This window comes from Schistocerca americana, chromosome 8 (genome assembly GCF_021461395.2).
Source record: "Schistocerca americana isolate TAMUIC-IGC-003095 chromosome 8, iqSchAmer2.1, whole genome shotgun sequence".
Lineage (NCBI taxonomy): Eukaryota > Metazoa > Arthropoda > Insecta > Orthoptera > Acrididae > Schistocerca > Schistocerca americana.
Window position 1 is genome coordinate 523,786,203 of NC_060126.1, and position 144,179 is coordinate 523,930,381.

Below are 144,179 nucleotides of genomic sequence, written 5' to 3' on the forward strand. Positions count from 1 at the left end.
TTACTTTCATGGCCCAGTGTTCCATTTTGTATGTAAATCATGCGATTCTACCAATTCAGCATCTTGTTTATTGCACAGCCTTGAACACAATAACATGGTAAATTGTTTTAATATCGCAACGAGTTTCGCAGAGACATTATTCGAATCCATAATAGCTAGTTGTGTAACAACTTTTTACAGATTTGTGATTTCTTGTAACGGAAGAGGCATCCAGTGGTAGTAAGGCGAATGCGTCATCGTACGAGTGCAATACACGAGAAACAAACGGTGTACAGGGACGGGCGTTCCTCAGGCGGCGACGGCCCCCCAGTCCTGCTTGATCATGTCGGCCCCCTTCTCGCCGATCATCACGACGGGGGCGTTGATGTTGGCAGTGACGATGGTGGGCATGACGGAGGCGTCGACGACGCGCAGGCCGCGCACGCCGTGCACGCGGAGGCGCGCGTCCACGACGGCGGCGGGGTCGGTGTGGGGGCCCATCCTGCAGGTGCCGACCGGGTGGTAGATGGTGGTGGCCAGCGTGCGCACCACGCACGCCCAGTGCTCGTCCGTCTCCCAGGCGAGGTGCTCGCAGCCCGGCACTGGGTCGCGGCTCATCTGCACCTGCACAGCGGCACCAGATTCAATTAGTCATTTGTTTTTTGCGGGTACTAGCGTACTGGGTGTTAAGTGTACGAGCGCAGGCGTTGTGATGACTGGCGCCTTAATGTGTACCCACTTCCGTATGATAATTGTTTTTTCTCTGCATCTGTCTGCCCACAAACACGTCACATGATTTACTGCCTGATGTCTTCTGCACGGTCGTAACTGCTCCACTAAGTGGACTACACCTGCCAGTAAAGACTTGTGTCCAAGTGTCCACACTTCGACACTTGACCTGTTGCCCAGGAGAAAATAAGTATTAATGGCTTGCTCTACCCACAAATTCTTGGAGATACTAACCAACCTAAAAACATTCTACAGCTATAATTATTAGCCTGCAAGTGAAGTAAATACTGATGTAATGTTACGATACTGCAGTGCCTGTGTTGTTCAGAAAAACGAGGCAATGTTCCTTCAGAAATGCACAGATATCCAAAGGAACAGGCACTGCGGCGACAACAGCCGTTACGAAATACGTGACATGTCTTCACTGTTGCGAGTACTAGTATCCGTCAGCTGTACAAGCGAGTGATGAGAGTGAAAGCTTTTGCCGGACTGGGATCTGAACCCGTATTTCCGGCTTTACGAGAGCGGTCGCCTTAACCGCCTGTACCTTGACAGTACACTAATCGTGGCCCAGACCTGAGCTTCAACATACCGTCGCTCCTGCGTCACAACGTGTACGCTGAGTAACTCCCGCACAGAGGAGGACAGTTTAGTTGAAAGTCGCTACCTCGTGTCAGCAGATTAACCTGATACTGATGCATATCTGAAGGAATATTGCATTGTTCTTCTTAAAAGGAAAGCGTCTGCAATATCGTTTTCACCCCCTGATACCAGGCAGCGACTTTCAATTAAAATGTCCTCCCCTATACACAAATTATGTAATGTGTATACGAGAACAGGTTGTAACACAAGGACGACATACGGAAGTTCGGGTCTGGCCACGAATCGTGCACGAATAGCCAAAGTTTTTAAGGTGATCTCTCTGTAAAGCGGAAATTCTGGGTCCGGGTCCTGGTCTCACACAAATTTTCGTTGCCGTCATTCCCTTATACAGCTGATGATTGTTCGTATCCGTAACAACGAATGTATCTCATGTGACGTAATGTTGTTCAGTACACTGTTCTCAGCCACCAATAAAAACATCTCCACTTATACCCCTAACACCCTGTATGTCTGCAACTCTCGTACACACTGACACAGGCGCGCAGAGTGGCCGCGCGGTCTGAGGCGCCATGTCACGGATTGCGCGGCCCTCCCGCCGGAGGTTCGAGTCCTCCCTTAGGCGTCGGTGTGTGTGTGTGTGTCTTGTTCTTAGCATAAGTTAATTATAGTAGTGTATAAGTCTAGGGACCGATGACCTCAGCAGTTTGGTCCCTTAGGAATTCGCACACATTTGAACGTTTTGAACACACTCACATCCCCCACGCCACAGTACTGCAGCAATCCGCTATAGGAGCCAAAACAAAATGGTGCAGCTCTTTCATAAAGTGGAGTTTTGTACGGTAATTTGTTTTCTACATTGAATGGTAACAAGTAGGTGGCAGTGTATGTCGACAACGTACCATCATATCACACAGCAGATGAGTGGCGCAGATCTTTCCAGAGTGGTCAAGTAAATCTTAATGATGGAGAATGAAATGGCAGAACACCCTTCCGTGAACAACGAGGAACTGCAAGGGGAGCGCAAGGTCTGGTGAGCGAAGACCGGTGTACCACAATCGAGGCGATAGTGGAAAAAGTGAAAATCAGTCGCAGATAAGTTGTAAACACCTTACACACCATTTTGAATTTGATGAAGGTCGTCAAACCTATGCAGCAGTGGAAAAGTGGCAACTCTGTCATGCTAAGGACAAATGCTGGGAGTATCGCTGTAATTCGAGGCAAAGGAGCGAAGCAAGCAGTGGACTTAGGAGTATTCACCACTTCCTGAACAGACAATGACCCAACAGTCTTCCGAGAGAGTGAAAGAGTGCTTTTTTGGGACTGGCGTGGTGGCAACAAATTATGCTCGTGAGGGGTAAGTGTGTCACCATGAGGGGTCAATATGTAGAGGACTACAGCGTCACCAAGTTTAATGGAGGCAGCTTGATATTTTTGAGATGATACTTAAAGCTTCGTGACTACGTATTGTATGCATGATGTCATGGGGAATTACACTTGTAAGGGAACTGCAAACGTGTTCACACAACTTTAAAAAATAGTTTTGGCGTTTGCCATAAGTAATCACTTTCGATCTATTTCTCATTTTCGTTCGAATAGTCATCATACAAGCTGACACTCCATGCCGAAGTGTCACGTGGAAATTATGAGATCATGGGACTGATGACTTCAGATGTTAAGTCCCATAGTGCTCAGAGCCATTTGAACCATTTTTGAACCTTCTTGCTTCCCATAGTTGAAGGGCAAGTCGGGAATGGCGACTGCAACATTCAGCATGATCGAGCACCTTTTCATAATGCAGGCCTGTGGCGCTATGGTTACACGACAATAACATCCCTGTAATGGACTGGCCTGCACACAGTCCTGACCTGAGTCCTATAGAACACCTTTGGGATGTTTTGGAACGCCGACTTCGTGCCAGGCATCACCGACCAACATCAGTACCTCTCCTCCGTGCAACACCCCGTGAAGAATGGGCTGCCATCCCCCAAGAAACGTTTCAGCACCTGATTGAACATACGCCTGCGAGAGTGGAAGCTGTCATCAAGGCTAAGGGTGGGCCAACACCATATTGAATTCCAGCATTACCGATGGAGGGCGCCACGAACTTTTAAGTCATTTGCAGCCAGGTGTCTGGATACTTTTAAACACATGTCTGGGTTCTCCTCCCAAAGCCTTTGATCAATTTCAACCAAATTTACCACATAAACACGAGACCTCACAACTATCAGCATTGTGGGGTTGATAATCTCCTGGCTCCGTAAGGAGTGGGGATATGGGCAGAAACGTGTTTTCTCAGTGTGTGGTGTACAGGCTGCCCTGCACAAAAGGTGTATTGTGTGGAAACGGTATCGTCCTGTCAAATCAAAACTGCTTTGCAGTGACACCTATATGTCAGTGACAAGAAACGGTTTTCTGGGCTCTGGCATGTAGGCTGCCTTGTATGAGAGGTACTTTGTGTGGTAGTAGTATGGGCCAGCTTCATCGACCTTTGCCCTGCACACTGGCAGAAAATAAATGATTTTCAAGCCCCTGTGTGACCGGCATGTTGAGAGAATAATATCAATGAGTATGGCTGGGGACTGGTTGGAATGGATAGAGGAGGGTATGGACAGAGTGAGGGGAGTTGAAATGAATGGAGAGATCGAGAGGAGGAGAGAGGATGCAGGCTGAAGGTGTAGAAGGGTAGTGGCAGGTGGAAAAGGAAGAGAGGGAGACAGAAATGGAAAGAGAGAGTGGGAGGAGAAAATGGTCATAGTGAGGGAGGAGGAAGCTATGGTCAGAAAGAGGTGGAGGAAGTGGACAAAGAGAGCGAGAGGAGGAGATGAAGACAAATGGTTCAAATGGCTCTAAGCACTATGGGACTTCACATCTGAGGTCATCAGTCCCCTAGACTTACAACTACTTAAACCTAACTAACCGAAGGACATCACACATATCCATGCCCTGCCCGCATCTCGTGGTCGTGCGGTAGCGTTCTCGCTTCCCACGCCCGGGTTCCCGGGTTCGATTCCCGGCGGGGTCAGGGATTTTCTCTGCCTCGTGATGGCTGGGTGTTGTGTGCTGTCCTTAGGTTAGTTAGGTTTAAGTAGTTCTAAGTTCTAGGGGACTTATGACCACAGCAGTTGAGTCCCATAGTGCTCAGAGCCATTTGAGCCATCCATGCCCAAGGCAGGATTCGAACCTGCGACTGTAGCAGCAGCGCGGTTCCAGACTGAAGCCCCCAGAACCGCTCGACCACAGCGGCCGGCAGAGATGAAGACAGAGGGAGGGGGGGAGGCAAGGAGGGATGGACATGGGGAGGAAGAGGTGGTGGTGTGATTGTTGAATGCATGTAGTGGGTGGAACCACAGGGAAAGGCATATGTATGTGTGTGTGTGTGTGTGTGTGTGTGTGTGTGTGTGTGTGTGTGACAAGAAATGGATGACTGTGTGAAATAAATACCGTAACTGTAAGACACTGAGGCACTTCCAGAAATTAAGACTGGCAGTGGGACGGTGAACTCCTGGAACATTTTCAAATTATCGTGATACACACTCTAGATGAACACTTTTTGCACGTTACATGTAGTCAGATGGTGAAACCATCAGTGTATAGTTCAGAAAGGGATTATCTTTCATCGTGGATGTCTTCTTAGTAGAAAACGTAGCACGTAATTTGTAGGCAGTGATTTAGCGCAGGAGGCACTGACCTCGAAGTCCTTGGCGAGGGCCTTGGTCTTGGCCATGCGGGCGCTGAACTTGGCGCCCTCGACCAGCACGGCGACGTCGTGCGGGTGTGTGAGGTAGCGGGGGTCGATGACGGGCGGCACCAGCGGGTCCGCCGAGCGCAGCCTGATGGTGCCCCGGCTGCGCGGCCGCTGCAGCACCGCCAGCTGCACGTAGATCTCGGACCGAGACACCGGCCGCCCGAACACCGCCTCGTGCACCTGCAACACGCCGCCGCACCGCCTCGTGTGTCCCTGCATCCTGCTACTGCTGGCACACTTGCCCATAGAAACAGGAGGAGGAAGCCGTGCACTGGCTGAAGACGAATAATAGCCGCAAGTTCAGAATGTCCTCTAGCAACAACGCTAAGGTGACGTATAAAAAAGGACTAACCTACAACTTCTTCCGAAACATTGAACCATTTTCTGATGGGTCATGTAAATTTCTTATGGCGAACCAGAAGTAAAGACAGAAACTAATTTGCCTTTGGAGAAGGCGGCTCTCCAGAGTACATTTCTGGGAATGCCCATTGTGTGCTGGTAGGGCTAGTGATGGGCAGCAACAGCTGACTCAGCGTCGAATACCAGATGTTAAGGAGATCCTTGACAACATTCCTGACACAATGTCCTAAAAAGGCGTGGTAAGCACAACGATATTTGAACCAGCATGCTCCCCTGTACAACGAGAGAACAAACACCGTCGAAGCAGTGGTCTGCCCATCCAAGGAATCTGACAGATCTGGGTAACGCGGTCTTAATCCGGTGACAGTCGACACTGAATATAGCAACACACACCACCATCAGGGAATTGTCTGCTGCGAAGAGGAAGCACAGGAGCAAATTGTGCAGAGGAAGACTGCTGTCTAAACTGAATTGGACGAAGGAATCACTTTCGATCACAAAGTCATTTGCAGTGCTCGTAGAACTGTGCTCCTTTCCGGCTTGACCTGTATTATAGGCAGCTTATGTCCACCTAAGTAGCCCGTTGTGGGTGGCGAATTCCATTGGGTTTCCACCGATTACTGGTTTCGAGAGTCAGTACTAAGCGATAAGGCTGGGCAAAATTTGCAACATACAGGTCGTTAATAGCAATACCTGCAGAGTGCTGGACAATAGGGTCGGGAATGTGTCTTATAACAGTGGTGCAGTGCGTGGTCCGCCGTCTCTATGAAAATGTCAGTTGCTGATACAGTTCCTCGATATGAGATTATGTTGCATATGGTCTTCTGAATGATCTGTCTGACCAAATCTAAAACAGTGACAGACATTATCTCTAAATTACGTAACACGGACTGTAGAACTGAAGCTTCACGGGTTCCAAAAGCATAGTAACAACAAACTTTTCGCTAAAGTTTCGATAGTAGAAAAAGTAATTTTAGACCAGGCACCCACATTTGAGCTGCAGTGCGCGTAGCTGACTGCGACTCTTCCATTATTTGCTGGTAACCCATTAGCACATTCACTTCAGTATTAAAGGAATATCAGGGAATTTTTACCTCCAGTACGTATTAAATGGCGGGCACACACTAAAAGACAACATACGTGAACTCGGTTTGAAGCCCGCTACAGATGGTGAGCTTGTCAGAAAGCTAGTTTTTTCGAGTCACCGCTGGCTCACCTCTGGACGGAAGCGCGTTACCCTGGAGACGCGCTCCACCGTCTCGAAGTCCTTGTGTGGGAACCGGATGTGCTGGTACTGCACGTCGGGATAGTCATCCTGCGGATCTTCGTACTTTGTCTTGATAAAACCCTGTGGAGGAAGAAACACATCAATTAAGTGCCAAAAACGTTGATGTTTACTCGTATCTTGATACAATCAATGCGAAAACCAACATGTCTTTTTCTACTGGAGTGCACGATTTTCACGTTTTTCTATTTGTTTCGCTACTTCATTTACAACTCTTGACAGCTCAAGATTAATCAGTGATTCAGATGTGGAAAAACTAAAATCTAAAGAAGTTAATGTTAACACAAAATTAATATGGAGTGAAGTCGCTTCTGAGATCCAAAACCCGTCATCGGTGTTTCAATGCATAAAAATCTTAGATAACGGTTAGTGCTATTTTACGTCATTCCTTTGGTCGAGTTGGTTGAGAGATGCTGGAGAAGGACGCATATAGCTGGATCTTATCTGTTATTTTGATAGAAACCAAACTGACTGTCCATCGAATTTCGAACCGTATTGTTTCCCTCCCGATCTCGTCAAACCAGTATTGGTCGTTCCCGAAGATTTGAATGAGGCGTCATAAGGAAGATACAGTCCTCTGCTGGAAACAATATTCACGCCACTGAATGAACATGGTCAGTTACAACGGTTTTATAGACCACACTTGTGACTACAGTATCCTCTGAAATCCGCGGAAGCCATTAGAAATCTTACAACATACTTACAGTTGGAAGAAAGTTGTCTGGGCTGTATATTTCCCTTTACGTTGTCCACACACAAACAAGTATAGGTTACAGTGTAAAAGCAAACGCTGTGCACTAGGTTATGTTTATCCATTTATCGGCAGTCCAAGGTATATACACCATGCGCAACGGAAATCTTTTTTGTTTGCGTCAGGTTGACAAGAAGGTTGACAGTATCAACTCTAAAACAGTTGTTTACGCAGTTGCTCTTACGTATCTTTGTTGACACTCTCGTCTTGAACACACGTGCTAATGAGTAATTTCTTTCCTGATCGCATTTCACTGACCTTGTCGCCGATGAGATCCATACCTTCCTGTCGCGGTAATTCCCGGCCGCCCCGTGTGTTTCTCCTGTGGCTTTTGTGTTCGCTAGGACCTGCATCTGTGGAAAGTAGCTGTTCTCCGTCTTGGAGGTGCGAGATCTCTGGAGTGGATATGCTGATTCGAAAGTATTATTGCTTTACGTGTGTCGGAGACTTAGTGGTCCACCGTGACCACGAAGCCAGTAAATTGTATTTGTTTCCGTGGAAACTTGAGTGTGGAAATTATGTATGACCTTTTTCTGCTGACTTATTCCTGTTTTGTTATTGTGAAGATGGGAGGAAGTTGCTTGTAGCCTCTTAAAGGCGTTGTTCAATTATGTGTGAATTCAATTATGTGCAGCAGCAGCGCGGTTCTCGACTGAAGCGCCTAGAACCTCTCTGCCACAACGGCCGGCCTTGGCGTATCTAACCGCGCGAGTAGGGGGACAACCTTCGTGCCAGCGCACGTTGCATTGATGCCAAATTTATTCAAGATGGCGGCTATGACGTCATCCAAGATGGCGGCTTTTAGCGGAAAAATAGTCCAATTGTGCTATGTCCACTAACCTAACCTCAAGAAAAAATGGCGGGAATTTTGAATTTTGGCGCGAAAATAGCCCAAATGTGTTACATACACTAACCTAAGCCACCAGGGGAAAAAATGGCAGGAAGTTTGAATTCCAACAGGATAATGCATGCAAAGAGCATACTTGTCTTTTTATTATTATTAATTATCATTCATTAACATTTATTATTATTTATTATTATTCATTATCATTTATTATAATATATTATCATTTATTATTATTTATTATTATTGACCTGCATCCTCTAGAAAATTCCCTCCAAATTCAAATTCCAACACGATAATGGCTGCAAAACCTTACTTTTGTTTATTATTATTCAATGTTATTTATTAACATTCATTATCTTTCATTGTCATTTATTATAATTCATTATCATTTATTATCATTCAGTATCATTTACTATTATAGGCCTACCTCCACTAGAAAATTGCGCCAAATTCAAATTCCAACACGATATTCTCTCGAAAACTGTACTTCTATTTATTATTATCATTTATTATTTATTCAAAATGTCCGATTTTGTCGGTGAGAAAGCCATTTTCCTTACGTCCATAACAAAAATCTATCACAAGTTCAAATCCCAACACCGTAATTGATCACATGTACGAGCTTTCTCCGTCACTTATCTTTTTTCACTGGTAGCCTATCATAATCGCGTCAAATAATAAACTGTACTTATAGTAACGTAATTCACGCCCTTTGATTTTGCAGGGGGGAAGGGACTGAAGACTTTATTTCAAGCAGTACGGTCATCACTCGTTCTCCAACACAGTCAGCACACACATCTTTGATATCGCAGTGCAGTCACCACGACGTCCGCGCTCCAACTGAAATAGTTCAAATCCTCGCCACCCCCTGGCCAGCGTGCGGAGACACTGCCTATGCCTGTCACGTGAGGCAGCCAGCCACTGGTGCGGGGGGCGAGCCCAGCGATCGCTCCCACGTCGTAAACATGTTTTCGCTGGACACGCTGGAACCTGCCGACTTTTGGCGTCACAGCGGCCTCTTGTCCGCTCACCACGTGTATTCGTCGCCTCCACACGTTTCCCACCAAAATTGTCTGCCTCGGAGCTGAATCACACAACGGTCGACTGTTCGCTGCCACACTTTTGGCGCCACATTCAAACCTGTCCATGCCGACCGCCCACAGTCCACCACGTGTCCCTGTGCGATCGAGACGCAGTGCTACACTTTTGGCAACAAAGTTTGCTCGACAGTGGAATCCACCATGACTATATAACAGCACGTTTGCACTGCACTAGAATGCCCGCTAATTGACTCGCTCTCGCGTGCGCGTAATAATGTACAATAGCTGCGCCGCCGCCCCGCTTACGTCACACACCCTCCATACACGCGACGGACATAGCCTTCTGTAAATACCTGGAAAATGACTCTTTATTCCAGACATTACGGTCGTGCAGGTGTGTTCCAACTGACTTCTCCATGCTCACATAGCGAAACTCCAGAGCGCAGCTGATGTACGCGTGGCCGGCTGAGCCTGCTCCAGCGGCAGCTCCCTGGCCGGCTGATGTCAAGCGACCAGCGGTGCCCGCACACCCCCACGGCCAGCGAACCAGGTAGGCGGCGAGCGGCGGCTCAGGGTCCCGCCACAAACGGTCAGCCGCGCTCGTCTCAGAGTCCGCGACCGAGAGCACTTAACGCCGGACACGATGCAACCTGTCGAGACCGCGTGCCGGACAAAGGATACGTTTGGCGCCAGAGTTTGACCGACAGTGGAATCCACCATGACCGTATAACAGCGCGTTTGCTCATCGCGAGAACACGTGCTAATTCACTCTCACCACCCCGCTATATTAAATAATTGAATTTACAATTTCATATATGTATGCAAACGTGTTCAACTCACTAATTTCAACTGCTTTACGAGGACCAGACTGCCACCTCCTCGTCCTAGGAACCAGCGCCAAATTTGAAATCTGCCAATAAACAAAGCTCACTTGCGTTTCCGCCACCAACCTAAGAAAATTGTTTCAAACTAAGCCACCGGCACACAACCTCTTCCTACACGTTTCTGGTAAACGGACTCACCCTGCACTAGGTCCACGGATGGAGGAACGAATTTACTTTATTTAGGAATGGAGTATATGTATCACACCGACATGTCCCACATCACACAGACCTGCAAAACGCTCCTACATAACTCATTTGTAATGTTCTAGACACACGCTTGCTAATTGTAAAAAGTTAAAAATAACTCATAGCACAGCCTACAGACATGCGAACCGCTCATAAATAATGCAAAACATTTACCTCCAAATAGCCAAACAACTGCTAATTTTCGGAAATAATTTCAGTGCATAGGCTGATGGAAGGAGGAACGAGTGTATTTTATTTATCTGCGACATATCTTTTTGAAACTTTTACTTCTCATAGGTTTCGATATGTAACGCTCACATAAGACAGTTTCCGAACTCCAGTAGTGCACTACACTTGGCAACACAACCACATCCATCAAGATATTCATTCCAATCCTGACCTGTGACTCCTCTACAGATAAATTTGTCCAGTTATTTGTCTACTCACCCACATTCTGACCAGCTAGCCGTTATTGCGCAGAAACAGCTCAGACTGCGCTGTGCTGCTCGGGGAAGTAAGGAAGGACTGCACTCTATTTATTTGGAGCCCTTTTATTTAGTTGTGGAGTATATTTGTCACAAAACACCCGCACTGATCCCACTGTGGTCATCTGACACAGGCCACAAACACGTAAACAACTCCTAATTTCACCGCACAATAGCAAACAGCTCTTAAATAATGCAGTACACAATATCAGCAGACGAGCTCTGTACTCTTAAACTCTCCAAATAAAGCACCGCATAATGCACAGACATGCTCGCAAAATAGTGCAACAGACGCGCCCAAACACCACCAGCTGCCAAACCGACAAAAAGTCTCTGCTTGGGTCCCACAAACATGACCTCAACACAGTCGCATTCGCACCTATCACCGGAGAAATTCATATCGCCTATGCGCCTTAGATTACGCTACAAGGCAGGCCGCGCGCGCGTGCGGTCGGCGGGGAAGGGGATTCCAGAGTCTCCAGCCAAGTTCAGCTTCCGAGCGCTCGTGACAGCCGACACATGTGAAACCTGCATTGCTCTTCTCATGTATACCGCCGGCGTCTCAGGTCTGGACCTGCCTTCACATCTGTTCTCAGAATAGCTCATAGCTCGTTGACACACTCGATTAGTGCTGCCGGGAAAACATTTACTACTCGCATGCAACCGAGATGGTGACGGAAAACCAATCACTCTGATCTGCGCTGCAGGCGCGTGTAATCATTGAGAACACTCTATTTATTTATTTCGAACAACTTATTTAACCATACAGTGTATCTATCACGCTATCACGAAACACGAATCCCAGATGTGCCCTGGGCCATGTTGCACAGCCCACAGACACGCACCCAATCATAATTTCAGTAAACACTATAGCAAACTGCTAGTAAATAATACATCACACAGATGTGTAGATACGCTCAGTACTCGTAAACAATCCTAATAACGCATAGCAGAGCCTGCAGATCCGCTCGCAAAATAACTCAGCAGACGTGCACAGGTACCCCCACTCTGCACCCTGCCCACAGGATCGTGAAGTCACCCATCCGTCTGATTTCAGACCTCGCACAGCCCCTGCTCGGCTTCCGCAAGCGTGAGTTGGCGCGGTCAACGCACTCGTCAGCCGTCAAAGCACACACATACGTCCGTCCAGGACCGCCATCCCGAGCCGCGACCACCGAACGCGGGTGAAAGTCAACTTTATATCAACGTAGCATAAATCCAAAGTACAGCCTCCATACGCTAGACACGTCATAGCCGCACATGTCTTTACCTCCTATGACCCTGTAGCACACTGCACATTGCTCCTCACACGACATTACACGGCCCTTCAACTAAACATAACTACACATCCCTGCTCTTGCCTCGTCGTGTGACCAGCCATCTAAAAACCTTCTCAATATTATTCTTACTTTACAACTTTTTTTTTATAAATAAAATATAATTTACGCCGCCCACCACACCTAACCTCACACCTGTCCCACCATCAACATACGCAAACGTCCTCAACCCTATCTTGACACACATATATCACCCCACAAACCATGCCCATCAATCAATTTACCATTCTCATCCCCTCTTTTCGAATTGCAAACGAAGCCTCTATCTAAACACCAATCAACTCATCTTTCTCTCACTTTCAACAGTAAAATTAATTTTACACACACCCATAGATACCAAACGCAATTAAAGAGTCAAACTTTTATATAGAGCATCACGCACATACGACAATATTCAAAGCCTGGTCCATTTTTACCACTTCCACCTTCAATTAAATATTATTACCATTGCCGCAACATTCTGCCAGCGCTCGATTTGTGCCTATTTTTCCGCTCTAGCTGTTGTCACTAGCGGTCGAATCTCACTATCTATAGATTGCATAAATTTCCACATAAAAAAAATCTCGCCCCGCCGTTTAGAGACTCCTATATCCGAACACATAGCATCATTCAACTATCACTTGCTCTTATCTAATAACTCATCCATTAGGTCTGGGGGCAAAGTCATCCCTTTCTTTCTTTCTTTCTTTCTTTCAGCAGCAGACAGCTACTTTTTTTACAGTGGTAGCTAAACTGCGCCATCAACTTAACATCACCATTCGCGAAACATATCTTCAAATGCGTAAACACACTTACTCAATTACACAGCGGTCCCGCTGAGGACATGACCTTCAATATTACAGTTCTTAATCCAATAACTACCGAAACAAGTACTAAATGCTCAAACTAATCCCATAGCGCCTTACAGAGCGAGTGTCCGAGCGCCGCCGGCGGCATGTCAGAGCCACATAGCTGTCCATCTAAACAGCCGTCCACTCAGCCCCAGGACCAGAATGCTGAAGTGGGCTCTCCCTATACCTGCTCTCCAGCTATTGTCTAACGACGTACAGTGCACAAATGGATTCCTGAATAGCGCAGATGTCTATCTCCCCCTTGCATCTCCAACAGGACATGTAAATAGTGTCTCCCCCAGCCAGCGTACCCGACATCATTCACCCTTCGCTCACAATTTCCACTCACATATATAAAACCATATTCACCGCTGCCAAAACTCACTCAATAATAAAAAAGCATTCTCCCTTTCTAAGCATAGATGAGTATGGATTTATCTTCACCCACCTTATCTCTGCAATTTAAGTCGGAGAAAGACATATCTATTACCAATGCGATCCACCTCCAGCGCGGACAAACGGAATTCACAATACTCCCCCCCCCCCCCCCCCCCCCCCCGAATAACTCACGAGTCCAACCATTCAAGAATTTGCCTCAGGCATGGATGTGTGTGATGTCCTTAGATTAGTTAGGTTTAAGTAGTTCTAAGTTCTAGGGGACTGATGACCACAGATGTTAAGTCCCATAGTTCTCAGAGCCATTCAAGAATTCCTAACAGCTCACCAAATCCAACACCTCAAACTACAGATGCCTATATGAACAAGATCATATTAAATGTACACACATGCTGCGGAGACACCTTTAAAGTTTGATCACCCATACTCTAAGCGAATGAGAAGCTGCCTCTGGCCCTTGTTCAAACAGTGTTTTCGAAGACGCTTTTGCACACTGCCGAGCATTTCGTCTTTCTGCTGCGACTTCGAAGTCATTGTCTGATTCTAAACAGCGGACTGATGCACGGCCTCTCACAGGAAACTATACCTTGCACCTTATAAATCATATTCTTACAGTCGGTAGCATAACATTGAATGATTTTAAATGAAGGACAGCCACAACACAATGAAGATAGAAGAGCCTGCTGGCGTTGTAGCGACTTCCCTCGAAAGTGATTGGCCACCTCTACATTGAAACTCGTATGTCGCAGTGACCGAATAGTTTATAACTCTGCATTCAGCTTCTAGTGATTGGTCATTTTTTCACACAAGTACAGGATCACCGTTTTCGGTGCTAGCAACCCTGGAAGTTGCGGTCCATCAACGAAAATTTCTCCCCTGACTCAAGCAAGCATTGTCAGTCAATCATTATGTCGTACCCAATGCACAGATGCGATGGATAAGACACCACCGATCTACTGTAATATTATCCATCACAGCTGATATCGCGAAAAATTTTACGGTAAGTCCAACACTGGTCAATCATGTGACAGCTTGTTTTCTTAATTTCAGTATGATAGGTAAACCATACAACCTCTACTTTTCAAGTATCATTGCGACCATTCATAGATGACTGCTCAGCACGCCCATTCACACTTAATTCTCGAACACATAAAGACGATCAAATTATACCAGACAACGCTACACATATTTCTAAGACCTCGCGCATAGTATGGGTGATCAAACTTTAAAGGTGTCTCCGTATGGCGGTCACAGAGCTATCTAGTCCTCTTACGTTACAAGACCGTCCTCACCTCAGCATTGACCTACCTACCCCGCAACATCGCTACCCAATTATTCCTCAACCGAGCAGACGAATACAGCTACACTCCACCTCTCTTTACTGAATAGAGCATTCCTAGTCGTAACCCATCCAAATGCACCACATTTCTCGAAATTTAGCCAAGTCTTGGAGCTTAGCACACCATATCGATCTATAGTAACAGATGCCAAAGTGCCTTAATTTAATAGCATACAGTTAAGAAGAACAAGAACGGAGCGATATTTATACACAACGTAGTTCGATAGATTTTTAAGCAAAGCATCCAATCTATCATGTGTAAAGTATTGTTGTAGAGTCCATGATCGGTGCATCGAAGGTTCCGGTAGAAGAGAGAGAGAGAGAGAGAGAGAGAGAGAGAGAGAGAGAGAGAGAACATAAACACACACTTCTAAGACTATAACGTTCAGCACTTACAAACGGGCAATAACCTTAGATCGCTTACTTTTCCATCCTGTCAGACATACATCCTTCTCCCCGGTCACCCTACGCTGAGCAATCTCTATCCCAGTCGTAAAGCTTTTCCTTTCTATGATACGAGCCCAATATAGCCCTGCGGACACGTCAAGTGCCCAATGATCACACCAGATCACGAGTCGGAAATAATACTATTACTCCATCAGCTCTATATAAAAAATGATAGTTATTAGCAGCCGGTACATCCTACAAGCAAACAGATACGTATAACAGCAGCGCATCCCGTCACCAACTCTGTAAACACCCGTCTGTTGGGTAAGTGTGTACACAATGATTACAGCCCCTCACAAATACCCACAGCTGACTTAGTTATGACGCTGAAGTCTCGATTTTACACCAAGCATGCGACAGGGTGGGTATCGCGTAAATCAAAGTGCGTTTAGAGGATTGTGTCAACTTTCATCACACATGAGATGGAAGTACTCTGATGACCGACGGGTTCACCGTTAACGATCGCAAGTAGACAGCGCTTTAAACCACATACCGAATACGTACACGCATACGACTAGGACGCTGGCTATATCACGTGCTAAAGCATCCAAATAGAATACTCGGGAAAAAAAATCTATCTTCACCAACTTGTCCTTCTCTAGAATAAATGAGTCAACGTTTGAATCGTGCCTAGTTGCAGCTCTGTCTCAATCGATCATTCCGTACACCCTCTGTTATCATTTAACACAGATGTGAGTAAGTTTAGACCTGAATGATTCTCTGTCCTCCTGAAAAGCATTAAATACAGTATTCAACTCTCGTGTATCACTGCTACCTCAGTAGACATACACTATAATACGAACTCAACGAGAAAAAATTGACTGCCTTCCTTACTCGGCTCGCTTCGAGGTCATGGTTTTTCTGCATTCCTCTTGTTGCCGCATACTTGACTCCATGTACAAATTCCTCCCTGCGAACCAGAAGATAAGCAAGTACGTTGTCATTTTCATCGCATTTCGGTGTATATTAGGATAGTTTATATGTATGCGCTAATCAGTTTTCGCATTTCTTTCGATTTTATGTCAGATCCATCCATGCGACCGCGACATAAGTTATCGTTCAGTGTTCTAAAATTGTCTCTAAATGTAACCAAGGCGTATCCAGTCACCTCCACATTCGGAGAGCGCTCGCTCTGTTTCTGTATCTCTATGAACATGCACGCCTCGCAGAAGGCTGAGTAGGGTTAACGTTCGAACGTGGATCCACTGCGAGTTACATGGAGAGCGGAATTCAGATGCGGATCCACAATACGCCGCGCACGGGGTAGTTTTTGAAGGTGGATCCGCCTCGCGCAAGGTAGGAAGCTGTATTTGAATGCAGCTCCGCAGTATTCAATACCCGAGTTAGCATTCGAGTGTGGATTTGCTGCGTACTGTATATCCGGAGCTGTGTCCGAGAGGCGGGTCCACGATACGCAGCATCCGTGATAGGGTTCGCGGGTGGACCAAGCATGCGTTACATCCGGAGAAGTACTCTATGCTCGAAGTTTGGTCCAGCAGCCGATGTGAGCGTTACATATCGAAACCTATGAGAAGTAAAAGTTTCAAAAAGATATGTCGCAAATAAATAAAGTACACTCCCTCGCACAGGGACACGTGGTGGATGGTGAGCAGTCGGCATCGACAGGTTTGAACGTGGCGCCAAAAGTGTTGCAGCGAACAAAATCAAATGGGTACGAGCACTATGGGACTCAACTGCTGAGGTCATTAGTCCCCTAGAACTTAGAACTAGTTAAACCTAACTAACCTAAGGACATGACAAACATCCATGCCGGAGGCAGGATTCGAACCTGCGACCGTAGCGGTCTAGGGGTTCCGGACTGCAGCGCCTTTAACCGCACGGCCACTTCGGCCGGCTGGCAGCGAACAGTCGAGCGTTGTGTGATTCAGCTCCGAGGCAGACAATTTTGGTGGGAAACGTGTGGAGGCGAAGAATACACGTGGTGAGCGGACAAGAGGCCGCTGTGACGCCAAAAGTCGGTAGGTTCCAGCGTGTCCAGCGAAAACATGTTTACGACGTGGGAGCGATCGCTTGGCTCGCCCCCCGCACTAGTGGCTGGCTGCCTCACGTGACAGGCATAGGCAGTGTCTCCGCACGCTGGCCAGGGGGTGGCGAGGATTTGAACTAATTCAGTTGGAGCGCGGACGTCGTGGTGACTGCACTGCGATATCAAAGATGTGTGTGCAGACTGTGTTGGAGAACGAGTGATGACCGTACTGCTTGAAATAAAGTCTTCAGTCCCTTCCCCCCTGCAAAATCAAAGGGCGTGAATTATGTTACTATAAGTACAGTTTATTATTTGACGCGATTATGATAGGCTACCAGTGAAAAAAGATAAGTGACGGAGAAAGCTCGTACGTGTGATCAATTACGGTGTTGGGATTTGAACTTGTGATAGACTTTTGTTATGGACGTAAGGAAAATGGCTTTCTCACCGACAAAATCGGACATCTTGAATAAAAAATAAATGATAATAATAAATAGAAGTACAGTTTTCGAGAGAATATCGTGTTGGAATTTGAATTTGGCGGAATTTTCTAGTGGAGGTAGACCTATAATAATGAATGATAATAAATGATAATAAATAATAATAAATAATAATGAATGATAATCAATAATAATAAAAAGACAAGTACCGTCTTTGCATGCTTTATCCTGTTGGAATTCAAACTTCCCGCCATTTTTTCTTCTGGAGGCTTAGGTTAGTGGACGTAACACAATTGGGCTATTTTCGCGCCAAAATTCAAAATTCCCACCATTTTTTTCTTGAGGTTAGGTTAGTGGACATAGCACAATTGGACTATTTTCCCTCCAAAAGCCGCCATCTTGGATGACGTCATGCGATGTTGCCAAGTCTACATGCCGCCATCTTGGATGATGCCATCGCCGCCATCTTGAATAAATTTGGCAACAATGTAACGTGCGCTGGCACAAATGTTGTCCCCCTACTCGCGCGGCCACTCTACGCGGCGTTGGCGGTAATGGATGAACTCTTAGTGTGAATGTATTTCCAGCCCTGTGAGAGGATCTTGGGATCCTCATGAGAGTAGTTAGACAGCTAAGGGCTGTAGTTATTAACTTTGGAGCATTCCGACATTTAACACCGTCATGCGTATGAAAGCGGGATGGGGTCATTTATTTTAAATGGGCTTAAAAATGTGGGAGTGCAGAGAATTAATCCGTGTTCGTTAATAAACGCTTTCGAGTAAATCAGTGGAGCAATATGTCTCATACTTTGTCTTGTAGCTATGCAACCATGAGTAGGATTTCGCACAATGCCACAACAGCTACGAGAAGGAACGTTTCAGTAGCTGACAGCTTATTACAAATAACAGTGATTGTTAATGGCTTCTAAGATTCTTCCACTGCAGAGGGTAGCAAATGAAATATTACCAGGAGTCTGTTGGCTGGAACGGTATTGCATAACCTAATTTTGTGTATAAGCCGCTAGTAAGCATGCCACTAGTATTGGTGCATCACCTAAAATGGAACAGAGCACTAGGCCTCATAGGAGATCAACATGACAACATAATGAGCTTCGAAGTCATATAACTGAGAACGCTTTCCCTCTATTTATCTCCCAACTCATCCCATCTTTGTTCTCATTCCTCACACATCTCTTCGCCTTCATTGCATTTCATCCCATCCCTTTGCATTCCCTCAAATTTTCCCTTCGCTTTCCCCACCCTTTTCTTTCTCATCCCTTCCCTTTCTCCTTTATTTCCCTCACACCTTTCCCCTTTTCTTCGTCCCTCTCATTTCCCGTTCCGTCCTTTCCTATCCCTTCTCGTCCATACTCCCATCCCCATCACTCCTCCCATACTTCCCCCCTTATGCACCTTCCATTACCCCCTAGCCTCCCTTTCCCCATCCCCACACTCTCCTCCATTCCCCACTCCTCCTATGTCCAGGCTCCTGCCCTGTCCTCCCTAATCCTGTTCCCTTCTGTCATTACTCCCACCCATCCCCCCCCCCCCCCCCGGATTCCTTTCCTGCCACATTTTCTTTTGCCTTCTCCTTCACTCGTTTTCCTTTCTCCTTTTCCTTCCCTTCTGTTTTCATTTTTGCGTAAATTTCTTTCTTTTTTTGTTTTCCTTTTTATTGCTTTTTCCTTTTCGTTTCCCTTTTTTCCTTTGCTGGTCTTTTCCTTTTTCTTTCCTTTATCCTTTCGTTTTTCTTTCCCTTGTTCCTTCCATTCCCACCCTGTGTCCTCTTCTAATGCACATTTTCATTAACACCACAAACAAGCAAAATATAATACTATTTGTACAACACATTATTTGCATGGATCAGATGAAACCAATGGAAAATTTTATCCAGGATGATATCGGCATGTTACAGTTCCACTTCGTGCTCACAACTACGAAGGAAAATAGTAATTTTTGAGAACACTTCTCGTGGAGGAATAGTTGACTGGCTAAAAATACTTTAAAAATGGATTAAAACAGTCTTGACCGTAATAAAATATTTGATTACAGTGGTTGACAGTTAGCATTGTGGAGTCAATAATACCTGCTGCGCTCACCACCACCTCCTAAACTCAAAGTATAAATGGTCTGAAGATGGTCACGTTCTGACCGAAATCGGTGGCCATTGTAAATAAATATTTCGTTGCCGTCAAGACTGTTTTTGATCAATTTGAGAGTAGTAAAGAGAATGGTCGCTGTCCTATGTCAGCGATCCACGGAACAATTTACTCGGTGGATTGTGCTGGAGACGACATTGGTAGCAGTAAGTCTCTCGAAGCTTCGTTTAATATGTGTAATGAAATATCGCGAGAGTATAGGTTATTTACCATGTAAACCAGAGAGGTGGAGCATCTGAAACCCAGTGCCAATAAATAACCTACACTTTTCGAAGAGCACAGAGGGGCAGTGAAGCTTAACGTCCGTATCTTGGAATCGGATCACAGGGGAGAGTTTAACGTTTCACGTGGTACTGGGCGCACAGCAAGGAAGTTAGACAGAATTAGCTGCCACCTCTCGTTCCGTTGCCAGTCAAATAATGGTGTCGAGAATGTCTTTCTACATCGTACTTCGAACCAGCTACGTCTAGGTCGGACGGCAAGTCACTAGAATGGCTTAACGAATCCAATTACGGGGGCGTGTTCCGACGGTAAGGTGAGATAGCACAAAGCTGTGATGTTGACCATAACGATGCTGAAAAAATTGAGTAACAACAGAAAATATAAACGAGGGAGATACATCGGCACAGCACGGTCAGTGCAGTCCAGCCTTCTGACTGGGAAGAAACTGGCGATACCTGCTGCTGTTGTCGGTAGTTACCTGTACTTGAAGGAGGTCCAAGCTGGCAAGCGGTCCAGTGCGGTGCGCGAAGTATTCGTAGACGTCGTCCATCCGCTGGGAGGCAGTGCGCTCCTGCGGGTGGGACCTGTTGAAGAGGTAGGTGGGCGCCACCAGCTGCATGTGGTCCTGCAGGTTCTCCCCCACCGGCAGGTCCCGCACCACGGGGATCCCCAGCGACTCCAGGTGCCGGCGCGGCCCTATCCCGGAAACCATCAGCAGCTGGGCCGACCCCACCGTGCCGGCGCTCAGCACCACCTGGGTGTCCGTTGCGAGCGCGCTCCAGTCAACTACACCTTAAGTGCTACTGCAGTTACTACTATGTCGTCGCTAATGAATTTGCGTTCTATTGGATTTTTTGTAAACTTCCAGCGAGAAAGGTGTTTAGAAAACAACAAAATTAATTTCGGTAACACCTGAGACATGATTATTGTATCGTGTCACCTATGAAGGCATTTCATTTGCGAGAAACTCCGTGCGCACAAGGCGATAAAACCTGCATGTTGCCGCCGGGATTTTAATTCGGACGGCTTGCCTTAATACGCCGGAGAACATTCCCTACCTCGCGAACTTTTTTTTCAGCTCCTACCGACCTTTCGGCAGTGCACCCACCACCTGTCGATATACAAAAGTACTGTAGGTACTTTCAGGCTAATATTTGAGTTGAAATCGAGCAAAATACATTTGTGCGTATGGTTTTCTGATACGCAAGTTTTATCGAAGTATAACGTACAAGACTGTTGTCATCTTGGATATTCGGGAATCCAGCCGGATGTTCGCGTCGTTCTCGCACGATATTTCAACAGCGTGCCTCGCTGTCTTCTTCAGGTGCTACCTGAGACTGGTCCTTGGCTCGATCGAGTCCAGTATTTATGCCTGGGAGGAGCTGGGCGTTCCCTAATCGGTCCGCGCCGGGTCGAGTGTACCATCTGTGGTCCGCGCCCGCCAGACTCAGCTTCAATGGAGCCCTCCAGTCGCAGATGTTCCGACTGCCGTCGGCGCCCGTTTTGGCCGTCCTCAACGGATGTGGTTATCATCTGAGGTGTGTCAGACCCGGTCTGAGATGTTGGGTATTCTATCTCCTGACTGTTACTATGATTTCCACTTCTGTTTCGTGCTGGGCGCTCCCTAATCGGTCCACGCCGCGTCGTGTGTTCCGTCTGAGGTCCGCGCTCGTCAGACGCGGCTACATTGTCCCTCTCTGGTCGCTGGTGTTCCCTCCGCCGTCCGCGCCCGGCCTAGCTGTCTTCTGAAGTCGAGTTCATGATCTGGGGTGTGTCAGATCTGGTCTCCAATGTCAGACACCTTGTCTCACGGCTGTTCTCTCGGTCTCCATTTCTATTTCTTGTAGAATCCCGGAGTGTCCTGCGTTGAGTTTTCACAAGCTCAAGTGCTGGATTCCAGGCAGTGCTGATTGGGTATCCCGAGTCACGGTTGATTAGATTGTCTGTGACCTTAATCTCAATGGCTTCTTTAATGACACTGTCCCAAAATCTTGAGGTCTGTGTCACAATCTTGGTGTCATTGTAATCCATTGAATGACCAAGTTCCAGACAATGCTCTGCTATGGCTGATTTAGTTGCCTGCCTGAGTCTGGTATGTCTCTGGTGTTCTTTACACCTGATGTTCACAGTTCTGGTCGTCTGGCCAATGTATGACATCCCACACTGGCAAGGTATGTTGTAAATACCTGGCTTGCGTAGCCCCAGGTCATCTTTTACATTCCCCAGCATAGCCCCAATTTTGGTGGATGTTTTGTCCAGGGAGTTGCTGTATCTTCACCTAACTATAGCAGCTTCCTTAACCACTCAAGACTGCTACCAGGTTGACGGTGCCTCCTGGTCTCTAGCAGAATGCACCAGCAAGAAGTCAATGGCACGCCAACTAGCCAAGTTTGAGCGCCTCAACAACGAGGCGCAACAGACTGGGGACACACACACGGTGGTCAATCTAAGTGACAAGCAGCTCGATGAGACCACCTTAAAAGTACTTAGCAAGGGCCTCAATTTCGCAGTGACCCCTAGAAATGTGCCTGTCACAGCTTTCATCAGTGCAGTTGAGCAAGTGGCCAACACTCTACCTTCTAGTGTGGCCGAAGAGATCCGAAGAGAGACCTGCAGGGCGCTCACCAAGACCAAGCCTCCCAAATCCAACATTTCAGGTGATGAAAGGGTGGTCTGAGGCGACTCCGGGAGGATGACAGCATTGTGGTGTTGCCCACAGACAAGGGGAACTCCACAGTCATCCTAAAGAAAACAGAATATGACAGAAAGGTGCAACAACTTCTGGAGGATCCTGCATATAGGTCAATAGCAAGCGACCCTACAGAGAAAGTGGACAAAAAGACCAGGGCTCTGTTGAAGGAGATGGGCCTGCCTGAACAAGTCATCAAGAAGCTGCGTCCCAAAGCACCAGCACCGCCTAGACTTTATGGACTCCCCAAGGTTCATAAGGATGGGGTTCCACTGAGACCTATTGTCAGCAATATTGGCGCAGCAACTTACCCTACTGCGAAATACCTGAAGATGATGTTGACACCACATGTGGGTAAATGTGCACATCACATCCGGAACTCAGAGGATTTCCTGCAACGACTGGGCCAGCAACACATCACAGACACAGACATCATGGTTAGTTTCGATGTGGTGTCTCTCTTCACACGGGTACCACTGAAGGAGTCACTTGAGCTTATTGGAGAGAAGTTCGATGGGGCTCTCCTTGATCTATTCAGGCATGTACTCACGTCGACGTACTTCCTATATGGGGGTCAATTTTACGAACAAACAGAAGGGGTGGCTATGGGCAGCCCTCTATCACCAGTGGTGGCCAACCTATTTATGGAGAGGTTTGAAGAGGAGGCACTCTCTTCAGCCACATATCAACCCAAGTGCTTTTTTCGGTATGTGGATGATACCTTTGTCATCTGGCCCCATGGTAGAGAGAAGTTAGATGAGTTCCTGCTACATCTGAACTCTTGCCATCCGAACATTCAGTTCTCAATGGAAATGGAGAAGGATGGACTACTTCCTTTCTTGGATGTTCTGGTGAAGAGAAAGGCAGATGGCACATTTGGACACAGTGTGTACCGCAAACCTACGCACACTGACTTATACCTACAAGCCAGCAGTTGCCACCACCCAGCACAGAAGAATGGAGTGCTCAAAACACTGGTCCACAGAGCACAAACTCTGTCAGATACTGATAGTCTGGCCACAGAAATAGAACACTTACAATCAGTATTCAGCAAGAATGGGTACTCCTCTAGAGATATCCAGAAGGCACTTCAACCTGCTAACCGGCCAAAGGATCAAGAAGAAGAACCAGAAGAGGCAAAGAAGATGGCATACCTGCCATATGCCGGACCTATCTCTGCCAAGATCAGCAGGATTCTCCAGAAATATGACATCAAGAGCATATTTTGCCCACCCACCAAAATTGGGGCTATGCTGGGGAATGTAAAAGATGACCTGGGGCTACGCAAGCCAGGTATTTACAACATACCTTGCCAGTGTGGGATGTCATACATTGGCCAGACGACCAGAACTGTGAACATCAGGTGTAAAGAACACCAGAGACATACCAGACTCAGGCAGGCAACTAAATCAGCCATAGCAGAGCATTGTCTGGAACTTGGTCATTCAATGGATTACAATGACACCAAGATTGTGACACAGACCTCAAGATTTTGGGACAGTGTCATTAAAGAAGCCATTGAGATTAAGGTCACAGACAATCTAATCAACCGTGACTCGGGATACCAAATCAGCACTGCCTGGAATCCAGCACTTGAGCTTGTGAAAACTCAACGCAGGACACTCCGGGATTCTACAAGAAATAGAAGTGGAGACCGAGAGAACAGCCGTGACTCGACTTCAGAAGACAGCCAGGCCGGGCGCGGACGGCGGAGGGAACACCAGCGACCAGAGAGGGACAATGTAGCCGCGTCTGACGGGCGCGGACCTCAGACGGAACACACGACGCGGCGTGGACCGATTAGGGAGCGCCCAGCACGAAACAGAAGTGGAAATCATAGTAACAGTCAGGAGATAGAATACCCAACATCTCAGACCAGGTCTGACACACCTCAAATGATAACCACATCCGTTGAGGACGGCCAGAACGGGCGCCGACGGCAGTCGGAACATCTGCGACTGGAGGGCTCCATTGAAGCTGAGTCTGGCGGGCGCGGACCACAGATGGAACACTCGACCCGGCGCGGACCGATTAGGGAACGCCCAGCTCCTCCCAGGCATAAATACTGGACTCGATCGAGCCAAGGACCAGTCTCAGGTAGCACCTGAAGAAGACAGTGAGGCACGCTGTTGAAATATCGTGCGAGAACGATGCGAACATCCGGCTGGATTCCCGAATATCCAAGATGACAACAGATCGCCGGGAAAGCATGAAGAATTACATCAGAAGACTGTTGTGCTCAGCAAGCAGTAAAGTGCACTGAACACAAAACTTCGTTCTTGCTGCTGCGATGTGTCTGCATTCCATTAAAATTATTCGTCTATCATTGCACTTCCTGAATCAAAGACGAAGTGAGCAGAGAAGACCGATAACGGAGCTTCCTGATTCCCAGTATTTAATATCTTCATCGAGATCGCTCTGTATTTTTATAGCCGTCGGATACTCTCGTCTGTCGTAGTATCTAAGTACGGTTCTGCTTACTAACTTTTTCTCAAAATCGTCCGATTTGTTTGATTTCATTTTTCATGTATACCCCTTTCTTGGAGAATGGAAACACATGTTCACATATATAGATTATGTCTATGTTACTGCGCTGTTAATATGGTATACAGTCGATTTGGAAATAACGCAAGTTTTCGTTGTCATTTTATGAACTTGCGCAAAATTTGCATTTCCTCTAGTTTCTTCACTGTTGACCAGATAAGTAATAAAAAAAACTTCAGTGCATTCTATACTACAATTTAGAATTTCTTTTTGGCTGTTACGGACACCTTTGGAGCAAGACTACATATAGGTCCTGCATTTCGGTCACCAAACACACGTGAGTGCACTATTCCACGAAAGACTGAAACAACGTGTGAGCACACGGTATCTCACGTAAACACTGAACATTCAGCTGGCGTTGACTTATGGCACCTTTAGGAATGTGTATGTGGCAATAAAGCTACGAGGCGGGCGGATCGCAGCGCTTAGCACCTGCGGACTGCAGCCAGCGGGTCTGATCTTGGGCCGTCTAGCTTCGTGGCGGCCACTCTAGTAATAATTACGTGTCAGATTAATACTGCCATTTTGTTCGAAATTGACATTTTACTGGAAATGTATGATCCAGTAGTTGAGATGATAAGTTACCAGACCTTTTTTGTTAATCACGTCCTGCAACAAGTGTACGTTGCTGGAAGGACACGTTGCGGTCAACAGCAGCTGCTCCTTGGTTATGTGAGGCCTGTTTCTATCAAGGCAGCCATAAATTCTTCCTCATAAATAGTTCGGCAGGCAGTCATAAAATCATAGTCTTCCAACACTCCTATCTAAATACCTGCTTAATCACGCTACCCTCTGGAGCCGTGGACAGTCACAGCACCAGATTCATTCCTCGTACAGCTGCTCAAGTGTTAGCAATTACCAGGACCTCAGTCACTGTGATGTGCAATGAAAGCCCAGCACACTGTTTACAAGGCTGCGCACCCCCATGTCGTGTCAGACAGAACCTATAGTAGTAAGCAGTGCAAGAGAATGTGTACGACACCTGGGAACTGATTAGGTTGGTTTGTTTTATACGCCGAAACGAAATCTAATAAAAAATAAAAGCGGAAGAGACGCGTCGACAGACTAAGCAAGCTGCTTGAACGGTGTGCAATACATTTCAGCATTAGCAGAATAATACACTACTCCTGACCAATGTTATTTGGGTGTTCCAAAAAGTACTGAATAGGGAAGACTGGTCATATGGAAAGGGTTTACACACATAAGAGATTGTGTCGTGTCGTCAGGAAAGGTGATAATATGAAAAAAAAAAATGAAAACATATTGCTCAAATGTTTTGTGAAATAATTTCTGTAAAAGTAAAGTATAAAATAGAGAAAGCTTTGCACACCTCATTTGCTGCACACTATTTCGACCGTCATTCGAAGGCACATCAAATGTTTTCGTAATATATTTTACATAAATCATTTCACCAAACATCTGGACTGAATTTTTCATTTTTTTATTATTTTCAAGGTTTTTTTTGGGAAAGCATGAACTTCCTGACATCTTTCTTACTTTCGTAGCGTCTTCTGTTCCCGAAATATCCTGAACTTAGCATTTGATCCGAAGGACCCTTTTGACCGTTAAAAATCACATCAATGTAGCTTTTTATGCATAAAATAAATAACCCTTGAAGAGGTGAAGTTCTTAGTACTTCATTTACGTAGCTGATTGTGAAATCATATACAGTCGATGTTGCTGAGTCCTATTGACTTTCACCTTTATCTACAATGATAATGCAGGTTGGCGCAATGAAATAAATTTTGTATGAACGGCAACTCTCCTGCTTACTAGCCAGACACTCCATCCGTTGTCCCACACTGACCCTGAGAGTACCACAGCCGCAGAGACAACCCTAGTACGTGCCCCTCCCCAATGCAGAGTCCTTTTCACGCCTAGCCCATAATTGCTCCCCTTGTAAATTCGGATCACTACTGCCAAGGCTCTCTGTTATTGGATTAGCACGTTAGCAACGAGTGAAATGGGGTTAATCCCGCTTGTACCTCAGATGTGGGTGATCCAGGGTGACAATTATTAAAGTATATGAAAGGAAACGTAAATTAGTTACAAACTACGGCGTGCACACAGTTTATTCAACATGCAAACGTCACTACAGATATTCGGAGTTGGGTTATGGCATGTTCGATATGGCTGCCACCAATGGCGATGATGTTGCGCGGCCTAGTAGCGAAATTCTGCACGACCCGCTGGTGTCGGAAAATCTGTGCTGTCGACGATCTGCTGAATAGCTGTTTTCAGCTCAGCAATTACTTCGGAGTTATTGCTGTAACGTTATCTTCAATATAGCCCCAGAAAAAGGAGTCGTATGTGTTCAGATACGGAGAATATGGGGCCCAATCGACGCCCATGCCAGTGGCCTCCGGGTTCCTCAGAGCCAGAATGCGGTCCTCAAAGTGCTCCTGCAGGACATCAAACACTCTCCTGCTTCGACAGGGTCTAGCTCCGTGTTACACGAATCACATGTTGTCGAAATTAGCGTCACTTTGGATAATGGGGATTAAATCATCTTCCAAAACCTTCATGTACCTTTCGGTAGTCACCGTGCCATCGAGGAGTATCGCACAGTTTATTCCGTGACTGGACCGGCCGGAGTGGCCTAGCGGTTCTAGGCGCTTCAGTCTGGAATCGCGCGACCGCTACGGTCGCAGGTTCGAATCCTGCCTCGGGCGTGGATGTGTGTGATGTGCTTAGGTTAGTTATGTTTAAGTAGTTCTAAGTTTTAGGGGACTGATAACGTCAGCTGTTAAGTCCCGTAGTGCTCAGAGCCATTAGAACCCTTTCGTGACTGGACACTGCACACCACACAGTCAGCCGTCGAGGTGCAGAGACTTCTCGATCGCGAAATGCAGACTGTCAGTCCCCCAAATGCAATTTTGTTTATTGACGAACCTACCAAATGAAAGTGGGATTTGTCGCTCAACCAAAGCCCACTAATTCTCATCGTGCTGCGCGGCCGACCGTGCAGTTTCGACGTCCTAACGCAAACCGTTCAAAAACAGTAATTGCTACTCTGCATGTTAATCATACAGAGCTGTGCTTTCTGAGAGACATTGAATTTCACCTTCACCTACGATAATGATGACTGAAGCAATGAAGAGAAGAGCAATGGCCTGAGGCACGAATTGGAATTTGTATCAGGGATGGAGACATACTAGGGTAGCCTGTGCAGCTGCAGCATCCAGAGTGCTAGTGCGGTACAACGGATAGCGCATCTGCCTAGTGAGCAGGGGACCTGGCTTCGGATCGTCGCAGTGGAACAAATTTTAATTCACTACTTCGGCCTACATCACTGTCGCAGACATTCGTGACATGTTTCACTTTTTCCGCAAATAAGTAATGAAGTTTTTCTTAACTACCGTCGAAAACAACTAAATGTTTATTGCAAAATTAGACGTCACGCTGGTCGCCCTGAGACCCCATTTATCCGATTCTCATTCTCTACGAAAATTCGGACATAATCCCTTTCTCCGCTGATGTGTATGTCCAAAAAGGACGCGTGGCGAGAGTGCAGTGAAGTGGAGTGTGTGCGCGGTACCTCCTTGGCGGCACGGACGGTGTGGTTGCGGCCGGCCAGCAGGAAGCGCACGCCGGTGGCGGCGAGCGTGGCGGGGTCGACGAGCACGGCGGAGGCGGCTGCGCGCCGCACCACGTGCAGGTTGGCCCTGGAGGCGGCCGGGCAGAGGTAGGCGCGCGCGGAGCTCTGGCGCACGCCGCCCGCCACGGCCACGTGCTGCAGCGTGAAGCCCGCCTGCCGGCCGCCGCTCGCGTCGCCCACGCGCAGCCCCAGCTGGCGCGCCGCGCGCAGCACGCCCCCGCACAGCGGGCTGCGCCACGCGCTCTGCGTCAGCCGCAGCGGGCCCGCCGCGCCGTGCTCCGAGGCCGAGTAGCCGCCCCACGGGTGCGGCTCCTGCACGTCACCGTCTTACAACAGTAAGGGAAACTACACCACCGGCCACTGAAGTTGCTACACCGAGAAGAAATGCAGACAAATGTATTACACTAGAACTGACATGTGATTGCATTTTCACGCTATTTGGCTGCATAGATCCTGAGAAATCACCACCCAGAACAACCACCGCTGTCCGTAATAACGGCCTTGATACGCCTGGGCATTGAGTCAAGCAGAGCTTGGATGGCGTGTACAGGTACAGCTGCCCATGCAGCTTCGACACGATACCACACTTCATCAAGAGTAGTGACTGGCGTATTGTGACGAGCCAGTTGCTCGGACGCCATTGACCAGACGTTTTCAATTGGTGAGAGATCTGGAGAATGTGCTGGCCAGGGCAGCAGTCGAACATTTTCTGTATCCAGAAAGGCCTGTACAGGACCTGCAACATGCGGTCGTGCATTATCATGCTGAAATACAGGGTTTCGCAGGGATTGAATGAAGGGTAGAGCCACGGGTCGCAACACATCTGAAATCTAACGTCCACTGTTCAAAGTGCCGTCAGTGTGAAGAAGAGGTGACCGAGACGAATAACCAATGGCACCCCATACCATCACGCCGGGTGATACGCCAGTGTGGCGATGTCGAATACACGATTTCAAAGTGCGTTCACCGCGATGTCGCCAAACACGGATGCGACCATCGTGATGCTGTAAAATAACGTTTTGCCATTCGTGCACCCAGGTTCGTCGTCGAGTACACCATCGCAGGCGCTCCTGTCTGTAATGCAGCGTCAAGGGTAACCGCAGCCGTGGTCTCCGAGCTGTGATAGTCCATGCTGCTGCAGGCGTCGTCGAACTGTTCGTACAGATGGTTGTTGTTTTGCAAACGTCCCCATCTGTTGACTCGGGCATCGAGACGTTGCTGTACCATCCGTTACAGCCGTGCGGATAAGATGCCTGTCACCTCGACTGCTAGTGATACGAAGCCGTTTGGATCCAGCACGGCGCTCCGTATTACCCTCCTGAACCCACCGATTCCATATTCTGCTAACAGTCATTGGATCTCGACCAACGCGAGCAGCAATGTCGGGATACGATAAACCGCAATCGCGAGAGGGTAGAATCCGACCTTTATCAAAGTCGGAAACGCGATGGTACGCATTTCTCCTCCTTACACGTGGCATCACAACAACGTTTCACCAGGCAACGCCGGCCAACTGCTGGTTGTGTATGAGAAATCGGTTCGAAACATTCCTCATGTCAGCACGTTGTAGGTGTCGCCACCGGCGCCGATCTTGTGTGAATACTGTGAAAAGCTAATCATTTGCATATCACAACATCTTCTTCCTGTCGGTTAAATTTCGCGTTCGCAGCACGTCATCTTCGTGGTATAGCAATTTTAATGGTCGGTATTGTAGAACCAGGAGCATACAACCTCGACGGAACAAGTGTGAGAGATCGGAAAGATCTTGGGGGCAGGGTAAAGTACTCCTAGATATCTCTCATACAACTCTGCCGTAGGGATCTGAACGCCACTAGCAGCCCTCCCGTACACTGATACTCGTGGCAACGGCGAATACAGACATTTATAGACTAATTTTGGAATTCGTGTTAAACGTTGCCATTGAACTGCAGCTAGTCGCTGTGTCGCTTGTGTGCGTCTGTGCGTGCGTACATACGTACTTCCACGTGGCTCGTGAACAGAACAGCAAAACAGACATTATCTTGGGAATAAGTCCCATCTCGTCTACTTGCTCCTGTGTGTTTTGTTACACCGCTTTCTGCGAATACTAACAAACGGCCAGAATAATGCGAGTAGTCAATTTATACACACGGTTCCGTAACATTAATCTGACCACCGTCTGTATCCGACGTTAACGGGCAATAACCACTCGCAGGTGGCAGCACTAGCAGTGGAGGGTACATAAAGGGTGTCGGTGGGGGGGGGGGGGGGGGGGCGGAAAACAATATATTAGTCGTCATAATGCGGAAACGGAGCGATTTATTTAACGTTCAGGAGAGCATGACCATTTTCTTTCAGGCCTAGTGTGCAAGCATATCGAGAATGGCTCGGATTTTAAACTGTTCTCCTGCCGCCGTGTGGCGCCAAGGCGACTGCGATGCTGTGCGCACCCTAAACGACAGGAGTGAACAACGGCTGCAGAGATGTGTGCGGCCGAATAGACGTGCAACTATTGAGCAGATGATCGTGCAGATGAACCAAGGGGCTACCAACAGTATCTCCTCAAAGGCCGTTTGGACAACATTGCTGTGTATGCGCCTCTGCAGAGGGCGCCTCGTTCGTGCACCGACGCTCACTGCATTTGATCGGCGACAAATGCTGGAATTTGCACGCCAATACCGCAAGTGGACGTCCACTGAGTGGCGACAGGTGGAGTTTCCAGGTGACTCACATCTGGTGCTCCACCGGAATGACGGCTGCTGGCACTATGGCGTCACGTGTGTGAAAGCACAGGGTCCAGGCTGGCGGAGGGAGTGTAATGGTTCGAGGAATATCTTTGTGGCATTCTCTGGGTAATCTCGTGATTCAGGAAGGCGCGGTGAATAAACACAAGTACGCATCCACCCTAGGGGACCATCTCCACCTCGGCACGATGGTATCCACCACAGCACAATACAACTTGTCACGCAGCACGCAGTGTATGTGCGCGGTTGGAAGTGGTACAGGATGAGTTTCTCATACCCGCCTGGCCACCAAACGCGCCACGGATCCCCGATCGAGTAACCTCCACGAAGTGGCCACAGCATCCTCGTCCTGCACCTCTCTCAGCAATCCGCCCTGCAAAAGGTGATTATTCGGGCTTTTAATGAGTGATCGCATTGATGTAACTGGACAGTGTATAAGACGACAGAAGACCTTGCAGCTCAATATACTCTTCCGCGTTGTCCTCACACCCGCATGTGACAGTGTTGGCGACATCACAGACGTGCGACAGCCCGTCAGTGCTGTCGGGCGACGCTCGCGCTGAACTGCTGCCGCAGTGCTGCAAAGTAGACTAGAACTGTGCAGCAGCCAGGAGTGTAGGAGCCGTTACTGACTCCCCTTGCTAGCTCGTCTAGCCTGGGGAGGTCCGAGGTGTGGTACATGGTGGTAGTTACCTCGGTACATTTCCAGTTCTAACATGGTGTAGCGTAAGTTGTTACTGTCATTTACTGTTGATGTCATGTATTATATGTAGTTTAATACGGGGGACAAGGATGTTCATCGATGGCTAGTAGCAGTGGGCCACCTCAAGTCGGCTGGGATGTGCAGCAATCTGGGAACAGCCCAGAGAGGATAAACGGCGTAATACTTGTACAGCTGTCCACCTTGGTAGCTGCGCGGTCAGCATGGCAGATTGCTAACTAAAGGGGCTCGCGTTCGATTCCCGGCCAGGTTACAGATTTTCTCCCTTATGGGACTGGCTATTGTGTTGTCCTTGCTTTCGTATCGCTGTAAGTGACTAGAAAATTGTCCCCAATACGCTGTCCTATCGTCTTTCCATTACAAATGGCTGAATGGGCACGACCCGAAAGGCAATAAACTAAAAAATCAAAAAGACTGTATAGTCATAAACATTTTAGTATGTGTGTATGTGTATGTATGTGTGTGTAGTTACAACTATTTACTATGGAAATACATTAGTTTTGCCTATTTCAGTAGATTAGCAAAAGTAGTTTTGTCCAGTTGTAGCACAGCTCACTGAAATTTCAGGTAGGGAGATTTTATGCACTAATAAATGCGTATAACAACTCAAACTCACAGGCTGATGGGACACTGATGATCAATACAAATTTCTATATGTACACTGCCGAACAAAGACATTAATAAGTTTGAAATGAAATTCATTTTACTGTTTATTTAGCCACGTTAGGGTCTGGCTCATGTGATACACGGGTCAGGGCGACTCTTGAATTTCATCGTGGCGTCAGAGAAGTAGATTTTACACGGCTACCAACTATTACGGTTGTAGTGTTGTTGTTGTGGTCTTCAGTCCTGAGATTGGTTTGATGCAGCTCTTCATGCTACCCTATCCTGTGCAAGCTTCATCATCTTCCAGTACTTACAGCAACCTACATCCTTCTAATCTGCTTAGTGTATTCATCTCTTCGTCTCCCTCTACGATTTTTACCCTCCACACTGCCCTCCAATGCTAAATTTCTGATCCCCTGATGCCTCAGAACATGTCCTATCAACCGATCCCTTCTTCTAGTCAAGTTGTGCAACAAACTCCTCTTCTCCCCAAATCTATTCAATACCTCCTCATTAGTTATGTGATCTACCCATCTAATCTTCAGCATTCTTCTGTAGCACCACATTTCGAAAGCTTCTATTCTCTTCTTGTCCAAACTATTTATCGTCCATGTTTCACTTCCATACATGGCTACACTCCATACAAATACTTTCAGAAATGACTTCCTGACACTTAAATCTATGCTCCATGTTAACAAATTTCTCTTCTTCAGAAACGCTTTCCTTGCCATTGCCAGTATACATTTTATATCCTCTCTACTTCGACCACCATCAGTTATTTTGCTCCCCAAATAGCAAAACTCCTTTACTACTTTAAGTGTCCCACTTCCTAATCTAATTCCCTCAGCATCACCCGACTTAATTCGACTACATTCCATTATCCTCGTTTTGCTTTTGTTGATGTTCGTCTAATATCCTCCTTTCAAGACACTGTCCATTCCGTTCAACTGCTCTTCCAAGTCCTTTGCTGTCCCTGACAGAATTACAATGTCATCGGCGAACCTCAAAGTTTTAATTTCTTCTCCATGGATTTTAATGCCTACTCCGAACTTTTCTTTTGTTTCCCTTACTGCTTGCTCAATATACAGATTGAATAACATCGGGGAGAGGCTGAAACCCTGTCTCACTCCCTTGCCAACCACTGCTTCCCTTTCGTGCCCCTCGACTCTTATAACTGCCATCTGGTTTCTGTACAAATTGTAAATGGCCTTTTGCTCCCTGTATTTTACCCCTGCCACCTTTAGAATGTGAAAGAGAGTATTCCAGTCAACATCGTCAAAAGCTTTCTCCAAGTCTACAAATGCTACAAACGTAGGTTTGCCTTTCCTTAATCTTTCTTGTAAGATAAGCCGTAAGGTCAGTATTGTCCATAATTGCTACGGAGTTATGGGAAGTTATTAAAAATTGCAGAAAGACTTACAATTTGATGTTTTAAAAAAAATTCGGAAAAGGTACTATTTGCGTTTCACTAATCATATGCTGCTAAAATGTTTAATACACTGAAGCGCCAAAGAAACTGGTACAGTCATCCGTATCCAAATACAGAGATATGTCCTATATACCTATTGGACAACAAGAGTCTGACGCAGTTGTTAGATCGGGTACTGCTGCTACAATGGCAAGTTATCAAGATTTAAGTGAGTTTCAACGTGATGTTACAGTCGGCGCATGAGCGATGGGACACAGCATCTCCGAGGTAGCGATGAAGTGGGGATTTTCCTGTAAGACCATTTCACGAGTGTACTGTGAATATCAGGAATCAGTTAAAAGACCAGACTTACGACATCGCTGCGACTGGTAAAAGATCCCTCAAGAACGGGACCAACGGCGACTGAAGAGAATCGTTCAACAAGACAGAAGCGCAATCGTTCCGCAAATTGCTGCAAATTTCAATGCTTTGCCATCAGCAAGTGTCACCGTGCGAACTATTCGCCGAAACATCGTCGATATTGGCTTTTGGAGCCGAAAGCCCACTCGTGTACCCTTAATGACTGCACGACACAAAGCTTTACATCTCGCCTGTACGCGTCAACACCGATATTGGACTCTTGATGACCGGAAACATGTTGACTGATCGGTCGAGTCTCGTTTCAGATGATATCGAGCGGATGGACGTGTACGGAAATGAAGACAACCTCATGAGCCCACTGAGTCTGCATGTGAGCAGGAGACTGTTCAAGCTGTTGGAGGCTCTGTAATGATGTGTGCGTATGCAGTTGGACTGATATGGGACCTCTGATTCGTCTAGATACGACTCTGACAGGCGACACGTACGTAAGCATCCTGTCTGATCTTCCGCATTCGTTCATGTCCATTGTGTATTCCGACAGACTTGGGCAATTCCAGCTGGGCAGTGCGACACCCGACACGTCCAGAATTGCTACAGAGTGCCTCCAGGAAAACTCTTGTGAGTTTAAACACTTCCGCTGGCCACCAAAATCCCCGGACAAGAACATTGTTGAGCATATCAGGAATACCTTGCCACTTGCTGTTCAGAAGGGATTTCCACCCCCTCGCACTCTTACGGATTTACGGACAGCCCTGCAGGATTCATGGCGTCATTTCCCTGCAGCACTACTTCAGACATTAGTCGAGTCCGTGCCACGTCGTGTTGTGGACTTGTGTGTGCTCGTGGGCGCCCTACACGATATTAGGCCAGTGTACCAGATTCTTTCACTCTTCAGTGTACATTGTAATGATTTCGGTCCTGAGTATGGTTTGAACCTGTTACGAATATTTCGTCACTGCCGCTTACTTTGAACCTGAATTGCGGTTGGCGGGGTATCTTCTTATCTTCTCATTAAGGTTTTGGTATGTGTTCAGTAATAAGGCCCCGACTATTTTTTTTCTATTAATTCCAGAGGGCTTGGTTTCTGCCCCTTTAGTAATACGTGCGTGTGTAACTACACTCGTAGTCATGTTTTGTTTAGTTCCATGGTCGCGAATGATGTTCAGTCCTTACTTGGGCCTATTCCTCCTCCTCCAAATCAACCCCAGGCAGTAACTGTGTTCCGTTTTGGTGTGTTGAAAATTTGTGCAGGACGGGTATTAATTTGATTTTCAATTGCAATTAATTCATTAATTTCAATGCCGTAATGCCAACACCGTCGGAAAAATTTCCCTGACTACTGATATTCACGGCCGCTGAATCATAACAGCGTATTGTCTCTCTTCTGTAGGACAGGTCCGACAGAACAGACATCACGAATATTCTGTGTTCAGAAACTTTTAGTATATGGACAAGTTGAATTTTATACGCTACAGGTGCTCTGTCAGTTCTTGAAAGGCCGGCCGAAGTGGCCGTGCGGTTAAAGGCGCTGCAGTCTGGAACCGCCAGACCGCTACGGTCGCAGGTTCGAATCCTGCCTCGGGCATGGATGTGTATGATGTCCTTAGGTTAGTTAGGTTTAAGTAGTTCTAAGTTCTAGGGGACTAATGACCTCAGCAGTTGAGTCCCATAGTGCTCAGAGCCATTTTTTTTAGTTCTTGAAAGACAAAATAGTCTGGGAGGAGGGGAGAGGGGTGGTGAGATCTGGTGAAACCGAAGTACATTAAGAAGTTAAGACTTATTTTTCAACTAGTAACTGGCTATGTTTGGTGCCGAATGAGTCTGGTGCTGCCGGGTAGGGAACTGAACGTAAACACAGAGGGTGAAAAGGTCCGCGAACTCGTTGGACTGAAGCTTGAGTCTTTATTTGATTTTCTCCCAAAAGGTGAACCTTTTGCGGATTTCAAACTGAACTTTTGAAAGAGCACTTCATTTCGATCTTGGAAATTTTTCATCAACACATTCGGAACTCTCGCCTCTTATTTAAGGTTTGTAAGCCATATATTAAGTCTCTGTAGCAATAATATTCTTGAATAAAAATGTGTCGACGGGTTATTCGTGGATAATGAATGCCAAAAAGCGTGTGTCGTAAATAAGACTGTGTACAGTCGCCATAACTACTATACTAACAGGAAATTACGTAGCTACTGGTTGTGGTTGTAACTGAAGTTGAGTTAGCCACAGAGGTTCATCGTGGGTTGTAGTTACACATGCCTGCCAAACCTGTTAGATATTTTAATGCATTAATGCGGAACCGAATTACGCTGGAAAAATTGGCTCCAGTTTTGACTTCCGAGTCCAATCTGGCACTGTGAATGCAAAAAAGAAGTGTGGAAATGTCTCCATATGTATTAGATTAGGAACAGGACGTGGCAGAAAAGTTCAGACAAGTGAGAAAGGCATAATGTTGATTTTATTATTAACCGCCGCTTACACAATGTGTTCAATACGAGCATCGGGACCGTCGACGAGACGCTTTACTGCGCCAGATTTGCACCTGGTGGCCAAAATTGGAAATAATTGTTTTCCAGCGTAAATAGGTTCCGCATTGTCGCATTAGCATATCTGCCAAGTTTCGCTGCCATACGACAATTACAGCCCACAGTCGACCTCCGTGAGTGACTGAACTTTAGTTGCAACCACCCAGTAGTATTTTCGGGCCGCCGCGCCTTGGGCTCGGTGGTTGCTTTGTTCGGTACGATGGGAGCTGGCTTCACCTGCGGCATCTCGAAGCTCTCGGCTTTGATGAAGTAGGGCCTGACGTGGCGGTACGCCCAGCCCGGGTTGCCGGCCGCCTCCCACGCGTCGTAGTCGCGCGGGTTGCCGCGCACGTGCAGCATGGCGTTGAGCACGCTGGAGCCGCCCAGCACCTTGCCGCGCGGCCAGTAGCAGCGCCGGCCCTCCATCCCCAGGCAGGCCGCCTCCTGCGGCTCCGTCTCGTAGCCCCAGTCTATCTCCGACTCCTGCACAAGCAAGCACACACTGGGAGGCAGCCCCATAGCAGTCGGCCGCATACTCCGCCTACCTACCGACGTCGCCGCGAGATGTGGCTATAAAGTAATAGGACTGATGCTGTCACAGGTGTGAAGTGTGAAGCCGAATACGGCGTCTCTGGCGCCTGTACACAAATCAGTGTGGCCGTGACCTTCGTTTCTGTAAGAGTTGTTAGTTTTTGCCGGAAAAAATGGTAAGTGTAATAAGAGAGCAACGAATTGGTAAAACTCATTCCGAAACCTGTGTTTCAATTAAAGAAGTGTATAGCGCTAAATGTTTACCACGTACGCTCGTTTTTGAGTGGTTCGAGCGTTTCCATGATGCCCGAGAAGACTTTGAGGGTGACTCACGCCCAGGACGACACCCAACACCAAAAACACATGAAAATATCAAAAAGTTTCTGATTAGATCTGATGGTCGGCTGAGAATTCAATCGACTGCTGAAACTGTAGGAATTGCGTAAGGCAAATTTTACATAACCATTTTAACATGAGAAAAGTGTGTGCGAAACTCGTGTAAAAAAATCTCGAAAAAAGGTTAAAATGGCTCTGAGCACTATGGGACTTAACATTTGAGGTCATCAGTCCCATCGACTTAGAACTACTTAAATCTAACCAAAGGACATCACACACACATCCATGCCCGAGGCAGGATTCGAACCTGCGACCGTAGCAGGCTCGTGGTTCCGGACTGAAGCGGCTAGAACCGCTCGGCCACAGCGGCCGGCTGAAAAATCTCACTTTCGAACAAAAAGAGGTTGGGAAAACGTTTGTATTGACACTTTGACACCATTTAAAATGATCCTAATTTTTTGGAAAGGGTGATAACACGTGCAGAAACTTTGTTTTTCACTTAGGATCCACAAAATAAGCACCGGTCCAAGCAACTCAAGGATCAAAGCGATGAGGTTTTTTTTTCTATATTCATGGAATTGTGTATGTTCACTGGGTACCTGAAGGTCTAACTATTAATCAGCACTACTACCTGTAGGTTCTCGCTCAACTCTATGAGAAAATAATAAAAAATTACCCGAATTGAGGAAGGAGACGTCATGGGTTCCGCATCGAGACAAGACACCGTCTCATACCGCATTGTCTGTTAACAGGTTTCTATCGAAGCAGCATCCTAGTATTAGATCACGTGCCTTATTAGCCTCACGTAGCACAGTGTGACATATTTATACCCGAAGGTCAACCCTCCATTAAAAGAAACAAGATTTCAGTCCGTTGAAGCGCCCAAAGGAAAAATGTTGTAGGGATAGGGGAGGGGAGTATACTGAGGCTGACAATAACCAAATATATATCTTTTCTGAAATAAAACGTTTTGTAGCACTAGTCCCGTTATTTTATAGCCACGCCATGTACCCCTGCGCTGACGACACTGCATTGGTACACCAGAACAAACTGCCAGAAGCCATACAGCGCCGGCTGCAGGCTGTACCGTCGTTGCATGCTCCCAGCAGGCTGACGCAGCTAAGAGCCAAGCGATGATCCTGACCAAGAGGCATAGTCACAAAAATAGGGAGCACCACGCTTTTTCGTACTCCGATACCGTGGACACCAACAGTGAAATACTTAGAAGTCAGACTGAACTGCCAGCTGTTGCGGAAACACGACGTAAAGGAGATCTACAAGAAGACGAGCAACACCCTGGGCGCCGTCGGTCCGCTCATCAAAGAGTCACCAGCCCTCTCTGCAGACGACGGGCGTCCTGTGTTAGACCTGTTACGGATTACTTCTCCCATGTCTGGAGGATGACAACAGCTCCAGGGTGAGGCACTGTGGTCGATCTTCCGTGTACTCACGAAATTCCCTGTGGAATACCTTCACAATGCAGCAGACGAAAAGCGTGCCCTGGACAGCTTTAAGTAACATGCCAGAAAAGTTTACAGCAAAGCGACGAATTCTGAATATTCCTTTCTTCGTCGCCTCAGTCAGCGCAATGAAATTTCAGGCGCTACAAGCCGTGCGTGTTTCTACTTGAAATGTAGCAGGGCCACCAGCGGCTGAGCGCAAAGTGATAAAATAAGGCCCAGCGCCTCTACAGGAAATAAATAAACAGCTCCACATAGAGTACCAGGCAAAACCAACCTGATAAATACTACATCTCATGTACAGGGAAATCGTCCCGTACGAAATGAAATGATCGTGTGGTACCGATGGCCGGGATTCCGCACCTGGGGAAGTTCGGCCGTCGAGTCGCAAGTCCTATCAGTTGATGCTACACTGGGCGACTAGCGTGTCGACGACGATGAAATTTATGGTGACACCGCAACACCCAGTCCCCGAGCGGAGAAAATCTCCGATCCGGACGGGAATCGAACCCGTGCCCGCTGCATGGCAGTCAGAGGCGCTGATACTCAGCTAAGGGGGCGAATATCATCCCGTAGAGAAGATGCTACAGCGTCTGGGCAAGATGCGTCACCTGAGCGCATTTGATCGCGGTCAGATTCGAGATTGTGCGAACACTTGCGTCGGTGCCTTCATCTCCCAAGTCATGCAGGCACTGGCCATTTTACGTGCCAGGATCTTCACCATAGGGACTGTGAATGCCCTCTGTAAGAACTATTGTGGCCATAGAATGTCATGAAAACCCTGCTTCCAACAGCTTATGTGCCTCCAGTAGTTGTCTCACTGTGTCCGTCCTTCGTTCTTTCTTATTCGATAGACCAATGCACTTCCGTCCAACAAAAACAGAAATGTGCTGTTTGGCCCCTCTCCACACCGCCCCCTCTTTTAAACCAACCAACCAACCATCCAGAAACGTGGCTCACAGATACTGATGAAGCCATTTTGTCCTCCTCTGCCAACTTGGTTTCATTGCTCAAGATGCACTGAGCGTACTTAAAATTTGGAGTTCTATGCGAAATCAAGTTTGGGAAACACATCTAATAGTCCACGGTGGCGTTGTGGGAGTGAAACACAAAACAATAAATTCGAGACTCGGTTCATCTTCGGATTTGTAGTTTCGCTTCCGTTGTAAGCTGCAAACTCCATGCGAGTCTTTGCTAGTGCCCAGTTCTACTTTGTTTTGTTAATTACTGTGGCAGTTGGCTGTCGGTGACTCTTTAGGTTTCTTTGGTATTCCTTTAGTTTGCCTTCTCTCCTGAGTTCTTAATATTTGCATCGTATAAGGGGCAGTCAAATGGAAACGAGACAGATGGAAAAAAGTAAACTCTTTATTATTTCAAAAGCGATAACCGTAATTGTTATAAATTTATCCCACTGTGAAGCAGTGCCCGATCGGAAAAATGTTTGCGGTTGCCTACGGAACCATGACTGTACCCGGGCGTGCATCTGTTCGTCCGAAACTAACCGACGGCCACGGATATCTGTCTTCCAGGCTCCAAAAATATGAAAATCGCATAGCAACACGTGGGCGGGCATTATCAGTGATGCCGTTCGTCAATATTACTGGGCATTTAGACTTTGCAGTGCGCTTCAATTTTTGCAAAATGCCGACGAACAAATGTGTTAATTGTGGCGTTGTGTTCCAGAAAGACAATGATCAACGGGCCCTTTCAGTAAAAAACGAAGTATCAGGACTTCCCCGCAGATGGCTTTCACGGCTTGAAATTTTGTTCGCTGGGGATGACTCCATATGGTTGGCTCTGACGCTCGCTCCCCGGCTCAAAGTGACGACACCATATTTCATCCCCCGCGACTATACGGGACAGGGACTTATTGTCTTTACCGTGACACTGTTCCAAGTGCTGCTGTGATGTCGATAATTCTGCTCCGCCATCAAGCTGCAGGGAACCCTCTGCGCGCAGATCTTCCGGAACTTGAGATACTCTGGCGTGACTGATGCCCAACATGAGCCGAGTGTCTTCCACCGTGCATCTTCGGCAATTTGAGACGGCTGCACCCACCGCAACAATGACGAACGGAGTAACGACACAATGAGCTTCTCCTTGCCGACTGCTGTGTTTCAGTCACACCCGACCTTCCAGAAATCCTTAATTCCACAAAATCCCAAGTGCGCATGACATACTGTTCTCGCCTTACACGGCAGACACTCTAGCGTGAATTTCGCTTCCTGACACTCCTGCCACAGTCAGTAAACGGCATGATACCTCGCTGTCCTCTTTCTCGGCCTACATAATGAAGTCTGACGCGCACACAAATCGCTGACAGCACGTCTAACAGACGAATGAGACAGCGGTCAACATTCGCTCTGTTCCTTTCTCATTCCCAATATTTTACACATACACCTACCTGCGTTACCAAGGCCCGTGCCAGCTTGTTATACTGTACAGTATCTCCTTTACACCTGAGTGCTCCTTGTACATTCGCCATCGAGCTCCGTGCCACAGTAGTAAGACACTGGACTTCAATTCTGTGCGGCCATCCAGTTGTAGTTTTCCGTGAATCGACTACGTCACCTAAGGTGAATGCTGGAATGGTTCCTTTGAAAGAGCATGGCAGCATTCCCCATCCTTCGCCAGTGCCAGCTGGTACTCCGTTTATAAAGACGAGACATTAAACCATTTTCCTTCCTTTCCGCCCTCCTTTTCTATGTATTAGGGCTTTCAGTGGGAAGATAAGTTTATATACAATAATGTTGAGGGAATAATTCTCGGAGTACTGTCGCATCTTCGAGGATAACGGTGGCATCAACACCGGGTGAAACTGAATAACTAGAATTATACTTCTTTTTTTTTTTTTTTTTTTTACTTATAAACTGCATGGTGGTGTCCACTTCCGCTTGACAATGATGCTAACATTGGAACTGGTCAGTAGCAAATGTATTGGAATGAATTTAGTGGCCATAATTGGTGTATTTACACACCACCTGACAAAATGGAGCACCAAGAAGACATAGTCGTATGTGGGTATAACGCTCGACACATGCACACAATCGGCGGGAATGCAAATGATTAGAGTTGTACCTCTCTGTGACAGATAGAGCGGCCACCAGAGAGCATAGGTGTTCTTCGTGTTTAGTGTAGCTGCCAGGCCTTGTAGGGTATGTAAGAGACGTGAAAAGTCAGATGCTGGGTGATCACGGGCACGAAGATGTCGCATACTCGTGAGAGACTGCAGTGTCGCCGCCTAACAGAGTTTGAAAGGCGTTTCATTGTTGCTCTCCAATTGGTCGGCTGGTCGAGTACTGCAATATCCAGATTCGTGGGCCGTACGGTTGTGATAGTGCCCCGATGGTGGTCGACCACATCTGATCACCGCAAGGGAGGATGGCCGTGCTGTGCCTTCACATCTGCGCCTACCGTTCGAGAACAAGTGATGGACATCCCTCACCACTTGTCAGAGACTGACAGCAGCCCCTGGGTAGGCAGCCATAACACCACAACATAAACGGCTGTGTTGGAGCAGTTTCATTACAGTGAAACATGGACTGCTGATGAATGTTGTCCCACTACACTCAGCAATGAATCGCAGTTCTACATTAACCCGGACGGGTATCGTTGGCGAGTAAAGCGGCGACCTAGGGAGGCGTCCCATTCATCTAATGTTTAAGGGAGTCACAGCGGTGTTAAAACAAGTTGCTATGGTGTGGGGTGCCGTCGACTGTGTCTTCGGCCACGACTGGTTATGGTGGAGGGTGCACAATGGTACTCCAAAGATGCCCCACGTCCTCATGTTTTGCATCTGTTGCGACTGTATCGTGGTACTGTATTTCAACAGGACAGTGCTGTTGCATACATGACACGGGTCCCTGTGGATTGTGTGCTTGAAGTTCAGGTACTATCTGTACCCGACAGAACATGGGGTGGCTCAACTGGGCCGTCAGCTCCATCCCAGGTTATCAAGGTCCTCTTACAACAGTTGTGGGCTCGCCAACATCAGGAGAGAATATGACTACCTCATGACAAGCTTCTCAGCCAGATAAATGCATGTATCCAGGTAGGAGATGGTGCCACGCCATGTTCATAAGTGGACATATACTGCAAATTTGTTGTCAGTTGGATTCTGTTTTGAAATTACCGAAATAATATCACATACCCTCTCAATCCGTCAATTTCCATTTCGTTTACTCCTCTCCTTCTGGGTGCTTCACTTTTTTTGTTGGCCAGTATGTTCATCGAGGCTGTAAGAAAAGGCGTGATTGGAAGGGTTGGGCGGCGCTCAGGCCGTTAACGAACAAGTGGGCACCACCTCCAGTAGAAGCGAGGCTGTTAATTCACTGTACTACTGAAATTTCTGGTTGATGGCTGCTTTACCCCCCAATTCATTATAAGTAACCAACATCATTCAAAGCTGTTTCATTTCGTCACTGACTATAGTTGGCAACAAAGTTTTTTTTTTTTACCATCTTGGTCCCAAAGATAAATCATTCATTTAAAACAATAATGTGCAATCGTAGTGCCTCAGTCATACGACCTGACTATGTAGTTGTTACGGAATCCATTGAGGTATCTTGTTTTGTCAGCCCTATATATACACTGAAGTGACGAAACTCATGGGATAGGGATATGGACATATACAGATGATGGTAGTATCGTATATAGAAGGCAGGAAAGGGCAGTGCAGTGGCGAAGCTGATATTTGCGCTCAGGTGATTCATCTGAAAAGGTTTCCAACTTAATTGTGGACGCACGACGGGAATTAAGAGTTTGGCGCAGACCCTTGGAAGCTCTGGACGCGAGTTGTCAAAGAGGCACTGCGCAAGCTGGTGGTGGCTGCATAATGGTGTGGGCCGTGTTTACATGGAATGGGCGAGGTCCCCTGTTCCAACTGAACCGACTTCACTGGAAATACGTATGTTCGGCTACTTGGAGACCATTTTCAGCCATTCACGGACTTCGTGGTCCCAACAATGGTGGAAAATTTATGGATGGCAATGCGCCGTGTCATCGGTCCGTACTTGTTCGCTACTGATTTGAAGAACATTCTGTACAATTCGAGCGAGTGGTTTGGGCACTCAGATCGTCCGACACGAGTCCCATCGAACATTCACGGGAAATAATCTAGAGGTCAGTCCGTGCAAAAAAAATCCTTAGTGGCAACACTCCCGCAGTTATGGACGGTTATAGAGGCAGCACGGCTCTAGGTTTCTGCAAGGGTCTTCCGACGACTCGTCGAGTCCACGGCGTGTCGATTTCTGCACTACGCCATTTAGAAGGATGTCCGATAGGATATTAGGAGGGGCACCTGCAGGCTGTGGAAGAGCGGCGGGATGTCTGCGGTGAGCGGCGGGTCGGCCCCCGCCTCGAGCAGCAGCACGCGCCACTCGGCCACCTCGGCGAGCCGCGCGGCCACGGCGGACCCGGCGCTGCCGCCGCCCACCACCACGAAGTCGTACTCTGGCAGCAGGCGCTCGGCCGCGTCCGGCGGGTAGCCCGCCTCAGCGCGCATGCGCGCCGGCGCCCCCGCCAGCGTCGTCAGCAGCGTGGCCAGCAGCGCCGCCCCCAGCCCGCCGCCCCCGGCCGCCGCCCCCGCCTCCACCGCCGACCACGAAGCATTGGTCGGACAGCTCTCCATCACGTCGGCGTCTTCGTCACCCTATACTGAGTGCCAAAACGCGTTACTACGTAGATGTTATGTGGGATGAACAAAAAGTTCGTTAACATTTGAATATGCACTAATTCCCGGAATAACGTAGGTGCAGAGAGAAAACTTAACACACCTGCCTGAACTGGGATTAGGTTGTGTCGAACCAAAGGCGAGTGGAAAAAACCGGCCAACAGACGGCACTGGACAGCAACACGTCAGTAGCGCCGCGCGAGAATCGTATATAAACTGAGCTGTAATGAGAGATGGTGTCGCATCTGCCAGCACTCGTGGAGTGTCGACTTTACCAAGAAAACTACTGTCACTGAAACTCTAGTGTTAGAAAGGAGAATCCGCTACTGAAGCTGTAAGATCCTATCGCACTAAGAAGGGTAATTTAATGGGTAAAGGTCCTGTGGCAAGTATCACTCTCTGGAGAATGATAGCCAAGTTCGAAGACAAAATGCTACTGTTGCTCTGGCAGTTCAGGTAGAAATGGAGACTTCAGCGGGTTCATCTTCTACATCTACATCTACATCCATACTCCGCAAGCCACCTGACGGTGTGTGGCGGAGCGTACCTTGAGTACCTCTATCGGTTCTCCTTTCTATTCCAGTCTCGTATTGTTCGTGGAAAGAAGGATTGTCGGTATGCTTCTGTGTGGGCTCTAATCTCTCTGATTTTATACTCATGGTCTCTTTGCGAGATGTACGTAGGAGGGAGCAATACACTGCTTGACTCTTCGGTGAAGGTATGTTCTCGAAACTTTAACAAAAGCCCGTACCGAGCTACTGAGCGTCTCTCCTGCAGAGTCTTCCACTGGAGTTTATCTGTCATCTCCGTAACGCTTTCGCGATTACTAAATGATCCTGTAACGAAGCGCGCTGCTCTCCGTTGGATCTTCTCTATCTCTTCTATCAACCCTATCTGCTACGGATCCGACACTGCTGAGCAGTATTCAAGCAGTGGGCGAACAAGCGTACTGTAACCTACTTCCTTTGTTTTCCGATTGCATTTCCTTAGGATTCTTCCAATGAATCTCAGTCTGGCATCTGCTTTACCGACGATCAACTTTATATGATCATTCCATTTTAAATCACTCCTAATGCGTACTCCCAGATAATTTATGGAATTAACTGCTTCCAGTTGCTGATCTGCTATTTTGTAGCTAAATGATAAGGGATCTATCTTTCTATGTATTCGAAGCACATTACACTTGTCTACATTGAGATTCACTTGTCATTCCCTGCACGATGCCTCAATTCGCTGCAGATCCTCCTGCATTTCAGTACAATTTTCCATTGTTACATCCTCTCGTTACACCACAGCATCATCTGCAAAAAGCCTCAGTGAACTTCCGATGTCATCCACAAGGTCATTTATGTATATTGTGAATAGAAACGGTCCTATGACACTCCCCTGGCAACGGTCCTATGACACTCCCCTGGGGCACACCCGAAATCACTCTTACTTCGCATGGTCAACTCAACACAGGTGAAGTCGCATGTCACAGCGACATTCCACGCACAGCTGTTTGGAGGGCGCTAAGGTCTACACTCCAATGATATCTGTACCCTTATCGTGATCATAAACTATTGGGCACCGATTTTGTGACGCGGAGAGCATTTGCGGCGTGGGTACTTCAGAAAATGGGGGAAGAAGACAACTTGTTCTCTAGCAACTTGTGGACCGTCGAAACCCATTTCACAACCCGATGGTCTGCCAACACCCACAGCTGCAGAATTTGGGCTACCGAAAATCCTACAACTGTCGTGGGAACCCCACCGCAGTACGATACGGTCACGGTTTGATGTGGATTTACCGCATCAGTCATAACCGGACCCTTTTCCTTTGAAGAAATGAGGAGTGGCGCCTTTCAAACCTATCAGTGTGACGGGTGCGAGGTACGCCGATACGTTACATAATCTCATCATCCCTGCCCTGTCCTAATACACAGCTGTTGGAAGGTACGATTTTTATGCAGGATGGAACTCCAACCCGTATTGCTACACATGTTCAAGATTTTTGTGCACTTTGTTTGGTGAGGACCGCATGCTTGACCTCCCAGGTCTCTAGCCCTCAATCTGTGTGATTACTGGTTGTGTGGTTATTTGAAGTCTCAGGTCTACCGCAATCGTCCGAAGTCATTACGGATGCTAAAAGACGACATCGGACGGCAATTTCTCACCACATGTACTGATAAGCTGCATGGTACTGTTCACAACATTGTTCATAGGTTGTAGGTATTGTCGATGAATGATGGACGACATGTGGAGGGTGTGTTATAGAGAACATTGTCTTTCCTAAAAATCAGTTGTTACTCTAAATATTGCTTTTGTTTCATATGAAGCGCCAGTATTGATCATTTTCCGTACCATTTTTTGGGTTTCAGTAGAACACTATGTCATTTCAAGCATGTGTGTCACTTTATTCGTCCCTACGTGCGTTATTCTGTGAAGTACTGTATTTTCAAGTGTTAACAGACTTAAGGGTCACCCTGTACACAGTACATGACGTCTTTACATTGAAACCAAACATCTCGATGAGTTGTGAAATGGCAGCATTCAGTCGCAGGTGACTTCTACAATAGTGTTCAGTCTTAATTGTAGTATTTTTGATAAAGCTTTCTTTATTAGAATGATGAAATCGTGTGCAGCGCTTCGTTGCACCAAAAGTTATGTTAAGGGAAATAATATTCCACAGTAAAATTTGTTTTAAAATACAAAAAAACAGCGGTTACAAATTTGGAGATTCGATGACTATATGCGATGAAACTAAAGAGTCAGATCGTTATCAATCAGATGCGAATGACCGTTTATTTGATAGTATTTGTTTAATGTCTAGATAATACGAATTGAATGAGAAGAGTCATTAAATATCTGTCTCGTAATTTATGAAATAAATTAGGCGACACTCTATCCAGGTCAGAGAACGGTAGCTGTATAAAACCCCGAAGTATCAGTGTAAGTTCGAAAGAAGAGCCTCCCATAGGCGAGAGTATTAAAATCCTAATGGTTAACTGCTGAAGCATTCTTATCGAAGTGCCAGAGTTTCAAGCGCTTCTGAAAAGCAGTGAAGGTCACGTAATATTAGGTACAGAAAGCTGGTTGAAACCTGAAATTCATAGCAGTGATATTTTTGGGAATAATAAAAGTTGATATCGAAAGGATAGGAAAATGGAAGTGGAGGTGGTGTATTTGTCACAGTAGATAAGAAACTCAGATCCACCAAGGTAGAAATTGAAGTGCATGTGAGACTGACTAGGCAAGACCCAGAATCAGGGGTGGGCATAAAATGATAGTTGGGTCCTTCTGTCGGCCACCTGACACATCTCCTGATATAACCGAAAACTTAGAGAAAACCTCAGTTCACTTGTCCGTTTGTTTCCAATCATACTTTAATTATCCAACAAATATTTGTTAAAATTACAGTTTCGTTAGAGGTGAGCGTGATAAGACATCCTGTGAAACATTACTAAATGCCTTCTCTGAAAACTGCTTAGAAAAACACTCATAATGGAAATATATTGAATCTAGTGGCAACATGTAGACCTGACATCTTTTAGGATGTCCACATGAAAACTGGTATCAGTCAACACGACGCGGTTACGGCAACAGTGGTTAACAAAATACAAAGGAGAATTAAACAAACAGAAAGATATGTATGTTCACTAAACTAGATAAAACATCTGTGGTATCGTACCTCGTTGAGGAACTTGAACCTTTTAGCAGAGGCCAGGAGCATGTAGAGGAAGTATGGCTCAGTTTAAAAGGAGGAGGAGGAGGAGCAGATTAGTGTTTAACGTCCCGTCAATGATAAGGTCATCAGAGACGGAGCACAAGCTCGGATTAGGGATGGACTGTGAAGAAATTGGCCCCGAGCTTTCAAAGGAACCATCCCAGCATTTTCCTGAAGCAGTTTAAGGAAATCACGGAAAAGCTAAATCAAGATGGCCGGAGGCGGGTTTGAACCGTCGTCCTCACGAATGCGAGTTCAGGGTGCTAACCACTGCACCGCGTTGTTCGATGAAGTTTAAGAGAACAGTTGACCATGCACTGGATAGATACGTACATCGTATATATCCAGCAGAACAGTCCGTAATGGGAAGGGCCCTCCTTGGTATACAGTTACTGTAAAGAACCTTCTAAAGAAACAGAATTTATTGCATAACAGGTGTAAAAAAAGTGTGGGGTTAGAGACAGAGAGGTGCTGAAAGAAACGCGTTTGGCTGTCAAGACAGCAATGCTTGATGTCTTCAGTGACTATCGCAGCAGAATATCGTCAAATGATACTTCACAAAACCCAAAGAAATTCTTGTCGCATGTAAAAGTTGTTAGTGGCACCTTAGATAGTGTCCAGTCCCTGGTGAATGACACAGGAGCTGAAATTGAGGGTAGCAAAGCAAAAAGTTAAAATGCTTAACTCCGTTTTCAAATGTTCCTTTAAAAAGGAAAACCCAGAAGAATTTCCCCTATTTAATACTCGTACCACTGAAAAAATGAATGAAATAAGTGTCAGTGTCAGTTGTGTCGAGAAGCAGCTGAAATCGTTAAAATGAATAAAGTTTCCGGGCCCGATGGAATCTCTGTCAGATTCTATACTGAATTTCCGGCTGAGTTATCTCCTATTCTAACTATAATCTGTCGCATGTCCCTCGGACAAAAAACCGTGCCCAGTTCTCGGGAAAAGGTACAGTTCTCACCCGCCTACAAGAAGGTTAGTGGAAGTGATCCACAAAACTACCATCCACTATCTTTGACGTCGATTTGTTGCATAATCTTAGAACATGTTCTGAGCTTAAACATAATGACGTATCTTGAACAGAATGACCTCCTCAGTGCCAAGCAGCATGGATTTCGGAAACATCGATCATGTGAAACCCAGCTCACATGACATACTGAAAGCTTTGAATGAAATCAACCAGGCAGATGCAGTGTTTCTTGATTTCCAAAAAGCATTTGACTCAGTACCGCACCTACGCTTATTGTCAAAAAAGTGCGAGCACATTGGGAATCAACTGAAATGTATGATTGGACTGATAACTTCTTGGTACGGAGCACGCAGCGTGTTGTCTTGGATGCAGAGTCATCGTCAGATTCAGAAGTAACTTCAGGTGTGCCCCAGGAAAGTGTGTCGGGACTGTTTGTGTTTGTATATCAATGACCTTGCAAACAATATTAATAGTAACCTGAAACTTTTTGCAGGTGACGTAGTTATCTGTGATGAAGTACTGTGAAAGAAGCAGCATAAATATTCAGTCAGATCTTTATAAGGTTTCAACATAGTGCAGAGATTGGCAACTGGCTCTAAATGTTCAGAAATGTAAAACTGTGCACTTCACAAAACGAAAGAACATAGTGCTCTATGACAATAATATCGATGAGTCACTGCTGGAATCGGCCAACTCACAAAAATATTTCGGTGTACAGTTTGTAGGGGGATGAAATGGAATGATCCTATAGGGTCAACTGCGGGTATGGCAGGGGGTAGACTTGGCTTTATTTGTAGAATACAGGGGAAGTGCAATCAGTCTAGAAAGCAGATTGCTTACAAATGGCTGGTGCAACCTGTTCTACAGTATTGCTCAAGTGTGTGGGACCCATACCAAGTTGGATTAACAGGGATACTGAACATACACATAGGGGGGCACCACTAATAGTTACAGGTTTGTTTGATCTGTAGGAGAGTGTCATAGGGAAACTGAACTAGGCGACTCTTGAAGGTAGACATAAAGTATCCCGAGAAAGTCTGTTAACGAAGTTTCAAGACCGGATGTAAATGATGACTCTGGGAGCCGACCGGTGTGGCCGAGCGGTTGTAGGCGCTTCAGTCTGGAACCGCGCGACCGCTAAGGTCGCAGGTTCGAATCCTGCCTCGGGCACGGATGTGTGTGATGTCCTTAGGTTAGGTTAGTTCTAAGTTCTAGGGGACTGATGACCTCAGATGTTACGTCCCATAGAGCTCAGAGCCATTTAAACCATTTTTGACTCTGGGAACAAACTACAACCTCCTACATATCGCTAACATGGGAACCGTGAGGATAAGATTAGAATAATTACTGCACGCACAGAGGCATTCAGACAGTCACTTTTTCCGCTCTCGATACGTGAATGGAACGGGCAGAAATGCTGAAAACTGGTACTGTGGGATATACAGCCTGTTATGTAACTCACGGTGGTTGGCAGAGTATGGATGTGAATGTAGATGTAGATGAAATACTAGCTGTTACCGATGGCTATGCTCACGTATTAGTATTGTTACTATGATGAGAGAGTTATTAACTAAGCCACTGTATGAACAAAACGCCAGCTTTCCTCACGTATCTGTTTGGGTAAGCACAGCACATGTTGTGCTGCCTGCTCTCCCGCCATCCTAAGCTGTCCGAATGCACGATGTATTGCACAGTGATATAATTTCGAAGTATTTTCAGTGGTATATCTACACACTGTCTGAAAGATGTGACAAATACAGTTAGTAGTAAAGAACTAATAAATTAAAATGTCATGCCTGAAGCGAAAATTAAATTCAAAAATGTAGTAAGTGATAAACTTTTCCTTTCCTCATTATGTGTGTGTGTGGGGGGGGGGGGGGGGGGGGGGGGGGAGGGGGGATGGGGGAAAGGGGGGCGGTGAGCGAGAAAATGTTTCCTTAAGGTTTGAAATTATATGTAAAGTTTATTGCAAGTCATTAAGTGCTCCCTTTCTCAAATACTGAATGAATGAAATCTGTGTATTCGCGTGCAGTGGCCTACACCTCTTTTCACCCCTACCCCCACCCCTTGGATGAGCAGATTGTTCTTACCCCCACAGCGATTGCTTCCAGACAATAAATAGTATGTGTATCAAGTTTTCTTGAAATCGGTCCAGTGGTTTTGGAGAAGATGTGGAACATACATACATATATTTTTATAATATTTATGAATATATTTTTTTCCGTGATCCGATTTTGATGAAATGTAGCCTATATAGTGTCCCTAACTGCTCTGAAGTACCAGTGAAAATCCCATAAAAACCTGTTTAGTAGTTGAGATTACCGTGTACAAAGGCATGGCAATTTTACAGAATTATTGTTAGTATAGACATAAGTAGATTAATTGCAAGGTCCTTATTTTTTTATGTTCACTTTCAAGCCTTGTTTTTACGTAATCTCATTACTGATTACAGTTTTTCCGCTGACTAAACACGCAAATGTTTGGGCCCCTGCTTTCAAGAAGAAGAATTTTTAGCCAAACGATTACACAAAGCTAAATCGTAAATTTAGTTCGGAATTCTTATGGAGATCTCTCCACGAGTTAAAAATGTGTGTGCTGATTCTCGTATCTGTATCTCAGTGAATGGCGAAGATTTTGATACATCAGAATAACTCGCTAGTTGAAGGGATTCGATGCCGATTCCGGATAAAATAAAACACTGAATCCCCTCCCACATCGCTTCCTCGTTGCCCCCTCTGCTCATCACTGAACTTCCCCTCACGATAGCGTGGCTTAGGAAAGGAACAGCAGGGGAAGGGGGTGAAGGGATAGGAGGGGGGACATGCGGTGATAGGAGAGGACTTTCGGGGAGAAGAGGCAGTTCAGGGTGAGAACGGCACTGCACTCCTACAGTCACTACTAGAGTTTGTTATGTAGGCAAGACTTTGTAGGATATTATGTTTCTTATCTTGATATTGTTTCAGTATCGGAACTGGATTCAGCAAAAGTCATAAAAACTAAACGCTTATTTCCTGGAAAGAAGAACACGCGTTGCGAATAGAAGTGTCCGCCTCCATAGCTGAGAGATCAGCGCAGCTGGCTGCCATGCGGAGGAGCCAGGTTAGATTGCCAGTACTGCCAAGGAGGAGTCTTAGGCCGGAAGGTTGGAACGGGGTGCGTCCAGCCTCGTGAGACCATTTGAGGAGCTGCTTGACCAAGTAGTAGCGGCTCCAGGCTACCGAAACTGACAACTGTCAGGAGAGTGGTTTGCTAAACCCGTGCTCCTCCATGGCGTAACCGATGGCGCCGTTGGCAGAGGATGACGTGGCGGTCGGTACGTACGACAGGCCCACCAGAGCCTGTGGAAGGAGTTTGCGTACGGATAGAAATGAATGTCTTTTCTTATAAAAACATAATGAAACTTTTTACAGGTATTGTTAAGAAATCCTCAGAAAAGTAGAGGCTCGCTGCCAAACTGAAATTTAGTCTTTTACTCCTGCGGAAGTGGTGAACCGAAGGACTCGTAGTGTAACGAAAAGAGGAATTCACTGAACGACTGTAATTCTGTCGTTTGCATAAAGAAAGAATTGACAATACGGTGTTCCAAGCTGTTCGTTACACTGTCACATGACCAAATGTAAAAATGATAACTGTCGCATTAATATTGAAGAAAATATGTGAACTGTTATACTATATGTGTAATACTAATGCAACAGGCCGTTCAGCCGTAAAAATCAGTGTTTTATTTCATGTGTAAATGGGATGTCAGAAACTCGGCTTTTTGCCCTCCGTCACTTGACTTAAATGTTGATTTCGAACCTTAACACGGAGAGATAGCGAAATGCGTGCTCTACACGTGTCAGTGGTCGAAGCACAACGCAGCTACCGCGTGCCGCAGGTGTAGCGTGATCCGTCGCTGCAGCGGCGCCGACCTTCACGTCACCTCACGCATCGCTTAGCGCTGATTACAGAAGTGTGTGCCTTGCGGGGACCTGATCGACGGGTGTAACCCATTAACTCCCTACGCAGTCATTGTGCTAGCTCGACTGCAGGCAGCGATTCCTTCCGCTGATTTCAGGTGATTTTTTACGACCACCTCCCGCAGTACGGTGGCTCAGTACGTGAGGTCTGCCTGGTCACGGTTCGATTGTGTTTGTCCGTTCGTGGTTCCACGTCACCAACAGTCGATTAATTCAGAAACTACAAGAGGCGCTCAAAAAGGTTTCGTTCGAAGGCCGAAGGCCATTCAGGCGAAATCGCCGTGTGCATCCCACCGACGCACCACGTTGAAGATAGCCGTTTGGTAAAACGCCGTATCCTGCTGCTGAAGAAGTCCGCAAGTGTCTGCCGCTCACATCGCCTGACTGGAATCGTCGACCGTTCAAGGCCTTCTGTAAGGGGCGGGAGGCGTGCTAATTGCGTGGAGAGAGAGGTCAGGACTCTGGGGCGGGTGCTCGGGTGTCGCAGCTTCTGCGTTACTCCATTTACAGTGAGGGGGCGTGCCTCGTCATTAAGCAGCAGCATCCCAGCGCGCCGGTGGCTTTCCACAGACACGATGCCCCGTGTACACTCTTCATACGATGGATGTCTAGCGGTGTTTGTCCTTGACAGCCGCGCTGGATTAGCCGAGCGGTCTAGGGCGCCGCAGTCATGAACTGTGCGGCTGGTCCCGGCGGAGGTTCGAGTCCTCCCTCCGGCGTGGGTGTGAGTGTTTGTCCTTAGGATAATTTAGGTTAAGTAGTCTGTAAGCTTAGGGACTGATGACCTTAGCAGTTAAGTCCCACAAGATTTCACACACATTTGAACACATTTTTCGGTGCTTATGTACCCGCGTCGGAGTAGCACTGCGTTGCATATATACTGCAACAACGACCTTAAACGGAAAATTTCTTATCTCCCCCTGTAATGAGATTTAGAAATGTTCAAATGTCTCTTGTGGATTTGTTACTCAGGTGACGCACAATGACGTGTTAATGCCGCCGGCTGTGCCCTGTCTCCGACGTCTCCGTGGCTTTATCTCTCAACAAGATAACGCAAGACCTTATGCTGCCCTTCCTATCCTGCCTTACCTCGATACAATGGGTTTCGATTATTTGCTAGCCTTACTTGTGTTGCAATTTTAATGACCATCAGTACTGAAAAAGTATATTTGTATCTACAGTCGCCGGCCGCCGTGACCGAGAGGTTCTAGGCGCTGCAGTCTGGAACCGCGTGACCGCTACGGTCGCAGGTTCGAATCCTGCCTTGGGCACGGATGTATGTGATGTCGTTAGGTTACTTAGGTTTATATAGTTCCAAGTTCTAGGGGACTGATGACCTCAGATGTTACGTCCCATAGTGCTCAGAGCCGTTTGTCTACAGTCGCCATTTATTTATTTTGCGTACCGGCTACCAGTTTCCCGCAGCCAGCACGCAGACTAAATAAACTGACATTGTAGATACATACATACATTTTTTCAGTTCTGTATTGGCCGTTGTTCCACTTACAATTTGTTGGGAATATATGACCAGCAGTCTATAAAATAGAGTATATAAAATAATATAGTATATAAAATAAAGGGGTCAGATAGTTCTGACCACTTTTTAGCATTCACAGAAACCACTGTTTGAAAACACACAGCTCAAGTAGACGAACCGGAAATTATTCCCTAAGATACTGCCAGCTCTCCTGTTCCATTCAAAAGCACGCCCACGTACCAGCGCACACAAACGACAAACAAACTGCAGTTTCATGACAACTTTTAACACTAATTCCAAGGTTAGTTCAAAATGGTTCAAATGGCTCTGAGCACTATGAGACTTAACTGCTGTGGTCACCAGTCCCCTATAACTTAGAACTACTTAAACCTAACTAACCTAAGGACATCACACACATCCATGCCCGAGGCAGGATTCGAACCTGCGACCGTAGCGGTCGCACGGTTCCAGGCCAGTGCAAGGTTAGTTAGTACATGTGTATATTCACCACCGCCAAAAGTATCAACGCATTGTGTTCAATGTTAGTAAGAGTATCAGCGTATTGGTGGGTAGCTCTTGTTCGATTTTAGCCTGATGCGTTAGTATCCTTATAGTTGGCGTCCTGGATTTGACAGGGGCTCGTGAAGCATATGGGACAATAATGAGGGAGTTTTGGGGGGCAAAGAGGGGGTGGGGGAGAGGAGACAGAGGTGTTTACTAGTCGTTTTTAATTTTTTTTCTTTGCATACTTTAGTGGTAACTTTAATTCGCTCTAACATGGTCACCATCTCTAGAACAAATGGCGAGGTGTATCGATTTTATTTGTAAGATTGTACCGTATTTTTATGTATGCGCGTCGCATGTTCAGTTGTCGTGTGTTGTGAAAAGAAACATTGTACAAAATCACTTGCACCTTTCTTCTAATAGCTTTTCTCCCCTTACTTCAGTTCTTAGAATGGTCGGAGTCGTGAGACCCACTTGGATTTAGCGGCGCTCTGGGAAGCCCAGGGGAACGCGGAAATGGAACAGGGCCTTTGATGACGGAGGGAAAGTTGACAAGTCAGCAGCCAGCAGCCAGCAGCCAGCAGCCGCTGCTCATGGTGGCAGGGACAAGGAAAAAGATAACGGTAGTGAGCGCCGGCAGGCCCCGCTCTGGGGGCTCCAAAAGTCGCGCGCAGGCTACAAAAAATACTGGCGTCCGATCTGAGTCTAAATGCAGAGTAATCACAGAGCTACGGAGAAAGGAAGGCGGCCATCTGTAGACGTTTCGAACTCGAGGAGATAGTGGAGTAATTTTACACAAGGGGAAGGCAGGTGTATTAAGGAGGACCAGCAACGGATAATATTTTTCGCAACTCCGCTGGTACATATCGAAATAAATTAAACTGCTATACCTGCTGTTATAACACATTAGCGAACCTGGCACTGCTTCGCAGTTACTAAATACACTCCTGGAAATTGAAATAAGAACACCGTGAATTCATTGTCCCAGGAAGGGGAAACTTTATTGACACATTCCTGGGGTCAGATACATCACATGATCACACTGACAGAACCACCGGCACATAGACACAGGCAACAGAGCATGCACAATGTCGGCACTAGTACAGTGTATATCCACCTTTCGCAGCAATGCAGGCTGCTATTCTCCCATGGAGACGATCGTAGAGATGCTGGATGTAGTCCTGTGGAACGGCTTGCCATGCCATTTCCACCTGGCGCCTCAGTTGGACCAGCGTTCGTGCTGGACGTGCAGACCGCGTGAGACGACGCTTCATCCAGTCCCAAACATGCTCAATGGGGGACAGATCCGGAGATCTTGCTGGCCAGGGTAGTTGACTTACACCTTCTAGAGCACGTTGGGTGGCACGGGATACATGCGGACGTGCATTGTCCTGTTGGAACAGCAAGTTCCCTTGCCGGTCTATGAATGGTAGAACGATGGGTTCGATGACGGTTTGGATGTACCGTGCACTATTCAGTGTCCCCTCGACGATCACCAGTGGTGTACGGCCAGTGTAGGAGTTCGCTCCCCACACCATGATGCCGGGTGTTGGCCCTGTGTGCCTCGGTCGTATGCAGTCCTGATTGTGGCGCTCACCTGCACGGCGCCAAACACGCATACGACCATCATTGGCACCAAGGCAGAAGCGACTCTCATCGCTGAAGACGACACGTCTCCATTCGTCCCTCCATTCACGCCTGTCGCGACACCACTGGAGGCGGGCTGCACGATGTTGGGGCGTGAGCGGAAGACGGCCTAACGGTGTGCGGGACGGTAGCCCAGCTTCATGGAGACGGTTGCGAATGGTCCTCGCCGATACCCCAGGAGCAACAGTGTCCCTAATTTGCTGGGAAGTGGCGGTGCGGTCCCCTACGGCACTGCGTAGGATCCTACGGTCTTGGCGTGCATTTGTGCGTCGCTGCGGTCCGGTCCCAGGTCGACGGGCACGTGCACCTTCCCCCGACCACTGGCGACAACATCGATGTACTGTGGAGACCTCACGCCCCACGTGTTGAGCAATTCGGCGGTACGTCCACCCGGCCTCCCGCATGCCCACTATACGCCCTCGCTCAAAGTCCGTCAACTGCACATACGGTTCACGTCCACGCTGTCGCGGCATGCTACCAGTGTTAAAGACTGCGATGGAGCTCCGTATGCCACGGCAAACTGGCTGACACTGACGGCGGCGGTGCACAAATGCTGCGCAGCTAGCGCCATTCGACGGCCAACACCGCGGTTCCTGGTGTGTCCGCTGTGCCGTGCGTGTGATCATTGCTTGTACAGCCCTCTCGCAGTGTCCGGAGCAAGTATGGTGGGTCTGACACACCGGTGTCAATGTGTTCTTTTTTCCATTTCCAGGAGTGTATGTGTGGGAATTGGATGAACATCCTAAACTCTGTCTCCCCCTTCTCTCCGTCAATCTCCTCCCTGCCCCCTCTCTGCCCAACTCCTCCTCCTCCCTCTTTATTTTCATTTCCTCCCCCTCTTTGTCCAGCTCCTCATCCCCCCTCTCTGTCTCTGAGCCTTGTTTATTGGTGTTTCAAGGGAAGCCTTGAAAGGGAATTGAGGTCGCTCAAAATGAATTGGTAAATCGGTGGTATGCAGCGTACGACAGACACCTCCAGCTGCTGAATCTGTCAGGATAGTAGCTCCAATGACAGCTTTTCCCACGGTTTTAATCTGTCGAACTGGTGGGGCCACAAAGTTTCGGACGATTCAGCTTCCATAGCAGTATTCTAATGGAAATTGCGCGTGGCTAGAGCCACCCGTCGGGTAGACCGTTCGCCTGGTGCACGTCTTTCGAGTTGACGCCACTTCGGCGACTTGCGTGTCGATGGGTATGAAATGATGATGGTAAGGACAACACAACACCCAGTCCGTGATCGGAGGAATCGAACCCGGGCCGTTAGGTGTGACATCCCGTCGCGCTGACTACTCAGCTACCAGAGGCGGACAGTATTCTAATAATAATGTGATAAGATAATAAGCGAAGCCCTCGACTTTTGGCCACGGGTCAGCTGGAATGTTTTGAGTATCGTCACGGACTCCAAGATTGCTCTTAGAGTAGTTACAAGTATTTATTAGAATAATGCACTGAATGATGTTATACTAGAACTTATTGAAGAATATATTAGAACTCGTTAAGCTGATGGGACATTTAGTTTCATACCCTCCCACACGGGAGTGCCCTTCAACGAAGTCGTGGTGAGCTACTCAGAATCGACGAAAATGAGACTTCCTCACTCAGACTTTTAAGCTCAAATACTCTACCGAAAGATGGCAATATAACTTTAACTAAACATTCTGAAAGGTAGGCAATAAGCCCTCATTGAACCATATATTCCAAGTCAACTTTAGTTCCACGAAGTCAAAGCCGTTAAGCGGACCCCGTAACGGTACAGTGCTGTCTCTGGTAGAGCGAAAGTGACTGTTGAAAGCAGGAGGTACGGTTGCAGAGTAGTGAGTGTGGAGATGTACTCGTGACCAGACCTATTCACGGCCAGTGCATCCCGGGCCACAGAATCGTTCACAGACTGTTGCATTCATGCTGAGTGACTTGATATTGAGATATCATGGATATATGTAGCATTTGGAATAAGCATATGAACAGTTATCTAAATACTGTATTGATGACATTGTAATACGTGTATCGTGTCGCGCAGGTTAACAGTTATCCGCGTCAAGGCGATTGTGCAGAGACGTGAGCACGCGCAGACTTGGTACTTCGGTGTGAAAAATAAATGTAAAGGCAAGTGCACACTAAATGATATTTTACGAGCGGCTGAAGCGTCGCCCCGTTATCGCGTCGCGGACAATACAACATCCGGGTCACGACCCTTACATGGGCCCTGGTGAAAAGGAACTGTGCATTATCAGAACAAAAAATATTTATATTTTGTAAATCAGCCACCACAATTAAAAGTTAGAATATAGATACGTACAAAGTTTTAATGTTACAGATAGACGAACGGTTTTACCAGAAACCTGTGTCAGTGATTTCGCAGCACGTCCTTCGCCGAGACAATTAGATTTTAATTACAGGCGCGCACACTGGCCAAAGGATTCGTCTGGCTAAGAAATCCAACCTGCATTGGGATCGCTCTTCCTTAACTCTTGCGCAGAAAGGTGTCCAGTATACTGTCGCGTCCATTTTCAGTAAGCTACCACAAGAATTCAGAAATCTTGGCAGTAGTCCACGCGTTTTCAAATCGAAACTGAGGAGTTTCCTCATGGATCACTCCTATTCTGTTGACGAGTTCCTTGAAAACCTAAGCTGATTCCTGTGCTAATTGTTGTTTGTCTTTACTTAAACTTATGGCTTGACTTTTTTCGGGTCCATAAACACTGTACTCGTATTTTACCTGTTATTACTTTTATATGTTAATTTCACGTACTGGCACGTTTCATGACCTTGGAGATTTGCTCCTCTGTTTGTTCCTACGGAACTAGATGTGCAACGTGTTCCTGCCGGCGTTCTTGCAAAACTTCAGAATCACCAACCGTCTGAAACACAATCGTCGTCCTCATTTTCACCGCATTAACTTTAACACACCTCACTCAGGCTGCCACGACGTTTCTTTTGGTGAAGCTAGTCTCATGCTGCTTGCCTGGTGGAAATATGGAAACTCATCTTTTTCCAGTTTCTCTTATTCAAATGAACCTTATAGCTCCCTACAGCATCAGTAACTCTGATGACTTCGAAAGTGCGGACACAGAGAGCAGTCGGTGATTTCCTAAGGAGAAACGGCACCAGCATATAATGAACGCAGTCCAGCATCACCTTTGTCTTATGAGACATTACATATCTCACAAGACGTGGAATAATGACTAAGCGAGTCCGATAAGGTTAAACGTCCATTCTCCTCAGTCACCCTAGACAGTAAGCGAGTTTTGCGATTTTTGGGTGGAAAAACTAATGAAGCAATCAAAAAATTTTCTTGCGCGTTATCTATTGATTCTTGGACAACATTTTCTGATTTTTTAAGAAGTGCTGTTATCATTAAGTCCCCCATCCGAAGAGTTAAATTTTCTGCGTCGAGAATGAGGTGTCTTCATGACGGAAATCCTACAATCTGCAAATCTTATCTGAAATCAAGAAAACAAACATTTTCTTTATCTATAGCATATAGCGCACGCAGTGATACCACGGTTTTTTGAAATGCGCCATCATAATAAAATGGGGACGTTTGAAACAAAGTTTTAGTTTTGTCGTATGTTTTTGCAGTAACTAATGAATAAATTAAAATTGCTATTAGCCCTTGCGAACATGCCCAAGGAGCAATTCCGTGAAAAGAAAGATATCTTCATTGCCCTGTCCCCTGCCCTCTCCCCCCCCCCCCCCCCCCCCCCCCCCCACCTCCCTCAATCCAATCCATACCGTCAGCTTGAGATTTGAGATACACTGTATCTGAATTATGAAACTTGGCTGAATTACTCTTTTGGCCTGTCGCCAAGGACTAACAGCTATTTTTTTAAATTTTAATTTATTCGGTAGTTATCGCAAAAAAGTGTCAAAAACACACGACAAAAGCCATCTTTGTTTCAAACGTCTGCCATTTTATTATTTTTTTCAAGTTTAAAAAATTTGTGCATTACTCCATGCTTAGTATTCTATTGGTTTCGAAAACTGTTTCTTTTTTGATTTCAGATAACATTTGCAGATTGCAGGACCTCCGTCGTGAACACACCTCATTTTGGACAGAGGAACCGTAACTTCGCGGACGGTGGCTCAGTGATGACTAAATTTCTTTCCAAAAAAATCAGAAAATATTGTCCAGAAATCAATAAATAATATTCAAAAAGATTCTCGTTCACTGCGGAGAATGGACGTTTAATTTTCACATATTTTATCCCCGTTAGGAGTTAGCTTCAGATCGCTAAACCCCCGCAAAATTTACGATTGCAATAGGGTATGAAGCAGGACGTTATGTGGAACTTCCTGGCAGATTAAAACTGTGTGCCGGACCGAGACTCGAACTCGGGACCTTTACCTTTCGCGGGCAAGCGCTCTACCGACCTTTTTTTTTTTCCGTTGCATCTGCTCGGGGCGGACGTCGTAAGACATCCGGTTAAGTTCGTTGTTGATCGATTAACTCAGTTTTTTTATTACAGAGGGCGGCCAACCCTCTGACCGAACACGCTGAGCTACCGTGCCGGCAAGTGCGGGCAAGCGCTTAACGACTGAGCTACCCATGCACGACTCACGCCCCGTCCTCACAGCTTTAATTCCGCCAATACCTGATGTGAGGACGGCGCGTGAGTCGTGCATGGGTAGCTCAGTCGGTAGGGCGCTTGCCCGCGAAAGGCAAAGGTCCCGAGTTCGAGTGTCGGTCCGGCACACAGTTTTAATCTGCCACGAAGTTTCATATCAGCGTACACTCCGCTGTAGAGTGAAAATTTCATTCTAAGGACGTTATGTGCTTAAATTGGTAAATAACTTACCACTGGATATCTAATAATGGTAATTAATTAATGCACAATTTAGATATTATAAATTCCTTAGAATGAAATATGGAGGACTAAACTTTTCAATGGTATAGTAGCAACGTAACAATTTTTCCACCTTACTAGTCTATGGTTAAGTAATTCTGCTGAAATCGTATGTATTACAGCCACACTAGATGTTTTACACTGAACCGTACCTGCCGAATCTAACAAAAACTCAAATGAAAATAAGTAAATAAATAAATGAATAAAATTATATGTATTAATCGACCACAATATTAGTGCAACTGAAAATGAGGACTCAGCAGTCGGCTTATCGTGATATTTCACGACGACACGCTAAACAACTTGACAGTATATGCACAACTGTCTTGAAACCGTTCACAGTGCGATGCGTTTTCCGTAGTCACCACTGAACTTGCTCACCGTAATGTCACCGCGTGTTTCGCGTATCGGCCAAGTGCAGTAATATCGTGGTCGGGTAATATATGGCAGTTAAAAACGCGTGGGGGCTTACGCGAAGCAGTGCTGCAGCTTGGGCAGGTCGCAGAGACTCGGCCGGCTCGACACGACACACTGTCGGCCGCGAGTCGCCGTGTCGCCGTGTCGCCTGCCCGCTATCACAGCCGTCGTAAACAAGTGCGGCGGACCTCTGTCAGCCACGGCAGCGCGGGTCACGGCCGCAGGCGACACTGCGCCGCAGCGTCAGCCGGCTTCCCTGGAACGGTCGCACCGCATCGTCATCTGCCAACCGAGATACGATCGTATGTAGTACAATCGCAAAAGTGTGATTGCGTCTAGGAATACACGAATAGCAGAGCAAGTACTCTGAACCGGATGGCGAACGTTCCACAGAAGGGAAGCGCAGTGGGACCTCTAAAGTTCTCAACTTACCTAAACTATAAGGATGTGTCAAATGAAAACGATGTTGTTGTTGTGGTCTTCAGTCCCGAGACTGGTTTGATGCAGCTCTCCATGCTACTCTATCCTGTCCAAGCTTCTTCATCTCCCAGTACCTACTGCAGCCTACATCCTTCTGAATCTGTTTAGTGTATTCATCTCTTGGTCTCCCTCTACGATTTTTACCCTCCACGCTGCCCTCCTATACTAAATTGGTGATCCCTTGATGCCTCAGAACATGTCCTACCAACTGATCCCTACTTCTAGTCAAGTAGTGCCACAAACTCCTCTTCTCCCCAATCCTATTCAATACCTCCTCATTACTTATGTGATCTACCCATCTAATCTTCAGCATTATTCTGTAGCACCACATTTCGAAAGCTTCTATTCTCTTCTTGTCTAAACTATTTATCGTCCATGTTTCACTTCCATACATGGCTACACTCCATACAAATACATTCAGAAAAGACTTCCTGACACTTAAATCTATACTCGATGTTAACAAATTTCTCTTCTTGAGAAACGCTTTCCTTGCCGTTGCCAGTCTACATTTTATATCCTCTCTACTTCGACCATCATCAGTTATTTTGCTCCCCAAATACCAAAACTCCTTTACTACTTTAAGTGTCTCATTTCCTAATCTAATTCCCTCGGCATCACCCGACTTAATTCGGCTACATTCCATTATCCTCGTTTTGCTTTTGTTGATGTTGATCTTATATACTCCTCTCAAGACACTGTCCATTCCATTCAATTGCTCTTCCAAGTCCTTTGCTGTCTCTGACAGAATTACAATGTCATCGGCGGACCTCAAAGTTTTTATTTCTTCTCCATGGATTTTAATACCTACCCCGAATTTTTCTTTTGTTTCCTTCACTGCTTGCTCAATATACAGATTGAATAACATCGGGGATAGGCTACAACCCTGTCTCACTCCCTTCCTAACCACTGCTTCATTTTCATGCCCCTCTACTCTTACAACTGCCATCTGGTTTCTGTACAAATTGTAAATAGCCTTTCGCTCCCTGTATTTTACCCCTGCCATCTTCAGAATTTGAAAGAGAGTATTCCAGTCAACATTGTCAAAAGCTTTCTCTAAGTCTACAAATGCTAGACACATATCTTTGCCTTTCCTTAATCTAGCTTCTAAGATATGTCGTAGGGTCAGTATTGCCTCACGTGTTCCAATATTTCTGCGGAATCCAAACTGATCTTCCCCAAGGTCGGCTCCTACTAGTTTTTCCATTCGTCTGTAAAGAATTCGCGTTAGTATTTTGCAGCTGTGGGTTATTAAACTGATAGTTCGGTAATTTTCACATCTGTCAACACCTGCTTTCTTTGGGATTTGAATTATTATATTCTTCGTGAAGTCTGAGGGTATTCCGCCTGTCTCGTACATCTTGCTCACCAGATGGTAGAGTTATGTTGGGACTGGCTCTCCCAAGGCCGTCAGTAGTTCTAATGGAATGTTGTCTACTCCCAGGGCCTTGTTTCGACTCAGGTCTTTCAGTGCTCTGTCAAACTCTTCACGCAGTATCGTATCTCCCATTTTATCTCCATCTACATCCTCTTCCATTTCCATAATATTGTCCTCAAGTACATTGCCCTTGTGTAGACCCTCTATATACTCCTTCCACCTTTCTGCTTTCCCTTCTTTGCTTAGAACTGGGTTTCCATCTGAGCTCTTGATATTCATAGAAGTGGTTCTCTTTTCTCCAAAGGTCTCTTTAATTTTCCTGTAGGCAGTATCTATGTTACCCCTAGTGAGATAAGCCTCTACATCCTTACATTTGTCCTCTAGCCATCCCTGCTTAGCGATTTTGCACTTCCTGTCGATCTCATTTTTGAGACGTTTGTATTCCTTTTTGCCTGCTTCATTTACTGCATTTTTATATTTTCTCCTTTTATCAATTAAATTCAATATTTCTTCTGTTACCCAAGGATTTCTACCAGCCCTCGTCTTTTTACCTACTTGAACGTTTGTTGCCTTCACTACTTCATCCCTCAGAGCTACCCATTCTTCTTCTACTGTATTTCTTTCCCCCATTCCTGTCAATTGTTCCCTTATGCTCTCCCTGAAACTCTCTACAACCTCTGGTTTAGTCAGTTTATCCAGGTCCCATCTCCTTAAATTCCCACCTTTTTGCAGTTTCTTCAGTTGTAATCTACAGTTCAGAGCCAATAGATTGTGGTCAGAGTCCACATCTGCCCCTGGAAATGTCTTACAATTTAAAACCTGGTTCCTAAATCTCTGTCTTACCATTATATAATCTATCTGAAACCTGTCAGTATCTCCAGGCTTCTTCCATGTATACAGCCTTCTTTCATGATTCTTGAACCAAGTATTAGCTATGATTAAGTTGTTCTCTGTGCAAAATTCTACCAGGCGGCTTCCTCTTTCACTTTTTAGCCCCAATCCATATTCACCTATTACGTTTTCTTCTCTGCTCTTTCCTACTACGGAATTCCAGTCACCCGTGACTATTAAATTTTCGTCTTCCTTCACTATCTGAATAATTTCTTTGATTTCCTCATACATTTCTTCAATTTCTTCGTCATCTGCAGAGCTAGTTGGCATATAAACTTGTACTACTGTAGATGGCGTGGGCTTCGTGTCTATCTTGGCCACAATAATGCGTTCGCTGTGCTGTTTGTAGTAGCTTACCGACACTCCTTTTTTTTTTATTCATTATTAAACCTAGTCCTGCATTATCCCTATTTGATTTTGTATTTACAATCCTGTATTCGCGTTACCAAAAGTCTTGTTTCTGCTGCCAACGAACGTCACTAATTCCCACTATATCTAACTTTAACCTATCCATTTCCCTTTTTAAATTTTCTAACCTACCTGCCCCATTAAGGGATCAGACATTCCACGCTCCGATCCGTAGAACGGCAGTTTTCTTTCTCAAGATATTGTTGGAAAAAAGTTAATTCTTTATTATTTCTAAAGTAATAGCCATAGCAGGTAATACATTTAACCCTCTGCGAGACAGGACGGTCAATGCCTACATGGGAAAATATTCGTAATTGTTTACGGGATCACGATCGCACCCAGGCGCGCACCTCTTCATCCGAAGCAAATCGTGTCCCACGAGTATCACTCCTCAGGGCTCCGAGGCTGTAGAAATCTCGTGGCGAGAATTCGGGACTGTGTTGTGGATGTGTAAGGCAAGGCATCTGCAGAGAAGTCGAGACAGCCTTGGCAACATGTGGCTGGGCATTGTAATACAACAGAATGGTGCGCACCATCAACGTACCTGGGAATTCGGACGCGATGCCGTGCTTCAATTGTTGCAAAGTGTCCACACACCACTGTGCTTTAATTGAGGCGCCGTGTTCTCGGACGTCAATGAGCAAGAGTCCCTTGCAGTCAAAGAAAAAGGTCGGCATGACTATTCCGGAGCAGCAGACGTGTCTGTTGTTTCGTGTACACTGCAAAAGTTCCGCTGGGAGACCCTTAGACATCAGTCATATAGTCCCAATCTTGCTTAATGCGATATCCGTATCTTTGGGGCCCCCAAAAAGACATTCGTGGCCACCTATTTTCTTCAGACGAACGGGTGCACGCCAGGATACAACCATGTTTCCGTAGGCAATCACAAACATTTTTGCATGGAGCCACTGACAGTCTTGTCTCACAGTCGGATAAATGTGTTGACTGTTGGCGATTACTTTTGGAATATTAAACAGTTGGCTTACTTTTTAGGATTTCCTATTACAACCAGTGAAAACGGAACCGTTACTGGATCACATTCTTGTCTATCTGTCCGTCTGTCTGTTAGACTGTTCAAAGCCCTTTTCTTCAGGAACGGGTTGGAGTACCAATTTGAAATTTGCATCACATACTAAGGTGTATAGTCTCTTGACGCTATAATAAATATTAGCTTCTAAGTCAATGCAGTCAGAAGATACGGCCATTTATGTCTCATATTTTGATACTCGCAAACTCACTTATCAAAACCTGTAGGGTACTTCCCGTTGACCTATAATCGTGACATTTGCCAAGAAGCGATGTTTCACACTACAACCAAAGGAAAAATCTGGGAATTCTGAATTTGTAATCAAATCACACGATTTTTTTGTCGTTTGTTGCCAGACTGTCTGTCCGTCCGTCTGTTAAGACCGCTTTTTCTAAGGAATGGGTAGACACATCAGGTTGACATTTATGTCGCATACTGGGGTCTGTAGTCTTTTGGTGGTGTAAAAATATTAAACTTCTAACTCAGTGCAGTCAAAAGATGCGGCCATTTATGTTACATATTTTGATACTCGCAAACTCACTCATTAAACCTATAGGTTACTTTTCCTTGACGCTGAATCACGAAATTTGGCTAGAGGAAAGGTTTCATAGTCCAAGTAAAGAAAACATTCCGAAAATTGTTGATTTATAATTATATCATACGAAAAAAGTATTTCTTACGTCAATTGTTATGTGACTTCAAATTTGAAGTTAAAACGCTCTCGAAAGTCTTAGAATCCGTGAGACAGATGTCTTGCCAGTATCAGTGCCGATAAGAGGTAAAAACGGTGGAAATCCTTGATTCCCGGAAGGGAAGAAATATATGTATACTTAATTCTCTCTCTCTCTCTCTCTCTCTCTCTCTCTCTCTCTCTCTCTCTCTGTCATACGTCTAGTTTTCAGTTAAGAGCCCCCTTATGTTTATCGGACATTATGAGTAGCACTATAAGATCGTTCGCTGGCGATGCATTCGTCCACAGTAAAATATCGCCATTGAATAATCGTAAGAGAATTGTAGGAATACTTGCATAAAATTTGAACCTGCATTAATGAATGCTACCTTTCTTTAAATGTCGATAAATGTAAGATAATGCCTATAGCGACGGAGACCCCGACAGTATCTGATAACGGGATCACTGGTGAACATCTTGACCACGTTACATTGTATAAGTACCTAGGGGCAATAATAAGAAGCTATACGAAATCAGACCAACACGTAAGATCTGTATTAGGGAAAGCTAATGGGAGACTTCGGTTTGCGGGGACGGTTCTGGGACTGTGCAGAGCACCTGTGCCGAAAATCACTTGCAGAGCACTAGAGCAACCAAATTTTGTTCCAGAGTTTGGCTGTCCCACTCAGTAGGTAGTGCTGGTTTCAAGGCTCGAGCGAAAGCGACACATGCGGCCAGTTGAGGCACCATGCTCAGCGGAACGCCAGAGGCAACCACGTGCTAAACTTTTACACAGGATGTTTCCAGATTAGTTGCGAAAACTGACAAAAGTGTGCGAGAACAGGAACGAAAGCATTCCAGTAATGGTTGGTTCACAAACGAGCCGCTTGTGAGATAATTGCAAATTGCTTTCTACGATGATTGTGTATGATGTAGTTCATATAATGGGCACCACACAACCAACCGATGTACTGCCTTCCTTCTTCCCTTCTCCCCCCTCCTCCCCTCCCTCCCTTCTTCCCCCCTCCCCATCTCCTCACCTCCCTCCCTTCTTCCCCCCTCCCCATCTCCTCCCCTCCCTCCCTTCTTCTCCCCTCCCCATCTCCTCCCATCCCTCCCATCGTTCCCCCTCCCCATCTCCTCCCCACCCTCCTGTCTTTCCCCCTCCCCATCTCCTCCCCACCCTCCTGTCTTTCCCCCTCCCCATCTCCTCCCCTCCTCTCCCTCCCGTCTTCCCCCTCCCTGTCTCCTCCTCTCCCTCCCTTCTTCCCCCCTCCCCATCTCCTCCCCTCCCTCCCTTCTTCCACCCTCCCCATCTCCTCCCCTCCCACCCATCTTTCCCCATCTCCTCCCCTCCCTCCCGTCATTCCCCCTCCCCATCTCCTCCCCTCCTCTCCCATCTTCCCCCTTCCCCATCTCCTCCCCTCCCTCCCTTCTTCCCCCCTCCCCATCTCCTCCCTTCCCTCCCTTCTCCCCCCTCCCCATCTCCCCCCTTCCCGTCTTTCCCCCTCCCCATCACCTCCCCACCCTCCCATCTTTCACCCTCCCCATCTCCTCCCCTCCTCTCCCTCCCATCTTCCCCCATCCCCATCTCCTCCCCTCCCTCCCTTCTTCCCCCTTCCCCATCTCCTTCTCTCCCTCCCTTCTTCCACCCTCCCCATCTCCTCCCCTTCTTCCACCCTCCCCATCTCCTCCCCTCCCTCCCGTCTTTTTCCCTCCCCATCTCCTCCCCTCCATCCCGTCTTTCCCCCTCCTCATCTCCTCCCCTCCCTCCCATCTTTTCCCCTCCCCATCTCCTCCCCTCCCTCCCGTCTTTCCCCTCCCCATCTCCTTCCCTCCCTCTCTTCCTTCTTCCCCCCTCCCTCGTCTGTATGCCCCTGGCAGATCCTCTCTGTTCATCGTCACCAGTGTACTGCGTCACTGTTGTGATTAGTACTGTTCTCCTGTGCGTTCAGAGCTGGGGAGTTTTATTGTGTGCTGGACTTGTACATAGTGTTATTGTCAGTGGTTGTTATGTGTTACGCCGTCCGTCGATACTTTTATGATCCAGTGTGTGGTTTTGTTTGTGTGTGCTAGTTTTTTACGGATTTTATCTGCATTTTACAGTCGCCACCTTTTTGTCTTTTCTCTTCCGTACTGTTCCCATTTTTTTATGTATATCTACACCATATTTTCTCCTTTCTGTTCTTTCAAATGTCTTCCTTTGTATAATTCATGTCTTTCGGCTGAAGAGCAGCGCATATGCTGTTGCCAGCCCGCCCCAGATGAGGCATTGAAATACAATAAAGGAAAAGAAAGCAACCGATTTGTTTGCTGCCAAGCCTACCTTCATCACACAGTAGTCTTTAATGAACTGTGACGAGAGCCTGAACAACAGCTGTAGACGTACTAGGCCATGTGTAACAACTCCTAAATACTGGTATGTAGTTTAATGTACAAGGAATGTAGGTTATGTCACGGGTGGTAATATTTGTATATTATGCTCCGACTATACACTTCTTGGATTTTTAACACTGATAATGGATAGTTATTAGCCGAAATGTGGATCTGCTCTTATAAAGCCAGAACGGAAACGACAACGGAATGCTGCTCTTTACCATTTTGAAAGTTACATCACAGTCGTGAGCGCTTTCCACTTTGAACTGCGAATGTGTGCTTACGAGCCGCCACTGGCTTCAGCATCAAATATTATCCTAGTTAGTATAAACGTATTTGAAATGTAAACTTTTCGATTAATTCCCCATCTCTGTTTCGACTCAAATTTGACACAAGGTCAACGTTAACAAGAAATACAGCGCTTCTTCAGTACGTTGCGTTACGTATAAAATTAGCCTATATCTTTTGTTCACGGGCAAATCACATTAATGCGACCACAGCCTAAGTTCGGCGTCAAAGTGCAATAACCACTCACAGACGGCGCGTTGCGGCGCTAGGGTAAAGGGAATATGAAGCAGAAAACAGTGCAGGCGTTGTTGTAACGTTGGAATAGACCTATTTACCTCCCGTCCGAAAGGGCATAAGCCAAGGGTGAAAGCGTTTCCGAAATCACTAAGTTTGTAAACTGTTTGTCTGCCGCCGTGGTTAAAGTGTAGTATACACTGCAGAACGGCTCTCTGCAACACCGGCGCCGAGGCGACTGTCACGCTCCACGGACTGTAGGCGACAGCTGTGAACGACGCCTGTCGAGGTGTGTTCGAGCGAACAGGCGCGCAACCGCTGAGCAGCTGACCGCCCAGGTGAACCGAGGGGCCTCCAGCAGCAAGCGTGGCTGCGAACGGCCTTCGCAGTAGGCGCCTGGTTCGTGCACTCGTGCTGACAGCTGTTCGCTTCCAACCACAGCAACTGGATTGGACTGATTTGGGGCAATAGACCAAAGAGCGAGGTCATCGGTGTCATTGGATTAGGGAGGGATGGGGTAGGAAGTCGGCCGAGACCTGTCAAAGGAACCATTCCGGCATTTGCCTGAAGCGATTTAGCGAAACCACGAAAAACCTAAATCGGGATGGCCGGTCGCGGGATTGAACCGTCGTCCTCCCGAATGCGAGTCCAGTGTGCTAACCACTCCACCACCTCGCTCGGTGACCGCAACGGGACATCCACTGAGTGGCGACGAGTGCTCTTCTCAGTTTAATGAGGCTTTTTTGCTGCATAGAACAGGTGGCCGTTGGCGTGTAGAGCGCGAAAATTCGGAGAACAAACACGCTGCAACAATCGTCGGAACGGTTCAGGGTTAAAGAAGGGAGTGTTATGGTCACAGGAATGTTTCCGTGGCGTTCCCCGGGTGACCTCGTCATTCTGGTGAGGCGCAGTGGATCGACACAAGTATACGTCTATCCTCGCGAACCGTGTCCACCACAACGTGCAATTTGTTTTTCCTCAGCACGGTGCATCTACCAGCAGAACAATGCAGCGTGTCACTAGCCTGCAGTGAGTGGTTCGAAGAGCACCAGGGTCAGCTTTCCGTGTTATGCTGGCCACCAAATTCGTCGGATTTATACGCAGTCGAGAATCTGCCTGACCACCTCCATCGGGCTGTTCGTGCCACGAATCCTCAAGTGAGAAATCTAGCGCAGCTGGCCACGAGATTGGAGTAGGCACGGCTCCACATCCCTGCCGGTACCTTCCGGAGCGTTCATGATTCTCTTCTTGCAAGTCTCGCAGCGGTGTGCGCTGAAAAAGGAGGTTATTCCGATTTCTGACAGGTGGTCACATTGATGTGACTGGACAGTTTAAGCTCTGCTTCACTTTTCCCAATGAAGTATGAGATAATTTGTACAGTGCACTGCGAAAAAAATGCAAGACCTTCAAGGACGAGGTCGTTCAAATGACAAGTGATGTGACAGATCGTTCATCATTGTAGCAGTGTATCATAACTAGTTCACACCGAAGAAAACACACATGTCACAGTAAAACGTGCCCAAACAGTCGCAACATTAGACAGTGTTCCCCTCTTTGTCGCCAACGCAGGCCTGCACTCTCGCATGTAAACGGTCATGAAGGTGTGGAGTGGCATCCTGCGATGGATTGTTCCAGACATCTTGCGCCTTTTGTTGTAATTGGGCAGTGGTTCTTCTCGCCCTGGATAACGGGTATGTTACGCAGCCTTGTGTGGACGGCATTGCCCTGCAGAGAAAGCACGTCATCTTCCCGTCAAAGAAATCACAGTAGCGCTACTCTGTAATGCAGCGGGCACAGTTTACTTTACCCTACAGAAACGCCAAATGTGACAGCCAGTTGTAACTTATGGCCCACCACACCGTGAAACATGCAGTCTGGAATAGGCAGCTCACAATGCCTGAGCCATACTGGTATACTTCTATCACTCGCAAACAAACATAACCTACTCTCATCAGTGATGAGAACAGGGTGCCGTTCCGCTCTCCAGTCGACTCTTTAACGACACCAGGGTAGCCACGATTGACGGTGTCGTGGTGTCAGTGGTGGCCTGGCCAGGGCTACTCGCGGTCTCAATCCCACTGCAAGCAGACGGTTCCCCGCGGCCCCTGATGACGCAGCAGGTGCGACATGTGCCCGGGGTTCGTCCCTGGATGATGTTCGGTCGACCACCAATGCTCACACGAAACGTCGATCTCGAGGTGCTTCTACACTATTTGGACATCTAGAATTTGGTCTGTAGATCTGGGAATGTTTCACGCAACGTTAGTGAAAGTAGCCACAGACCAACGATACATGGTGCCAAACGTGTTTCGCAGTCCGTCAGTATGTTCATCCAGCTTCCCACTGGCACACAGTCCGACTTCGTTCAAACGGTTGAAAGTGGAATACATACTCGTTGGCATGCATGGTTGTGACCAAGATTTGCGACAAATGAATCACTAACAGTACAACCTCTCAGTATGCACATATCGTGCCCTGCTGCCACTGAACGCAGTCCTTGGGGATGCTGCAGTTTTTATTCAACTAAAAAGTAACAGAAATTTTATATTTCCATTCAGTCCCCTAAGTATAATGGAGAGGGCATTTTACTGAAGATAGAACAATATGGCAGGTATTGTTCTTTCTGCTTTCAGTAAAAGCTTCAAATGTGCAGGTCACTTTCCTCGAATTGAACTTAATTGTTTCTTCTTTTAATATTCGGCACTGGAATAAGATTCAGATATTTGTTTCTGTTACAATATCTACGTAGTACTTATTTTAAAATAAACAGCAACAAATTTCTACAGTAACCCGATTTAGATTTTTAAAGGCTTTACCAAGACGCCAAGGAAAGGTAACTGATATCTGAGATAGAGGGAGCGCCAAATGATACCTGTGTGGAAAAATATTTAAGAACTGGTCTTGTGAGGCATAACAACAAACATCTAACAGATTTAGAGACGCTCTCCTAGGCCCGTAACGTGTATGTATAGCCCCGTATGGACCAGAAACTCTTAAGGAACTAAAATGGGAACCCTTGGAAGGAAACAGACGTAGTTATCGAGAAACCATATTAGTAAAATTTAGGTACACTGTATGCGAAAAAGATTTTGCAACTATTATGCTGCACCATCGTGTATCCCGCGTAGGGATAGTGGGCATAGGGCACGCACAGAGTCGTAGAGACAGTACAGAGGCATATGCTCAGTATGTGAATTGAATAAGAATGAAAATCGATACAATTGGTAAGCTGTATCTTACGTCATGCAGTGCACGGTGCATTGCGGAGTATAGATGTCAATGAAGAGAAAGGTGTCTCTTCAGTTTTTGGTTGCCGAATGAACTTTCCATCTACAGTGGAGAACTAAATGTACTTTACGAGTCTGAGCACTGGAAGAATTCCTTGGAACTGTTTGGTTCCATCTGTTACTACCCCACTGGACGAATCGATGCCGAAATGTGATGCCCTTCTTTGCATCTTTTCTCTCTCCTCTATTAACTCTATTAGCTAAGGCTCTCACACAGACGAGCAGTACTCAAAAATACGTCGAACGACGTTTTCGTGCTCTACTTCTTCCACGGATGAATTGCACTGTTCAGTCACATTAATGTAACCACCTGTAAAAACCCTGAATAACCAGCTGTTGCAGCGCAAACTGCTGCGAGACGTGCAAGAAGAGGGTCCGTGAGGTCCCAGAAGTCACCGACAGGGGTGCGGAGCCGTGCAAGAAGTGGGTCTGTGAGGTACCGGAAGGCACCGACAGGGGTGTGGAGCCGTGCAAGAAGAGGTTCCGCGAGGTCCCGGAAGGCACCGACAGGGATGCGGAGCCATGCAAGAAGAGGGTCCGTGAGGTCCCAGAAGTCACCGACAGGGGTGCGGAGCCGTGCAAGAAGAGGGTCCGTGAGGTCCCAGAAGTCACCGACAGGGGCGTGGAGCCGTGCAAGAAGAGGGTCCGTGAGGTCCCAGAAGTCACCGACAGGGATGCGGAGCCATGCAAGAAGAGGGTCCGTGAGGTCCCGGAAGGCACCGACAGGGATGTGGAGCCGTGCGTGAAGAGGGCCTGTGAGGTCCCGGAAGTCACCGACAGGGGTGCGGAGCCGTGCAAGAAAAGGGGCTGTGAGGTCCCGGAAGGCACCGACAGGGATGTGGAGCCGTGCAAGAAGAGGGTCCGTGAGGTCCCAGAAGTCACCTACAGGGGTGCGGAGCCGTGCAAGAAGAGTGTCTGTGAGGTCCCGGAAGGCACGGACAGGGGTGCGGAGCCGTGCAAGAAGAGGGTCCGTGAGGTCCCAGAAGTCACCGACAGGGGTGCGGAGCCGTGCAAGAAGAGGGTCCGTGAGGTCCCAGAAGTCACCGACAGGGGTGCGGAGCCGTGCAAGAAGAGGGTCCGTGAGGTCCCAGAAGTCACCGACAGGGGAGCGGAGCCGTGCAAGAAGAGGGTCCGTGAGGTCCCGGAAGGCACCGACAGGGATGTGGAGCCGTGCGTGAAGAGGGCGTGTGAGGTACCGGAAGGCACCGACAGGGATGTGGAGCCGTGCAAGAAAAGGGGCTGTGAGGTCCCGGAAGGCACCGACAGGGATGCGGAGCCATGCAAGAAGAGGGTCCGTGAGGTCCCGGAAGGCACCGACAGGGATGTGGAGCCGTGCGTGAAGAGGGCCTGTGAGGTCCCGGAAGTCACCGACAGGGGTGCGGAGCCGTGCAAGAAAAGGGGCTGTGAGGTCCCGGAAGGCACCGACAGGGATGTGGAGCCGTGCAAGAAGAGGGTCCGTGAGGTCCCAGAAGTCACCTACAGGGGTGCGGAGCCGTGCAAGAAGAGTGTCTGTGAGGTCCCGGAAGGCACGGACAGGGGTGCGGAGCCATGCAAGAAGAGGGTCCGAGAGGTCCCAGAAGTCACCGACAGGGGTGCGGAGCCGTGCAAGAAGAGGGTCCGTGAGGTCCCAGAAGTCACCAACAGGGGTGCGGAGCCGTGCAAGAAGAGGGTCCGTGAGGTCCCAGAAGTCACCGACAGGGGTGCGGAGCCGTGCAAGAAGAGGGTACGTGAGGTCCCGGAAGGCACCGACAGGGATGTGGAGCCGTGCGTGAAGAGGGCCTGTGAGGTCCCGGAAGTCACCGACAGGGATGTGGAGCCGTGCAAGAAAAGGGGCTGTGAGGTCCCGGAAGGCACCGACAGGGATGCGGAGCCATGCAAGAAGAGGGTCCGTGAGGTCCCGGAAGGCACCGACAGGGATGTGGAGCCGTGCGTGAAGAGGGCCTGTGAGGTCCCGGAAGTCACCGACAGGGGTGCGGAGCCGTGCAAGAAAAGGGGCTGTGAGGTCCCGGAAGGCACCGACAGGGATGTGGAGCCGTGCAAGAAGAGGGTCCGTGAGGTCCCAGAAGTCACCTACAGGGGTGCGGAGCCGTGCAAGAAGAGGGTCCGTGAGGTCCCGGAAGGCACCGACAGGGATGTGGAGCCGTGCGTGAAGAGGGCCTGTGAGGTCCCGGAAGTCACCGACAGGGGTGCGGAGCCGTGCAAGAAAAGGGGCTGTGAGGTCCCGGAAGGCACCGACAGGGATGTGGAGCCGTGCAAGAAGAGGGTCCGTGAGGTCCCAGAAGTCACCTACAGGGGTGCGGAGCCGTGCAAGAAGAGTGTCTGTGAGGTCCCGGAAGGCACGGACAGGGGTGCGGAGCCGTGCAAGAAGAGGGTCCGTGAGGTCCCAGAAGTCACCGACAGGGGTGCGGAGCCGTGCAAGAAGAGGGTCCGTGAGGTCCCAGAAGTCACCGACAGGGGTGCGGAGCCGTGCAAGAAGAGGGTCCGTGAGGTCCCAGAAGTCACCGACAGGGGTGCGGAGCCGTGCAAGAAGAGGGTCCGTGAGGTCCCAGAAGTCACCGACAGGGGTGCGGAGCCGTGCAAGAAGAGGGTCCGTGAGGTCCCAGAAGTCACCGACAGGGGTGCGGAGCCGTGCAAGAAGAGGGTCCGTGAGGTCCCGGAAGGCACCGACAGGGATGTGGAGCCGTGCGTGAAGAGGGCCTGTGAGGTCCCGGAAGTCACCGACAGGGGTGCGGAGCCGTGCAAGAAAAGGGGCTGTGAGGTCCCGGAAGGCACCGACAGGGATGTGGAGCCGTGCAAGAAGAGGGTCCGTGAGGTCCCAGAAGTCACCTACAGGGGTGCGGAGCCGTGCAAGAAGAGTGTCTGTGAGGTCCCGGAAGGCACGGACAGGGGTGCGGAGCCGTGCAAGAAGAGGGTCCGTGAGGTCCCAGAAGTCACCGACAGGGGTGCGGAGCCGTGCAAGAAGAGGGTCCGTGAGGTCCCAGAAGTCACCGACAGGGGTGCGGAGCCGTGCAAGAAGAGGGTCCGTGAGGTCCCAGAAGTCACCGACAGGGGTGCGGAGCCGTGCAAGAAGAGGGTCCGTGAGGTCCCAGAAGTCACCGACAGGGGTGCGGAGCCATGCAAGAAGAGGGTCCGTGAGGCCCCAGAAGTCACCGACAGGGATGTGGAGCCATGCAAGAAGAGGGTCCGTGAGGTCCCGGAAGGCACCGACAGGGATGTGGAGCCGTGCGTGAAGAGGGCCTGTGAGGTCCCGGAAGTCACCGACAGGGGTGCGGAGCCGTGCAAGAAGAGGGTCCGTGAGGTCCCGGAAGGCACCGACAGGGATGTGGAGCCGTGCGTGAAGAGGGCCTGTGAGGTCCCGGAAGTCACCGACAGGGGTGCGGAGCCGTGCAAGAAAAGGGGCTGTGAGGTCCCGGAAGGCACCGAAAGGGATGTGGAGCCGTGCAAGAAGAGGGTCCGTGAGGTCCCAGAAGTCACCTACAGGGGTGCGGAGCCGTGCAAGAAGAGTGTCTGTGAGGTCCCGGAAGGCACCGACAGGGACGTGGAGCCGTGCAAGAAGCGGGTCCGTTAGGTCCCGGAGGAACAGAGGGTTCCAAATGATTGGAAAAGAGCACAGATAGTCCCAGTCTTCAAGAAGGATCGTCGAGCAGATGCGCAAAACTATAGACCTATATCTCTTACGTCGATCTCCTGTAGAATTTTAGAACATGTTTTTTGCTCGCGTATCATGTCATTTCTGGAAACCCAGAATCTACTATGTAGGAATCAACATGGATTCCGGAAACAGCGATCGTGTGAGACCCAACTCGCCTTATTTGTTCATGAGACCCAGAAAATATTTGATACAGGCTCCCAGGTAGATGCTATTTTTCTTGACTTCCGGAAGGCGTTCGATACAGTTCCGCACTGTCGCCTGATAAACAAAGTAAGAGCCTACGGAATATCAGACCAGCTGTGTGGCTAGATTGAAGAGTTTTTAGCAAACAGAACACAGCATGTTGTTATCAATGGAGAGACGTCTACAGACGTTAAAGTAACCTCTGGCGTGCCACAGGGGAGTGTTATGGGACCATTGCTTTTCACAATATATATAAATGACCTAGTAGATAGTGTCAGAAGTTCCATGCGGCTTTTCGCAGATGATGCTGTAGTATACAGAGAAGTTGCAGCATTAGAAAATTGTAGCGAAATGCGGGAAGATCTGCAGCGGATAGGCACTTGGTGCAGGGAGTGGCAACTGACCCTTAACATAGACAAATGTAATGTATTGCGAATACATAGAAAGAAGGATCCTTTATTGTATGATTATATGATAGCGGAACAAACACTGGTAGCAGTTACTTCTGTAAAATATCTGGGAGTATGCGTGCGGAACGATTTGAAGTGGAATGATCATATAAAATTAATTGTTGGTAAGGCGGGTACCAGGTTGAGATTCATTGGGAGAGTGCTTAGAAAATGTAGTCCATCAACAAAGGAGGTGGCTTACAAAACACTCGTTCGACCTATACTTGAGTATTGCTCATCAGTGTGGGATCCGTACCAGATCGGTCTGACGGAGGAGATAGAGAAGATGCAAAGAAGAGCGGCGCGTTTCGTCACAGGGTTATTTGGTAACCGTGATAGCGTTACGGAGATGTTTAATAAACTCAAGTGGCAGACTCTGCAAGAGAGGCGCTCTGCATCGCGGTGTAGCTTGCTCGCCAGGTTTCGAGAGGGTGCGTTTCTGGATGAGGTATGGAATATATTGCTTGCCCCTACTTATACCTCCCGAGGAGATCACGAATGTAAAATTAGAGAGATTAGAGCGCGCACGGAGGCTTTCAGACAGTCATTCTTCCCGCGAACCATACGCGACTGGAACAGGAAAGGGAGGTAATGACAGTGGCACATAAAGTGCCCTCCGCCACACACCGTTGGGTGACTTGCGGAGTATCAATGTAGATGTAGATGTAGATGAAGTCACCGACAGGGGTGCGGAGCCGTGCAAGAGGAGGGTCCGTGAGGTCCCGGAAGTCACCGACAGGGGTGTGGAGCCGTGCAAGAAGAGGGTCCGTGAGGTCCCGGAAGTCACCGACAGGGGTGTGGAGCCGTGCAAGAAGAGGGTCCGTGAGGTCCCGGAAGTCACCGACAGGGGTGCGGAGCCGTGCAAGAAGAGGGTCCGTTATGTCCCAGAAGTCACCGACAGGGGTGCGGAACCATGCTAGAAGAGGGTCCATGAGGTCCCGGAAGGCACCGACAGGGATGTGGAGCCGTGCGTGAAGAGGGCCCGTGAGGTCCCGGAAGTCACCGACAGGGGTGTGGAGCCGTGCAAGAAAAGGGCCCGTGAGGTCCCAGAAGGCACCGAAAGGGATGTAGAGCCGTGCAAGAAGAGGGTCCGTGAGGTCCCGGAAGTCACCAACAGGGGTGCGGAGCCGTGCAAGAAGAGTGTCTGTGAGGTCCCGGAAGGCACCGACAGGGATGTGGAGCCGTGCAAGAAGAGGGTCCGTTAGGTCCCGGAAGTCACCGACAGGGGTGCGGAGCCGTGCAAGAAGAGGGTCCGTGAGGTCCCGGAAGTCACCGACAGGGGTGTGGAGCCGTGCAAGAAGAGGGTCCGTGAGGTCCCGGAAGTCACCGACAGGGGTGTGGAGTTGTGCCAACTCCACTGCCACGGCCACCTGCGCTATGTTTCGTGACTGAGGATCCGTGGCGCAAACAGCCCTGTCGAAGTGATCCCACACATCCTCGACTGGGTTTTAATCTGTGGCTTTTGGTGGCTGGGGGAGCACGATAAAGTCATCTTGGTGCTCTTCGAACGACACACGTACACTGTGAGCTGTGTTGCACGTTCCTAAACGCATTCTCTGAAAATTATTTCGAGCAGTTAGTTCATGAGCCGACGCGAATAGTAAACGGTTTTGAAAACACACTTCACCTCTTAGCAACATATAATCCTGAGTCAATAACGAGCATCAAAACCAATTCAGGGATTAGCGAACACAGGCCTGTCGTAGCGAGATAGAATATTGTAATCCCCAAATCCTCGAAAAATAAGCGAAACATTACCTATTCAAAAAAGCAGTTAAAAATTCATTTGACGCCTTCCTGTGAGACAATCTCCATTCATTCCAAATTAATGATATAAGTGTAGACGAGATGTGGCTTAAATTCAAAGAAATAGTATCGGCAGCAATCGAGAGATTTATACCAAGTAAATTGACCAACGACGGAACTGATCCTCCTTGGTAAACAAAACGGGTTAGAACACTGTTGCAGAAACAACGAAACAAACTCGCCAAATTTAAACAGACGCAAAATCCCCAAGATTGGCGATCTTTTACAGAAGCTCGAAATTTCAATGCGAGATGCTTGTAACAGGTTTCCACAACGAAACTTTGTCTCCAAAACCTTGCAGAAAACCCAAAGAGATTCTGGTCGTATGCGAAGTATGTTAGCGGCAAGAAACAATCAATGCCTTCTCTGCGCGATAGTAATGGAGATACTATCGAAGACAGTGCTTCCAAAGCAGAATTACTAAACACAGCCTTCCGAAACGCCTTCACAGAAGACGACGAAGTAAATATCCCAGAATTCGAATCGAGAACAGCTGCCAACATGAGTAAGGTAGAAGTAAATATCCTCGGAGTAGCGAAGCAACTTAAATCACTTAATTAAAGCAAGTCCTTCGGTCCAGACTGTATACCAATTAGGTTGATGCATTAGCTCCATACTTAACAATCATATAGAACCGTTCGCTCGACGAAAGATCCGTTCCCAAAGACTGGAAAGTTGCGCAGGTCACACCAATATTCAAGAAAGGTTGTTGGAGTAATCCACTAAACTACAGACCCATATCGTTAACGTCGATATGCAGCAGGATTTTGGAACATACATTGTGTTCGAACATTAATAATTACCCCGAAGAAAACGATCTATTGACACACAGTCGACATGGGTTTAGAAAACACCGTTCTTGTGAAACAAAACTAGCCGTTTATTCACATGAAGTGCTGAGTGCTATTGACAAGGGATTTCAGATCGATTCCGTATTTCTGGATTTCCTGAAGGCTTTTGCACTGGACCATACAAGCGGTTCGTAGTGAAATTGCGCGCTTGTGGAATATTGTCTCAGTTATGTGACTCGATTTATGATTTCCTGTCAGAGAGGTCACAGTTCGTAGGAACTGACGGAAAGTCATCGAGTAAAACAGAAGTGATTTCCGGCGTTCCCCAAGGTAGTGTTATAGGACCTTTGCTGTTCCTTATCTATATAAACGATTTGGGAGACAATCTGAGCAGCCGTCTTCGGTTGTTTGCAGATGACGCTGTCGTTTATCGAGCAATAAAGTCATCAAAAGATCAAAACAAACTTCAAAACGATTTTGAAGAAATAACGGAATGGTGCGAATAGTGGCAGTTGACCTTAAATAACGAAAAGTGTGAGGTCATCCACATGAGTGCTAAAAGGAGCTTTTTAAACTTCATATTAACAGAATCTTCCGTCGGTTCTTGGTAGAACAACGTTTTAATAAATGAAAAGCACCAGTTTGCTTTTGTTCTACAATATTACATTTATTGCCAACCTGTTTTCGGCTTACAAGGCCATCTTCAGACATTTACTGAGTATTATCACCGAAGAAGTTACATGTTGTCTGCTAACATTTAACTTCTTTGGTGATAATACTCAGTAAATGTCTGAAGATCGCCATGTAAGCCGAAAACCGGTTAGCAATAAAAGTAATATTGTAGAACAAAAGCAAACTGGTGCTTTCCATTCGTTAAACTTCGGTTACACGATAAATCAGTCTAATCTAAAAGCCCGTAAATTCAACTAAATACCTAGGTATTACAATTACGAACAACTTAAATTGGAAGGAACACATAGAAAATGTTGTGGGGAAGGCTAACCAAATACTGCGTTTTATTGGCAGGAGATTTAGAAAATGTAACAGATGTACTAAGGAGACTGCCTACACTACGCTTGTCCGTCCTCTTTTAGAATACTGCTACATGGTGTGGGATCCTTACCAGATAGGACTGACCGAGTACATCTAAAAAGTTCAAAGAAAGGCAGCACGTTTTGTATTACCACGAAATATGGGAGAGAGTGTCACAGATAGATACAGGATTTGGGATGGACATCATTAAAAGAAAGGCGTTTTTCGTTGCGACGGAATCTTCTCACGAAATTCCAATGACCGACTTTCTCCTCCGAATGCGAAAATATTTTGTTGACATCTACTTACATAGGGAGGAACGATCACCAAGATAAAATAAGGGAAATCAGAGCTCATACGGAAAGATATAGGTGTTCATTCTTTCCGCGCGTTATACGAGATTAGAATAATAGAGAATTATGAAGTTGATTCGATGAACCCTCTGCCAGGCACTTAAATGTGATTTGCAGAGTATCCATGTAGATGTAGATGTAGATAGTCCTGCTGGTAGATGCCACCGTGCTAAGGAGAAGCAAACTGCATTTAGAGGTGGAGATACTAATGCGTCGGTCCATTGTGCCTTGGAGAATGACGATATCACCCGAGGAAAGCCACGAAAACATTCCCCAGACCGTAACGCCCCATCCTCCGGTCTGTACCATTCCGACGACTGTTGCTGGATGTTTGGTTTCAGACGTTCCACGCGAATGGAGGACAGAACAAGGTTCACCTGAAGAAAGCAGCTGTCGCCCCTCAGTGGACGTCCAGTGCGGAAACAGGCGCCTAGCTGCAGACGCGCAGAAGCCGCAGCGCGCGCCGAACGGTCGCTCAGGAGTCGGTGTCGGTAGCCCTTTAGTTGATCTGGATAACCAGTTGCTCGCCAGTCGCTCGTCTGTTCGCCCGTACATGTCCACATCTCCGTGTCATCTGCCGCTTATCGTGCTCCTCAGTTGCCTCGGAGCCGGTTTCGAATAGCGTCGTTTTGCCATGCACGTATACTTTAACCTCGGCGGCACGCGAACAGTTAATAAATTTAGCGGTTTCGGAAGTGCTTCCAGGCTTGGCCCAGTGATCGTACCCTTTTGGAGTCAGATAAATCGCTTCAGTGACTGCACTGTTTCCCACGTCCTCCGATACCGTCCATTGTTGGTGGTGCCACCTGCCGCGTGTGAATGGTTATTACACGTTGACGTCGCGCATAGGCGGTGTGACTGGACCGTGTACGTTTCCTTAGACGTTTTTCGATGAATCCCAGCCTGGCACCCGCTTTTCCTACGAAATAGTTATACTTCACGTCACTCCAGACGGATATTCCTGCATATCCAGTAACTGATCACCAAATCTGCAATCAGACCTTAATGGTTCGTTCCACAATTTACACGCAGTGTCCTTTTTATTTATTTCGAAGCTAAACTGTTAGTCCCTCTACCTAGAGTCAATTCTCTGCAGGTCTTCATGCATTTCACTACAATTTTTTGCCGTTGAAACATGTCAGAGACATCACTCGTGGACTCGTCGTTCCCATAATTTTTTCAGATGCCGTATCGCAGACGTGGTGACTTTTTCTGCAACACACACAACACTGCACTCCACTTCACTCCACTGCACTGCATTTAAGCATATAACTTCTCCATGCGATTTGGATTTTATTAAACGACGACATTCCTTGTTAAAGCTGTGTAGACTAACTAGACTTGGAAATATCCGCATCAGATGAACAGATAATTTCTTGTTCCACCATGTAAATTATCTATCGTGCTTTGAACAAATTCATTCTTTCAGATGTCCACCAGTTTTTCCGAGACAATATGCTGTTGTGTAGAACAGCTGTATTTACTATTTCCAGTACCTCTTACTTGTCAGAGCTTTTCCGTTATTTGCAACTTTTTTATGTCCTTACATGTACTGTTACAGCTTTACGGGAGTTTTGGTTACTAATAACTGTAATCTGTGTTAAGTTGTTGTTCTTAATCTTAAACCAACAATGTTCCTGAAATAGTAACTATTTTAGCAAGAACAGGATTAAATGTTGGTCTTTCACCAAACAAGTTGTTATGGCAAAATGAGCGTGTGGATAACGGCAGAGATCTGCCGCGTGCAGTAAAACGTTGATTCATTCACTAATAGGAGCATAACAAAGTTTCAGTCAAGTATTGCAGTGAAGACGGAGGCAGTCGAGTTCCCATTCCTGCCACCAGTCGCAGTAGAGCGGGCCGGTGAGTGCTGCCACCTGCACAAGAAGGCGTGAACCGCTAATGTTGGCCACAAGCAGTGGATACGCGCGTGTCCACTGTCCAGTTTTCTGGGAACGATGTTGGAAAGGATAGAGAACTGAACCCAAAGATGCAATGTGTAGAGTTTACCTAGTTACTTGTCTCTTTATCATATTCTACTCCTAGGTTTCCTATCTTCGTAGAGTGAGGTAACTGGTTCTATTGCATCTACATTGCGCTCTCCAAACCACTGTAAAGTGCATTGCTGTGAGTACGTCCTATTGTAGCAGTTATCACGACTTTTTCGCGTTTCATTCACGAATGGTGCGCGGGATGAATGACTGCTAAAACACCTCTCTCACGATGTAAGTAGTTTAATCTTGGCTTCGCGATCCGTACAGGATCGATAGATAAGGAGTTCTAGAGTACCCCTATACTTATCGCTTAAAGTTGGTTGTAGAAACTTTGCAAGTGGAGTTTTACAAGACAGTTTGGCACTATCTTCAAGCGTCTGTCAGTTCAGTTCTTGCAGCATCTTCGTGACAGCATCCGTTTAATATCCATTTTTAGTTCCCACATATTTGAGCTACATTGTAGGAGAGTTCTTCTTCGTGAATGACTGCATTTTCCTAGTATCCTACGACTGAATCGAAATCTGCCACATCGTTTACAGTACCTACTACTGACCTTATAAGCTCGTTCCGTTTCATACTTGTACAAACTGTTAAACACACGTAAATGAATGAGTTGTCTGAACCCCAACTGTGATTCATTAATACTGAAGTCATGCGACATTACGTTTTTAGTTTTGTGAAGAGCACAATTTTACACTTGTGAATACTTAATGCAAGTTACCAAATATTGCACCACAATGAAATCTTATCAAGGTATGACTGAGTAGTTTTACAGCTCTTTTCAGACAATACTTCATTATACAGTGTGTGTTTTAACTTGAAACAACCAAATATCTCGAACTCGTACAAAAAAATGTTGTAGGTGAAAAGTTAGTATTAGGAAAGGGGACATCTGTCTTTGGTACAAGTGGCCACCTCCAGCTTGGGCGGGGTAAGCTTTGTGTTTTCAAATGGGAACCCTCCATTTTTATTGCGTATTCGGATTGTACGCCATACAATTCGTACGGTTTACTTAAACCATTGTTTTCCATTCGTGGTAGATGGCGCTGTAATCGCCGGATATCAAATGTGTATGTCATTGCAATTAAGAACCGACGTGTTTGATTCTGCAATTAATTTACGATGCAAATGTAAACCTTTGCTTTCTAATGGTTCATATTTACGTTCGAAATGTGCTGTAGTGTTGCAAATTTGATTGTATAGTATGGAATGGTTATCCGTTTCAGCGTGTGGTTAGGAACTACGTTTAGTGTGACCGGGGAACAACGGCGTGGATGTAACAGTTCTGTTGCCATCGGGACGCTTGATTTCGGTGAGCCCCCTCGTCTCTCGCCATTGGGGCGCCTGATTCCGCTGAGTATCCGTGGCAGGTGTGCCTGCCACTGTCGCTTTATGGACGTGTCACCTTGTTGTAGTGGCTGTCATCTGTATTCCACCGGTAGCTGCGTCGCGGCCATCGCGAGAGTTACGCCGGTTGGATGGAAACACACACCGACATGGCGGAGTCGAGGGCGGCCATCGAAATCCAGCGTTCCGATGGTTCCGGGACTCACCACAACCACCCCGTAGGGAACGGAAAACTACTTTACAAGTAGCTTATTTGGCGGAAATCTCCATGTCTCGCCACATTATTTGTGCTGTAAAATCACATTTGCAATACTCAAGTAACGCTTGAACTCAGTATGCAGTTGTTGTTGTGGTCTTCAGTCCTGAGACTGGTTTGATGCAGCTCTCCATGATACTCTATCGTGTGCAAGCTTCTTCATCTCCCAGTACCTACTGCAACCTACATCCTTCTGAATCTGCTTAGTGTATTGATCTCTTGGTCTCCCTCTACGATTTTTACCCTCCACGCTGCCCTCCAATGATAAATTTGTGATCCCTTGATGCCTCAAAACATGTCCTACCAATCGATCCCTTCTTCTAGTCAAGTTGTGCCACAAACTTCTCCCCCCCCCCCCCCCCCCCCTGCGGGTTCGGGGGTTAGAATAGGCCCGCGGTATTCCTGCCTGTCGTAAGAGGCGACTAAAAGGAGTCTCAAATGTTTCGGCCTTATGTGATGGTCCCCTGTCGGGTTTGACCTCCATATCTCAAAATTTTTCCGAAGAGCGAGCCGATTGGGGAAGGGCGCCTTACTTGGTGCATTGTGTCCATGTTGTGATGAGAACTTTCGCCATCTTCTTCGTCGTTGCATTGCAGTCCTGCCCGCTCTCCTTCGCTTGGGCATGGATACACTCCTGCGTGCACTTTCTGCCAAGCACTGTGCAGGGCCATTTTCTGCACTGACGACGCCCATGGACCACATGTCACCTAACATCCAGCACGGTAGCCAGTCCGTTGTGGTGGGGCCGCCATGTACCCTCTTGGTTGTAGCCCCCTGACAACACAGGGATCGCTCTGCTGATGCCTGCGCCATTAACTCCCCACGTATGCCAATGGGTAGATGTCCATCTCCCTGGGGCATCGGGACTCCCGGCAATGGCCATCCTGCCAGGTGGCCTTTGCTGTGGCTGGGTGGCGCCCGTGGGGAGGGGCCTTGGTCGGAGTAGGTGGCATCAGGGTGGATGACACGCAATGAAGCGTGGCACATCTTCTCTTGCTGGTGGCCAGCCACCAGCAGTCTCTAAGCGTTCGAGGGCCCATTTTAAAGGTAACGTTTATGACCCCAAATCGTTCCCCTCCCTCGCCACACCATGGGAGGAACGAAAGGCATTGCATGAAAGTGAGACGTATTCGCCCAGGTATCTTGTCTGTACCAGAGCTGATGGAGAATCTTTTATATCCGTGAAGCCTCAGTTCTTTGTAGAGCATTTAGAGGACAAGTTTGGGGAGGTGGAGGGCTTGTCCAAGATGCGGTCCGGATCGGTGTTGATAAAAACGGCATCCTCCGCCCAGTCGCGGGCCTTGCTCGCTTGTACTAAGCTGGGGGATGTCTCTGTCACTATCACGCCCCATAAAAGTCTGAATATGGTCCAGGGCATTATCTTCCACAGGGATCTCCTTTTACAGTCCGATGACGAGCTGCGCGCCAACTTGGAGCGCCGAGATGTCCATTTCGTCCGGCGCGTCCACCGGGGTCCGAGGGATCGTCAAGTTGCCACCGGTGCCTTCATCTTGGCCTTCGAGGGTGACACGTTACCTGAGAAGGTCAAGGTGATGGTGTACCGTTGTGATGTCAAGCCATATATCCCTCCCCCAATGCGGTGCTTCAAGTGTTGGAAGTTCGGCCATATGTCTTCACGCTGTGCTTCCGACCTCGTCTGTCGCGATTGCGGTTGACCATCCCATCCTGATCATCCCTGTGCCCCGCCTCCAATCTGTGTGAACTGTGGTGCGCACCATCCGCCTTGCTCGCCAGACTGTCCGATTCTGCAGAAGGAGCGGAAGATCATGGAAATCAAGACTCTCGACCGCCTGACGTACACTGAGGCGAAGCGGAAATACACTCCTGGAAATTGAAATAAGAACACCGTGAATTCATTGTCCCAGGAAGGGGAAACTTTATTGACACATTCCTGGGGTCAGATACATCACATGATCACACTGACAGAACCACAGGCACATAGACACAGGCAACAGAGCATGCACAATGTCGGCACTAGTACAGTGTATATCCACCTTTCGCAGCAATGCAGGCTGCTATTCTCCCATGGAGACGATCGTAGAGATGCTGGATGTAGGCCTGTGGAACGGCTTGCCATGCCATTTCCACCTGGTGCCTCAGTTGGACCAGCGTTCGTGCTGGACGTGCAGACCGCGTGAGACGACGCTTCATCCAGTCCCAAACATGCTCAGTGGGGGACAGATCCGGAGATCTTGCTGGCCAGGGTAGTTGACTTACACCTTCTAGAGCACGTTGGGTGGCACGGGATACATGCGGACGTGCATTGTCCTGTTGGAACAGCAAGTTCCCTTGCCGGTCTATGAATGGTAGATGACGGTTTGGATGTACCGTGCAGTATTCAGTGTCCCCTCGACGATCACCAGTGGTGTACGGCCAGTGTAGGAGATCGCTCCCCACACCATGATGCCGGGTGTTGGCCCTGTGTGCCTCGGTCGTATGCAGTCCTGATTGTGGCGCTCACCTGCACGGCGCCAAACACGCATACGACCATCATTGGCACCAAGGCAGAAGCGACTCTCATCGCTGAAGACGACACGTCTCCATTCGTCCCTCCATTCACGCCTGTCGCGACACCACTGGAGGCGGGCTGCACGATGTTGGGGCGTGAGCGGAAGACGGCCTAACGGTGTGCGGGACGGTAGCCCAGCTTCATGGAGACGGTTGCGAATGGTCCTCGCCGATATCTCAGGAGCAACAGTGTCCCTAATTTGCTGGGAAGTGGCGGTGCGGTCCCCTACGGCACTGCGTAGGATCCTACGGTCTTGGCGTGCATCCGTGTGTCGCTGCGGTCCGGTCCCAGGTCGATGGGCACGTGCACCTTCCGCCGACCACTAGCGACAACATCGATGTACTGTGGAGACCTCACGCCCCACGTGTTGAGCAATTCGGCGGTACGTCCACCCGGCCTCCCGCATGCCCACTATACGCCCTCGCTCAAAGTCCGTCAACTGCACATACGGTTCCCGTCCACGCTGTCGCGGCATGCTACCAGTGTTAAAGACTGCGATGGAGCTCCGTATGCCACGGCAAACTGGCTGACACTGACGGCGGCGGTACACAAATGCTGCGCAGCTAGCGCCATTCCACGGCCAACACCGCGGTTCCTGGTGTGTCCGCTGTGCCGTGCGTGTGATCATTGCTTGTACAGCCCTCTCGCAGTGTCCGGAGCAAGTATGGTGGGTCTGACACACCGGTGTCAATGTGTTCTTTTTTCCATTTCCAGGAGTGTATGATTGGCTTCATCCAGTGTGCATGACAGCTTCTTATGCCGCAACTGTCACTCCTGCTACAGTTCCGTCCGCTCCAGTGAGCTCTCAGAGTCGAAGTTCCACACCTGCCCCCTTGATGGTGGTGGGCACTAAACCCACTGTTGCTCCTGCTCCATCTACTTCATGAGCAACCCCCCCACCCCCCAACCATCGGGGACATCAGTTCCCCCTTCCCAGCCGGAGAAGCGTAAGACTTCTTCGGCTACTCTCGTAAGGAAGGGGTCCCTTGGGGACCTCCCTTCCCAAGTTCCGACCGGTACCAAAGCCGACAGCCGCAAGTGGCTTAAACAACCGCCGGTCCCTGGTCGTCAGGACACACGGTCGTCGTCTGTCCCTGAGACTGACCCCGTGACGCCCTCCCAGCCTGAACCACCAAAGGCACAGCGCGAGAAGCAGAAGAAGAAGAAACTCCCCAAGGCTACTGACATTGCGGTGGCACCCATTCCACCGCTTCCTACAAGCTCTGCGTCTGAGGATGAGGTGGAGATTCTTGCGTCCGCTGAGGACATGGATCTCGCCAGTCCCTCGGACGCAATAGATGGCTGTTGTACAGGTGGTGACTCAGTAGCAGCAGGGGCCCTGGAGGCGTAATCTGCCTCCCCAGTCCCTTCACGCCTTTCCCATCCATGGCCAATACCATCCTCCAGTGGAACTGCAGCGGTTTCTTCCACCATCTAGCTGAGCTCCGCCAACTTATCGGCCTTCATCCTTTCCTTTGCATTGCTCTGCAGGAAACTTGGTTTCCAGCAATGCGAACCCCCGCCCTCCGTGGCTATCGGGGTTATTTTAAGAACCGGGCAGCTTATGAAAGTGTGTCTGGTGGCGTCTGCATATATGTCCTTAACTCTCTTCACAGCGAGTTTGTACCTCTACAAACAGCTTTAGAGGCTGTCGCTGTTCGGGTGTGGACGCCACAGGCTATTACCGTCTGCAGTATTTACCTTCCACCGGATGGTGCTGTCGCGCAGCATGTCCTGGCTGCTCTGATAGCCCATCTGCCGCCACCTTTCTTGTTGCTGGGCGATTTCAATGCCCACAACCCTCAATGGGGTGGGACTGTCTCCGATGACCGCGGTCGTGCCGTGGAGCATTTGTTGGCTCAGCTCGACCTTAGCCTCTTGAACACCGGTGCTAGCACGCATTTCAGTGTGGCCCATGGCTCGTTCTCGGCCATCGATCTCTCTCTTTGCAGCCCCGGACTTGTCCCATCCCTCTACTGGAGAGTCCATCCTGACCTGTGTGGTAGTGACCATTTTCCCATATATTTGTCACTGCCCCAGTGTCATTCTTCTGGGCGCCTGCCCCGCTGGGCTCTCCACAGGGCTGACTGGCCGTGTTTTACTTCCGCGGCCACCATTGAGTCTCCCCCACAGGGTGACATTGACGAGGTGGTCCGTGTCTTAACCACGTCAATCATTTCGGCGGCCGAGGCTGCCATCCCCCGCTCTTCAGGACTCCCTCGGAGGAAGGCTGTACCCTGGTGGTCGCCGGAGATTGCTGAGGCTATTCGCGACCGTAGGTGGGCCCTCCAGCGTCATAGGCGGCACCCGTCTCTCGAGACCCTCATCGCCTTTAAGAGGCTCCGTGCCTTCGCCCGTCGTCTTATTACACAGCGTAAGCAGGAGTACTGGGAGCGGTATGTCTCATCCTTGGGCTCCCGTGTCTCCCCCTCGCTCGTGTGGTCTCGGATACGGCGGATTTATGGACACCAGACCCCTATGGGTGTCCCTGGGATCTCCTTGGACGGCGCTGTCTGCACGGACGCTGCCGCCATTGCTGAACACCTTGCTGCGCACTTTGCTCAGAGCTCTGCGACTGCAGCTTATCCCCCCACCTTTCGCTCCCTCAAGGAGCGAGCCGAGCAGACGCCGTTATCGTTCCGCACGCGTCGTTCTGAAAAATACAATGCTCCTTTCAGCGAGAGGGAATTCCTCGCTGCCGTCGCCGATTGCCCTTATACAGCACCAAGACCGGACTGCATCCATGCACAGATGCTGAAGCATCTCTCCAGGGACTGCCAGAGACACATCCTCACCATCTTTAACCACATTTGGAGCGAGGACGTGTTCCCGTCGCAATGGCGAGAGGGTCTTATTGTCCCCATCTTGAAGCCCGGTGCGGACCCACTGGCGGTGGACAGCTATCGTCCCATTACCCTCACCAACGTTTTGTGCAAATTGCTCGAACGTATGGTGGGGCGGCGTTTGTGTTGGGTCCTTGAGTCGCGCGGTCTCCTCGCTCCATCCCAGGGCGGCTTCCGTCGGGGCCGGTCTGCCACGGACAATTTGGTGCGGCTGGAATCTGCTATTCGTACGGCCTTTGTCCGACGTCAGCATCTCGTTGCTGTATTTTTCGATCTGCGGAAGGCGTATGACACCACATGGCGGCATCACATCCTCGCCACGATGCATGAGTAGGGTCTTCGTGGTCGGCTCCCCGCTTTTCTTCAAACCTTTTTATTGCGCCGCTCTTTCCGGGTGCAAGTCAGTGCCGCCTCTAGTTCCTCTTATATACAGGAAAATGGGGTCCCGCAGGGCTCGGTGTTGAGCGTCTCCTTATTTCTAGTGGCCATTAATGGTCTGGCTGCAGCCGTGGGGTCGTCGGTGTCTCCTTCTTTGTATGCCGACGACTTCTGCATCTCATTTAGCTCCACGACTACAGGAGTCGCCGAACGCAGGCTGCAAGTCGCCGTTCGCAAGGCAGCATCGTGGGCTCTGACTCATGGTTTTCAGTTCTCTGCAGCCAAGACTCGAGTTATGCACTTCTGCAGGCATCGGACGGTCCACCCTCATCCTGACCTTTACCTCGACGGCCACCTGCTTGAAGTGGTGGACACTTGCCGCTTCTTAGGACTCGTGTTTGTTGCCCGGCTCACATGGGTTCCTCATATTACTCAGCTGAAGCAAAAGTGCTGGCGGCACCTCAACCCCCTCCGCTGCCTGAGCCACACATCTTGGGGTGCGGATTGCTGCACACTGTTGCAATTATACAGAGCCCTTGTGCAGTCCAGGCTTGATTATGGGAGCCTGGCCTATGGGTCTGCATCACCCTCAGTGTTGAAGTTGTTAGACCCCATACACCACTGTGGAGTTCGGCTTGCAACTGGCGCTTTTCGTACGAGCCCCGTGGATAGTCTACTGGTGGAGGCCGGGGTTCCCCCGCTGCGGATTCGCCGCCATCGACTGCTCGCCGACTATGCTGTCCACGTGCATTGCTCGCCAGGCCATCCCAATCGTCGCCTGCTTTTCCCTGCCATGGTCCTCCATCTGCCAGAACGGCGACCTAGATCTGGACTTTCCATAGCTGTCCGCGTCCAGTCCCTGCTGTCGGAACTGGGGTCATTCCCTCTTCTGCCTCCCTTCCGGGTCCGTGCACCTACGCCTCCCTGGTGTTTGCCCCGGCTGTCCGTCCGTCTGGACTTGGCACAGGGACCCAAGGACTCGGTTCCGCCTGTGGCCCTCCGTCGCCGTTTTCTTGCGCTCCTCGCCTCATTTTCGGGCTGTGAGACTGTCTACACTGATGGTTCCCTGGTTGATGGTCGCACTGCCTACGCTTTTGCTCACGCTGCCCATGTTGAGCAGCGCTCCTTGCCGACTGGCTGCAGTATTTTTACTGCAGAGCTGGTGGCCATATTGCGCGCTCTTGAGCATATGCGTTCCAGCTCAGGTACGTCTATCATCATCTGCAGTGACTCCCTGAGCAGCCTCCAGGCCATCGACCGCTGCTATCCCTCTTCTCCTCTGGTGTCCTCTATTCGGGAGTCTGTTTCCACCATTGCCCGTTCTGGTCGTTCGGTGGTCTTTGTTTGGACGCCAGGTTACGTTGGCATCCCGGGGAACGAACGTGTTGACAGGCTGGCCAAAGGGGCGATCGATGCCCCAGCTTTGGAGATCGGCCTTACGGCTCTCGATCAGCAGCTGGTGTTGCGCCGTAAGGTGCTTGGAATGTGGTCTGTTGAGTGGCGTGGCATGACAGCCCCGAATAAACTGCGGGCTGTCAAGGAAACGACCGATGTGTGGCGCTCCTCCCTGCGGCCTTCTCGCAGGGACTCTGTAATCTTGTGTCGGCTGCGCATCGGCCATACCTACCTGACGCACGGCCATCTTTTGCGTCAGGAGGATCCCCCCCCTGTGTCGGTGTGGGTCCCGGCTGACGGTCGCCCACATTTTATTGGAGTGTCCCCGACTGCGCACCCTCCGGCAGTCTTTTCATCTCCCGGGCACTTTGCCTTTGATTTTATGCAACGATGCCTCCATGGCTGACAATGTTTTACATTTTATCCATGGTAGTCCTTTTTATGGTTCCATTTAGGGGGTCCTGCACCTTTCCCTTTCTGTGTCTCTTGTCCTCGTGTCTCTCGTATTTGGTTGCAGCTTTTAGTGTGTAGTCGGATGGTTGACTCTTTCCCTTTTTTTTTGTTCTCGTGGTCAGTCAACCGGTTTCCGGCCATCTTCCTTTCTTCTGTTTCTTTCTGTCTGGTGTTCATCTGTCCACTTCTTGTCTGTAGTGTTCGTTGCTGCTTTTGTGTTCTTTTAGTGCCTGGGGGGGAGTCTTCTCCCCCCTTTGGTTTTTACCTGCTCCGCAAATTTTCGGCTCGCCTGTTTTTTGGAATGGGGGACTGATGACCTTCGCTGTTTAGTCCCCCTTAAACATCCCAGCAACCACCACCACCACCACAAACGTCTCTTCTCCCCAATCCTATTCAATACCTCCTCATTAGTTACGTGATCTACCCACCTTATCTTCAGCATTCTTCTGTAGCACCACATTTCGAAAGCTTCTATTCTGTTCTTGTCCAAACTGGTTATCGTCCATGTTTCACTTCCATACATGGCTACAATCCATACAAATACTTTCAGAAACGACTTCCTGACACTTAAATCTATACTCGATGTTAACAAATTTCTCTTCTTCAGAAACGCTTTCCTTGCCATTGCCAGTCTACATTTTATATCCTCTCTACTTCGACCATCATCAGTTATTTTACTCCCTAAATAGCAAAACTCCTTTACTACTTTAAGTGTCTCATTTCCTAATCTAATACCCTCAGCATCATCCGACTTAATTAGACTACATTCCATTATCCTTGTTTTGCTTTTGTTGATATTCATCTTATATCCTCCTTTCAAGACACTGTCCATTCCATTCAACTGCTCTTCCAAGTCCTTTGCTGTCTCTGACAGAAATACAATGTCATCGGCGAACCTCAAAGTTTTTATTTCTTCTCCATGAATTTTAATACCTACTCCGAATTTTTCTTTTGTTTCCTTTACTGCTTGCTCAATATACAGATTGAACAACATCGGGGAGAGGCTACAACCCTGTCTCACTCCTTTCCCAACCACTGCTTCCCTTTCATGCCCCTCGACTCTTGTAACTGCCATCTGGTTTCTGTACAAGTTGTAAATAGCCTTTCGCTCCCTGTATTTTACCCCTGCCACCTTCAGATTTTGAAAGAGAGTATTCCAGTTAACGTTGTCAAAAGCTTTCTCTAAGTCTACAAATGCCAGAAACGTAGGTTTGCCTTTTCTTAATCTTTCTTCTAAGATAAGTCGTAAGGTTAGTATTGCCTCACGTGTTCCAACATTTTTACGGAATCCAAACTGATCTTCCCCGAGGTCCGCTTCTACCAGTTTTTCCATTCGTCTGTAAAGAATTCGCGTTAGTACTTTGCAGCTGTGACTTATTAAACTGATAGTTCGGTAATTTTCACATCTGTCAACACCTGCTTTCTTTGGGATTGGAATTATTATATTCTTCTTGAAGTCTGTGGGTATTTCGCCCGTCTCATACATCTTGCTCACCAGATGGTAGAGTTTTGTCAGGACTGGCTCTCCCAAGGCCATCAGTAGTTCTAATGGAATGTTGTCTACTCCCGGGGCCTTGTTTCGACTCAGGTCTTTCAGTGCTCTGTCAAACTCTTCACGCAGTATCTTATCAGTATTAACTTTTCACCTAGAATGTTTTCTTCATTCATGCGTCGTTTTCGAGATGTTTAGTTGTCTCAAAGTATGCAGTATTCGAACCTAAAGGTTTACATTTACATCGTAAATGAAATTTAGAATCAAATTCGTCTGTTCTTAATCTCAAAAACTGTCACACTTGGTAGTTGTCAGTTATACCGCTATCTACGACAAATGGGAAATTGTGGTTTGAGTAAACCGTATGTATTTTTTGGCATAGAATCCGAATATGCAATAAAAATAGAGGAGAGGCGGTTCCCATTTGAAAATACAAAGTTGACCCCGTCAATGCAGGAGGGGTAGTTACGAGATGACCAGTAGTAACAGAGACAAATGTCCGCTTTACTAGTATTAACTTTTCACCTAGAATGTTTTCTTCATTCATGCGTCGTTTTCGAGATGTTTAGTTGTCTCAAAGTAAAACAATCATCCTGTATATAGTTGTATCATCTGCGAAAAGTGTGAGTTTACTATTAATTTTGTCTGCAAAGTTCATTAATACAAAACATGAACAGAAAGAGTCCCAATACACTTCACTGGAGCCCACCTGAAGTTACTTCTACATCTGTCGATGATTCTCTATCGAAGGTGACATACTGTGTCCTCCCCACTAAGAAATTCCCAGTCCAGTCACAAATTTCGCCTGACACCTCCCTCATATGATCATACAAGCGTAAGTGTGCTGCTCGGTCAGGTGCCTTTCGTAGTCAAGAAACACTGCATTTGTGTTACTTCTTCGATCCGTGGCTTTCGGAATGTCATTTGAGAAAAGCGTGAGTTGGGTTTCACGTGATCAGTACTTTCGGAATCCATACTCGTTGGCATGGAGGAGGTCATTCTGTTCGACATACCTCATTACGTTTGAGCTCAGAATATGTTGTAAGATTCTACAACAAATGAATGTCAAGGATCTTGGATGGTAGTTTTGTGGATCACTTCTGAGACAGTTCTTGTCGACGGAGGTGACCTGAGATTGCTTTCAACCTATTGGCATGGTTTTTTTGTTTGAGGGATCTACAGTATATTATGGTTCAAAGAGGAGCTAACTCAGCCGCAATTTCGGCATAGCATCTGATAGGGATTCTATCGGGCCCCGGGGCTTTGTTCAGTTTTAACGATTTCGGATGTTTGTCAACGCCGCTACACTAATATCTTTTTCACTTATCTTTGCAGTAGTACAAGAGTTAAATTGGGGCATTACCCTGAGTTTTCCTTTGTAAAGGGGCATTTTAAAGTGCAGTTCGACACTTCTGCTATTGCTCAGTTTCTGTTCGTCCACCAACTTTGGTTCCCACTAACAGCCTTCATATTCGAACAAGATTTCTCCGGGCTGTGCAAGATCTTTAGACATCCTTCTTCTATGGTAATCATTGAATTCACGCATCGCCCTCTTGACACCCAAACGCGTTTCATTTGGCATCTCGCTATTGATGACCGTATGCTTTGTTTTACATCCATTACGCTGTAGACCCATTCTTTATAAGTTTTTTTTACAGTGACAGTGTACCACGGAGAGTCCCTCCCATCACAAACTGTTCCACTAGGTACATATCCATCCAGTGCATCGTCAACTATTATTTTAAATTTGAGCCGTGGTTCCTCCACATACCCCTGTCCTGTACTGAAAGCTTCAAGTTGTTATTGAGATATGACACTACTGCTTCTTTATCTATCTTACGGAACATCTAAATCTCTCTGCATGTTTTAGTTGCCCTTCGAATTCTAGGAACCATTGTGGCTACAACAGCTTCATGGACACTGATACAAGTTTAAGAGTTGACATTCTCAAAGAGATGATAGTGTTTAGAGAAGGTATTTAGTAGTGTTTGGCAGGGCTATCACTAACAAAACTGTAATTGCCTCAGTTGACTGTTAGATGATGAAAGTCTCCTCCGATGATTGCAGTGTGACTGGAGAACTCACGTGCTGACGAAATGAGGTGTTCTCTGAGGTTCTGGATTAGATCAGCATGTGAGCCTGGTGGTCGATATGAGGATCCAGTTATAATTTTATGCCAATCCCTGACGTCCAAGCTATTTTGCATGCTGTTTCTGTTTCTATCTCGGTGGAATTGAGTTTCTTGTCTGCTGCGACAAATACATCACCACGATCTGCCATTAGCCTATCCTTTTAGCATACGCTAAAAGTTTTGCCAAAAATCTCACTGTTGTCAATTTCGACGTTTAGCCAGTTTTCGGTATTACGATATTCTACAAACTTCACTTTTTTGAGCGCGTCAAACTCTGACGCTGTATTCTGAATACTTCGGCAGTTAACCACTAGGATATTAATACCCTCATCTGTGGGAGGGGGTGGGTAGGCTCATTTCTTTTGATCTTACACTCATAGCTCATTCCGGATATCTAAAAACCGTTGTGTGCACCCCACGCACAGTGAGTTACGCGATCAGGAGCCTAGGAGCCTGTGACGTGTAGGGTACATCTGACTCATTTAGAGGGACTCTACCGTTCTCAAGGCAATGGCGCAATTCTAGGAAGTCACAACCTAGCTTGAGACAGAACCTTCGCAGTGTCTGGTTCAGACCGTCCAGTAGAACCAGAACTAAGGGCCACGATCTTCTCTGGGCACAGTGCTGCAGCTTGTGAGCTTCGTTGAAATTCCATGAGCAAGGTTGATATCCTGAACCACCTCGCAGGAAATTATTCGAGTATGACTACAGAGTTCAGAAGACAGGCATGGTTCGTCTCAACGTGCGCTTCAAATTGCAGCTTGTTGTACCCTGTTCCCACAGTGGCCTCCTTAACATGAGAATGGTGCTCTTAGGTGCAGTCGTGCTTTACCATCCCTTGCTGCCGTTTCCCTTTATTCGCCTCACATTTGAACTCAAGACGATTAATAGCCCCCAATCCTTTTGCGTTTGTCTCACCTTGACATGGGATGCAGCACATTTACCAATAGGTGATGTTACTATCAGTGGCTCAGATACAGTTTTTGTGGAAGACAGCACATCAGTGTTGTTGGTTAGGCGGAAGTGTCTAACATCCTGAGTTCTCGTTGCTTTCCGTCTCCCCTCTACAGGAAGCTTAGAAATTCCACTGAACGCCGCTACCAGTCAAGAGGACGAGGAAGAGACAGTCTGCAGAAGAGATGACGGTTCGTGAGGAACCTATGATATCCGTGATAAATGGCTCTCGGTAGCCCACCCAACACACCTATTTGCAGCAGCTCCCAGTTGTTTTATAGTAGTCAAGAGGCGATTTACAGCTGCTTAAGAATAATAAAAGTTCAAATAAAACATGTATATGGTCAGTTGCTCTTTTTATTTTATCCGACGACTCGTTTCGAGAATTTGTACTCTCATCTTTAAGTGAAACAATGGTATTGTGTTGCATTTTTGCTGTGTGGATGCACCCATTTTATATTGTGGTTTCACTTTGCTACAAAATTTATAACAGGCACTTGATAGCCTAAAATGGCTCTAAGATTATAAATTTTAAATGGTGATAGAGTTACTTACAATCTGTTCCAGTGCACAGATTCCTGCGGTTCGTCATAAACACTCATCTTTCACTTAATTTTTTCCACAGATCACGAACCAGTAACTTGTTACAAGCATTACTGTTGCAAATACGTGACAGTAAAACCACAAATAAAAAATAAATAAAAAGCACAAACTTGTTGTCTTAGGATCAACATAATTTAATTCTTACTGTTTCTGTACAGTGCTTTGGGAATTATCTTTTATTGAAGGTCACTCGGGAAGAAGAAAGTGGAAAGAGTGGTAGCACATCATCTAGTATATCTGCGAAGCTCTTAAAGGAGCTCATTGCCACTCTCTCAGCTTTTTCGTTTAGTGCTGTCCATGTTTTCTGTTGAGAATGAAAATTTCCAATTCTTCATAAAGACTGAGTTTGTGGCCTTTGTTTATTTTGTAAAGTATTGCTTGCAAACAGCAACTAAATCATTCCGTGCCCGAGAACGGCAGTGGGGCTGCATCGTGGCTGGTGCAGTATTTTAAAGAATAGTAAACGAATTATTTTAAACTAAGCTTGCTGATTCTCTTTTAATTTATGACTCTGACATGCTACAACTATTGCAGTAGGCTTTTAGAACTGAAGCAGTTAACAGCCAAAATGAGATACCCTTTTACGACTTCAAAAGAACTTGGTACAAAATGTACCGTTTCTCTGAAACGTTTTTGCGATTATGGTCAGTAACAAATTTGACAATAGCGTTAATTTACGATAAATGCAGACAATAAACACTGCTGTAAAAAGGGGAAGCTGATGTGACGTGATATGTTACTCATATACAATGACTGTAAACGTAAACGCTGATTTACACCGAAATAAGTTATACACGTAACTTAAGAAAATTCTCAAAAATATATCTTTTTCATCCACATATACAATGAAAGTAGGGAGCGACTGTTCCTGAATGAGGATATTCTTCCCAAAAGTTTCTGTAAGCACAAACTCAGCTTACAACTGACAATGTGGAACGAGTTTTTGGCGGCACTCACAAATGTTGGGAAGAAGACAATGTATCACGATGCACACAACTAAATTGTGCCAAACATGACAAGCGCTCTCACACAAAGAATAATTCCGAAGTCCCCTTACATTGTAAATAAACGTGCCAATTACAGGAATTATTTTTTTTTTTTACTTAACTGGCACCATCTACACTGACGGGCGAAAAACGAACGCTGGAGCGTCAGTTTACCGCAGTCAGATTGTGTAAATTGTGGGGCACCAACATATAAGCTGTCACAGAGACTGGCATAAACGTTCAGTATACAGCGTTGTGTAAATTTTAAAAGTGATCATAGCTTCTCTTCACTTTTTTCAACTTCTTCCAAATAATCTGTATGGTCTTAGAAAATCTTTTCTTTCATACACTGAAGAGCCAAAGAAGTACACCTGCCTAACATCGTGTAGGGCCCCCGCGAGCATGCAGAAGTACTGCAACACAACGTGGCACGGGCTGGACTAATGTCTGAAGTAGTGCTGGAGGGAACTCGCACCATGAATCCTGCAGGGCTGTCCATAAATCCGTAAGAGTACGAGGGGTGGACATCTCTTCTGAACAGCACGTTGCAAGGCATACGAAATGCTCAATAACGTTCAAGTCTGGGGAGGTTGGTGGTCAGCAGAAGTGTTTAAGCTCAGAGGAGTGTTCCTGGAGCCACTCTGTGGCAATTCTGGAGGTGTGGGGTGTCGCATTTTCCTGCAGGAATTGCCCGAGTCCGACGGAATGCACAGTGGACATGAATGCATACAGGTGATCAGACAGGATGCTTACGTACGTGCCACCTGTCAGAGTTTTATCTAGACGTATCAGGGGTCCTGCAACACTCCAACTGCACACGCCCCACACTATTACAGAGCGTCCACCAGCTTGAACAGTCCCCTGCTGACATGCAGGGTCCATGGATTCATGAGGTTGACTCCATACCTGTACACGTCCATCCGCTCGATACAATTTGAAACGAGACTCGTCCGACCAGGCATCACGTTTTTGTCAGGCCAATGTCGGTGTTGACGGGACCAGGCCAGATGTAAAGCTTTGTGTCGTGCAGTCATCAAAGGTACTCGAGCGGGCCTTCGGCTCTGAAAGCCCATATCGCTGATGTTTCGTTGAATGGTTCGCACGCTGACACTTCTTAAGGGCCCAGAACTGAAATCTGCAGCAATTTGCGGAAGGGTTGCACTTGTATGTTGAACGATTCTTTTCAGTCGTTGTTGGACCCGTCCTTGCAGGATCTCTTTCCAGCCGCAGCGATGTCGGAGATTTAATGTTTTACCGGATTCCTGATATTCATGGTATACTCGTGAAATGTTCGTACGGCGAAATCCCTACTTCATCGCTACCTCGGAGATGCTGTGTTCCATCGCTCGTGCGCAGTTTGCACCACCGCGTTCAGACTCGCTTAAATCTTGATAACCTGCCATTGCAGCAGCAGTAAGCGAACTAACAACTGCACCAGACACTTGTTGCCGACCACAGCGTCGTATTCTGCCTGTTTACATCCCTCTGTATTTGATTACGTATGCCTATACCACTTTCTTTGGCTCCTCAGTGTAAATGTCTATAAAGGTTGACATCATTGGTCTTGTAGATGATGTTATTAGAAACTCAAGCTCATATGGCGTTCTTTCCGCAATCTCGTGTTTGATGTCGTTGATGCTAGTAGTGTTTCGTTGCTGCAGTGCATTAAGATCATGCTACCACTTTGTGAATTTTATGAAGGAAGCTTAACGTCGTGAAACCTCACTAAACCTCATTTACTAAACAAAAGATTAGTATGGAACAGCCGCCGCAAGTCAGACTTTATGGTACGAAATAGAACAAGCTGTCAGTTACAGCTGCAGCTCGTCTTGTGGAAGGTGACGATATGGAATATTGTCGTACTCTTACCTGCAGGAAATGTTGTCGAACTGGGAAACCAATGTTAGACAGTCGGAATGTCACTTGTAGAGATGACCCAAAGGGTGATTCATAACAGAGTAAAGGATATGTCCGTCTGCGTTTCACAAGAAGACTAAATCACAGAGGGTATTCGCGCGTACGAGCATAAGGAAGAATATGTGGATAGTTGTCATTATCAGCTTCAAAGATTTACACAAGGGCGAGAGACACACACTCACCTCAAGAACCCCGCTACGTTCGCAAAATATCATGATTTTTTTCAGTGACAAGTTACGCCTAATGCTTCTAAGAAAGTTGAAAAGTTTATTGAAATCTGCGCGAGAATTTTTGGAAAATTGGCTTAAAGCGTAGTAAATTATTGTTTTTTGTTGCATAAATAAATTGCTTAAGTAACTTATCATAATCGTTTTTGCTGTAAGGTGTAACAATCATCGGGAACATTCCAAGGAGAGCACACACAGTTATGGAAGATCTTCCTCCCCTGCGCCGTATTTCTGTTCCTCTGTTTGCCTACTTGTAACAGAACATTGCGAAGTCCATCGCTCCACCGTTCTGTTGGCCTGTTTATACTTGATGGTCTTCTTTCCCTGGGAATAATGTAGGGAAAGTTTGCGGGCCACTGCAAAGTCGTGGGCTGAGGACTCAATAGAAGCCTACGGCGGTGAGGCTATTGTGTATTTCGTAAAGAACAACTGTCATTGGTTAGACACTGGACTCGCATTCGGGAGGACGACGGTTCAATCCCGCGTCCGGCCATCCTGATTTAGGTTTTCCGTGATTTCCCTAAATCACTCCAGGCAAATGCCGGGATGTTTCCTCTGAAAGGACACGGCCGACTTCCTTCCTCATCCGTCCCTAATCCAATGAGACCGATGACCTCGCTGTCTGGTCTCCTTCCCCAAACAACCCAACACAACAACTGTCATTGTTCCTTATTTCTACACTGAGCGTATCGTCTCCTGATCAAACGTTTTTCCATAAGCCTTTTAGCTCAGTAAAGAGGAAATTATGAAATTTTGATTCACAGTACTCCAGGTCTCACATTCATGCAATACCACGGTTCGGACGACGACCTGTACTTCAGTGTTGGTTTCCTTCACATACCGGAAGACCTTCGTTGTTCGTCTAATTGTGAACCCATTTCATACTGGACGTAGAGTGGTATGAACTCTTTGAATCTAAACGTCCATTTTACCACTGCCAAAAACATACAGTCAGAAGACTGGTTTAACGCAGCTCTGCACGCTACTCTGTCCTGTGCAAGCCTCTTTGTGTCCTACATCCGTTTGACGTGTTTGCTGTTTCGTCCCTTAGTCTTCCTCTAAAATTTTTGCCATCCCCCCCCCCTCCACACACACACACACACACACACACACACACACACACTCTCTCTTCTCTCCACTGTGAAATTGGTGATTCCTTCAGGCAACAGGATGTGTTCCATCAACTGATCACTTCTTTTAGTCAATCTGTGCTATAAATTTCTTTTTTCTCGAATTCGAATCAGTACTTCATTAATATTTCTAGGAGCTACACACTCTGTTCTCAGCATTCTTTTGAAGCACCACGTTTCAAAAACTTCTGTTCTCTTCTTCTCTGAACTACTTGTAGTCCGTTTCATTTCTTCATGAGGCTGCACTTCAGGTACCTTCATAAGAGACTATCTAACATACAAACTTGTATTACGGTATATGTTAACAAATTTCTGTTTCAGAAATGCTTTTCGTTTTATTTTACATCTTTTCTACTTCAGCAGTCATCAGTTGTTATTCTGTCCAAACGGCAAAACTCAGACTACACATTCAAAATTTCGAAGCCCAGTTCTTACTCGGTCGTAAATTTTTCTGTCCTTGGCGTCTGGCAACGATTCGTATGTATTAAAAATACTGGATTGCACTGTGGTTTGGAGTCCATCTCCAGCAGGTCCACGCGTAATGAAGCACCAGCCTTCTGGTTGAGGACAGTTTTAGTTGTATGAGATGCAACCTGTACATATGATTTCTTGTGCATTGCTACATTGAGGATTTATTCCTTATCGTGAACTGCCTGACACGTTCTAGTGCCACATCTAGATATTGCTTGCGTGTTACCTTTTGGAAGACACTTTATAACCAAAATATGTCATAAAATCACTTATGAATGAATTAGCGTATTTGTCTCTCTATTTAAAATATCTCTTTAAATAATCTAAAAAATTGTTATTGTAGTCTATTATCGGCTACTGTGTCCTCTGTATGTCCTTACAATAATAGCTCTTAAACATCAGATGCCCCATTCATGTAATAATGTTCCAGGCTGCTTGGTGTTTACTTCTAACAGCAGTAATTAAAAAAAGAATAAGACGTTGAAAGTAAGAAGAAGGAGATAGGGTTCGTCGTCCCGTCCACTACGAGATCGTTAGGGGTGGAACACAAGCTAGGATTGGGAAACGATGGGAGAGGAAAAGTGTTGTGCCCGCATAAAATTTACCTTAAATAACTGACGGAAATTATGATAAAAAATTAAATGTGGATGGACAGACCACGACATGAACTTGTGTCTTGCAGAATTATCTTGCAGTTGTACCCTGCTTTGATGCTCCTGCACTTTTTGCATAATATTCATGCATGGCAAGAATTTCACACCGAGTAGTGCATCTTGAGATTATAGCTGTTGAGTCCTGCTGTCATTCTTTTAAAAGTAGACGATGTCAGTTCTAGATTTTTACAGAACAAACCCTTCATTCCCTTTCATCTTCGAAGTCCGTACTGATGCGTGCCACATTGCATCAAAATTACCATTTCTTTATTCTTACATTACTAGTATGAGACAGGATGTAAAATGCTGAACATTTTATTGAAAAAATATTTATTAGTATTTGAAATTAAATACAGCTTCCACCAAATATTATGTGTAAACATTTGTACAAAATGAGATCAGTAGATTTATAGACTGTTGTATCGTATCTGCAGGCTGATACCGTATCTGCAGCTTGAGCCAATTACGCCGATTCTTTTCCTTCCTACCTGTTACGGATCAGTTTGTTCTTCAAATTAATACGCAGTGATCAATCAGAAACCAAAGTATAATGCTTTTCCTTGCATGGTCAAGGCTTCTATCTCACCTGTTAGTGGTCAACTCCTTTGTAAGTTCGTAAAAATTGCACCTTCTTTGTGCGTTCCAAAATAGGTGACGTCGATGTAGGATTTCTCACTGTAGTAGGCGAACCTCTCATTCAGTCCAAGGACATTTGCATAAATGTATAGGTGACTCAGTAGGTAATGTGAAGTTAGTGCGGCGTTCTTTTATCATCCTGCGACGAAAGGGAGTCTGGTGATTGCCTGTATGGGCTGTGACAGAAAAGAAAGGGAGTGCTGGTATCCCCGACCAGTGAAAGCAAGTAAGCGCTGTAAACCGCAAATATTAACACAGGCCAGAAAAACTCAACGAAAAAAATATTCCCCCATTTTACAGCACTGTTATGTGGCAGCAAAAATAAACTTTTTATTGAACAGGTGAACAGACATGAATGAACGTTTTTGGCGTCAAAGTTCTAAACGGTATGTAGATGGCTCCACTCGAGAAAGACAACCAGGAGTGCAGCATATGCGAGTAAAATGGTAACACTTACGTCATTTAGGAAATCTGAAGTAGTGGTTATTGAGGATATCTTGGACCTGAATGACAATAACCTCGGAGATAAGATAGCAAATTTAAACAATTCCTCCTGGAGTTCTTTGGACAGCAGCCCAGAGCGCGCGTTTTCCTGAATACCACAGCAAAAATACTTCTCAAGGCCGCCAAAATTAAGTTCTTCGGAGCGTCAGTTTTAGAATGGTATTAATCGCAGGGGGAACGTGGAGCAGTTGAACGACGTGTAAAACTGTCCATTGTGACGATTAGTGTTGTGACGTGTAGCAGGTCGAAAAAAGTAAAGTTGTCACGACTGCGAGGTCTGCCACGTTCGCGTGATACGAAAGGTAGTGGTAAAAATATACACATTCCTCCCTACTTGGTCTTACTGAGAACTTCTGAAAAATATTTTGAATACATTACAAAAATTTACTGTCCGAAGTCTCTTATGGTGGTTCAATTTGAAAGTTCTTCAACGATGTAAAGTTAATCTTTGACGCGTGGTGCTGCTTCCGTCAATCCTTCTGCACTTCGGTGTTCTTTCAGTCATAATAGTGTGCATCAGATTGGAGCTGAGGAGCTACCCGCTAAACTAGTGTCCAAGGCTGGACTCGATGTAGGGCACACAAGTTTTTCATTTATAACAATGTTTTTTTTTTTTTTTTAATTTGACCTGCTTCATTGATGATTAGATACCACCACATTCAACATCACAACATTTAACAGCCTGCAGATACGACACAGACACACACATTGCTGTCATACAACTGTTAGTAGGAAAAATTTCTAATGAGACGTGAAGGAACACATTCACAGCCGTTGATGATGGCACTATCCATGACTCAGGAACAACTTATATTGTGCTGAGCAAGTACACTTAAAAAGCTTAAAGGATTTCCGTACTGTCTGTATTTAATCCCGTCGCTCACCCATTTCACCTGTAAACTAAATTTTCAAACCATTGCCAAAAATGTGTGTAATCGAAATATTTCGTTTCAGAAAGACTATTTATTTTATGTCATTACTTTTACATTTTTTTACCTTAATGCAATATTTCGCAGTTCTCTGTATACTTGCAGTATTATGCAGAAAACTGAATTGCTACTTTTTGGATTATTGTTTTGTGACTGAAGAGACCCATAAAAAGTTCCAAATGGTTGTAATAACTGTGTGATGTATCCTGTTAAATAATTGTCTGTCGTAGGAAAGCTCTGTCCTTCTGGTAGTGTGGCTTAGATCAGTGTATATAAGCCGATGTAAACAAACTCGTAGTAGCCTTAAGAGCAACACTCATTTCGAGAAATTTCGTTTTGTCATGTTGACTGAAAAGGCGAAATAGTAACGTTTTTGAGAGTGTATGACCGTATAATGCTGAACTGTTGGACGGATAAACTCCCGGAAATTGTTTCTTATCTCGTGATTAGAATTTACTAGCTTCTTTGTGCGTAATTTCGAGAGATATTTTTCAGAGTGAGACTGTTTGCTTTTTTGCGTTGTACTTAAGTCTTTAATTTTTGCAACAACTTTGATTATTTGGTATTCTACAACTATAGTAAGATCAGAAATCGTCTCTTGTACATGAAGATAGCTCGGTACTCCATAGTGTTTGTCTGAAACGGAAATCTCTCCCTCTCCCCCAAATTCCTGCCTTCCTAGAAAAATTAACTTATATAAAATTTAGAATAACATTGCAGTTGTGCTGAAAATTGTAAAAAAATATCAGCTGATAAGGGAAATACAAAAGGGTAGTGAGTGCTGGGAGATCTGATTGGGCGAAGTTCTGGCTTCTGTCACGGTAGACTTCGAGAGATTGGAAAAAGGAGAACACATTGTGGAAGCAGAATAGGGAGCACCGTTTGATCACGAAACCTGTTCTGTATCGAAGAATAAAAATAGATACACCAACGACTCCCGTACCCATACGGCCAATAGCAAGGTAGTAGAGTGAGTAAACGTTAAACCGTAAAACAGGCTGCCCCTCTATTTTCCAAGTAGTGACGGGACTTGAATGAGTAATATTCATCGTAACGATGAGGTGAGTCGTGCTGTTTGCGACGATGACTGCGGCGTGGTTGGCAACACCACGAGGGCGTTATCTGAAGTGTCGAGAAGCGACGGTGCCGGCGGGATGTGGGGAGGGCGGCGGTGATGGTGATCGCCACGAGTCCGACGACCCCAGTGATGGCGGAAGTGATGGTGGCGGCGGCGGAAGCAGTGGGCCTAGCGGTGGTGCGCGCGCCGCCAGTCCTCCTTGATCATGTCGGCCGCCTTCTCGGCCACCATGATGATGGGCGCCACGGGGTTCCCGTTGGGCACCTCCGGGAAGACGGAGGCGTCGACGACGCGCAGCGCCGCGACGCCGTGCACGCGCAGCCGGGCGTCCACCACGGCCGTGTAGTCCCACGAGGGGCCCATCTTGCACGTGCCGGCCTGCAACAAAGCCACCTGTCTGAAGGGGAGCAGTCTGTTCTGTTCAGCGTCTTAGTGTGCTCTAGTTCTATTTTTCGTACGGGCGACAGCCAAAAGCGTACCTGAGATCTGAGATACGGGGGTAGGTCAGGGGGCAGGGGGGGGGGGGGCAGTGACGTAATTACAGTGATTTGTGCCAATTTCAAATTTCATCCCGGCGCCACAACCTCCTGCCGATATATCACTATTTTTTTTAATCCTCTTCGTTCCTTAGCCCGTTTGGTTGTTTACTGACAAGGAGACGGCACGGATTTGTCCGAAATTTTGTGTGGTGAAAGAGGACCCCTAACACCTCACGTGGTTAAAATATTAGGACGCACTACTCGGAAAATCCCGGGAAAAATCAATCCAAAGTTTCTTAGGTGCCTTATGAGTATAAAATGTTAGTCCATTGCCGACCCGCCTTCTGGCCTACATGGTTAGGGCTCGGACCCTTACGCCAGAGGTCTTGGGTTCGATTCCTCCTGCGGCACTTTTTTTCTTCTCTTGCTTGCAAAATTGAAGCGCATAGTTACAGAACACTCGTGAAATTAATTCACGGGAAGGTTGTACAAAAATTCATTCTATAATTCACCGTCAATTATCGTCACCATTATTCCGAGACATGATTCAGTATTCCTGGTTTGCCTCAAAATTATTAGAAACTCAAAACATTTTCGTAAATGTTAATGGGGCATGTTTTTGTACAGATTTATTGCAAACGCCCTGTGATTGAAAAATATCCGCCTTCATATGTTGCGCAAGATGTCGCAAAAATTATAGCTTTTTTTGTTTTTACGATAATTACCACTGCGGTTCTTGTTTATAATTATTATATGTATAAAAACTAAATGTTTCCCAATTGACTTTGTTATTCTGATTAAAAACCCAATGTTCCCCTCATATAATTTACAATTAAAAATGGAAAACCCACCGCCATGAATTGAGTTGTTGGACAAAAAGAAAATAATTTTTATTCCATGATGTAACTAATTTGTTAAAGATAATGTAGGTTTTGCAAAAGTTTCTGAATAATTGGTGGAATAACAAAAGAAAATGAAAGAGATGAAAAATAAGTGGCAGAGGAGGAATCGAGCCCGAGACCTCTGGCGTAAGACTCCGAGGCCTAAACATCTACGCCAGACGGCGGCTCGGCAATGGACTAACATTATATACTCATAAGGCACCTAACAAACTTTGGATCGATTTTTCCCGGGATTTTCCGGTTAGTGCGTCCTAATATTTTAACCACGTGAGGTGTTAGGGGTCCTCTTTCACCACACAAAATTTCGGACAAATCCCCGACCCCACGGTCGTGCCGTCTCCTTGTGAGATCAAAAGTACTTTTTACTTCGTGTGTCCTGCGTTCGATCCCACCCACTGCTTAAATTTTAAATGAAAATCATCAGCAATGGCAGCCTAAGATTTCTGGTATAAGGAGTCACCCTCGTTCTGCCAGCGGCGGTGTCAAAAAGGACGGAGGAGAGGAGTGTATTTCCGGGCAACCTCTTTTCCTTGGGGCGGGAAATGGGCCCAAGGCGGAAGGATCGGCAATGATCACCGGCTTGAGGATGCAGAAGGGTGTGGAAACAACTGTATTAAAGACACATAACGCGTATCCACAGGACGTTTGGCCTGTAATTGAAAAAGTGACATGATGATCTGTCCTTTTGCAAAAGATTCCGGACTGGTCCGCCGTCTGGATCTCCGGGAGGGGATTGCCAGCGGGAAGGTAAACATGAGAGGAGGACAGAATCGTCAATGAGAGGGTAACATTCTACTAGTCGGTGGGCGGAATGTCGAACGTTTCAACGTGGTAAGAAAATAAGGAAAATGTGAAAAGGGAAATCGAAAGGCACAGTCTACAAATAGTGTGAAATGGTCGAATGAGTACAGGATAATATCAACAGGAGCAGAAAATGTTACAACGGGGGAAGTATTCGTTATAACTACGAAAGTAGGGCAGAGAGTGAGTCGCTATAAATAGTTCGGGGACAGGGTTGTTCTCATCAGAATCGACAGCAAACCAAAACCTACAAGTAGTTCAGGGATACATGTCGAATTCACAGGCAGAAGACGAAGATCTAGGACAAATATATTAAGACAGTGAACGTTTATTTCAGTATATAAAAGGAGATGAAAGTCTAATAATCGTAGATGACTGGAGAGTTGTAGTTGTGCAAGTAAGAGAAGGTATAATTACGGTAGAATATAAGGATTCAGTAGTACGAACGGGAATAGAGAAACAGTCAGTTCTGCAATAAATATCAGGTAGTGACAGCACCTACACGGTTCAGAAATCACGAGGGGAAGTGGTGTACTTCGAAAAGACCAGCACACACGGGAATATTCCATCTGGATGAGATGATGGCCAGGAAGAGATTCCGAAGTCATGTAAAGTGTACCAGAAGCTGATATTATCAGTAATTAGTAAGGACGATGAGTAGACAGAATTTTAAAGAGTCGTCAGGAAGAATCAATGTGGAAAGAAGTGGATTACGGAAGAATGTTGAGATGCTTTCGAATTTCTGCAAAGCAATTAATACTGCGATAATGAATACCAAAGTGAGCAGTTCAGTTGAAGAGGAATGAACATCACTGAAAAGTACAATCATAGAATTTTGACAGACAAACGAAGGTACACGGAAGGTGACTACGAAGAAACCATGGGTAACGGGAGAAATATTCCAACTGACCGACGGAAGAAGAAAATACAAAAATGTGTATGGAAAGACAGGAACACAGCGATGTAAGTTACTTAGAATCAAATAAAGTGGAAATGCGGGGAATCTGAGGCGAAATGGCTGCAGAAAAATGTGAAGAAATCGCCAAATAAACGGTCGTCGGAAAGACTGATTCAGCATACAGCGAAGTCAAAACAATTATCGGTGAAATTAAAAGCAAGGGCCTCAACATTGAGATGCATTGGGAACTGCACTGTTAAGTGCTAAGAAGTTGGAAAGAGCACACTGATGGTCTCTACGAGAGGGATGGCGGATATGGGTGATGACGTAATAGAGCAGAAATGGTTTTCGATAAGAAAACACAGGGGATCCAGTATTAGAGCCAGAATTTAACCGACGTCTGGAAGACCTGCGGTCAAATAAGACAGAGATTATACATAACATTCCTTGGGAAGTGCTAAAATCGTTGTGGGAAGAGACAAATAAATGACTACTCAAGTTGAGACTCGAGACGTACCATCAGACTTTCGGGAAAACATCATAAACACAATCCCGAAGATATCGAGGGCAGGTAAGTGCGAGACTACCGCACAATCAGCTTAGCGGTTCGTGCATCCAATTTTGCTAACAAGAATTACATACAGAAGAATGCTAAAGAAAACTGAGTATCTGTTGGATGACCATCATCTTCGCTTTAGGAAAAGTAAAGGCACCAGCGAAGCAGTCTGACATTGTGCTGGGTGGTGGAGCAAGATTTTTAAGAACGTCAAGACACAAATGGTTCAAATGGCTCTGAGGACTATGGGACTTAACATCTGTGGTCATCAGTCCCCTAGAACTTAGAACTACTTAAACATAACTAACCTAAGGACATCACACACATCCATGCCCGAGGCAGGATTCGAACCTGCGACCGTAGCGGCCGCGCGGTTCCGGACTGAGCGCCTAGAACCGCTAGACCACCGCGGCCGGCCGTCAAGACACACCTCATATGATTTGTCTACATACAAAAAGAGTTCGACAATGTAAAATGGTGCTGACCGCGGTGGTCTCGCGGTTCTAGGCGCGCAGTCCGGAACCGCGCGACTGCTACGGTCGCAGGTTCGAATCCTGCCTCGGGCATGGATGTGTGTGATGTCCTTAGGTTAGTTAGGTTTAAGTAGTTCTAAGTTCTAAGGGACTGATGACCACAGCTGTTAAGTCCCATAGTGCTCAGAGCCATTTGAACCATTTTTTTGTAAAATGGTAGAGGATGTTAGAATTTCTCAGCAAAATAAGTTTAGGGTACAGGGAAAAGGGAAAGACTTTGAACGAAGTGCTCTAATGAAAAAAGGTGGAAGACAGGAATGCTCTCTCTTTCGGCCCTACTTTTAAATCTGTACGTCGAAGAAGCAACGACGGAAATAAAATAATATTTCAAGAATGGGATTAAAATTTAGAGTGAAAGAACATGGAAATAACATACCCTGACGACTTTGCTGTCTTCAGTAAACTGAAAAGAATTACAGGAACTGCTGATTGCGACGAATGATAAGTGAATGATATGAATGTGGACTTCCCCCCAAGAACCATGGACTTTGCCGTTGGTGGGGAGGCTTGCGTGCCTCAGCGATACAGGTAGCCGTACCGTAGGTGCAACCACAACGGAGAGGTATCTGTTGAGAGGCCAGACAAACGTGTGGTTCCTGAAGAGGAGCAGCAGCCTTTTCAGTAGTTACAGGGGCAACTGTCCGGATGATTGGCTGATGTGACCTTGTAACACTAGCCAAAACGGCCTTACTGTGCTGGTACTGCGAACGGTTGAAAGCAAGGGGAAATTACAGCCGTAATTTTTCCCGAGGGCATGCAGCTTTACTGAATGGTTAATGATGATGGCGTCCTCTTGGGTAAAATATTCCGGAGGTAAAATAGTCCCCCATTCGGATTCAAAAAATGGCTCCGAGCACTATGGGACTCAACTGCTGTGATCATAAGTCCCCTAGAACTTAGAACTACTTAAACCTAACTAACCTAAGGACAGCACACAACACCCAGCCATCACGAGGCAGAGAAAACCCCTGACCCCGCCGGGAATCGAACCCGGGAACCCGGGCGTGGAAAGCGAGAACGCTACCTCACGACCACGAGATGCGGGCCCCCCATTCGGATCTCCGGGCGGGGACTACTCAGGAGGACGGCGTTATCAAGAGAAAGAAAACTGGCTTTCTACGTGTCGGAGCGTGGAATGTCAGATCCCTTAATCGGGCAAGTAGGTTAGAAAATTTAAAAAGGGAAATGGATAGGTCAAAGTTAGATATAGTGGGAATTAGTGACAATCGGTGGCAGGAGGAACAAAACTGTTGGTCAGGTGAGTACAGAGTTATAAATACAAAATCAAATAGGGGTAATGCAGGAGTAGGTTTAATAATGAATAAAAAAAATAGGAATGCGGGTAAACTACTACAAACAGCATAGTGAACGCATTATTGTGGCCAAAAGATAGATACGAAGCCCACGCCTACCACAGTAGTACAACTTTATATGCCAACTAACTCTGCAGATGAGGAAGAGATTGTTCAAATATATGATGAGATAAAAGAAGTTATTCAGATAGTGAAGGGAGACGAAAATTTAATAGTCATGGGTGACTGCAATTCGATAGTAGGAAAAGGAAGAGAAGGAAACGTAGTAGGTGAATATGGATTGGGGCTAAGAAATGAAAGAAGAAGCCGCTTGATAGAATTTTACACAGAGCATAACTTAATCATAGCTAACACTTGGTTCAAGAATCATAAAAGAAGGTTGTATACATGGAAGAAGCCTGGAGATACTAAAAGGTATCAGATAGATTATATAATGGTAAGACAGAGATTTAGGAACCAGGTTTTAAATTGTAAGACATTTCCAGGGGCAGATGTGGACTCTGACCACAATCTATTGGTTATGACCTGAAGATTAAAACTGAAGAAACTGCAAAAAGGTGGGAATTTAAGAAGATGGGACCTAGATAAACTGACAGAACCAGAGGTTGTAGAGAGCTTCAGGGAGAGCATTAGGGAACTATTGACAAGAATGGGGCAAAGAAATACAATAGAAGAAGAATGCGTAGAATGGGTAGCTTTGAGAGATGAAATAGTGAAGGCAGCAGAGGATCAAGTAGATAAAAGGGCGAGGGCTAGTAGAAGTCCTTGGGTAACAGAAGAGATATTGAATTTAATTGATGAAAGGAGAAAATACAAAAATGTAGTAAATGAAGTAGGCAGAAAGAAATACAAACGTATCAAAAATGAGATCGACAGGAAGTGCAAAATGGCTAAGCACGGATGGCTAGAAGACAAATGTAAGGATATAGAGGTGTATATCACTAGGGGTAAGATAGATACTGCCTACAGGACAATTAAAGTGACCTTTGGAGAAAAGAGAACCACTTGCATGAATATCAAGAGCTCAGATGGAAACCCAGTTCTAAGCAAAGAAGGGAAAGCAGAAAAGTGGAAGGAGTATATACAGTATCTATACAAGGACGATGTTCTTGAGGACAATATTATGGAAATGGAAGAGGATGTAGATGAAGATGGACTGGGAGATATGATACTGCGTGAAGGGTTTGACAGAGCATTGAAAGACCTAAGTCGAAACAAGGCCCCGGGAGTCGAGAACATTCCATTACAACTACTGATAGCCTTGGGAGAGCCAGTCCTGACAAAACTCTACCATCTGGTGAGCAAGATGTATGAGACAGGCGAAATACCCTCAGACTTCAAGAAGAATATAATAATTCCAATCCCAAAGAAAGCAGGTGTTGACAGATGTGAAAATTACCGAACTATCTGTTTAATAAGCCACGGCTGCAAAATAATAACGCAAATTCTTTACAGACGAATGGAAAAACTGGCAGAAGCCGGCCTCGGGGAAGATCAATTTGGATTCCGTAGAAATGTTGGAAGACCTGAGGCAATACTGACCCTACGACTTATATTAGAAAATAGATTAAGGAAAGGCAAACCTACGTTTCTAGCATTAGTAGACTTAGAGAAAGCTTTTGACAATGTTGACTGGAATACTCTCTTTCAAATTCTGAAGGTGGCAGGTGTAAAATACAAGGAGCGAATGGCTATTTACAATTTGTACAGAAACAAGATGGCAGTTATAAGAGTCGAGGGGCATCAAACGGAAGCAGTGGTTGGGAATGGAGTGAGACAAGGTTGTAGCCTATCCCCGATGTTATTCAATCTGTATATTGAGCAAGCAGTAAAGGAAACAAAAGAAAAATTCGGAATAGGAATTAAAATCCATGAAGAAGAAATAAAAACTTTGAGGTTCGCCGATGACATTGTAATTCTGTCAGAGACAGCAAAGGACTTGGAAGAGCAGTTGAACGGAATGGATAGCGTCTTGAAAGGAGGATATAAGATGAACATCAACAAAAGCAAAACGAGGATTATGGAATGTAGTCGAATTAAATCGGGAGATGCTGAGGGAATTAGATTAGCAAATGAGACGCTTAAATAGTAAATGAGTTTTTCTATTTGGGGAGCAAAATAACTGATGATGGTCGAAGTAGAGAGGATATAAAATGTAGACTGACAATGGCAAGGAAATCGTTTCTGAAGAAGAGAAATTTGTTAACTTCGAGTATAGATTTAAGTGTCAGGAAGTCGTTTCTGAAAGTATTTGTATGGAGTGTATCTATGTATGGAAGTGAAACGTGGACAATGAATAGTTTGGACAAGAAGAGAATAGAAGCTTTCGAAATATGCTGAAGACTAGATGGGTAGATCACATGACTAATGAGGAGGTATTGAATAGAATTGGGGAGAAGAGAAATTTGTGGCACAACTTGACTAGGAGAAGGGATCGGTTGGTAGGCCATATTCTGAGGCATCGAGGGATCACCAATTTAGTATTGGTGGGCCGCGCGGAGGGTAAAAATCGTAGAGGGAGGCCAAGAGATGAATACACTAAGCAGATTCAGAAGGATGTAGGTTGCAGTAGGTACTGGGAGATGAAGGGGTTTGCACAGGATAGAATAGCATGGAGATCTACATCAAACCAGTCTCTGGACTGAAGACCATAACAACAACACAACATGAATGTGGAGTAAACTGAAGAAAGACGCAGGTTACGTGACGTATATAAATGAGATCACCGATAAGCTTAACATAGAAATTAGTGACCATGAAGGAGACGCAATGAGGGATTTCTGCTATCTTGGAAGCAAAGTAGCTCGTGATCGGCGAAGCAAAGACACAAAAAGCAGACTAGCAAAGGCAAAGGCGGCATTCCTGTCCAGAATAAGTCGACAAGCATCAAACATTGGCCGTAACTCGAGGAAGAAATTTCCGGAAATGTTCGTTTCGAGCACAGAGCCGAGATATTTGAGGTGTGTTGCTATAGAAGAGTTTTGTGAATTAGCTGAACGAAGATGAGGAAGGAAGGTATTGTCTGCAGACTCGGCGAGAATAAAAACGTGTGGAAGACACTGACAAGGAACAGGGACACGATTCACGATTGTAACACTTGTGCTAACACGTGATAGGTGTCATTTGAGTATTAATCGATTGTAGAATAATGTCGTATCTTTGTTCTCGAGCTGTTACTTGTGAGCGAGCAGCGATGTTGTAAGCTGTATCGCGGGGTTAGGCTATCAACTTTGGTGTGCGTGTAGGCGAAGTAGCAGATAGTGGTTAGCTGTGTTAAAGTGGGAAAGCAGTTGTAACGTTATGTTTCAAATGTAAAGTCTCAATGTATCGATGTGTTTAATTAAGATGCTGCGCGGGATTAGCCGAGCGGTATGAGGCGCTGCAGTCATGGACTGTGCGGCTGGTCCCGGCGGAGGTTCGAGTCCTCCCCCGGGCATGGGTGTGTGTGTTTGTCCTTAGGATAATTTAGGTTAAGTAGTGTGTAAGCTTACGGACTGATGACCTTAGCAGTTAAGTCCCATAAGATTTCACACACATTTTTGAATTAAGATGATAATGTAATGTTAACTGATCTGAGAAGGAGGAAATGTAACGGAATCTTTTATTTACGTGAAGAGGAATTATAATGTAATTTCTTTTGAAGTCATTATTTTATTATTGCAGTGCCATTTTTCACCTACCTTCCTCTTACAATTTTTAATTGGACATGATTTTTCAAAAGCAGAAAAGAAACCAAGTTGTTTCGTAAATAATTTGCAACTAACGGAGAACTCATTGCACCTCACGAGTGTCTCTGTGTAGATACAGTAATTTGCACGTTTAGCATAGACAGAACAGTATTGCAACGCGTTGTCGAGATTTGCGCAGATCTACCAGTACCTCGTCTCCTATCTTCCAAACTTTACAGAAGCTCTCCTGCGAACCTTGCAGAACTAGCACTCCTGAAAGAAAGGATATTCGAGTCTCGGTCCGGCACACAGTTTTAATCTGCCAGGAAGTTTCAAACATTATCATGTTACCAACCTACACACACATTACGTTAAGATAATGGGTCGTTTACTACGCCAGTAAAATTAGTAAAAATTTACAGACGTAAGTACAAGGGATGGAAAAATACGGAAACACCAAAAACACCACGCACTACCGTTCCTAATACGGAGCAGCAAACGGGTTGGCATTTAAAACAACTTTCGGTGATCTCGGAGTTTTTCAGTGGAATCTTATACCATTCTTCGTGCAAAATAGTGGCAAGTTCAGATAACGGTGACGGAGGTGGACGGCGATCGCGCATCCGTCTCTCCAAAGTAGGCCGCAAAGACTCAGTAATACTGAGATGTGGTGACTGTGGCGGACGCGTGGGGCGCGCCAGCTCGTCCTCGCGGTCACGAAACCAGTCCTGGGCGATGCGAGCTGCCTGAACCGGGGGCCAGCGTGCGCCACAGCATTACCCGGTCTGCCAAGACGGCCCGGTAACCCTCGGCAGTAGTGCGACCCTGCAAAGTACCGATGGGACTCGTGGTGTACTACGATATGGCTGCCCGCACCCTCACCGAATTTTCGCCATGTTTCAGTCTTGGGGCGTAAACTCGGCCAGAAATAGCAAACAGTGTGAAACACCACAGATCCGACCAAGTGAAACCCTTAGATTGCCTCGTAGTCCAGGTTTCATGGATTCGGCACCACGTTCTCCTCTCGCGGGCATTTACATCGCTGACGAGTGGTTTTAGAACTGCACTCAACTTGCAATTCTCTGCTTATGGAGATATCTTCGTGCTGTTTTGTGTAGATAGCGGTCGGCAGTGTGACATTTAGTTGTGCAGTGTCTTTTGGGGCTGTCGTCCTCGTATTTTTCCCTGCAGCGCTCTTCAGTGACCGTCCGTGACAGTCACACACTTTCATCCACTTTGTGACGTAGCCGAGGGTGATTTCCACTTTCCCTGTATGCGGTAGAAATCTTCGATATGGTGCCACATCAAACCAGTTAGAAAAATGATGAGTCAAAAAAAAGAAACATGCCTCTTAAAACACGAAACACTTGGCCTCCGTTGGTTACGGGAGCACCCACCATACGTGCAGCAGCAATTATTCCAAGTTCGAACTCGGTTACCTTCGACACAATGCTCTCACAACGATACAGAACACTGTTCTGGCCACGATTGACGCTTACGACGTATTGAGGACATTTCCCGAGTGTCGTTCGCAATCAAATACATCAGCGAAACCTTGAGGCTTGGCTAGCATCTGTATTTATGTTCAAGAATGCACTTCTCGCGATGTATTTGTTAAATTAAGATTTCATTACTCCAGGTGGCTAAAGATATTCATGCTGTAAATTTGAAACCAAAATGTTACACTTTCCTTTCTGTTGAGTATAAGCCTGTTTTTCCACTTTATTGTATACGCTATGGTGCCACCTGATAGTTTTGTATTTAATGTCAGTGATTATAACTTTAGTAAAAGCGTAGTGTTAACAATAAGTATACTGGCACTGAGCCGGGGGAAGTGGCCGAGCGGTTCTAGGCGCTACAGTCTGGAGCCGCGCGTCCGCTGCGGTCGCAGGTTCGAATCCTGCCTCGGGCATGGGTGTGTGTGATGTCCTTAGGTTAGTTAGGTTTAAGTAGTTCTAAGTTCTAGGGGACTGATGACCTCAGAAGTTACGTCCCATAGTGCTCAGAGCCATTTGAACCTTTTTTTTTTATACTGGCACTGATTACTAAAAATATAGGTCGATGGCCCCATCCACCAAACCACAACAAGTCACGAAAGTGCACGCTGGCAGCGTATTTGAGACTTTTCACTGTGGTTTCAGTTCACGCGGTTTGGTAAAGCACTTAGTTTTTTATTAAACTTCAGTCAAATTTGAAATACGTGTGTTCGTGAATTTATTTAGAATGTCACCATTGTGTTCCACATTCCAAAGATCCAGATAGTGGTAGGCTGCAGTGAAGAGATTACGACCCCCATTGTAGTCATGTTAATGAACATGCAAGATGAGTATTACTCATTATTTTAGTAATATACGACTACCTCTTTTATCCAATCCGTGATACGCTTAGTTCTCATTATGTTAAAGAAACAAAATCCAAAATTATAAACTAAGAATGGTCTGTGGCAGTGGTTATTGGTAACGTTACACTGTCAATTCGGGAAAAAACATCGCGGATTGGAGATATAGCGCTAATGGGAGCTGTTAGAACCAAGTAGCTGTGAGTGTCAGATTGATGGTGGTGGTGACGATGATGTACTGTAGAGTAGCTAGCATAATAGATACGTAGATACACAGTCGCGCAGTTTTGCAGGCACTGTGAATATTGGCTGCGCGGGAGATTCGTGATGAAGACAATGCCTCAGCCAACTAAGTACAAAACGAAACATGATCTACACCAGAGCCTGGCCCCTTGTTCTAGTTCAAGTGCTTTAATGGTTTCAACGCACGAACTGCTTAGTTCTATGCTGTTCATTTGAAGATGGTCAGAGTGTGATAGCAAAGTGCGGCCAATCTGCGTGAATGCTCTCGTAAATCTAGATTGTTCTCGTGTATTTCGGCGGCATAGTGGTTGGTGATTTGGCAGTGTATCGGCCGCTGAACCGGGCGCAGGTGGAAGTGGTGGCCGCGAGTAGAGGAAGTAGCGTGACTCGCTCGCGCAGCGCGCATTCCAGAGCGCGGGCCGGCCGGGCTCACTCTGCTGACGCCGCGCCGCCGGCCGGGCTGAGGCAGCGCCAGGGGCCGACTTCCCCGCCTCGCGTGTTTCCCAAGTAGCGCTGCCATGCAGTCTCCTGCGTGGCAGGCAAGCGCGGATGGTTGACTTTATTCTTCTGTCACCTTCAGGGGTCCGTTCCACAAACGCTAAGGGGTTTGGACTATTTCCAAAGAACTTTTCGTGCTGCATACACATTGTTGTACGAAGAGAGGACTAGTAGACGCAAGAAACTTGGTTTTTCTCTTTCTGAGCTTGACAAACTATCCATTAACATGTGTCATAGTATATGGCTAATCGATGAAGATCGACTTACAGATATAACAGTTCATACGATTACCTTTACTTTACCTTTGGTGATGTTCATCTAATAATCTATTTTCAAAACTCTTTCAATTCCGTTTAACTGGTCTTCCAAGTCCTTTGCCGTTTCTTACAGGAATGTCATCTGCAGATTGCAAGATTTTTCTTTCATATCCCTGAACGCTAACTCACTTTCTAAATTTCTACATGGTTTCCTTTACTGCTTGCTCAATGTACAGATTCAATAAAATCAGGGACAGGTCACAATTTCGTACTATTCCTTCTTAAACTAATACTCGCCTTCTTTGTCTTTTGGATCCTGTAACTGCAGTCTGGTTTTTGCGCAAGTTGTACACTGAAGCGCCAAGGAAACCGGTATAGGAATGCGTATTCAAATACAGAGACATTAAAAAGCCAGAACACGGTGATGCGGTCGGCAACGCCTATATAAGACAAGTGTCTGGGGCAGTTGTTAGATCGGTTACTGATGTTACAATGACAGGATACCAAGATTTAACTGAGTTTGAGCGTGGTGTTGTAGCCGGCGTACGAGTGATGGAACACAGCATCTGCGAAGTAGCGATGAAGTGAGGATTGTGCCGTACGGCCATTTCACAAGTGTACCATGAATATCAGGAATTCGGTAAAACATCAAATCTCCGACATCGCTGCGACCGGAAAATGAACCTGCAAGAACAAGACCAACGACGACTGAAGAGAATCGTTCAACGTGACAGAAGTGCAACGCTTCCCCAAATTGCTGCAGATTTCAATGCTGGGCCCTTAAGAAGTGTCAGCGTGCGAACCATTCAACGAATATCGATATCGGTTTTCGGAGACGAAGGCCCACTCGTGTACCCTTAATGACTGCACGATACAAAGCTTTACGCCTCGCCTGGTCCCGTCAACACCGACGTTGGCCTGACAAAAACGTGATGCCTGGTCGGACGAGTCTCGTTTCAAATTGTATCGAGCGGATGGACGTGTACAGGTATGGAGACGACCTCATGAATCCATGAACCCTGCATGTCAGCAGGGGACTGTTCAAGCTGGTGGACGCTCTGTAATAGTGTGGGGCGTGTGCAGTTGGAGTGTTGCAGGACCCCTGATACGTCTAGGTACGACAGGTAACACGCACGTAAGCACCCTGTGTGATCACCTGCATCCATTCATGTCCACTGTGCATTCCGACGGACTTGGGCAGTTCCTGCAGGAAAATGTGACACCCCACACCTCCAGAATTGCTGCAGAGTGGCTCCAGAAACACTCTTCTGAGTTTAAACACTTCCGCTGACCACCAACCTCCCCAGACATGAGCGTTATTGAGCATATCTGGGACGCCTTGCAATGGGCTGTTCAGAAGAGATCTCCACCCTCTCGTACTCTTACGGATTTATGGACAGCCCTGCAAGATTCATGGTGTCAGTTCCCTCCAGCGCTACTTCAGACATTAGTTGAGTGTATGCCACGTCGTGTTGCCGCACTTCCGCGTGCTCGCGGGGGCCCTACACCATATTACACAGGTGTACCAGTTTCTTTGGTTCTTCAGTGTAGATATCTTTTCGCTTCCTGTATTTTACCTCTTCTACCCTTAGAACGTCTCAGAGTGTTTTTCTGTCAACATTGTTTTAAGCTTTCTTTATAAAACTGCAAATATTATAAGCATAGGTTTGCCTTTGTTCCACTTATCTTCTAAGATACGTGCTTGGGTCTTTATTGTGTCGTATGTTCCTGCATGTCTGCGGAACTCAAAGCGATTTTCCTCTAGGTCAGCTTCTTTCTTTCCATGGGCCTTGTCCCGCGCCAACGCGGGGTCGGCCTTGTTATTGCGGATTTGGCAGTGTTAGTTGCAGAGGGTGGCCAGATTCCCTTCCTGCCGCCACCCTGAACTCCCTGGGACGTGAGTAGTGCACCCCAGCTGTCTGCATCTATTGTAAGCCCTGGAATAGTGCGGACGTGTTCAGGTGTCTGTGAGTCGTGTAACTGAGGCAGAACGTGGGAACCAGCCCGGTATTCGCCTAGTGGGATGTGGAAAACCGCCTAAAAACCACATCCAGGCTGGCCAGCATACCGGCCCTCGTCGTTAGTCTACGAGGCGGATTCGAACCAGGGCCGGTGCGCCTACCCGAGTCCAGGAAGTAGCGCATTAGCGCTCTCTTCTACTGCGACAGGTGCCAGTCTTTACATTCTCTCGTAACTAATTTTCTGTAGCATTTTGCAACTATTTCTTAGTAAGTAACAATTCTGTAATCTCACGTTCCTCTTTTGGAATCGTAATTGTTACATTCTTCTTGAAGTCTGAGGTTACGTCACCTGTCTAATATAGCTTGCGTACCAGATGAAATAGTTTTATCATGGTATGTTCTTCCATGGGTGTCAATAATTCTGAGTGCCTGTTTCGACTTAGGTCCTTCAGTCCTCTGACAATTTCTTCTTGTAGTATCGTACCTTCCGTGTTGTTTTCTTCTACTTCTTCCTTCATTTCTACAATATTGTCTTCAAGTTCGTTTACCTTGTATTACATTTCTTTCACATTCTGCCTTCCCGTCTTTTTTTGGTACTGGCTTTCCATCTCAGCTCTTGATATCCGTACAGCTGTCTCAAAAGGTTTCTCTAATTTTCTTGTAGGTGGCATTTTTCTTTCCCATAGACTACATGTTTGCATTTCTCCTGTAATCCATATTGCATTTCCGCTCAGCCTCATTTTTTAAAAGTCTGCATTTACGTAAACCTTATTTAGAGCTAGTACTTTTATATTTTTACTTTCGTCAATTTCATTCAGTATTTCGTATGATATTCATGGATTTTAACAGGGCTCTATGTTTTTGTCTATTTGATCCTCTGCTGCCTTTACTATTTTATCTCTTAAAGCTATCCACTCGTCTTCTGTTGCCTTCCTTTCCCTTATATACACAGCTGGGTGAAAATTGCAACATTCTCAACGACAAGGTCATTTTATTAACAGGTTTGTGACAGGTAGTTCATTATTGTATCATTATATCAAATGGTTCAAATGGCTCTAAGCACTATGAGACTTAACATCTGAGGTCATCAGTCCCCTAGACTTAGAACTACTTAAACCTAACTAACCTAAGGACATCACAGACATCCATGACCGAGGCAGGGTTCGAACCTGCGACCGTAGCAGCAGCGCGGTTCCGGACTGAAGCGCCTAGAACCGCTCGGCCACAGTGACCGGCTAGCTTGTATCATAACAATCTCAGACCAAATGAAACACACGTGTCACAGTAAAGGTTATCCAAACAGTCGCATCATTATACAGTGTACCCCCTTCTGGTGGCAACACAGGCATGTATTCACGCATGCAGACGATCGTAAAAATGCCGAATAGTCCCTGTAACACTCTAAAATTTGTCTTGTGTTACATCGGCATTACTAGTAGGTGTCGCCTCACCTTATTATCAAAATTTGCTGTTATGAAAAGAAACGAGGTTCTAAGGAGATGTTTGGAATGAGTTTTTATATGCTATTTTGTAAAATACTGTAGAGACTGTCCACTGAAAATATGTGAGCAGCAGAATCCGGTCAACGCCAGCGAGTTTACTACGCACGAACGACTGCAGAGTAGCGGCTTGTGAGAAAGGTAATAACTACGGCGCCACCGCAAGACTCCAACGACAGCCACAAAGAAAAACCAACTATTGTTCAAAGGGAGAATTAGCTTGCCACGTTTGTTCATCGTAAATGCTTTTTGGTTTGTCTCATTAGAAATACAGTAAGTCGTTGTTGGTTGGTAGCCGGATTGAGATCAGTCCGAAGTGGGGTTATGTTCGGAGTATCTGAAACAAACGCTACAATCGTTTACAAAAATTCCCTGAGACTGTCATCGTTTTAAGATATTTACGCCAATCTGCGATTAATTTGAACTCGCCTTGTGCGGCGATTAGCGTCAAGTGATTGATTTATGTGGGAATTTAGAATTTTTCTGAGGCAGTACTAGTAGCTACGGTATGTTGTAGTTCAGGATCGGTGATTTTATGCCAAAAGAGTTAGTGGACGAAGTTTTGTTTGAGCGCCACCCGTTTGTAAACCATCTGTATCTCGGTCGGATGGAGACTTCCCATTTTATTGTTGAGGATAAGGGACGTTATGACGTGAAGTCTTTATTTGAATTTGAAGGTGGAGAAAGCACACACCAAGGAAATATTGGCTCTGCGCTGGTGTATTAGTGGATTCGAAGGTCAAAGCAAGCCTATAGGAAATGGTGACTTAGCGATTTTGTGTTAGGGATTATTTTGCGACTTCGGCGTGAGCGTCGATGTATTTTAGTTAGGATTTGGAAATCTCTATGTAGATACACGGACTGTGTTACCTATAAATCCCTAAAAGACAAAACAAGAACCATTATAATTATGGAAACGCTGATTGTCTCTCCAATCGTGCGACTGCTGTGTTTTAAATAATTTCAGTTGTACTATGTCCGCGGAAAATGAACACCTGAAACTGGATTAGTTTTCAGTGTGTTTTAAAGTTCAAGCAGTTTAAAAGTGGCGGTGACACTCAGGTTTTTTGTTTAATTTTTTTACTTTGCTTTTAGAGGCGTTTGTTTGATTGGTCAGCACTTGTGAAATCAAATTTGACTTGAACCTGTCCATGAAAGAAACCAGGCAATAAAATGCGTTGTTAAAATCATTATTATCATACTCCGGTAGTTAGCACAATTCCGTCAAACCACAAATAGTATCTGTGGCAGTTCTGTAGTGGACATCATCTGCGTAGTGTTAGTGTGGGATGTATCTAGAGCAGTAAAATTGTCTGCTTTGTGATCTGGACAGACGTCATTTCCAATACAGAAGTTTACACCCACTGCTTATCTTGGGCATTGTCTTAACTTTGAAGCTGAATGACTTACTTCCATAATAAATCATACGTAGCAGATTCTTATGTTGAGCTTCTTCAGTACAACTGAGCGAACGTAAGGTGTTGATTTCTGATTTGCAGCGTTGCTCTCCCCTTACGTCACTCTGCGCCTCTGTAGTGCCTGATCGTTTTGTCACTTCTTCGAGGATGGTCGTGTCTGCAGGGTGGTACAGAACATATCTAGAGACAGATTGTCCGAAGCACCTACCACAGATTGTTAAAATTCGGTTATGACCCTTGCAGACTCTGGAGGAGGAGTAAGTTTCCACCGCACCATGTCACGTACGACTTCAACTCGTGAGAAATCTGGCGATCTTGCTGGGCAGGTCAGTTGCACAGCATGTGGAAGAAGTTGCGCTGCAATAGCCGTATGTGGACGTGCTTTGTTGCACTGATAAAATGCAGTAACACAGGGACAAGAGGATAACAACCTGGGCAAGCAGGCGGTTCCCTGTGGTCCTCCACGCCACATCATGTGCAACGTTTGCCCAGATTTCTTCCCTGGATGACGTTCAGACGGCCACTGCTACTCCCACAGTGCGTCGATCCTGATGTGCGCCTGTACTACGTGCACGCCCAGAACCTCGTCTACGGGCGTGAGGGAGAATGTTCCACAGACCGCTGCTGAACCCAGCGACGCTTCACCGACAAACTGTGGCCAACATGTGCAGCAGTCTGTCGATACGTCTATCCACTTTCCCGCAGGTCCATAATGCGACCCAGTTGAAGTGGCTGCATTTGTTCAGCAGGAGTACGTATTCGTCAGCAGGGCATGGTAGTACCCTAGAATGAATGCTGGACATTCTGTTCACCTGCAAACTAAGCACGCCACTACCTGCAGAGTCAAAGCGAAGGGAACACAGACAGCCTTCCACATCACCTTATGATCGGCGACGACCGTGACAAATGATTGACTAACACTGCAACTCCTCAGTATTCACATACTATTCCCACGTCCACTCTGCCGAAAGTTTAGCCAAGCGACCTGCCAGCGTCAATAGAGAGAAGGAGCAGCGACTTCCGGCGTCTTGGCTGTCAGCAGTAACAGCGCTACTGAACGACAGCACACTGGCGCACGGGAGACGACAGCGGTCACTGGTACACAAGACTACTGCCACGCTTCAGCAAGTAAACAGCACTGCGTCACGACTACCGTCCGTCTCCCGTTCGCCTGTATCCACCGGTGGCAAGCAATAAACCAAACACCAGCCACAAGGTCTATTTCCACCAATGACAACAAATACTGAAAACACCAATAAAGGACACACTCCCTCCTCATCATCAATAGCCTGTCAGAGCTCGGTAGCAGCTTCTTCCGCCAGTATACAAGGGCCAAAACGTTTCTTGGGTAACAGTAAGTGCGCTTTCAAACTGTTACAAGACATAGAGACTATATATTAGCGGACTGTTGGGATGCGACACGTGTATACGTTTTGTAACTTCGTTGCACTCGCAGGATTTTCGCGCTCATTTAAATACTCGTACATTCCTGTCTTATCAGCAAACTGGCTATCTACGTACCTGATGGCTAGCTTTTTTATTTGTTTCTCCCTTAAGGCTTATGTGACGCATAGCTACTGTCGTGGTAGTACCAAATGCAGTTGGTAAATGACAAACTGCTCCCTAGCAACTTCCAGAGTTGTGTCTCCATGACTTTGAACGTGCAGTAATTTTCAAGACGAGTAAAGAATCAAAATCTCCTACTGAGACACTGAGAGTTGTGCAGGATTCGGTAACAGCTGATAGTCTATTACATTCTTCACTAGTTAGAGCCCTGTACGATAAACCTCAAACATTCTATCCTTCATCGTTGATATCTACATTTTATGAATATTTCTCATCAATTACTTGTTTCACTCCACTCTACATGTCAGTCCCAAATAACAGTCGAGCCCTTCATGTAGGCGTAAAAGTGCAGCTACTTAAGGCACTGTAACTACAGAGACAAGAATAGCATTTTTCGCAAATGAACACATATTAACGCTCTCTTTACTCTATCATCTCACCTCTGCTTTTTCTGTTTCAGGTAAGAGTGGGAAGCAGCAACCATGAGATCGTCCTCCAGCCAGCGATGTCGGAATAACTTCACATTCGTGAGTAAAGAACTGCTCTTTTTCAGCTGTGAATAGAAGAGTATTTCCGGTATGTGTATAAGGAAAAATTAAATACACGCTGAGTGAGCTACTTAAGCCCGCAGAGACAACTTGGCAAACAATAATCGGCGTGTGATGTTTGACATGTTTACACTGTGGGTCGGTTTGAACTTTGGCCTGTTGTCGGCGTAGCCACGTTTTCGATACACACTGGTCGCCACCGACAACCACATTATTGAGGAAGAGTGAGTTTCATAAGGAGACGTCGCAAGGTGGTTTCTGAACTTCAGAAGACTCGTCCGGACTGTGTCACCACGGCGGCTTTGCACTCTGACTGTGAGGCATCTTAATCGGAAACATAACTGCCATTTTATTGTAACTTCTCGTCCTTCAAAAATAACTTTACGATTCCTAATAATTTCAACGGTCACTACAGGAAAAAAAACACTGGAGAAATGCTAAAGCTGAACACCCCCGGCTCCACGTCGCACGGCACGCCAACCTGCTCTCTACACCCTAACGGCGTTCGTGGGGAAGTCACCGTTTTTGCGAATTCGAACAAATTTTTAAGCAGTAGACATATTGGCCAATTAGTGTGGTTGTTCTGACTGTGTGGGTTTTGCGCCTGTCCGGTGAATTTCCATTGCTTCTGCCTCAGCTTTAAGGGTGGAAGATCACGGTTTAACATTCCGTCGACGGCGATGCCAGTAGGTACTGAGTGGAAGCTCAGACTGGGGAAGGATGAGAAGGAAACTTTTCACGGAGTTTATTTACGAGAAATAACAGGGTGTTGGTAGCAGAAGTTACTTCAGGGACGGAATAGCCCCACCTTGCCTCCTTCAGAGAAATGGTTTTCCCCGGTATATCCATACGACAACAAGCCTAATGCTCACAGACGAAGCATCTGCTTGAAAATAGAAGTGGTAGGGAGGGGGGGGGGGTTTATGTACATTTGTCGGAGCGCATCCTAAGGGTTCTAGGCAAAGTCCAGAGCAGTGTAATTCCATTAGTCGAGTGTCTAACAAAGCTGCCTGGAAACAGCGCTATACTCTACGATATTATTGTCTAGTTGTGGTCGTACAGCGCGCAGTATGTATGTAACATTACAGAGGAATTCGTACCCCTTTAGTTCCCCTTTCAGAGTGCTCTTAGCTTACATACGATTTATGTACTAGATCTATCTAACCCCACAGTTATGCAGGGTCATTCAAAAGTAACTGTACATACTTATATACTTCGTGGGTGAAATGTCTGCATAAAAATAACCGCAAAATGTTATTTAAAGCTTTTTCCTGAAATCGCTTTATTTTAGAGCTATGCCATAGAGTAGAGATTACATGTGCAGCACAAAATTAATTCTTCCCAGAAAGCAATGACAAGAAGGGAGCCGAAATCCAACTAAGGCTGTACTACTCTATATACAGGCCAACCTCAGCCGAAACATTCCATGATTTGAATAAGCAACACCGCTGCGACTGTTACAATTCTTTATTAGAGACCACGACCGGATTCGCAAATTAAATTTGCATTTTCAGGTGCTTCACTATATACAAAGGAATTGAAAGTACTTTTCAGGAATTTAGCCACACCAGGAAACGGACAAATAAAAGCCAAGTTTGTGACCTTTAATCTTTTGACTCTAAGTAGACACAGACCTTATGGCTTTTATTTGTCCGTTTCCTGGTGAGGCTAAATTCCTGAAGAGTACTTTCAATTCCTTTGTATATAGTCAAGCACCTGCAAATGCAAATTTAATTTGCAAAAGAGGTCGTGTTTTCCAATGAAGAATTCTTGTTAATTGAATCACTGTACATTTACCACAGAACATGTTCAAAATGATTTCCATACAAACGAAGACAACGACGTACTCGACGTCTTACCCCTCTCTTAATGTTGCAGGCTCCATTCATCTCATTCTATACAGATGAACAGCCATTTACCCTATTCATGTTCCAAAGATTGTCGATACTCTACCAGTCAGACGCTGGCGAGTAACATGCGGTCCTAGTAACTGAATGTCCAGTATACCACACCTAATGTTCACTGCGAACCGATGGCGATATACGCGAGGACTCTCACATGCCCACACGCGGATGTTGTAAGTATTAACTATACTCGCTCGGGTAAAGATGCTCTCATCCGTAAACTGTACACGAACCGAACGGTGGATCAGCGGCAAGGCGCTCGAGTATCCACCGATAGAAATTCTGACGTCTAGGCTAGTCTACAGGTATCAGCTCTTGACGTTCTGCAGTTGAAATGGATGGAATTGATGTCTGCGAAGCAGGCGCTATACAGTTGACTGAGGAATCCCTACGATGGCACTTACGCGGCGGGTACTTCTGGTCGGATGTTCATCTACCATTTCCAAGACATCCTCAACAGACATACCATCCAATTGAGGCCGACCTAACCATGGCACGCCACGAATGCCGTATTCCCTTAAATACATGTCAACAGCTGAGAAGCCGGTCGGAGTGGCCATGCGGTTTTAGGCGCTGCAGTCTGGAACCGAGCGACCGCTACGGTCGCAGGTTCGAATCCTGCCTCGGGCATGGATGTTTGTGATGTCCTTAGGTTAGTTAGGTTTAAGTAGTTCTAAGTTCTAGGCGACTGATGACCTCAGCAGTTGAGTCGCATAGTGCTCAGAGCCATTTGAACAGCTGGGAAGTCTGATGGTTTGGTACTCTTCTGTTTGGAAATATTTCCATATACCGCCATCTTGTTGTTCATGCATTGCCTGTCCGCACCAGGTAGCTGAGTGGTCAGCGCGACAGAATGTCAATCCTAAGGTCCCGGGTTCGATTTCTGGCTGTGTCGGAGATTTTCTCCGCTGAGGGACTGGGTGTTGTGTTGTCCTAATCATCATCATTTCATCCCCATCGACGCGCAGGTCGCCGAAGTGGCGTCAAACAGAAAGCCGGCGGGAGGCCCCAGTCACACCACTGCATGCCTTGCCTTCTACTGCGCCGTAAAGGAGGTACGCATCCACGTGATCACCGGATGAGTGCACGACGACTGCAGCCTATCAACTGCCGACACAATGAATGTACACAATACGTCTGGTAAAAACGTCGTGTGACTAGGGCCTCCCGTCGGGTAGACCGTTCGCCAGGTGCAAGTCTTTCGATTTGACGCCACTTCGGCGACTTGCGCGTCGATCGGGATGAAATGATGATGATTAGCAGAACACAACACCCAGCCCCTGAGCGGAGAAAATCTGCGATCCGGGCAGGAGTCGAACCCGGGCCCTTGGGATTGACATTCTCTCTCGCTGAATACGTCTGGTGCCGCTACACTACAGTAGCGCCGTAGAATACGCCAGACGACATCGGAGTCAGGTAAAGGAAGGTATTTCGTGCCACAGTCAACCGAGCAGTGTAGAGGGATGTACAAAGCAACATCGGTCGATTTGAAGGCGAGGACGAGACGCCAAAAGCCTGTACTGGCCCATGATGTAATGCCTACCAAAAATTAGATTACGCATCAAAACTCAGAAATAAAGAAATTTCAGACAAAACTTTTACTCTTATTTGCATGCATCCACTGCACACACAACGTTCTTACACTGACCTTTGAACCACCCTATATAGGAGGAACATTAGCAAAGCCGATAATCTGCGGGGAGGGGTTGCTGACTGGAAATGGAGGAAAGTCGTACTAACATGTGTCCGGAAACGCATCATTGCTTCGGCGCTGACGAGTGACAGTTCCTCAGACCGTGTGCCGGGTGTTCCTCGGGTGTTGCGAGCTGCGAAATTGACGCAGCGTACTGTAAGCAGCAGACTGGTCCGACATTCATGTCCGGAACAATCTGAAATGCTGAACATGGGAAAGGTCGAGAGGCAGCACGGCTGTACCGAAACAACTGCCCTCACTGACACCGACCACCTCGTACAACGTTTCAAGCCGTTTTGGGCGTTTCTGTGGTCGTGGATCCTTTCAGACAGACCAAGTTTCTTGGAGGCGGCGGACTGTGCGTACACCAGATTTGGAGGACCAGGATCTACGGGATATTGAGGCGAACCCTAGTACAAACTCCAGCCAAGTGGCCCGTGAAGACGGTGTAAGCCACAGTATCACAGCTGCTACTGTCCCTATCACCTGCAATCTGACGGAGGCCACTCTGAACGACGCGAATGCGTCACAACACAGTACTGGGTTCGGGGAAGATTTGTTGTCGCTGCAAGCACACCGTCCGATGCCGGACGCACGTTCGTAGGACCTTATTTCCACCATTTCCAGTCAGGAATCCGTACCTGTACTTCGTCGGTTTTATTAATGTTGACCCCGAGTAAAGCCGTAGGTAGATAACGCGGCCGAGTGCACGCTGAGTGCGGCCGCAGTACCTGGTGGTTCTCGGGCCCGGTGTGGACGCGCACGACGCAGCGCCAGTACTCGTCGGAGGCGAAGGGCAGGTGGCGGCAGCCGGGCCGCGGCGAGTCGTCGACGGCGACGCCCCAGGCGCGCATGGGCGGGGTGCGGGCGGCGCGCGCCACCAGCCGCAGCCCGTCCACCAGCACGTCGAGGTCGCGCGGCCGCGACAGGTAGCGCGGGTCGAGCAGCGGCGGGTCGCGCGGGTCGGCGCTGCGCAGCCGCAGCCGGCCGCGGCTCTGCACGCGCACCGCCGTGGGCCGCGCGTACACGTAGGCCGGCCCGCACGAGTCCGACTCGCACTCGCCGGCCTCGCCCGTGCGCGAGCAGCGCGCCGAGAAGCCGTCGAAGAATATCTGCGTGCGTGCCACAGTGTTCTCTACACTAGTATCGCCTTCGTTTTATTCCTATGTTGATAGGAAAGACTTCTGTGGTAAGAAACTAGTCTTCATTGCAATAGTAGCTAATTATACGTGCTGTGCCACAGTGTTTCACGTTAGGTCTTTACATTTTTGCAGATGATACGAACGCTGCAGTAAACAGCGAATCAAATGTAATTTTACAAAGGTATGTTAACGAAGTTTTGATGGACATTAATGTATGGTATAATTAACACTAAATTTTGAAAATACAAAGTACATACGAAGACTATTCCACAAGTCATGGCGGCTATGGAATACCATGCGAAAATGTGGTATCACCATAACCGCAATAAATAAACTTACGGAAAAAATTTCAACGCCGGGAAATATTTAATGCATATTTATTAACTTTTTGGAATAAATTGAAAGTGTTGAACATTAAAAGATCACAAGCCAATGTAAGTACGAGATAAGCCATTCCAAATGTGAAATGCTACTATATTAATAACAGGTGTAACAGACAGAATGTTTGTGTTGTACAAGTGCCAGATGTTAGTTTGTGGGGTGGAGTTCCATACTCGGTGCATTTGGTCGGTCAACACAGGGACGGTTAGTGCTGTCAGTGGGTGACGCGGGAGTTGTGGACCGATGTCCCGTATGTACGCGACTGAACACCGATCTGGTGATCGAGCAGGCCAAGGTGACATGTCGACACACCGCCGGGTTACAACAGCGGTATGTGGGCGAGTGTTACCCTGTTGGAAAATACCTCCCGGGATCCTACTCATGAACGGCAGCAGAACGGGACGAATCGCCAGACTGACGCACAAATGTGCAGTGAGGGTGCGTGGGATAACCACGAGGGTGCCCCTGGTGTCACGTGAAACCGCACCCCATGCCATAGCTCCAGGTGTAGGTCCAGTGTGTGTCCAGCTCGCAGACAGGTGGGTTCCAGGTCCTCGGCTGGCCTCCTCCCAGCCAACACACGGCCGTCACTGGCACCGGGGCAGAAACAGCCTTCACCGGAAAACAAAATAGGGCTCCAGCCTTCCCTGCTCTCACTCACACCATGACGTTGAAACTGTCGTGGTTTGTGCTCAGTGGAATCCACGCTACAGAACCTCTGGCTTGAAGCTACTCGAAAAATAACCGATCTGTAACAGTTCGTTGTGTCATTCTGATGGCAACTGCTGCTCAAATTGCTGCTACAAGTGCAGTACGAAGCACCAGAGTCAGACGCCGAACAGGATGCTCTGCCCTCTCGGTACTGGCACGTGCCCCTTCCGGAGCTACGTGCCCCTTCCGGAGCTTCTTGGGATCGAACACACTCGCGACCACCGCTGAAGATAACCATGTACAGAGGCTGCATTCCTGCCGAGTCTCTCTGCAGTATCGTAGAAGAAACATCCAGCTATTACACGACCTCGTTCAAATTCAGTGAGTTGTTCATAATGGCGTCTTGGTAGCCTAAAGGCATTCTTGCCTAACTGCAACTCACCGCGTCCAATCTCAAACGTGTCTAACCCTCGTGACCGTTACAGCGTATATTTAAAGCAAAACTGGTTCGCGTCCTCACACTGGTGCTCCTAGCGCCACTCTTATGCGACTGCAGCGAAGTTTCAATAGCCATCATATTTCACACGTAGAAACGCGCCCACCAACTTTCGTTCATATTGCACAGCCCCTCCTCGGTGTACACTCGAAAGATCGCGGCAAACAGTGTCGAAATCGACCGACAGCCTGCGACCGCATGCGAGGATGGCTGGGTACCAGCGCCAGCTTTCTCGTTCTACAAGATGAATGTAAGCAGAGCGGAACAGCGGGCATGCGTGAAAATAGCCTTTCTCGCTGGTATTTAGTGCCATGCGGAAACTTGGTTTCAGATAAAGCACGGTTTAAACAGAGTTTGAAAGACTTTTTGATGGGCAACTCCTCCTACTCCATAGATGAAAATCATAACAGAGACTGTTTAGTCAGCTTACGCAAAAATATCTGTTAGATTTCAGTTTTGACAACACTTGGTCACAACAGTCAAGATTAGGTTTTTGGGTATCATAAATTTATTAATAGTGAATAACAGTGCTTCATTCAGACAGTGTGTTAATTCTGTAGATATTAGCTGTCCCAGTTTACTGCCTCGTATTATCTTATTTTCGACAATCTTCTGACAAATGATCTGGGTAGTAGGTATTATATTCAGATGTTTTATGTTTTTATGTCATACTTCCTGACATGTTCCACACCCAAGAGAATCATCTCATTTTTTGCATCTGTGGAACGAAAACAATCTAATCTAATCTGACCTAATCTACGAGCAGCTGTGGCTGACAGAGCACAACCTACATTCGTCCAACAGATGTAAATGCATTCTTATTTTTGCACACGTAAATTGTTCTCACTGAACACTTTAGATTTGCTGTAGAAATCTTTTCAGTGACAAATCTAAAGTGTTCAGTGAGAACAATTTACGTGTGCAACAATAAGAATGCAGTGGGAATGCATTTACATCTGTTGAACGAATGTTATGGAAACAAACACTCCAAACCGACGTTTCACGTAAGTCACATGCAACGAAAATCTGTAACGCAACCATCTGTATGTGGCGTGTTCATAATTATGTATTATTTATATTTTAGGACAATTAATGTGTAAAGAACACACCACATGTCGTAAAGAAAGCATGTAAACCGTCTGAGGATGAATCACAACGATTAGAAACCGGTAACGGTACCCTTTGAATAAAGGAACTGAAAGTAAATTTGTGGCTGGTTGCTGTCCTAACACCATCAACAGTTTATATACCCCCCACTGCTAGCGCTGCAACCTGCCGTCTGTGAGTGGTTGCTGCATTTCGACGTTGAACTCAGGCGGTGGTCGCATTAATGTGAGTGGCCGGTGTAGAACTGTGGAACAGAGAACCCTCGGCTCGCGTTGTCAGTCCGACGCAGCCGGCGCTGCCTCACGCGTGTGCGTGAGATGAAATACAGAGGCACCAGCATTGCTGTGCGGCCACTCTGCTTGCTGAGTAGTGCGATCCAGATTAAGTCACTCTTATCTTTTTCTCATAATCGCTAGGAGAGATGTGTGGCGGAGATAGCACAATTTTCTCGTAGTAATGCTGAAATATGGATTTTCTACATTTAGCAGAGAGGGTCTGCAGAAACAAAGTCGCATATCTTTCTAGTATTCCCATGTAAGTTCTGTAAGTACCTGAGGAACACTGCTGTACGGAAAATACCGCCCTATTACGATCCTAGCACCGCGCCTCACAATTCGTTCAGATGTCTGCTGTTCTGCTTAGCTAAGAAGAGTGGCAAACATAGTAGCAGCACCTACAACTCTTCCAACAAACCAGTATTGTTTTTGCTCTGTCCCCTACAGATTCGTCCCCTTTCATACAAGAGGAAGAAAGGTAAGTAACTGTCGAGACATCGTGTGCAATGACATCGTCTCAGCTGCAGACTGGAATGTGTAGAGATTTTCAGTTTTACCTATTGTGGTGTGCGTACTGTCAGACCTTCGGTACACACACTATCAGATTATTTGACTTGTCGCTCTAACGAAGTAGGCGAGTGTCAGCAATATGTGTCGTGGTCTTATCGTGGCGTGTTTATCTTCTGCCGTTAGGACAGACGATAGAAATGCCATTTGCACCCTTACAGTAGCAGATTGACGGTGACCAACTTTAAACAGAACTTGATTAATTTTCACACACATTTATTAAAATAATAAAAAGCATAGACATTACGTAACTTGATTCTGGATGCTGTTTACAATTGACAATCTGAAGTTCCTTTGGTCTTCGTACGTTAATCTTATTGTCACATATCTCTGATACTTGACTAAGTGTCTATTCATTTGTCTTCCTGGCTATGTACAGGAATATGATAATCTTCTTAGGTGCAGACTGAAACTTGAGTATAGACTGGTACAGACTAATGTAGACTGGTACAGACAGGTGCAGACAAATGCAGACTAATGCTGACTGACTAATCGGAGGTCTGTACACTCGTTATAGTACCTCGCGCGTTCAGGTATCACTGCGCGAGTGTGATCCGTGAGGAGAAAAGGTTCTACGTTAGCAGCAATCTCATTGGTTGCGTTACATATTAATACGCGGATCGGCGGAAGCAGAATTTGGTCCGTCTCTAAGCCAGCGCCAGCTCGTAGTGCGGAGACGGACGAGCGCTGCGCCTGCGCTGTTGTGCTTAGAGTGGGGCGCGTTCTAGTGGGAAAGTTGTGTACGCGCTGACTACGCGGAACTATGTACACAACACCTATAAAGCTAGCACGATGACGTGGGAGAAGAACGGAGAGTAGAGTACCTGCAGGTCAGGCACGCCGTCCTTGGCGTACTGTGACAGCACGAAGGCGGTGGTCTGCGTGAGCCCCGTGCTGGCCATGGGTCCGTCACGCGTGCGCAGGAAGGCGTCCAGCGTGTCGGCGTTGAGGGCGCGCCGGCCGGGCCCCGGGGACCGAACCCAGAACCCCAGGCCGGCCGACACGTGGTTGTGCAGGTTCTCCCCCACGGGCAGGTCGCGCACCGTCTGTCCCATAAACACACCACACCACATCGTACCGTCACCGCCACACTGGATGTGGTAATTCGACAACAAGCTGCAAGTTACTCGCAAATGATGCTGTCGCTTTCCAGAGGGGTATGTGCAATTTTGACATTTCCTGACATATTAAAGCTATGTGCCAGATCTGGACTCGAACCCAGAACCTCGACTTCCGATGAGCGCCAACTTCACGGACAAAACTAGTCAACTGACTAACGTAACAGCCTGCTGCATCAGTCCGCTGACAAGTTTTACCCGTGAAGTTCACACTGATGTTACCTGATGGCCCTAACATGTTATTTTATGGTTTCGATGTGAATTTTTACTTGACAAGAGCCAAACTTCCTTATTTCAACATAACTTTTCAATACAAGGTGTAAGAAATAAGTGTGTACTCTTGGCTTTTAGTATCCGCATTTGTTACATCGGGTTTTCTTGAACCTTTTCTAGCCAATGAGTAGTTTCCGTGCGTTGCATCTCTTTCCGAAGAATATAATTTTATATCGAAACCTAGTCAAGGGTTCTAATAAACGTGTGTCATGCAACTGGTTGGCTGATTTTTTTTTCATCCTACTTTAACAACAACATTTGGCTTTCCCTGTCTAAAATGTACTACAATTGGCGATTGGCGAATCCCAATAATCATTATTATACGGTATAATAGCTGTTGCGAAAGATGGTCACCCAAATGAGAAAATTAATCTTAATCTTGATTGCGTATTTTCGGGCGTGTGGGCGTGTGTGCATGTTTTATTTGATTACCTCTATCAAGCCCCCTGGAAAAATGTTTATAAATCTCTGCTTTGAGGGTTTCATGACACAAACTCGGCCCGGAGTATAGCTTTCGGACAGCGAATCATCACACTATCTTCTTCTGTGTTTTCATTCTTTTCGTTCATACAATGTAATTTGAGCTGGTAATTATTGGAAAAGAACTTCATGCCATGGATTTGAAATAACAACATTGCAGGCAACATAATGAATTTTGTTGGCGTGTATTTGTTAGAAACCAAAACTGACTATTCCTGTAATCTGCTTTTCCTCATTAAGTGATTATTCTACTCAAAATTATGCACAAACGAACTAAAATGAGGATAATATTCGCTCTGGTGTTGGCCAAACACATTGTCATCGGCGAAAGATAGCGTGTATCGATTTTTGTGTCGAGAGAATGATTCTCGGTCGCACGATGTCCAACGGGCACAATGTTTCAACAGGCGAACGTAATATATGCGATGGTAGCAGCGTGGTCGTTTGCCAAAACGTTGCACGGATTGGACACCAAGAACCGGCCGTAAGACGGAGAGTTATTCTCTTGTCGACAAATACGAGAGAAACTGAAGAGTCGGGTATCTATATTGTACGAGTCGATACACCAATGTGCTGACTGTGCCGTTAGCTACACGGATTTAGTGATGACACTGCGTAGTGACAAGGGTGTGCGGACATTTGCCACGCCGGACATTTGCCACGCCGGACATTTGCCACGCCGGACATCTGCCACGATTTTACCTGCTCCGAAGGGTTGGGCCCCTTGTGTCCCCCCCCCCCTCCTCCTCCTCTTCCTCCTCCTCACCCGCCGCCCGCCGTGCATTTAGTAACTTCACTTTAGTGGCACTGTCGTCAGTAACATTACCGTCACCGTCGCGCAGTAGAGGTACCTACTGAGCCTCTCCGTTGGTTTACTTAACATAGGACCAGAATCTCTTTGGATTTTCCGCCACATTCCGTTGTGGAAACTATTAAATACTTCTCGTACTGATATCCGCACCAAATTTCGAGTCTCAGTAAAACTTCGCCAGTCTTGGAGGTTTTACGTTCGTCTAAATTATACGTGCCTTTTTCGGTGCTCCTGCAGCATCTTTCTGTCTTGTTTTGTGTACCATGGGGAATCAGTTCCGTATCTTATTAATTTATTTTGTATGAATCTCTCGACTGCTGTGATACTATTTCTTTGAACTTAAGCCACGTATGGTCTTCACTTACATAGTTTGGAAGGACTGGAGACTGTCTCTTAGAAAGACGCCAACCGAATTTTTAGCTACTTTTATAAACAGATATATTTCGCGTTTAGTTTTAGTGAATTTCTTTGTTACGGAATTGGACCTCGATACGACTGTGTGTTCACTAATCCCTGTATCCGTCGTTATGCTCAGGATTATTTGTGGCTAAGAGGTTAAGTATGTTTTCGTAACCATTTACAATTTGAATGGGCTCGTGAACTAATTGTTCAAAATAACTTTAAAAAAAGCATTTAGAACAATTACGGAAGTTGTTTTCTATCTACAATAGTGTCTGAAAAAGTATTTTTGTAAACATACGGAAGGTAGATTGAAGTCAGTATCAACTATAATTGTATGAGTAGCGTATCTATTTGTGATGAGACTCAAGTTTTCTTTGAACTGTTCAGCAACTGTTTCATCTGAGACCGGGGGTCGGTAAATGGAGCCAGTTATTAATTTATTCCGGTTGTCGAATATAAACTCTGCCCATACTAAGTCACAGGAACTATCTGCTTCAATGCCGCTTTAGAGCTGGAACACACACTACATTATTTTTCCTTAAATTGTGCTTCTTGTTTCTGTTGTGCAGATCATTACAATTATAGCTTTTCCCTCCAAACCCTAGGATGCCTTCTCTGTGACCCTATAAATACCAGAGCTAAACAATGTAGAACAACAACGTATGTTACAAGCACAGCATTCTGTATTACTTCGTTTCGTTGTTTCTAACATTTTAAAATTGTACGTCGACTTTAGATGACATGTCAATCAAAGATGTTCTTATCTCTATTTAGTGAACGTATTTTCAGTCACGTTTTGAACATTGTCCCGCTACACCTTATTAACTAATGTTTTGCCGCAAGGGATATCGGATTTTAGAGAATAAATTAATATGGAGTATGTCGTTCTTCTTTTCAAACATTCGCACACCCATTTCTTCTTTCCTTATTGTCTTTTGGGCGTGCAGTTGTAGTAATTAAAGTAGGCACAAATGCAGTAATTAAACTAGGCACAAATGCATTGATGAAAAAGAAATGATTAGCGTACATTGGGATTCTCTTTACATCGTTCCTTTCTTGTTGCTCCCATGGCGATGGACTGTTTCTATCGCAATCAGTAAGCGTGAAAGAAAGCTACCGTACAGACAGAGGGATCTATATTTATACTTGGCAGAACTAATTACATACTGACATAATCGTCGGTACCGCTTTCGTTTCCCAAAAGTTATAAATATTTCTATTTCGGAAAAGAAACTCTGTATTTCGCCAAGATGTCGAAGAAGAAGGTCCCTTACGTACTGGTTGTATCGAGTAAGATGTGGAGATGGCGGTTTGAGAGCGGACAGAAGAAGTACGAGGAATGGCGTCCCTTACCTGAGGGATCGCTACTCAAGCTAACTGCCGAAGGGGCAAGTGTGGCAAAGGTCCGGCTTGGCAAATGTCCGGCATTCAGTGACAAGGAGGGGTGTCGGGAAGGCAGTTGCCGCTGCAAGGCAGGGCAGACCGACCTTGATGCCGAGGGCGGTGAGGTGCTCGCTGGGCCCCACGCCGGACAGCAGCAGCAGCTGCGGGGAGCCGATGGCGCCCGCGCTCAGGATGACCTCCCGCCGCGCCAGCGCCCGCTTGGCGGCGCCCGCGGCGTCCACGTACTGCACGCCGAGCGCGCGCCGGCTCGCCGGGTCGATCAGCACCCTGCGGGCACAGCAGGCGACACACTCACCCGCCACTGAACTCACGACGTTGAAATCCCCACTATACATTACGGTAGTTTGCCGCTAGAGGAGCTAAAACGTAACAGCACAGCTCATTGAAAAAGTGGAGTTGGTGCAGTATCTCGTATTCCGCATTTGAGGAGGAACAATCCATATTGAGTTTGAAAGGTGGCTAGTTCTTTGTGCGCGTTTCCCTTTCACCTGATTGATGACAACTGTGAACGGTATGCTGATTAGGCCATTCGTCGCCCGTTAGGGAGGCAGAGTCACCAATGCATCGGACTATATACAAGGCGATTTTTCCCACCGTGTAGAATGTCAAGCGACTGATCGCTGATAGGATACAGAACAGAAAAGGTCTGATGAACTTATATCCGCAAGTGCACGGTTTCCATGCTGGAGACCATTTTACGTTGTCAGAGAGACTGCGCTGCAATACGCGGTGTACGATGCAGCCACAGCCACAGCCACAGGTACAGTGTCAGAGGCAGCATGAACACGCTGCTCCAGGGTCTCCACATCTAGGATGGGCTCTTCATGCACCATATTCTATTAGATGGCCCCGTAACCAGAAATTGCACGGGCTGAGATTCGGTGAACGAGCAGGCCGTGCAACTGGACCCCCTTCGTTGGATCCATCGACCAGGGAAGACACGATTCAGACGCGGCCGGACGTCAGCGGCGAAGTGAGCTGGAGCACCATCATGTAGCAGCTACATAATCCTTCGAAACATCAATGGCACCGCTTCCAGCAGGGGAGGGGGGGGGGGGGGGGCAAAGTCACCCTCAAGAAACGACTCTTAGGGGACGTGAAAGGAAGACTGGTCTCAAAATACTATCGCCAATCATCCAGGACCACGAATCCCGCTACACCGATGATTATGATTCACTTTTACTTTACCATGGAGGTTCGGCATACAATCGCACAAATGACTGTTACGAAAGATGAAAATACCACTTCGCGTAGAGGGGGCCTCGACTGTGAATAGGATGGATGACACAAATCCCGGAATCGTGGTTGTCTGGTGAAGAAACCAGTGACAAAACTGCTCCCGATGTGGAAGCTCTGTCTCTAATAAGCCCTGCACACGCTTTAAGTGGTAAGGGTAGTAACAATTGTCATGGAGAATGTGCCACACGGTCGTCTGGCTTACCCTGTACTGGTGGGCCAACTGCCTGCTACTGACACGGCGGTCGCCTTCCACAGTGTTAATCACGTCTTCATCCAGGTCTGGTGTCCGAACATTTCGGGTACGTCCTTCATGATTTCCTGCTTCCTGAAACGACTCTGTCTCAGACAAACGGCGAAACACTGTTGCAGACACTGAATGCTGTGGTCGTTGTCGGCGGGGACAGGTCTCCTGGTACAACCTTGCTGCCCGCCGCTCGTTGCCATTTGCCTTTCGTAAGTAAACACCATGTCGGCAAATACGGAACCACTGTGTACAACGCCGTGTCACATCCACTAGGAGGTGAGTCAGCAAGAGGAAGTGAGCCGGACACAACGTCACCAACTACTGTGACAGGAGAGGAGGCTAGGGCATGACGTGTGAGGAACATTACGACCTTTTAGGGGGAAATCGTGCATACTGTGTATCTGTGGCTGCATGCTACAGCGCTTATGAGACCGCAGTCTGCGTAACAAAGTGTGATTGAATAAGTGGTCTCTAGCATGGAAACCATGCATTTCCGGAAATAAGTTCACTAGACCTTTTTTGTTCCGTATCCTCTCATCGATCAATCCCTAGAGTTCATACTTGGGGGAAAAAATCGACTGTCATCAGGCACGGCATCGGTTGTAATGTAATTTTGCATTCAGTGTTTTGATGTTGAGGAAATGTGCTCATGTAGGAAGCAGGTCGTCCTCGTGAATAGCTAAGGCTGCTGCTGGTCGTAGTCATCGGAGTAGACTGCAGAGCAGCTACGTTGTTGCTGACAATTTAGAGAATGTGAAGGACTGAGCTTAGATGTAGTGGGGTGATGGGCGGGGAGTCTTGGTCGCCGCTTCCCACTCTGGGTGGTACGGTGGCGGATAGGCATTAGCAGCAGGGGGTTTCCCACTGTAACGCACGAACGATCGTTTATTGGGACACTGGACATCTCTGTGCAAAGGCTGGCGTCTGAGTTTTATGGCTCCTTCACAGGATCATATCAAAAGGGGACACTCGTAACTGGTCCCTGAAGAGGAGAGAGTAGACGTCAGCTTTCGCTGGTAGCCTTGAGTATGTTTCTTCCGTGGGGTTACCTGGGAATGCCGTGTCGGTTACGGTCACCGTATTGGGTCGGCACGGCTTGAAGTATGGTGCACTGCCATTCCGAGAGCTGCTGCATTTTTTGAGGGACGTGTTGGCTCCCACGCCAGTGTTCGCGCGTGAATGGTGAATCTGTGCGTTGACTGGTAAGGTGACTGTGACGTCGAGGCGTGTACCGGAGGGCGCAATGGAGAGGACTGGTGAAAAAGATTGCTCGTCTGCTGGAGGGAGGCAGTACCAGGCACTGAAAACAATGTACTGTTACCGAAAAACCTTTTCACACGCCTCGCCGTTGGTGGATGGTGCTTTTTGGGGAAGCTCCGTGAGGAGAATATGGTTTAGGAGAGTACTAAAACTGAGAATCGAGAGGGGAGAAGGTAGCTTCAAGGCAGAGATAGACGAAAGTCTTGATCAGAGTGCAGGAATGAGACTTGTAACCAGGTGATGGTATTTGTGTCACGTGGTGGCTGCAAGGTCACACCACACAGTCCGTACGAGGCAACTCTGGTCGAATTTTGGTTTATTGTCACGGGGCAAACCTGAGCGAATTTTCTGACCAGTAGGCCTGGTTCATGTGCAGCTACAATTTCGTGTCTGGTTAGCCCTAAAGTTGATTACGAAACCTTTTTCACTCAGAGGAGGCAAAAATACTGTGCTACGTGCAAATTTAGAAAACCGTGGCAAGGCCCTCGCCAAGCCCCATACGGCTCCAGGTCTGCTAGTAGTGCGAGAGTCTTCGCCATTCTATTGCACGCGAGCTGGCTACCATCGTCTTGGAAGCAGCGTTGTGCAAAATCAGTCGGTTGTAGTCAGGGAGCGCCGCGCGGTTTGAGGCGTCACGTCGCGGACTGCGCGGCCGCTCCCGCCGGAGGTTCGAGTCCTCCCTCGGCACGGGTGTGTGTTGTTCCTAGCACAGGTTAATTTAAGTTGGTTTAAGTAGTGTGTAAGTCTAGGGACCGATGACCTAAGCAGTTTGTTCCCTTAGGAATTCACACACATTTGAACATTTCGTAAGGGTGCTTCGCGATTGAATGTTGCTGGCAAGTTGGATTGTTTTTATTAAGCGATTACGCCGCTTGCGTAGCGAGTCTTTATTTCATCAATGCTGACGTTGTAAATATTGTCACGCTGCTCAATGGCTCTGAGCAGTATGGGACTCAACATCTGAGGTCATCAGTCCCCTAGAACTTAGAACTACTTAAACCTAACTAACCTAAGGACATCACACACATCCATGCCCGAGGCAGGATTCGAACCTGCGACCGTAGCGGCAGCGCGGCTCCGGAGTGAAGCGCCTAGAACCGCTCTGTCGCAGCGGCCGGCTGTCACGCTACTGTTGTCGTTGAATTATTTCCTGTAACCCCTCATGGCAGGCACATTTTCTCCTCGGTATTTACGGGGAAGAGTTCATTTCAGTTTTCTAAATACCATTTTCTAGGGACTGCATGAGTTATCATGTTTTCCACGTATTTTTCTTGTGGTATAGCTAGACAGCTGCAAGCTAAATAATCCAGAATTGTGGGTTGGTTTCGTTCCAGTTGTGTAACAAGGCCAACTCGCATTTATTCTGTTTCAGACGAACAATTTACTTTGGTTTATTTCAAATTTTCTGTCTGTTACTGGTCTGTAGTCTTCCCCCTGTCCGCCTCATTCGTGTTCTTATTAATTCTGGGAATCGAGTGGTGGGGGAAGTCGGAGCGCTGAGCAGACACGGCTGCGATCCCGGACGCGAGCGCAGTTGGTAATACTCTCTTCTGACGACTGGAAGCGGACAAAGTGAATCAGATCACACGCGGTCTGTGTCCGCGTTGTGTACGCTAGTGGAAGCTGCCGCCGTGTTCCCTCGGGCGGGCTGTGACGTACCTGGTGACGTGCGCGCGTATGGCGACGCGCAGCCGGCTGCTGTTGTGCAGCGGGCGCAGGTAGACGCGCGGCGTGGAGGCGCGCAGGCCGCCCTCCACCATCATCTGCGCCACGTCGACGCCCGTCTGGTTGGCGCCGTTGAGGTCTCCGCGCCGGTAGCCCAGGCTCTGCAGCGCCGCCACGATCGCCTCCGCCATGGCCGGCCGGTGCGGGAACTGCTGCACCGGCATCGCGCCCTCCGCGCCGTGGAACTCCATCTCCATCTGCGCTGCCGCATCACCCGTCACTAACACACCAGCGTGCTACGGAAGCATCTTGCTACTTAAATGGGCGCGTATCTTACGGAAGGCCGTCCTCTCGCGGGACGCGAAAACGCGCGTGGAACTGGTGACGTCACAGCGTGTAATTCCACGTTCCGCTACACTGCGGAGAGTGAAGTAAAGGATCTGGCGTGTCATGCTTTTGCCTCGAGGAGATGAACGTGGCTAGTGAAATGCGACATCATTTTACGTAACAAGCAGAACACGCCAGCCACCATACTGTACTGTGTTAAATAGCGTATTTGGTGGGTTTTTTCTTTCTCATAGAGTATATATTTCAAAGCTCCAGTGAATTGATGATCTC

At 46.9% G+C, this 144,179-nt stretch overlaps 1 protein-coding gene across 1 annotated transcript; it reads right to left on the reverse strand.

Annotated features, from left to right (window-relative positions):
- Positions 1–260: 260 nt before the first annotated feature.
- On the reverse strand, positions 261–45,071 carry LOC124545016 (glucose dehydrogenase [FAD, quinone]-like). The gene is made up of 7 exons (XM_047123793.1): positions 44,866–45,071; positions 37,477–37,722; positions 28,822–29,193; positions 20,529–20,804; positions 6,633–6,764; positions 5,000–5,236; positions 261–603 (listed from the first exon to the last, which is right to left on the reverse strand). The coding sequence occupies exons 1-7, from the start codon at positions 45,067–45,069 to the stop codon at positions 289–291; spliced, it is 1,782 nt and encodes a 593-aa protein (XP_046979749.1). The 5' UTR covers positions 45,070–45,071; the 3' UTR covers positions 261–288.
- Positions 45,072–144,179: the final 99,108 nt, after the last annotated feature.

Bases quoted from the DNA above. Each gene is read 5' to 3' on its own strand.
- LOC124545016 (XM_047123793.1), bottom strand. From the start codon at position 45,069: ATGCGCGCTGAGGCGGGCTACCCGCCGGACGCGGCCGAGCGCCTGCTG. The intron at 20,805-28,821 runs GTACCGCGCACA...ACGGACACCCAG, and splicing joins CCGTCCGTGCCGCCAAGGAG to GTGGTGCTGAGCGCCGGCAC. The intron at 6,765-20,528 runs GTAACTACCGAC...CTTCCTCCACAG, and splicing joins TGGACCTCCTTCAAGTACAG to GGTTTTATCAAGACAAAGTA.